Source organism: Papio anubis, chromosome 16 (assembly GCF_008728515.1).
Source record: "Papio anubis isolate 15944 chromosome 16, Panubis1.0, whole genome shotgun sequence".
NCBI classification, from domain to species: Eukaryota; Metazoa; Chordata; class Mammalia; order Primates; family Cercopithecidae; genus Papio; species Papio anubis.
Genome location: NC_044991.1, coordinates 55738938 through 55844469, shown reverse-complemented (window position 1 = coordinate 55844469; position 105532 = coordinate 55738938). Strand labels below are relative to the sequence as shown.

The following is a 105532-nucleotide window of genomic DNA, read 5'->3' as shown; positions in this document are numbered from 1 at the left end:
TGGCCAGCATGGTGACTCACACCTGTAATTCCAGCACTTCAGGAGGCCGAGGCAGGTGGATCACAAGGTCAGGAGATCAAGACCATCCTGGCTAACATGGCGAAACCCCGTGTCTACTAAAAATACAAAAAAAATTAGCCACATGTGGTGGCAGGCGCCTGTAGTCCCAGCTACTCGGGAAGCTGAGGCAGGAGAATGACGTGAACCAAGGAGGCGGAGCTTGCAGTGAGCCGAGTTGCGCCACTGCACTCCAGCCTGGGGGACAGAGCGAGACTCCGTCTCAAAAAGAAAAAGAGATGTACAGGCCAGGCATGGTGGCTCACACCTATAACCCAGTATTTGGGGAGGCCGAGGAGGCAGACAGCTCAAGCCCAGGAGTTTGACATCAGCCTGGGCAACATGGCGAAATCCTCTCTCCAAAAAAATTAGTCTGGCATGGGGGTGTACGCCTGTAGTCCCAGCTATTTGGGAGGCTGAGGCAGGATGATCACTTGAGCCCAGGAAATCAAGGCTGCAATGAGCAAAGATCGTGCCATTGCATTCCAGCCTGGGCTACAGGATACCCTGTCCTAAAAAAATTTTTAAAATGAGGTTTTGGTAGCTTCTATGCAAGATGATAATTGCAGAGAACTGAGACTCAACTGCAAATAGGTGATACATTTTGTTGTGCTATTTATTGATTAAAGGACAAAAGAGCAAGATGAAAGATCACTAATATTTTTTGAGCTCCTGCTACATGCCAGGTACCACACCATTGTCACACCTGGCCCGCCAGAGATCTTCAATAAATGTTTGTTAAAGGGATGAACGAAACCACAACCTTCATTCTGCAAAGGAAATGAAAGCTCAGGAAGATTCAGTGATTAAGATCACATTGTAAGTACTGGCAGAGCTGGGGCTTGAACCCAGGTGAGCTGATTCAAATTTACTGCTGCTTAACAAATCACCCCTACATTTAGTGGCTTCAAACCACAATGTACTACGTGTCACAATCAGGGTAGACAGGATGCAGATAGTTCTGCTGGTCTTGTTTGGGGTCTTACATGCCTGCACTTAGATGGTGACAGGGGCTGGGACAACAGGATGGCTTCACCCACACGTCTATCTTGGCCATTTTTGGAAACTACCATAGGTGACACTTTGCGCCACTGTGAGCACCCACAAATAGCACCTGATTGGATATTCTACCTTAGAAAGATCATTCTGGCAGTAGAAAGTGCCTTGAAGGGGAAACTAAAGGTTTTGTAAAAAGTCTACTTTGGTGATGAAGACCTGAGCCTAGACAGGAGCAGTGCACCCAGCAAACAGTCCAAGGGGAAGGCAAAGATGGTCTATTCCACCACAGGTTGCAGAGATGCCCACTGGATAACTGGATAACAGTGTCAAGGATAACAGGAGTCCTGTGTTATCCCACTGGAGTCAGATTACAAGTATGGGTGAAATATTTTATTGAAGGGATGGAGATGAGAAAACCGAAGGAATCCTTTTAGTATTCATACCACATCCCTATCTGATCACAAGCATTGGTTACCTCATCAGCAGAAGCACTTTTCTTCAGCCATCTCTTTAAGTCAGCAAACTACTTCATGGCAGCTCCTTTGTAACCAGAGGACCCAAATTTTTCCAGGGTACGACTGGTTACCTTTTGGCTCACTGATTGACCCTCAGGTTTTTTATATTCTGACTTACCACAAAAAAGTGTTTATATAGATACATATATGTGTATATATGAAAAATATTTGTGTACATATTTCTATATATGTATGTAGAGCTGAGACAAAAGTTTTACAATGAACAGCACCTTACTCTATGCAACATACTCTTATTTCTACTCGCTTTAATCCTTTTTCTTTTCTTTTTTTTTTTTTTAGGAGACAGAGCCTTGCTCTGTTGCCCAGGCTGGAGTTCAGAGGCAGGATCCCAGCTCATTGCAGCCTCCGCCTCCCGGGTTCAAGCGATTCTCCTTCCTCAGCCTCCTGAGTAGCTGGGATTACAGGCATGCGCCACCACGTCCCGCTAATTTTTTTATTTTTTGGTAGAGACGGGGTTTCACCATGTTGGCCAGGCTGGTCTCGAACTCCTGACTGCAAGTGATCCGCCTGCCTCGGCCTCCTAACGTGCTGGATTATAGCCCACCCAATCCTACTTTTTAAAAATGCTGTCCATTAATGCATTCTGACTTCTTGCTTGAAAGCCCCTGGTTTAGTGAATAAGCACCTGTAACCCCAGGAAGATTCAGGATTAAGGACAGAAATAACGAAGTAAATTGAAGTCTTAGCATTAATATTTTCCATTACATTTTGGAATCGTCTAATTTTATGTATTGATGACGGTTAAAATAATTCAACATGCTAATGTATGGATTAATTTTGCAATTCTATTTTAAAATGTTAAATGGAATAACGATTCAGATTCGTTAAGTCGACATGTGTAACAGAACTCAACCACATCTGTAAACTATATTAAAATTATGTGAGTAAGATTTACCGGCCATATTTTTTAGGTTTGACATATTAGATTTGTGAGTGAACTATGTACTTGGATTTTGTCGAGTAACTCAATCGATTAACAAAATAACAATTAAATGTATAAATATAGTTTATAGCTATACAACATTTTTTAAAATCCCCTTCGAATGACTCTTTAAAATATATCAGGGGATATGCTACTTAAGCATAACTAGGTTTTGGATTTATAACGTTAATATTAATTATTAAAGCAAAACTCATTTCTAAATAGTCGCCTGAGAGCCCAAAAGACGCCCTCGAGGACAGGGAAGGAGCTCCGATTCACCTGGCGCTCGCCGGTGCCCAGAATTCAGGGCCGCTCAAGCGGAGCAGCAACACGTGGCCAGCAAAAGAAGCCGGGTCCCGTGCAGCACAGCAACAAGAAACTGGCCTAGGAGGACGTTGGAGCGTCTTTCTTTCGCACGTCACTGCCTGACACCGTCATTTTAAAAAAATAATAAATAAAATTAGTAGTACGAAGAAAGCTGCGCAAGCCACGTTCCCAGCAGGGTCTGCGCCACAGCGCGCAAGGAAACGCTCCCGTTCCGGGTGGGAGGAAAGGATGAACGGCCCACCCAGCGCCGGGGAGGCTCGTCCCCGAGTAGGGGACGGGAACGGATGGGTCCCGGGGACTTGGGGCGCAGGGTCTGGGGCCCGAGGCCACGGGCGCAGCGGGCAGCCGGCTAGGCAGCGGTCTCTGGGATGGACGCCGTGCCCTACGCGGAGCCTCCCACCCCGACTTCACCCATCTCTGCTGCCCGCAACTTATATGACAAGAACATCTGGAACCGGACTATTATACCGAAAGGTCCTACCCATGTCTTTTCGCCGCCAGCAAGGCCCGACTCCGGGCCGCGCGTCCCCGGGAACCGCGCCCGCCCACGCAGCTGCAGAGGCCAGAGAAGGCCTGCTAGCCCGCGCCCGGCGCCACCCAGCCCGCGCTCCGGGCGATACCACCCCGGGCGGCCCCTCTAAAGGCCGGGAGATGGTGTCGTCCCCGGCCTCCGATTGGTCTGCGGGGCGGGGGCGTGGCCTCTGGAGCCTGGTTCCGCGCGCCGGAGCGCGCTAGCCGCATTGCGAGCCGAACTCGGGAGCAGGCGCCATGGTGAGGAGTGGTTGTGGGGCGCGGGCGACGCGAAGGTGGGGGCTTCGGTCTGGGTTCGCGCTTCAGACTGAGCCTGGGCCTGGGCCTGCGCCTGGGCCTGCTCTGGGAGCGGGTTCCGGCAGACGCGGAGGTTGAGCTGACGCTCGCGCCCCGGCTCCCGTTCCAGGTGCTGTTGCACGTGTTATTTGAGCATGCGGTCGGCTACGCGCTGCTGGCACTGAAGGAAGTGGAGGAGATCAGTCTGCTGCAGCCGCAGGTGGGTGAGATCCATGGGCTCCTCAGGCGGCCCCGCAGACCCTCACCGCGCAGGTCCCAGCATGCAGCGCGCGCTCCCACGTGGCCGGCCGAGAGGTTCGGGGCGGGGGGCGGGCCTGGAAAGCTCTAGATCCGGGGGTCTTTACCTTGACTCATGGGAAGAATCGCTCTAGATCCGGGGGTCTTTACCTTGACTCATGGGAAGAATCGCTCTAGCAGTTAGAAATAAGCCTCCCGGACCCCGCGCCGGAACGATTAAAGCAGAAGCTGGGTTGTGGGGTCCCGCTGTCAGCGTATTTTAAGAGCTTCCAAGGCTGAGAACCGCTGCTTTACTGCGCCGCAGAGGCAGGAGGGAGGGAAGGAAACCACTCAGCCTCTTTCTCCCCCACTAGGTGGAGGAGTCCGTGCTCAACTTGGGCAAATTCCACAACATCGTTCGTCTGGTGGCCTTTTGTCCCTTTGCCTCGTCCCAGGTTGCCTTGGAAAATGCCAACGCCGTGTCTGAAGGTGAGTCGGCCACCACCAAGTATCACAGGGAGATGTGGTTCGTTCCGGTATCCTCTCGGGCAGCTTGTGATAGTATTTGCCGTCCTTGGCCGGCTGTGAGTCTGATAGGTGTGAGGCAGTATTTGAGACATAACTGTGTAATTTGAAATAATTGTCTTCACAGAGCTCAAGATCTGGGAACTGTGATGGACCAAACTGTTGAAAGCAGACGATGTGGGATGCGTGTTACGTTTCTTTGTGGGCACTGTAGTGACAAATTATTTATTTTTTGAGACAGAGTCTCTGCCCTCCAGGCTGGAGTGCAGTGGCAAGATCTGGGCTCACTGCAACCTCCGCCTCCCTGGTTCACGCGATTCTTCTGCCTCAACCTCCCGAGTAACGGGAATTACAGGCGTGTGCCAGCCACCACACCCGGCTAATTTTGTGTTTTTAATAGAGACGGGGTTTCACCATGTTGGCCAGGATGGTCTCGATCTCCTGACCTCGTGATCCCCCGCCTCGGCCTCCCAAAGTGCTGAGATTACAGGCGCGAGCCACCGTGCCCGGCTTGACAAAGGGGGTTTCTTAAAGGGGGTTGGCTTAACACCTACCTGTGCCTGAGTTTTTTGCCTAAACACAATCAGGTGTCTAGTTTTCTGCTTTTTTTTTGCTTGGAAAGGGCAGTTGGATAAACACAGGCTAAGAAAAAAAGGTTTGGTTCCAGAAGGCAAATTCTACTAAATGCTCAAGGGTGTGTTACAAGCTGCTATTTATTGCACGATTGTGCTATCAGACCTGAGTGCAATTGTTCCCATGGCTGGGCCAGGCTTTGCAGTGATGACTTGCGAATCAAATCTGTCAATCCCCTGAGTGCAGTCACTGATGTCTCCATGTCTCTGAGCAATGCCTGATGGGGAGGGGTCTAGGTATGCCATCCCAGCATGCTCCGTGGAAGCAGGGTAATCAGCTGAGGAGATGTTAGAATTGATCATCCTTCAGCCTGTGAGTGGGAACTGTGTTCTTTCCTCTGAGGGGTTGTTCATGAGGACCTCCGCCTGCTCTTGGAGACCCACCTGCCATCCAAAAAGAAGAAAGTACTCTTGGGAGTTGGGGATCCCAAGATTGGTGCTGCAATACAGGAGGAGTTAGGGTACAACTGCCAGACTGGAGGCGTCATAGCTGAGATCCTGAGAGGTGAGACCATCATCCGTTATATTCATGTTATCCTTGACATTTTCGGGGAGGAGGTTCTGGAAACGTGGGTGCTTGTTGTGACTTCTGGGAAGGCCTTGGACTTGGCTGGTGCCCATGGGTGCGGGAGCTAGCTCAGAGCCCCTTGTTGCTCACCGTCCTGCCCTCTTCTTAGGAGTTCGTCTGCACTTCCACAATCTGGTGAAGGGTCTGACTGATCTGTCAGCTTGTAAAGCACAACTGGGGCTGGGACACAGCTATTCCCGTGCCAAAGTTAAGTTTAATGTGAACCGAGTGGACAATATGATCATCCAGTCCATTAGCCTCCTGGACCAGCTGGATAAGGACATCAATACCTTCTCTATGCGTGTCAGGTAAAGTGCAGGGGCCACCCATAATACTGGAGCCTTTGGTCTGTAGTTCAGCTAATTCTGGTCTTGATGAGGACTGACCATCCTGTGGGTAGAACCATGTGGACTGGGGCTGGGTCTAGGCCTCCTGGTGCTTACCACAGGCTGTGTTCTTACACTGACTGTATAGAAAGAGGAGGTAGAGTAAACCTACCCTATATACACCTCAGCTCAGGCCCTGTGCCTGGTCTGTATTGTGAATGGGGGAACATAGAATGAAGATTTGTAGCTCTATGGTTTTTGATGAAGTAGCTGGGCCAGGGAGTGACTGTGGCTCTTTGCAGGGAGTGGTATGGGTATCACTTTCCGGAGCTGGTGAAGATCATCAACGACAATGCCACATACTGCCGTCTTGCCCAGTTTATTGGAAACCGAAGGGAACTGAATGAGGAAAAGCTGGAGAAGCTGGAGGAGCTGACAATGGATGGGGCCAAGGCTAAGGCTATTCTGGATGCCTCACGGTCCTCCATGGGTCAGTGCAGAGCCTGGCAGCCTGCATAAGGTATGGGGCTCTGAATATCTGGCCTCCTGCATTCACACTTGGTTTTTCCTAGGCATGGACATATCTGCCATTGACTTGATAAACATCGAGAGCTTCTCCAGTCGTGTGGTGTCTTTATCTGAGTACCGCCAGAGCCTACACACTTACCTGCGCTCCAAGATGAGCCAAGTAGCCCCCAGCCTGTCGGCCCTAATTGGGGAAGCGGTGCGTCACGGGACACAAAAATGGGAGAATAAGGACTGTTGCCATGTGCACCTGCACTGCTGTATTTCTTCACCCACTGTGTCTTCCCTAGTTGTGCTTGATGGGGAGGGGGGAGCAGGACTGTCATGCAACTGGCAGGTCAGCAGTTTGTTTCTCTGACTGCTTCCTTGACTTTTTCCAGGTAGGTGCACGTCTCATCGCACATGCTGGCAGCCTCACCAACCTGGCCAAGTACCCAGCATCCACAGTGCAGATCCTTGGGGCTGAAAAGGCCCTGTTCAGGTACCAGTGAGGGCACCTGCCCACAATCAGGTGCCACTTCTGGTGCCCACTGCTTGTTGGGGGATCACGGTGATGGCTGACCAGGGCTCCCTGACCTATACAGGCCTCTGCTATGGGGGTGATGGCCAGTCCTGGTGTCTGAGTGATTCCCAGGGCCCAGCAAAGGGACCAAGTCTCCAGGTCAGCGACATCGGATGCCTTCCCTCTGCCTCTGGGAGCTATGGGTTGGCATGCATTGGGGTAGAGATCCAATCTGGCCTGAGGCTCACTCAGGACTTGGGGGTGAGAGGAGGGGAGGAGCTGAGCTGCCTTGCCTAATGGGGTTGAAATTTCTGATCTTAAACTCTCCACTGAATATTTTCTCAGAGCCCTGAAGACAAGGGGTAACACACCAAAATACGGACTCATTTTCCACTCCACCTTCATTGGCCGAGCAGCTGCCAAGAACAAAGGCCGCATCTCCCGATACCTGGCAAACAAATGCAGTATTGCCTCACGAATCGATTGCTTCTCTGGTATGGGTGGGGGGGCTGGCAGTTGTGAGAAGGGGCTGGCTGGCTGGCTGGGTGGGGAGGCTTACAACCATAGCTTCCACGATGATGGCAATATTTTTCGTCAACAGCAGTTCACCTAGTGAGTGTTGAGACTCTGGGTCTGAGTGAAGCTGAGGGCAGAGGGAACACAGGGTGGGGGTAGTTTTTCTCTTTGGGCTGACAGGCTTTGTTACTCACGCACATCCAGAGGTGCCCACGAGTGTATTTGGGGAGAAGCTTCGAGAACAAGTTGAAGAGCGACTGTCCTTCTATGAGACTGGAGAGATACCACGAAAGAATCTGGATGTCATGAAGGAAGCAATGGTTCAGGTTAGTTGGGCTTTGCTGGGCGTGGAGAGGCATAGCTAGCTGTTGGAGGTGATGAACTGTCTGAGCCTGACCTCGTAGAGTGGAGGCAAAAAAAACTGATTTAATGAGCCTGATCCAATAATGCCAGAAAGGAGTCCTCAGAGCACCAGAGGTCTTCAGGCTCTTTTAGCACTTTTCTTTGACCAGGCAGAGGAAGCGGCTGCTGAGATTACTAGGAAGCTGGAGAAACAGGAGAAGAAACGCTTAAAGAAGGAAAAGAAACGGCTGGCTGCACTTGCCCTCGCATCTTCAGAAAACAGCAGTAGTACTCCAGAGGAGTGTGAGGTCAGTAGGCAGCATGACCCTGGCAGAGATCCTAGGTTGTAGGATTTTCAACAGCAGAATAAAGGATGTGCTGCATCAAGCCATGGTCTTGAGTCCAGGCTTTTGGACTGAAACAAGGACCTGAAACATCTAAAACTACCTCTTGATTCTATAGGAAGGATATAGGTGCTGAACTTGCTCAAGAGCCCAGAGAGCTGGTTGTAGCTCACACCTGTTCCCTGGGCATGTGTGTTCTGTCCTCGGCTGCTTCCCAGGAGTCCTCAACCTGGGGTAGTGTAAATTCCTGCTCTGCTTATTCTCAGACGTGTGTCCAGAGGTGGTAGTGTTTCACAGTGGGGATGGGGGCAGGGAGGTCCCCAATGTGCTAAGCTACAATCATTCTCCCTGAGATTTTCATTTGGCACCCAGTTTCTTAAACAGTGTTTCAGGGCCCTCTCTGGAACTTGGCATGAGGGTTCTGTTGTGACCAGCATGGTGGGTGTTTCTTTAGGTTTTTTTTTAATGGGCTGAGGTAATTTCTCATTACATGTTTTCCTTCTAATTTGGGACAGTCTTTGGGATGGAGTTCTAAAGTTAATACCCACACAATTAAACTATGCCAGAAACACTGGGCAATGTTAGTAACTACACAGTTTTCCCTGCTTTGGCTACTTAATTGCTGAAGATGTAATGGGGGTGTGTGTGATGGCACTGTTCTCACAGCCTGTTCCCCTGTCCTTCCCTTTAGGAGACGAGTGAAAAACCCAAAAAGAAGAAAAAGCAAAAGCCCCAGGAGGTTCCTCAGGAGAATGGAATGGAAGACCCATCTATCCCTTTCTCCAAACCCAAGAAAAAGAAATCTTTTTCCAAGGAGGAGTTGATGAGTAGTGATCTTGAAGAGACCGCTGGCAGCACCAGTCTTCCCAAGAGGAAGAAGTCTTCACCCAAGGAGGAAACAGTTAATGACCCCGAAGAGGCAGGCCACAGAAGTGGCTCCAAGAAAAAGAGGAAATTCTCCAAAGAGGAGCCAGTCAGCAGTGGGCCTGAAGAGGCAGCTGGCAAGAGCAGCTCCAAGAAGAAGAAAAAGTTCCATAAAGCATCCCAGGAAGATTAGAATGCAAATGGACATTCTCTGGGAGGTGGGACACACCATAGCCCAAGGTGACATCTTCCACCCTGTGCCCTGTTCCCCAATAAAAACAAATTCACAAAAGTTGGTTCATGTTCTTTATTGGACACCTTACATGAGTATGGACAAGGCCTATGGGTGGGGCAAGGCAGCAATGACAGCCTCAGTGAAGTCATGGCAAGTAGCATAGCCACCCATGTCAGAGGTTCGAACCTGTGGGGGAGAATCATCATCATCCATGTGGCCTGGGTTCCAGCCTAACAATTCCCATCACCACCCAACAGTCTCCCCTAAGGAAGTGGGCCCAAGGACAACCTAGGCTCTACCCAGCAAGGTGACCATGGTCCACTGCCTAGAGGCACAAGGTCTCTTCCCTGGTGCACTGCACTGAAGGGTATGGGGAGTGTGGTCCTTGCAAGGCTGGAAGAAATAAAGGGCTCTAGCTCCCATGGGGGTGCAGGTGACCGATGACAGACTTGATGAAGTCGGTTGTGGTGCTGTAGCCGCCCATGTCTCGAGTCCGCACCTACAGCCACCACCGGCAACAGCCGTGGGGAGGGAGAAAAGAGAGCCCATGAAGGGAGGTAGGGCAATGTGATTGAGGAAATGGAATCCAAGAATGCGTGACAGCCAGAAAAAAGAGGCAATGCACAGGAATGGAAGGAGGAGCCAGGTTGGGAAGCACATGGACCTGCCCACTCCTCTTAAGCCACTATTAGCTGTGCTGCAGCCAGAGCAGGACAGGAGGCTGAGCAGGCAAAGATGATGGGAAATGCAGATCAGAGGCGCGATGTGGCTACCTTCCTTGGAAGAAATAGAGACAAGACCAGGTGGAAGGAAAGAATCGCAGCGGAAAGGAGATGGGTGTGAAGGTGAAGCTGATGCTTCAGCCTGCCTGTATCCCTTGCTGTTCCACCCCCAAGGAGAGCTGCAAGTTCTGCATTCAGATGGCCCATGAAAAGGGCAGTGGATGGAGCAGGAAAGAGGGAACAGCAGATGGGATCTAAGAGGCAAAAGAGATCAAGAGGATGAAACAGCCAAGAGAAGGGAGGTGAAGAACAGCCCTGAGAGGGATGCAGGGATGTCAGGGAGCAGATGTTCTGGGAACCTGGGGGAAAAAGAGACCCCCGTTCAGGTTCCCCAGAGAGTAGTACCGAGGTGCTGACCCCAGAACTACTCTAAACCCTGAAGCCAGCACTACTCTTCTAAACTCACCTTGCCAACTTTGATCACCTTCTTCACTGCATCTGCAATCATGTTGGAGTGATACTCAAGACTGTGGATATGGACAGGAAGAAACTGTGACTCCCCCAAGACACCTCCCACTAATTTCCCCACCGGGCTCCTCCTCACAACACCCAACCACTGCCCACAGCCTCCCGTGACCTACTTGAGATGCCGCAACATGTTGGAAGCCGACAGCAGCATGGCTGTGGGATTGGCTATATTCCTGCCCACTGCCTGGGCAAATGGGTGCCGGGCACCCTGTGGAAAGAGGGGCAGGCTAGACACTGGGAGGAGCCAGGAAGGGTACACAGAGGCTTAGGTTGGAAAAGGACATTATGGGAGGGGAAGGTCAGGCCACGGTCACTGAAAAGAGGCATGGTGGGCAGCGTGGGGGAAGAACAGGCTAAGATCACTTAGGAAGTGGAGACACTGGGATGGGGGAGAAATGGCAGACTTGAGGTCAGAGAAAGGGCACGTAGGAAGGGCCGAAGGAGAAAGCAGCCTCACTCACCGTCTCAAAGACTGCATATTCTGCACTATAGCTCTCACCAGGGACCACACCAGCTCCCCCAACCAGGCCAGCAGCCAGATTGTCAATAATGTTCCCATAGAGATTGGGCATCACGAGCACATCAAACTGGTAAGGATTCTGCACCAGCTAGAGGATGAAAGGTGTAGGAATGAAGTAAATTCCACTCCCCACCCTCCTCCTCCGCCCCGTGAGTGGAGATGTGGGGAGGCCTCACCTGCATGCAGCAGTTGTCTATGATCATTGTCTCAAATTTGATTTTGGGGTACAGTTCAGCAACTTCCTCGCAGCACTGCAGAAACAACCCATCCCCAAGTTTCCTGTCCATGGGCCAAAGGGGACAGAATCAGCCGAGAAAGTACAGGGGCTACCTTCCCAGGAACCCATCCTACACAAAGCCATGTCCCTCACATGATGTTGGCCTTGTGGACAGCAGTGACCTTGCTCCGCCCTTTCTTGGTGGCATAGTCAAAGGCGAACTTTGCAATCCGCTGAGACTTGGCTCGTGTGACAATCTTCAAACATTCAATCACACCCCTTGCACTCTGGGTAAGAAGACAGCAGCAGCTAGGTGACACTGGGAAGGGAAACGAGGAGCTCCACCTCTCTCCCACCTTCATCCTTGCCCTTCCCCAGTTTCTGAGGCCTCACCTCATGTTCCAGAGAGCTGTACTCCCCTTCGGTCTGCTCTCGAATGATCACCAGGTCTAGATTGTTGTGCCGAGTCATATACCCAGGAAGTGACTTCACATGGACTACGTTGGCAAACAAGTCCAACTTACGCCTGAGGGTGGGCAGGGCCATCAGCTCCGCTCCTGGTGCCCTGACACCTCTCGACCATTCGCCCCACCCAGACCACCTACCTCAGCCGCATATCATAGGAGGCTAGCTCCCCCTTATACTCCATCGGGGTATGAATCTTTCCTGTGTAAACAAAGTGGGAAAAGGAGTGTCAGGCACTGGCCAAGCCCAAGGGAACCCAGACCAGTGTCTAACCCCCTTAGGAACATAATGTAACCCAGACTCCCATCTCCCATTCCCAAATCAGTAATTTTTAAATTGTTGCTGGGGGCAAGGGACAAAAGAGAATAATGTGGTTACAGCCAGAAACATTTCATCTATTGCCGTGTGTGTGTGTGTGTGTGTGTGTGTGTGAGAGAGAGAGAGAGAGGGGGAGAGAGAGACAGGGTCTCACTCTGTCGCCTAGAGTGCAGTGGCGCTATCTGGGCTCACTGCAACCTCCACCTCCCAAGTTCAAGCAATTCTCCTGCCTCAGCCGCCCCAGTAGCTGGGATTACAGGCATGTGCCACCACACCTGGCTAACTTTTTGTATTTTTAGTAGAGGCGGGGGTCTCACCATATTGGCCAGGCTGGTCTCGAACTCCTGACCTCAAGTGATCCGCCCGCCCCAGCCTTAATGCTTTATTTTTAGTCAACATATTTAATTTAGGCTGAAACTTCAAAATGGAGAATGGATTTTTTTCTATTTATCAAAAAAGAGCCTGGGTTTAATAAGAAGTTGAAAAACAATGCTAGCAGATCTGTGATCTTTTAGATGTTTCTGTGCCTTCTCCTTATTTGACATTTTTTAATCCAACAACTACTGATGAATGTCAATTATATGTCAGGCAATAAGGATAGCAACTAAAACCATACAACTCCTGCCCTCGAGAAGCAAACGGTACACTGGGAAAGACAGATAATATGAAAGACATGATAAATACCATGGGAAACTTGCATAGCAACACAAAGAGGAAATCCTCTCCAGTAATATCAGGATATAGCACAGAAGAGCTAGCACTTCAGTCACGCCTTAAGTTATGTGAGCACAATGGGCTCAACAGTGATCCCCGAAATGACTGTCCATGCCGTGAGCCCCAGAACCTATATATGTGACCTTATTTGGGAAAAGAGGCTTTGCAGATGTAACTAAGTTAAGGATCTTGAGAAAAAATCGTCCTGGATGAGGGTTGGCCCTAAATCCAGTGATAAATATTTAAGGAGAAAAATGATACAGAGATAGAGAAGGAAGAAAACCACAGATACTGGGGTGATGCATCTACAAGTCAAAAAACAGCAGGAGCCACCAGAAGAGGCAAGAAAGGATTCTCCCCTAAACCTTCAGAGGGAGCAGGGCCCTGCCAACCCCTTAATTTCAGACTTATGGCCTCCAGTACTGTGAGAGAATACATTTCTGTTATGATAGGCCACCAGGTTCATGGTAGTGTGTTATGGCAGCTATGGGAAACTAATACAGTGAATGAGTGAGAAGGACTCTAACAGGTAGCTTCAAAGAAAGAATGTTCTGGGTACAGGGAACAGTATAAGTCAGGTAGTACATACTTGGCATCTAACACACAATCTAGTGTGATTGAAGCACAGAACAAGAGTTGTGGAACCAAGGCAGAAAAGTTAAGGGCCAACTTATAAAGTACTGACTTTCCTATGGTAAGGCTGACCTGGAAAAGTCAGGCTGTTCTTTCCAAGAAAAGAGATATGGAAGATGAACTGTAGGGGCAGAACTAGAAACCAAAAAGTTCAAATGAGGAGATTAAAGCATGGAAGACAAAAGAAAAGGGGCAGCTAGGCAGGATGGCTCATGCCTATAATCCCAGCACTTTGGAATGCGGAGGTGGGTGGATCACTTGAGGTCAAGAGTTCGAGACCTGCCTGGCCAACATGATAAAACCCTGCCTCTACTAAAAATTCAAAAATTAGCCTGGGCATGGTGGCTCACGCTTGTAATCCCAGCACTTTGGGAGGCCAAGGCGGGCAGATCACAAGGTCAGGAGTTCAAGACCAGCCCGACCAACATGGTGAAACCCCACCTCGACTAAAAATACAAAAATTAGGCGTGGTGGCACACTCCTGTAATACCAGCCAGCTACTCAGGAGGCTGAGGCAGGAGAATCGCTTGAACCCGGGAGGCGGAGGTTGCAGTGAGCCAAGATGGCGACATTGCACTCCAGCCTGGGCGACAGAGCAAGACTCTGTCTTAAACAAAACAAAACAAATACAAAAATTAGCTGGGTGTGGTGATGCACACCTGTAGTCCCAGCTACTCGGGAGGCTGAAGCAGGAGAATCGCTTGAACTGGAGATGGGGAGGTTGCAGTGAGCAGAGATCACACCACTGCACTCCAGCCTGGGCAACAGAGTGAGACTCTGTCTCAAAAAAAAAAAAAAAAAGGAAGAGAGAGAGAGGGGGAGAGGGGAAGAAGGGAAGAGGGGAAGGGAAGGGAAGAAAAGTGGGAGGGAGGGAAAGAAAACAAATGAAAAGAAAGAGAAGAGAAGAGAAGAAAAGGGGCAGCTAGAAGTGGTATTCCAGAAATGCAATGAACAAGATTTGATGACAGTTGATGTAGCCTCAGGACAGACTCAGAACCCCTGGAACTTTCCTGCATAGACAGCTGACATGATCTCTCAACTCCTGGGTTCCCAATGGGAAAGAACAAATGTCCAAATACCAGCGGTGGTTGCCCTGGAGAGTTAATATAATTGCATACCATGTGGGGAGAAGGGCTTAATAAACATTTGATCATTTGATTTTAAATGGCACATGGACAAGTGTCAAGAGGGCACACATACCAATGATGGCCACTTTATTCTCCTTCATGGAACTCAGCACCTGCTCCAGCTTCTCCTCAGATGCCATATTCTGCACCTCACTCAGGTGGTGCTCCTGGAACTCCACTGGGACAGCGGCAGCCTTCAGAGACAGGTTCCCAAAACATCACAGTCAAGGCCAAATCCTTTCCAACCCACTACTGTCCTCTACTGTCTAATTCCCGAGGCCACTCACCTTGAACACCTCCTTGACGGCGTGCATCAGCTCAGGTCCCACACCGTCTCCCGGAAGCATGGTCACGGGAAAGGAGCCCTCCACCCTCACGTCCTCGGCCTTAATTGGGGGAAGAAGGGAGAAGCAAAGATAGAGCTGGGGCGGGAGAAGGGATCCTGGGAGTAGGGAAGTGGGGAGACCCGGGAAGGATGGAGAAAAGCCAGGGGAGGGAGCAGCGAGGAAGGGGCAGGGTCGTGAGCGAGACCCCAGCCAGATTCATGCATACCTGGCTCCGCGATGCAGCGTGCGCCGCGGCCGAGGTACTCAGACCTCTCCATGCCCCAGGGTTCCCGGCGGAGACCAACGCCTACAACAGGGACACACAAGCCTGTAAGGTCAGATTTCAGACATCCAGACCCCGAACACCACAGTTGACTTTGCCCTGTTTAGGAAACCCTAGGACAAAGTCTCCGCTCCCTTGCCCGCCCCTGCCCCACATGTCCTGGGCGCTCACTCGGGTCAGCCAGCGGACACCGCTCAGTGCCGCCATGTTTCCCGCAGAAAGTCGCGTGAGAAGTGACGCCTGAAGCTGGCGCGGCCCTCTACCCCGACTTCCGGCCTGTGCTGAGTGCCTGGTACTTCTCTCTCTGCGCCAACCAGCGCTGCTTGCTCACGCCTGTTTCTCCTCTTTCTTGCCGGTGGGGAGGTCATGGGATGCGCGAGCACTTTGTCTCTTGATTTATTTTCAGTCGCCATATTTAATCTACGTGGAAACTTCAAAATAACATTAGGGGGGAAAATGTAACGTCATGTTTATGAGAGGAGGAGCTGAGCTTAACAAGAGATTGAGAGAAAATCCTTGGGGAGCTGTTAAAATTGTGTCAATGCGTTTGTTATTCTTTTAACCAGTACTCACCGAATACCTGTATGTCAGGCTCTGGAGGAACACAGTACAGCCATGGGAGGTGTGTGTGGGGTTTCTCCGCCAGTCTCCGAGAGTGCCCAGTACCTCTGTATTACCCGTTGCCTTGTAGTTTTTTTCTTAAAGCGTCTTTTTCTTTGCTGTGACAGTTATTTCCCTAATAGTGTGTCCCAGACTTGAACTCCCCAGGACAGGCCCATAACTAGTGCCAGAAATGAGTTCAAGCGTGTAAGTGTGACTAAAGGGAATTTCAGACTGATCCTTAAAGTAACAATCATAAAAAATAAAAAGAGTTTGGACAACATAGGGAGACCTCGACTCTACAAAAAATTTAAAAATTAGCCAGGCGTGGTGACACACCTGTAGTCCCAGCTACTTAGGAGGCGGAGGTGGGAGGATCTCTTAAGCCCAGGAGGTGGAAGCTGTAGCGAGCGGTGATGGCACCACTGCACTCCAGCTTGGGAGACAGGGCGAGACGCGTCTCAAAACAACTCCAGTCATGATATTAGGTGTGTACAATTGACACACCTAAAGACAAACTGATACAGGAAGACTTGCCTCACCCACTCTTCTGGAAGTATGGTTTTGGATCACCTATGCAGATGGACCAGAGCACTTGTTAAAAATGTAGGCTTGTGAGTCATACCTCATTTGCTGAATCCAAATCTCTGTGTCGCGGGCCCAGAAAATATATCTCTAACAGACTTCCCCTGTTAATACATGCTGAAATGTAAGAACCGCTAACTAGGTTCTCTGTGATAAGTTCCTCCTTCGTATATACCTCAACCAGCCAAAAAGGTGGCAAGGCAAAGGCATTCCCAGTGGTTCTAATCTTGGGGAACAAGCATAGGCTTTGTGCCTCCTCTGCAATCCTTTAGGTGAGACATTCTCCTATATAGTAGTAGGATGAGAAGATTAAATTAGATAATGTGTAAGAGTTTTGAACAAATGAAAAGTACTGGGTAAATACAGAGCTGTTATTATAGCTAATATAATATTAATATAACACACTCCTCTATTTCCATTCATATATCCCATGAAACCAACCAAAACCAGAGAGCACCACCGTCTTGCTCCCATAGACTCCCTAGTCCAAGCTTCCACATCAGTATTACCATTCGTCACCATTTTTCTTCTCCAAATATTTCTCCTCCTGACTAAGAAAAAAAATGGAAGATTTACGAACTCTGCCTCCCGGGTTCCAGCGATTCTCCTGCCTCCGCCTCCCTGGTAGCTGGGATTACAGGCATAAGCCAACACACCCGGCTAATTTTTGTATTTTTATTAGCGACAGGGTTTCACCGTGTTGGCCAGGCTGGTCTCAAACTCCTGACCTCAGGTGATCCGCCCGCCTCAGCCTCCCAAAGTGCTGGGATTACAGGCATGAGCCACCGCACCCAGCTAGATTTACTCTTTTTAAAAAACTACATTTTCTGTTACTTCAGGAAATTTAGGATAAGAAAGAAGAGAGATGTACCATCTTAATCCAATCTCTGATAGCAATCTAATTTTCTTGAGGATAACTACATCATTTCCATCCCTGCACAGACTTGTTCCCCACCTAACACTCAAAAAATATCTGCTAACTGATAAAACACTAAGTGGCTGTCACCAGGGTGAAAGGAACTGATGGAGGTTACCAGTGGACACAGGCCAAGGAAATGAGACCATTATTGTCTGAAGGCCACTGTGTTCTCCCCATGAACTCAGCAAGCTCTCCTGGCCTTCAAGTCCCCATGAGGGCATCTTTGACCAATACTGCCTGATAATGGAGAAATCCAGTCAGGACCTTTGAAAAGTTTCTTAACCAATCTCCTGGGGGATGGGAGGGAGGTTATACCATCTTGTTTTTTTCTAACTGTTGTGGAGTCTCCTCTGCCTAGCACAAGAGGCCATAATGATGGATAAGCTGCCTGTACTTGAGTGTTTAGTGTGAAGCTGAGTGACTTGAATGTCTGCTTCCCAGGCCTGCAAATCCTCCAGCACAGGAGTCCTAACTTGGGGTCTACAGAATCCCCTAGGTGTCCATGAATAGGAATCAGTACTGTGAACCCGGATGGGGAAAACCAAAAATCACATCTTTATTCTCACCTCTAACTGAAATTTAGCATTTCCTTTCATTATGAATGCAGGTCACAGATTACAGTGCTACCTGTAGTACTCTTGACTTTGTCAATCATAAAAAATATAGATATTTTCATACCACATTTTAGTCATAGTAGATATCTTAAAGTATTACTTTAATCCCTATTTTTACATTATTTGACCCAATGCTAGATTGTGTTAATGAATTAATAAAGCAGCAAACATAGTAATATGTTACAAGGTAGCTTTTATTCCTTTTTCTTTTTCTCTTTTTAGAGAGATGGTTTTAGTCTGTTGCCCAGGCTAGTGTATGATCATGGCTCACTGTAACTCAAACTCCTGGGCTCAGGAGATCCTCCCACCTCAGCCTCCCAAGTAGCTGGAACTACAGGCATGCGCCACCATGCCTAGCTAATTTTTAAATATTTTGTAGACATGAGGTCTTGCCATGTCACCCAGGCTTGTCTGAATCATATTTGTCTTGTCTTGTAATTCTATTTATTTTGTGTATTTAAAAGACTCTTCTTTTTTTTCTTTTTTGGAGACAGAGTCTTGCTCTGTTGCCCAGGCTGAAGTGCAGTGGCGTGATCTTGGCTCACTGCAAGCTCCGCCTCCCGGGTTCACACCATTCTCCTGCCTCAGCCTCCCAAGTAGCTGGGATTACAGGTGCCTGCCACCACGCCCAGCTAATTTTTTTTATATTTTTAGTAGAGACAGGGTTCACCGTGTGAGCCAGGATAGTCTTGATCTCCTGACCTCGTGATGCGCCCACCTCGGCCTTCCAAAGTGTTGGGATTACAGGCGTGAGCCACCATGCCCGACCTAAAAGCCTCTTCTAAGAAAGATTCCACAGGCTTCACCAGCCTTCCAAAGAGGTCCACTGCACACAAAAGTTTCAGAATTTCTGGTGTGTGAGGCCTACTGGATCTTTTTCTGAAACCATGAACAATCAAAAGAGTAATATAACAAATGACAATTCCTTGAAAATTAAAGTCTGAAAAAGCTTCTTGGGAGAAAGAATTTGATCTGTGGTTGAAAGGATAAACAGAATTACAAAGAAGAAGTGATTATAGTCAGGGAAAATGGAAATGTAAGCAAAGGTACTGTCTCAGATCAACTGCCCTAGAAGCGGAGCCCAAGACAGGGATGCTATGCAATTGACCTGTTGAAGGAGTGCTCTCAGGAGAAACACATCAGAAGGTGAATGAGCAGAAGATGGCAGGGGAAGGAGCTCAACGAGATGTGGCCTCAGCCGGAGTCCACCTCAGCCCCATCTCCTGGGGAGCTCTGGAGCATGAATGACAACTCAAGGTTGTCACAATTTGAGACAAAGCTTAACAACCCTGCTTCACCCCTGCGTGGCATAGGTCAGGGACAACCCTTCAGAGAAGGAGGAAGCTGTGAGCCATTAGTGGCCAATACCTGAAGCAATTGGGGGAATGGATACACCAGCTGGGCAAAAGGATCTGGCCAAGGCAGCCACTACCTTGTGGAGGTGACAGTGAGCATGGTATGCTGACGAACAGTGAGGCGGGCAGACATATTTGAGGAGATGAGTTATAGTAAGGATTGGTGAGTAAGTAAGGACCCTGTTGAGGTTGGTGACCGTTAAATTTATTGTGGTGCAATTGTGTGTGATTTCACGGTGAAAGCAAACACTTGAGTTCATCCAAAAGTGATATTTTGCTAGAGAGAGGTACAAGAGAGTTGAGAGTGTTGGCAAAATGGGATCAGGAGGTAAGTGAAGACAGAAGAGATCTAATCAATAGGCAGGTGAGGAAAGAATCAAAAACCCCCAAAATATTCAAAGAGTAGTATTTGTGGGGGTCATTGAGCAACTAAGATGGGAAGAGAGGATGCTGCTTCCACCAGTGGTTTTGGAGGTGGAGCAGATGCTGGTGATAATGAAGCCCCAGATGGGAAATGGGAGTGGATGCCAAGGAGAGCTCAAGGACCCTGCAGATGAGGACTCAGACCCACAATATTGATGAGGCATCCATATCACCATGGGTGTCAATGAGGATAGTGGCCTCAGCTGAGGCAGGGGAAAGCTGGGATCCAAATGCCATAGTCTTCTCATGATAAGCAAAAGAGACGAGGAGGTGAGAGATGGCAGAGAATGAGAGAGGTGATATCAGTTACCAGAAAGAGCCCCTAAAAGGCAACACTTCTTTTTTTTTTTTTTCCTGTTAGTTTTAATATAAACTTTTGCTTTAGTACTTTTAGACAACCCTCTTTTAAAATATATATAATATATAATATATATGTGTGTGTGAAGGTTCTTACCACACCAACCACAGCCCCAATCTTTTTGCCCTAACCTCAGAATCAGTTAGTTGTCCCTTTTAAAACCCTTTTCTTACACACACACACACACACACACACGGAATATATAGTATTGTTTTTGGTGTATGAGTGTGTGCTTCAGAATAAATGGTTTCATACTCTATATACTTACTGTTCCATAATTTACTTTTTTCACTTAACACTGTATCTCAGATGTCTTAGAGAATGAGCAGCCTCATTGTTTTATTCTGTAATATGAATTAACTAAATTTATGGAGCCTTTCTCTTTTTTTTTGTTTTTTGTTTTTTGTTTTTTTGAGACATAGTCTTACTCTGTCATCCAGGTTGGAGTACAATGGCACGAACTCGGCTCACTGCAACCTCCGCCTCCCGGGTTCAAGCAATTCTCTTGCCTCAGTAGCTGGGATTACAGGCACACGCCACCACGCCCAGATAATTGTTTGTATTTTTAGTAGAGACAGAGTTTCACCATGTTGGCCAGGCTGGTCTCAAACTCCTGACCTCAGGTGAGCCGCCCGTCTCAGCCTCCCAAAGTGCTCGAATTACAGGCGTGAGCCACCAAGCCCGGCCTGAGGCTTTCTTAAATTGATGACAGTGTGGTTTCCAGTTTGGGCCATTATCAGCAACATTGCTGTGTACATCTCTTTATGTCAGGGTGTCCAGTCTTTCAGCTTCCCTGAGCCACACTGGAAGAAGAATTGTCTTGGGCCACACATAAAATACACTAACACTGACGGTAGTTCATGAGCTAAAAAAAAAAAAGGCAAAACAACTTATGTATTTTACAAAAGTTTATGAATTTGTGTTGGGCTGCATTCAAAACTGTCCTGGGCTGCAATCAAAATTTGTCCTTGGTTGGACAAGTTTGCCGTACATCTTTCTTTGTACACACGATGAATGTCACAGAGAGCCCACAAAGCAGCTGTACCATGTGTATGTTCCAGGTATGAATATGTTCTGCTGCAATAAACAGAAAACTCATTAAACAAATATGGAGCCGGTGTGGTGGCTCATGCCTGTAACCCCAGCACTTTAGGAGGTCGAGGCGGGCAGATCACCTGAGGTCAGGAGTTCGAGACCAGGCTGACCAATATGGAGAAACCCCATCTCTACTAAAAATACAAAAACAAATTAACCGGGCATGGTGGTGCATGCCTGTAATCCTGGCTACTTGGGAGGCTGAGGTAGGAGAATCGCTTGAACCCGGGAGGCAGAGGCTGCAGTGAGCTGAGATTGCACCATTGCACTCCAACCTGGGCAACAGGAGGGAAACTTCATCTCAAAAAACAAAGTAAAACAAATATGGGTTGTTTTTTCCCCCCTCACCTCTGAAGGTAAGGAGTTACTGAGATTGTTTTAGCTGCTTGGTAATGCCCCAGGGATCCAGGCTGTCTTCCCTTCTGCTCTGCCAGCCTTAGTGTGTTGCCTGATGTCCTCATCCTTGGTGCTTCATAGTCACAATATGACTGCTGCTGCTCTGGACATCACTTCTGCATTCAGAGATGGAAAGGGAGAAATAACAGTCCCAGCCACAACCACTCTTCTTATCAGAAATGTAAAAACATTCCCAGAAGATTTCTTAGGACTCACAGGCCGGAACCAAATCCATGACCACTCCTACTGCAAGGGAGTCTAGGAAAGAGAGGAATAGATTTCCCTGGCTGGCTTAAACGAATGCTTCACATCTCAGCTGCACATTTGAATCACTTGGGAGCTCTATTATCTATCTGGGCTTCACCTCCAGAGGTTTTGATATAATTGGTCTGAGATGGGGCCTAGACACTGCTGTTTTGATAAGCTCCATAGATGACTCTCAAAACTGACCAGAGTTGAGAGACACTGGGTTCCACCAATCATGATCCTTCATTTAGGGCTGGGCAGGTATATCAGTTAGGATTATATTCAGTTGCAAGTGACAATATACAACATACCAAGCCTAAACAAGAGAGGAGTTTATTTATTGCTCACATAAAAGTTCAGCAGGCTGAGTGCAGTGGCTCATATTTGTAATCTCAGAACTTTGGGAGGCTGCGGCAAGAGAAAGCCAGGAGGTTGAGACCAGCCTGGGCAACATAATGAACCCTCTACCTCTACAAAAATTTAAAAAAAAAAAAAAAAAAAAAGGTTTCAGTGATCAATGGTCCAGGGCTGGAAGGCCCTGCATGGTGTCAAGGCACAGGCTCATGATCTTGCTGGCCCACCTCCCATGGCCTTCATTCCCAAGATCATTCAAGATCCAAGATGGTTATTCCAGCTCCAGCATTCCAACAGCAGGAAGAAAGACAGAGAAATAGAAGAGCAGAGGCCCACAGACCTTTACTGGCACTTCCCCCGAGTTGCACACACCATTTCTGCTTACCTCCCAGAAGTGTGCTGGTCTTTTCCTCCTAGGCTCTAAATTTTGTTTCACAAGACCTCGTCTACTTCAAGATGATAAGCATATTCTCCAATATTTTTTTTCTAATATTCTCCTAGTGTGGTGTGTTTATGTGGTTTCAGTGATTAGTTTATCTGAAGTTTAGTTTTACAAAAGATAAATGATAAAGACCTAATTTTATGATTTTTCCAAAGCTTAGCTAATTGCTCAGTATTATTCATTATTTTTTCCTTCAGATAATTAATTCTGCCTTTGTCAAATACCAAATTTCCACATATATATTAGGTCAAGCCAAGTGAAACTGCTAATACTTATCACCTTGACCCAGCTTTATTTTCTCAATTATACCAGTTACTACTAGACATCATATTACACATTTCTTCTTTTTTTTTTTTTTTTCTTTTGAGGCAGAGTCTCACTCTGTTGCCCAGGCTGGAGTGCAGTGTCATGATCTTAGTTCACTGCAACCTCTGCCTCGCAGGTTCAAGCAATTCTCCTTCCTCAACTTCCCAAGTAGCTGGGATTACAAGGACACGCCACCATCCTCAGCTACTTTTTGTATTTTTAGTAGAGACGAAGTTTCACCATGTTGGCCAGGTTGGTCTTGAACTCCTGACCTCAAGTGGTCCACCCACCTCAGGCTCCCAAAGTGCTGGGATTACAGGCATGAGCCATCATGCCCAGTCTGCATTTATTCTTAAAGCATATTATTGCTTGTGTTTGCAGTGAGCAACTTTGAGGAATGAGGAACTATCTCCCTAAAGAGCAGGCTTGCTTATTTCCTGCTGTGAAAGGGGTCAGTTCCCCAAGCTCAGTGTTCCCCTAGATGCCACACAAACCCACAGCATCCCCCAGGGCCCTCCACATTGCCCCCGTGGAGGACAAGGGGACAGGGGGACAAGGGAGTCAATATAAACATGCTGCCTAGGCTGCGCGCTGTGCCGTGGGTAATAAAGTCCTTTGTCTGTGACCCAGGAGTCTCATCTTCACCAGCATGCATGAAACAGTAAGAGGCAAGTTATTCGCACATCGGCAGGGAAAATTCAAATGCCAGGCCCTGACAGTTCTGGCAATGAGGACAGGATGCTTATAAACATGACTTTCTGGAACAGGAAGGACAAGGACCTTATGGACCAGATTAGGGGATATGAAAAGACTCCTTGGCATATGTTAGTGGATTCTCTCACCCAGATGGTGGGTGGCAGGGAGAGGGTGGATAAGGAGCTCACACTGTCCTACCTGTTAATGAGGTTAAGCAGCAAGAGGTGGGATTGAAACAAGTCACTCAAACGGTGCTTCGTTTCTTGCTCATCTCCTCCATGCAGGAGGAGGAAGGGATGTTAGAACAAGGGGGCAGCAAGCCCCGCAGCCACACCCAGAATGCAGCATGGATGTGGCTGCTGAGTCAAAGAATCTCCAAAGCTGAAATACATAGTATCAGCCATCATGTTTGATACAGAGCTTCAGGGTGACCCCAAAACACTACAAGGTATTTGGCTAAGCCCCACAGGTAGCCACTGGAATCCAAAGTGGATGCAAAGCCTTGCTCACTGGCACAGGCTTGCTCTCTCCCTTGTGTTCCCCAATCCCTCTATTCCCTCTCTACTCCACCTTCGGCTGCTTTTATTTAATTTATTAATTTCCTGAGATAGGGTCTTGCTTTGTCACCCAGGCTGGAGTGCAATGGCATGATCACGGCTCATTGCAGCCTCGACCTCTTGAGTTCAGGTGATCCTCCCACTTCAGCCTTGCTAATAACTGGAACCACAGGTGAACACCACCACACCTGGCTTATTTTTTGTATTTTTTGTAGAACCAGGGTTTCACCATGTTGCTCAGGCTGGTCTCGAACTCCTGGGCTCAAGTGATCTGCCGGCCTTGGTCTTCCAAAGTGCTGGGATTAGAGGCATGAGTCACTGTGTCTGGCTCGGCTGTTTTAATGAAAAAGCTGAGTATGCTGGAGAACTTCATGGAGGCAAACACCTCAAAACTTGTATCTCTCTGTTGTGCCCAAGCGCCCAATTCACCATCTTACCTAGTCCCATGGATGGGTGCAGAGATGGCTGAAGGCACTACCCCAGGACTGCAGTGTGGAGTGGCGACAAAATGAAAGGGGACTTGGGGCTTGGGAACTCTCTGGATGGACGCTGGAGCTACAAAGAGGATGCAATGGCAATGCCAACCCTGAAGCCAGGGGCCAAAGAGAAATAAAAGCCTCCCAGCTGCACCCTGTGAGCTAGCCTGAGCTCCTGGCAGCTGTCGCTTCAGCTCCTAATGTGCACATACTAAACACCTTGGTTTGTTTTCCCATTAGGTAAAAAATCCCCCAAGTTCAACTGATAGGCTTTGAGCAAAGTTTGCAGTGGAGAAGGCAAATTAAGTAACCCTCCCTTGAGCCAATTCAGTGGCTTTCACTGCAAATGTGTTACTGGTTTTGATGCTCATACAGGCTTGTACTACCAATGCCTGTAAATGTCAGATGGGATTCACCCTTTCAGAGACTGCTGCATGAGGAAAGGTGGTTCCTGAACCCTCTTAGACGGTCCAGGAGAAATAGTTTAGACTTTCAAGAGGGAGGCCGGGTGCGGTGGCTCACACCTGTAATCCCAGCACTTTGGGAGGAGGCCAAGGCCTGGATCACTTGAGGTCAGGTGTTTGAGACTAGCCTGGCCAACATGGTGAAACCCCATCTCTACTAAAAATGCAAAAATTAGCCAGGCGTGGTGGCAAGCACCTGTCATCCCAGCTACTCAGGAGGCTAGGCAGAAGAATTGCTTGAACCCAGGAGTCGGAGGTTGCAGTGAGCCAAGATCGTGCCACTGCATTCCAGCCTGGGCGACAGAGCAAGACTCCATCTTAAATAAAGATAAAAATAAAAAATCAAGAGGGAAAGGGGAAATCCGAGAATATGTCTCAAAGGCTGCCAGAAGACTCAGAGGCAGTTTTCAAGCACAATAGCGCCACCTGCCTGACACACTCACCAAGCACATCGATTAAAAAAATTGTTTAGAGAGGGGCTGCTGATCTGTCACCCAGGCTAGAGTGCAGTGAGGCCATCAGAGCCCCCTGCAGTCTCGAATTCCTGGGCTCAAGTCATCCTCTCACCTCACTGTCCTGAGTAGCTGGGACAACAATTGTGGGCTACCATGCCCAGCTAATTTTACAGCATTTTTTAGAGACGTGGTCTCTCAGGCTGGTCTTAAACTCCTTGGCCTCAAGTGATCCTTCCATCCCACCACACCAGGCCCCATCCCTCCCCCACCCCCCTTTTTTGTTTGAGACAGTCTCTCTGGAGGCTGGAATGCAGTGGCACAATCACAGATCATTGCAGCCTGGAACTCCTGGGCTCAAGCAATCCTCCCCACTCAGCCTCCTGAGTAGCTTGGTGCCTGCCACCACGTACCATGCCAGCTAATTTTTAAAATCCATTTTTGTAGAGACAAGATCTTGCTTTGTTGCCAAGGCTAGTCTTGAACTCCTGACTTCAAGTGATCGTCCCTCTGTAATCCCAAAGCCCTGGGACTACAGGCCTGAGCCACCACATCCAGCCCCATCCCCTTTTTTTTTTTTTTTTAATTAAATTAAATTTTATTTTATTTTATTTTATTTTACAACAGAGTCTTGCTCTGTCTCCCAGGCTGCCAGGCTGCAGTGCAGTGGCGTGATCTCAGCTCACTGCAACCTCCACCTCCCAGGTTCAAGCTATTGCCTCAGCTTCCCGAGTAACTGGGACCACAGGCATGTGCCACCATGCCTGGCTAATTTTTGTTTGTTTGTTTGTTTGTTTGTTTGTAGAGACAGTGTTTCCCCGTGTTGGCCAGGCTGATCTTGAACTCCTGACCTCAAGCAACCTGCCCTCCTCGGCCTCTCAAACTGCTGGGATTACAGGCATGAAACACCATGCCAGGCCTCCATCCCCTTTTTAAAAAGGTACCCACTAACTTGTTACTGACGCAAAGAGGTCCTGTGACTCTCCAAACTGACACCCCCATTTTGGGATGGGTCAACTTGGATTTGGTGGCTATTAAGGGAGGGGCACAACAGGTCTTATTAGTCCAATGGAAATACTATATTCAGGAACACAGCTGGCCTGGTCCTAATATTATCTGAGTTTTACATGAAAAAGTGGCAGCAAAAATCCCTTCGGTGGAAACCTTTTCCTCACTTCACCACTTGAAGCAAAGTTGCTGGCTCAATGGGGCCCTCAAGTCTCAGAGGGTTCCCTAGGCACCTGGACTGGTACACTGATGGTTTGGCTAGGCTGACACCTTATGGTGTTCATGTTCAACCTCAGCACCAGCTATGCAGAACCAAAAGCAGGCATGGGCTGTGCATGGTGGCTCACGCCTGTAATACCAGCACTTTGGGAGGCTGAGGCAGGTGGATCACTTGAGGTCAGGAGCTCGAGATCAGCCTGGCCAACATGGTGAAACCCTGTCTCTACTAAAAATACAAAAATTAGCCGGGTGTGGTGGCATGCATCTGTAATCCCAGCTACTTGGGAGGCTGGGGCAAGAGAATTGCTTGAACTCAGGAGGCGGAGGTTGCAGTGAGCCGAGATCGCGCCATTGCACTCCAGTCTAGGCAACAGAGGGAGACTCCATCTCAAATGAAAAAATAAAAATAAAAATAAAAAATAAAAAAAAGCAAGCATGACTGCTCCATTCAATGGATAGAGCTCAAGGGAGTGCTGAAAGTTCTGGCCAATACTCCCCGTGATGAGCCCTTCTACATTTTTACTGCCTTTTGTGTGGTTGCCAATGGCCTAGCTATCTTGCCCACAAGACTGGAAGATTAAAGACATTCCCTGTTGCAACTGCATATTGTGGAAATAATTTCAGCTGCCAATCAGACACCCAAGTTACTCACAGAGATGCCCATGGTAAGGGCCCTTCTCTAATGAGACAAACTGTAGTCAAGCTGCTGATCCAGCCTTCACTGCGCATACCACCACCACCACCTCCTAGATCCATCATTGAACAAGACATAGCAACACGTTCACCATCGTGGATTGAGCACCAAGTCAAAAACTATGTTTCAGGCCAGGCGCAGTGACTCACGCCTGTAATCCCAGTACTTTGGGAGGCCAAGACGGGCGGATCACTTGAGGTCAGGAGTTCGAGACCAGCCTGGCCAACATGGTGAAACCCCATCTCTACTAAAAATACAAAAACTAGCCGCGCATGGTGGCAGGCGCCTGTAATCCCACCTACTTGGGAGGCTGAGGCAGGAGAGTCGCTTGAACCTGGGGTGCAAAAGTTGCAGTGAGCCGAAATCGCATCACTGCATAGTGAGACTCTGTCTCAAACAACAACAACAACACAAAACAACCATGTGTTTCTGATGCAGAAGACTTCCACTACATACCAGAGCTGTGATGCCTCCCAAAATGTGAGCCATTTGTCTTACAGGGAAGGAGGCTGCATTGCACACAGAGTATTGCCCCCAGTTGCTCCTGGATGATTGTCCATATATCAGACAGCTGACCCCCTCTCCAGGCTGTGTCACTGGTGCCTCATCTCTGTCAGAACGTTTTCAGGTTAAAGTGTTGCTGTTCTTGTTTGTTCTAGTCTGAATAGAGTCTGTGACCCCGGTCACACCATTTTGGCCCCTGAAATTAAGTCATGTCAAGTTTTTGGATTCTCAGACCACCTACAGTCTGACAGTGATGCACCTTTTATTGCAAAAGCCACCCAACAATGGACCAGTAGTCAAAGTATTCAATGGACATGCCAGCTCCCTACCATCTGCTGGTATCTGGTATTATTGAGCACTGGAATGACTTCCTCCAAAACTTCCAACTACCTCCATCAATTCCGTATGGGCCACATACTTCAGCGAGGCAGTGTGATCACTGCATGCAGCTATCCCCAAAGATCATCTCCTCTCAGCCACTTCCTGGGTACTGATCAGGACAAAAAAGGTGGAGGGTTATATGGATCTATTCTGAAAAGTAAGTTGGCAGCATGGTGCTTCTTTTTTCTTTCCTCCCCCACCCCCAACCCAACAGCAACCCCCCACTAGCCTGCTTGGTGCACACTCCAGGTGTCAGCCTGGTGGCAAAAGGGGACTTAGGGGATTCAAACTTATTTCTAATTCTGGTTTAGCCACTTGGATTCTCTTGACAGATTAACCTGGTCCCAGATCAGTGTACTCATTGAATACAATTGCTTGCCAAATTGAGTACATTGGTTGAGTACATTCCTTGCCAAGTTCTCTCACACTGGCTCATATAGGCCAAGGTGCAAGATACAATGGATGTCTGTAAATTTTGTGAAAATATCCTTGTCTCACTCATGTCTCGCCCTCGCAGACAAAAGGTCTGGGTATGAGTAGGGAAAGATCGGAGAAATGATGAAGTTATGGCTATTGGAATGAGATATACTGCTTTCATAGCCAGGAAGCCTGTGAGAAGACACCTTAGATGCCAGCAGGTGCAAACAGTGGGAGTGATCAATGTGCTCTTTGTCCCCTAGATCCAGCACTGAAACCTAGAAAAACCATCATCTGGTTGATCTGAGTTGAGCAGCAGCTGCAGCTGACAGTCTTACCCTCTCTGGATTTATCATGCTGCCCACATGCTATGAAAACAGGGGAATTCTTAAGGAGGTGGCCAGTCCTGAACTATTCAGTTGTGGCCTTTGCCAGCCATCAATGGCAGCTCCCAAATATGGAACCTCCCCTTACCCCATACATGCACAAACACACCATCCAGCACAACCTTGTTTCAGTCTGACTGGTACAAACACAGGCACTTTTCCTATCACCCAAGTGGCTTGGGTTCATGTATGGTGTCTGACGATGCAACCACTAGGTGACACCATCCATGTGGCTAAATCAAACCAGTGTAATGATAATCCAAATCAGAATCAACAACAAATTCTGAATTCCAGTAACATGTAACCTTTTGGGTGTATGTTTGTATGTAGGCCATATAATGTCTCTCATTAGGGATGAGGGTTGCTTTTGGCTCATCTATCACTTCATATAATTACTGGCAATGCCACTGAGGACCAGTAGATTAGTCTACAACTCACTTATGCAGGTTGTAATGGATAATGGCCTGGCCTTAAACTGTATCCTGGCCTACTGATCCCCTTGAGACTTATTCACAGGTGACTGAGTCTGAGACCCTGGGTGGCATTGTTGAAGCCAATACTGCAGGTTGGCCTCATCTTGTTTGAGGTTCTATTGGTAGTAGTTAAATTCTATATGAAACAAATGGAGCAAATCTGGTCTCAGTCCAGGATGATCAGATTGACTGCAGTGGCAGATGGAGTGGTATACTCATGGGAATATTCCACTTTGGCCAAGAATGTGTAGGGTCAATTATTGGGAGAGGAAAGCTGTCAGAGGCCCTGAACATCTCAGCACATTTTTACTGAGTATGCCAAGACTACAAGGCCCTGACCCTTCTTTCCCTGGGCTGTTTCTCAGGGTCGTGCATTGCAGCAAGCCACCTTGAGGAATGAAGTAATCTCTCTCTCCAAGACAAAGAGCAGGTTTGCTTACTGCTGCCTATGAAAGACGCAGTTCCCCAGGCTCAGTGTTCCTCATGTGGGACACAAGCCCAGTGCATGCACAGAATCCATAAGGCTCCTTCCCATTTTCCTTGTGGAACTCAGGGAACAAGGGGAGCTGATGCAAACAGGATGCTTTTGCTACTTGCTATGCTGTTAATATGCTTTGCTTTGTCTCTAATCCAGGAATCTCGTGTCCCCTGCCAGCATTCATGAAACAGTATCAAGTTAACTTATCTTGAAAGGAGGGCTGTTGGGAACAGGCCCCCCAAAATCTGGCCATAAACTGGCCCCAAAACTGGCCATAAACAAAATTTCTGCAGCACTGTGACATGTTCGTGATGGCCATCACGCCCACGCTGGAAGGTTGCGGGTTTACCAGAATGAGGGCAAGGAACACCTGGCCCACCCAGGGTGGAAAACAGCTTAAAGGTGTTCTTAAACCACAAACAATAGCATGAGCAATCTGTGGCTTAAGGACGTGCTCCTGCTGCAGATAACTAGCCCAACCCATCCCTTTATTTCGGCCCATCCCTTTGTTTCCCATAAGGGATACTTTTAGTTAATCTAATATCTATAGAAACAATGCTAATGACTGGCTTGCTGTTAATAAATACGTGGGTAAATCTCTGTTGGGGTCTCTCAGCTCTGAGGGCTGTGAGACCCCTGATTTCCCACTTCACACCTCTATATTTCTGTGTGTGTGTCTTTAATTTCTCTAGCGCCACTGGGTTAGGGTCTCCCCAACCGAGCTGGTCTCAGCAGAGGGCAAAATAAAATCCCAGATATTTATATGTAGCGAAGTGAAAGAGAATAAACTGTAACTGCTATAGAATGCCTTAGGCAAAAAGGCATCCTTGGATGTTGTCTTAGTTGGCTCAGGTTACCATAACAAAATGCCATAGGCTGGGTGGCTTCAACAACAGAAATTTATTTTCTCAGAGTTCTGGAGGCTGGGAAGTCCAAGATCAAGGTACCAGCTGATTTGGGTCCTGGTGACAGCTGTCTTCCTGGCTTGCAGATGGTCACTTTCTCACTGTGTCCTCACATAGTGGAGATTGAGAGCTTTAGTGTTCCTTCCTCCTCACGTAAGGGCACTGGCCCTATCGGATAGGGATCTACCCTTATGACCTTTATCATTTCAGCCTTTATCACCTCCTCACAGCCTTTTTTTTTTTTTTTTTTTTTTTGAGATGGAGTCTCACTCTGTCGCCAGGCTGGAGTGCAGTGGTGTGATCTCAGCTCACTGCAACTTCCACCTCCTGGGTTCAAGCGATTCTCCTGCCTCAGCCTCCTGAGTAGCTGGGACTATAGGCACATGCCACCATGCCCAGCTAATTTTTTGTATTTATAGTAGAGATAGAGTTTCACCATGTTAGCCAGGATGGTCTCAATCTCCTGACCTCACGATCCACCCACCTCAGCCTCCCAAAGTGTTGGGATTACAGGCGTGAGCCATCATGCCCAGCCTCCTCATAGCCTTTATCTCCAAATATAGTTACTTAGGGGGTTAGGGTTTCAACATATGCATTTAAGGGAGACAAACATTCATTCCATAACAGGTGTCATTCAGGTTTCAGTTAAGGCTGGTGGTGAGAGAAAGCTTTAAAAGAAATGTTGAAAATATGAGGAAGTTGGTTAATTTTGCAGAGGGGATTTTTTTTTCTTTTTTTTTAGACCTCAACCTCCCAAGTAGCTGGGATTGCAGGTGTGTATTGCCAGGCCTGGCTAATTTGTTGCAGCAACAGAGTTTCACCATGTTGGCCAGGCTGGTCTAAAACTCCTGAGCTCAAGCGATTTGCCCACCTTGGCCTCCAGAAGTGCTTGCATCTGTAAACCACTGCCTTACAGATGGGATTCTGAAGGGCAAGGCAGATGTTGGAGGTGAAGTGGTGGAGGATAGGTCAGGGCCAAGGAGAAACAGCATTATGGGACTGAGTATGTGGCCAGTGGGATCCACAGTTTCAGAGTTGACAGACAAAAGCAGGCATAAGAAGCATAAAAAAGTTTTAATAAGTTAAAACTGGGCTGGCACGGTAGCTCACGCCTGTAATCCCAGCACTTTGGGAGGCCGAGGCAGGTGGATCACCAGGTCAGGAGATCGAGACCATCCTGGCTAACATGGTGAAACCCCGTCTCTACTAAAAATACAAAAATTAGCCGGGCGTTGTGGTGGGCACCTGTAGTCCCAGTTACTCGGGAGGCTGAGACAGGAGACTGGCGTGAACCTGGGAGGCAGAGCTTGCAGAGAGCCGAGATCATACCACTGCACTCCAGCCTGGGCAACAGAGCGAGACTCCAGCTCAAAAAAAAAAAAAAAAAGTTAAAACTACTGAAAGTCTGTGGTAGGAATACTACCTAGGAATGAAAACAAATGAATTATACTCTTATACACAACAACATGGATAAATCTCACAGGTAATGATGAGTGAAAGCCAGATATTTAAAAACTACATAATGTATGATGTCATTTACATGAACTTCAAGAATGAGAAAAACTAGTTTATGGTGCAAGGAATCAGGAGGGGCTTACCTTTTGAGGGGCAAGTGTTCACTGGGAGTAGGCACCAGAGAGGATTTGGGGATGTTGAAAATGCCCTATATCTTAATCTGAATGGTTGGTTATATGGGTGTATATGTGTGTAAAATTTTACCAATGTGAGTATTTTGTACTTTGCTGTAAATTATGTCATAATTTTAAAAAGGCAAATAATTTTTTAACTAAAAACAAAGATGGACATTAGGCCAAAGTGATCATCCACATACATCTTGCCCACATAAAATGATCTTACCAGCAAAAAGAACAGCTGGGCTGACTGCAGTGGCTCATGCCTATAATCTCAGCACTTTGGGAGGCCAGGGCAGGGGGATCACTTGAGCCCACGACCTCGAAACCAACCTGGGCAACTTGGCAAGACCCTGTCACTACAAAATTTTTTTTTTTTTTTTCTGAGACAGAGCTTCGCTCTTATTGCCTAGGCTGGAGCACAATTGTGTGATCTCGGCTCACTGCAACCTCCGCCTCCCAGGTTCAAGTGATTCTCCTGTCTCAGCCTCCCAAGTAGCTGAGATTACAGGTGCCCACCAGCACACCCAGGTAATTTTTTGTATTTTTAGTAAAGACTGGGTTTCACCATGTTGGCCAGACTGGTCTTGAACTCCTGACCTCAGGTGATCCACCTGCTTCAGCTTCTCCAAGTGCTGAGATTACAGGAATGAGCCACCACGCCTGGCCTACAAAAATTTTTTTTTAGAAAATTAGCCAGGTGTGGTGGTACACCCCTGTAGTCCAAGCTACTCAGCAGGCTGAGGCAGGAGGATCGCTTGAGCCCAGAGGTCCAGGCTGCAGTGAGCCAAGATCGAGCCACTGCACTCCAGTCAGGGCAAACAGTGAGACTCTGTATTTGAAAAAAAATAATAATAATAAGAAGAAGAATTTCCCATACACAGCTTGGCACAGAATATGAGAGTCCATCATCCAACATTTTGTTCAAATAAAGTAAGACCCTAGTCCTTGAGACCCCTACAGGAGTGTGCTGGAGTTGGATTGCACAGACTCTGAAGAGGCTATTGTGTGTCTCTCCTAACATGTTCAGTGATACCACACTGGTAGTTTGAAATCAGCCATGGTAGGAATGTGTTGTCACCACAAATTCAGCAAATGCTACAAAGCAAGTTTATTTTTTGAGAGGAAGCTGTTAACCACTTACCGTTGCACCACTTGGCCACCAGCACCTCAGGTTTATTCATGAAGTAACTGCAGCTGAGAAAAAGTCAGTAACTTACCTACTGAGGTCAGGTCTCCAGACCCCAAGTCCACTGTTCTTTCCAACACATGGCACATTCCAAGGACCTCACTCCCCCAGGCCAAGCAGCCATTGAAGGCTAAGGAAAGAGAGAGCCACTAAGACCCCACACCAGGAATAGGCTTGGTTGACAGAGCAGAGTAGGGATAGGTGACAGGGGATAGGTGTGGGGAGCTTTTTTTTTTTTTTTTTTTAGACAGAGTCTCGCTCTGTCACCCAGGCTGTAGTGCAGTGGCGCAATATGGGCTCACTGCAACCTCCACCTCCTGAGTTCAAGCAATTCTCCTGCCTCAGCCTCCCGAGTAGCTGGAACTACAGGTGTGTGCCACCACACCCAGCTAATTTTTTGTACTTTTAGTAGAAACGGGGTTTCACCATGTTGGCCCGGCTGACCTCAGGTGATCCACCTGCCTTGGCCTCTCAAAGTGCTAGGATTACAGGTGTAAGCCACTGCGCCCGGCTGGGAGCTCATCTCTTTGGGACACGCTGTGGTGCCAATCAATCATGAGTTTCTGACCTCCACCTCCCAAACAAGTATTCATCCACAAGTATTTATCCTCCAGGCACTATTCACAGCACTATGGCTACAGAAAAGAAGAAAAGAATCAAACATCCTCATCTGCAAGAGCTACAGGCCAGTAAATGACAGCACTTTTCTATTAAGAAACGCAACCCTCCCCACTGACTTTGTCTCAGTTGAGATGTTTATTATCTCTTACCTGAACTGTTCCTACCCAACTCCAGTTCCCACCAGAAGATCTAGGTTTTGGGGGACCTGAAGCTTATATAATTGGAGGAGTAACTCCTTAAGAAGAGAACAAAATTATGAATACACAATTACATGTAGTCATGTGAACGTGTCACAAGGAACATTCGAGGGGCCTTGGAAGGGGCCAGTGTAGATGACAGCCTAAAGATTAAACCTCATGGAGAATCAGCCTCTGCCAAGTCCTCTCCCCACTTCACCCAGGACAAAGGGAAAAACAGCTCCCTCCTGCCTACACCTTATATTCCCCTCACCCCCTACCCCTACCCCACCCTGCTCTACCTTAAGGATAATAGTTTCCTTTCGTCTTGACCCCCATTCCCCCACCCTCTGCCTACCTCCCCAGCAATTTGGGTTTTGGTTTTTGTTTATTGAGGCAGTGTCATTCTGTTGCCCAGGCTGGAATGCAATGGCACAATCGGCTCACTGCAACAGCCTCTTCCTTCTGGGTTCAAGCACTTCTCATGTTTGTTTGTTTGTTTGTTTGTTTTTAATATTATGCTCTTGGCCAGGCGCGGTGGCTCAAGCCTGTAATCCCAGCACTTTGGGAGGCCGAGACGGGCGGATCACGAGGTCAGGAGATCCAGACCATCCTGGCTAACGCGGTGAAACCCTGTCTCTACTGAAAATACAAAAAAAAAAAACTAGCCGGGCATGGTGGTGGGCGCCTGTAGTCCCAGCTACTCGGGAGGCTGAGGCAGGAGAATGGCGTGAACCCGGGAGGCGGAGCTTGCAGTGAGCTGAGATCCAGCCACTGCACTCCAGCCTGGGCAACAGAGCGAGACTCTGTCTCAAAAAAAAAAAAAAATTATGCTCTTGGGTTTTTGTTTTTAATGTAATAGTTTAAGTATGAATATTTGTCCCTAGTATCTATTTGGAAAAAGAAATAAGCTGCTTAATGTCTCCAACAAAGACAGTTATATATCTTCCCTACTTTCATGAGAAAACCCAAGGTGATGAACGCCCAGAATAGCAACCTTACACAGGTATAGTGTTCAAAAGTTTGTAAAATTGCTTTCCTTATGTTTAATTTTATTTCACCTTCACAACTGTGTGCTATCATTCTCATTTGATGGGGAACTGAGGCTCAGTATAAGTTTACACATCCGGTGAGTGGCAGAGATGGGATTCTGACTTAAGTTCAGCATTTTAGGAAACTCAAGGCCAGGCGCCGTGGCTCATGCCTGTAATCCCAGCACTTTGGGAGGCTGAGGTGGGTGGATCACCTGAGGTCAGGAGTTCAAGACCAGCCTGGCGAACATGATGAAACCCCGTCTCTACTAAAAATACAAAAATTAGCTGGGCGTGGTGGCGGTTGCCTGTAATCCCAGCTGCTCAGGAGGCTAAGGAAGGAGAATCGCCTGAACCCGGGAGGTGGAGGTTGCAGTCAGCCTAGATCGCACCACTGCACTCCAGCCTGCGCGACAAGAGCGAGACTCCATCTCAAAAAAAAAAAAGAAAGAAACTCAAATGTGATCTAGAATAAACACCTACTGCCAACGGGATACTGGGTCAAGTGAGAGTGAAGACAACGTAGCCATAGTACTGAACTTCAATTTATGCTGGTGGCTAGACATTGATTTAAACTGAGTAAGCTGAACTCAGGTTTGCTCCCAATGTACTTGGAATTGTAACTGCACTGAGCTTTTACTTATTTATTTCAAGTACTCTATAGTAGTTCTGAGTCCCTGCTTCCCGTGTTGCTGGGACTAGAGGCACGTGCCACTGCATCCGGCTAATTTTTGTTTTCTTTGTATTGTTTTTCTTTTGTTCTTTTTTCTTTTCCAGTAGAGGCAGGTTTTTGCCATGTTGGCCAGGCTGGTCTCGAACTCCTGGCCTCAAATGATCCGCCCACCTTGGCCTCCCAAAGTGCCGGGGTTACAGGCGTGAGCCACCGCACCTGGCCCTCCCCAGCAATTTGAAAATGAATTTGATCTTGCCCCATGGGTAAATATATATATATATATATATATATATATATATATATATATATATATATAAAAATAAAATTTCAAAATTGTTGCCATTGCCTATGAGTAGCTAAAGGGCAGCCATCAGGGTTAGTGTTGGGTGCTGCTGCAGTTTTAGGTTCGAGACTGCAGAGGACAGCCCCATGTTCTGCAAAATAGCAGGGAGTGGGCATAGCTTGCTGCACTGGGAAAATGGTTCCCTTCCTCTTCCTCAATGGGCATTGAGACCAGGTGTCTTTGAAGTTGTCTGTGATTGGCAGGCGTGTGAACAACCAGGACCAATGGTCCCAGAGCCTGGGGATAGGAGCTCGACTCTCCTGCCAAAGGGTCCACCACGAAGCTTCCTATTGTGTTATTATTCAAGATTGAATAACTCAGCCTAGATGTGGGGATGGGATGGATCCTAAGGCAAGGCTAACACTTGTGGTGTGGGGTTTTCTTGAAGCAATTGAAGAGGCCTCAGGAATCAACAGCAAGGAAGGCCCAGAGCTGATGCATACCTACCAGACCACCTTCTTGGATGGCCTTTGTCATTCTGGATTTCTTTATGGAACTATGAGAATTGCCATAATTAATGCGCGCTTTAATTTTTGTATTCCTCCTTTAATTTTAATTACCATCAGGGGACTTGACAGGAAGTGGATCCAAGTGCCAGCCTCACACTCTGGGGCCTCCAGGGGGCGCTATGGCCCAACACACAGCGTGGCCCATCTGTTTTATATGGTTTGCATCCGCTTAAGGAGGCGGGTGGTGGGGGGAAGTTCTGCTGATTTAAAAAAAACAGGTCTGTTTTATGACTAGACCTACAGAAAAAAATTTCCAAACTCCTTAGCATGGCATGTTAGGCACCAGCATGACCCTCCCGGTGCTAGGTGCTAAAACTTCCACCTTGAAGCAAGTGCAGCAAACCCACTCATTCCCCTCTGCTAGTCCTCACACAAGCTGCTCCCGGCCCTCCTCACCTTCAGGCTCAGGCTCTTTTTCTGTGCGTGTCCCAGGACTTGCTCCACTTCTGTAACAGCCCAGGTCACTCCAGAGTGACATTGAGCATTCATGAGTCTCCTGCCACCTGACTGTGAGCTCATAAGGGCGCCACCTGGGTTTCATTATCTGCTCACTCTCTAGCACTGGCCACTCATAAAAAAGCCCTTCTCGTGGACATGAGCACAATGAAAGGGCAGAATGAGACCAGAGGCTCTGGCCTGAGGGTTTGTGGTGAGCCCCAGCCAGAAGACAGTGGCATTCTCTGCAGGCATACACCAAGCTTCCTCTGTCACCACCACCCCTCTAGCTCTCTGTGGTCACAGTTGCAGCACCCCACCCCAACCCGCCCCACCAAATTCCTTTCTCATGAAGAAGATGCAGCAGTAGGAACGGGAAAATATACAAAGGAACTAAGATAAATAATGCATGGCCGGCACAGTGGCTCACACCTATAATCCCAACACTTTGGTAGGCCAAGGCGTGAGGATCACTTGAGGCCAGGAGTTCGAGACCAGCCTGGGCAACATAGCAAGACCTCTGCCAAAAAAAAAAAATATATATATATATATATGTGTGTGTGTGTGTGTGTGTGTGTGTGTGTGTATATATATATATATATATATATATATTAGCCAGGCATGGTGGTGCACACCTCCAATCCCAGCTACTTGAGAGGCTAAGGAGGGAGGACTTGAGCCCAGGAGTTTGAGGATGCAGTGAGCTATGATCACATGACTGCACTCCAGCCTGGGTGACAGAGTGAGACCCTTACTCTAAAAAAATAAATAAATGAAAGGTTAAAAAATAAGATAACTAATGCAAAATAAAACCACACAGAGAGTTCCAAGAAACAACAGACTTTCACCTGGATCTAAACCAGAGACACTCACCTCCCGCCCCCAGGTGCTGCCCCAGAACTGCTCATTGACCTTCATCACCCCTTGGTTCAGCAGCTCTAACCCAGGAGCCCTTCTCTGAGGCTGCAGGCTCTGGGAAGCCTCAAACACCGTCCTGGCTGGTTTTCTGTTCCATGTGGTTAAGATAGAACAGAAACCCACGCACGTTGGGAGTCTGCCCCAGCTTATGACTGAGCCTTAACTCAGTGCCACTTTCCTGGGCCGACTGATTCCACCTTCTGCCGAAGGTTAATTCTGAGCACCTATCCCCCAATCTACCTTGGGGACAACCTTCCAGAATGAAAAGCACTCCAACCAAAGCACTTCAACCAACACAAAAAGAAATGCTGCAAAGTGAGGGCATTCCCACGGGAAGCGCCAGCCAGCATGAAGGCTGGAGCTGGGAGAGAGGGAGCTAGGTTTGGGGAACAGTGTGATCTCCCATGCTGGATAAGCAAGGAACTCACACAGCAAGGGAGTGGAGGTAAGGCTGGACGGCAAGAGAAATTGGATAGGGCATCAAAGGGCCTAGAATGTTCCCAAACTAAAGGCCTAAATGTCTATTCGAGAAGCCACAAAACACATTAAAGTTTCTAAGCAGGCGATGGCCCAATCCAAGCAACACTTTTTAAAACTGTGGCAGGAGGATGGGGGTGTTTGGGGGTGAGCAGCTGGGGACGGGAGCTAAGGGAGGAGGCTGTGGGCAGAACTGGGAATTCCATATCTGCTCCAAGCCAGGGTGGAGTCCAGTGGAGGAAAAGTATGTTTTGCTGTTAAAGATATTCTCTGTGGGAACTGGGGCAGGGAGTAAAAGGAAGGGAGACCCCTTAAGACCAAACAAACGGGTAGCTGCAGGACAGGGAGAGATAAGTATTAGAGATGATTCCCAAACTCCAAGCCTGGTGGGCAGCAGGAAGAGGTGCCCAGCACAGACACAGTGGAGTCAGGAAGAAGACCTGGCTGGTGGACAGTGAGCCTGTGGAGACCAAGAAGCCCCATCCCAGCCTAGGAACAGAGCCTGTTGGGATGGGGACCCTCCCTAGAGGCAGGTGCTCCTCTCCTCTCTGAGGGCCAAGCCCAGCCCTGTCCTCACCCACTGATGTTCAGGACTGACAGAAGCGAGAGTCCCATATGGGGAGACCACTTCCTCAAAGATGTTCTCTGAGACCATGGAGGAACGTGAGTTCTATGAGGGGAGAACAGGAGAAGAGCGCCAGGCACAGCAGCCTGAGGTGCTCAGAGGGCAGAGGAGAAAGACAGTGTGCGCTGGTCATCAAGGCAGTTTCCCCGGTGTGTGTGGGGTTGGGGGGTAGGGTAGCCCCACTGCTGGCAGGAGGTCCCAGGACCTGAAGCCCAAGAGAGACCACGGAGTCTCAGAGCAGAAGCAGAAAGGCAGGGCTGGAAGGGAGCCAGCCCACAAGGGCTCCAGGAGTGGCTTGCTGGGGGCCAGTCAGGCGTCCTTGGCAGAGCGTTCCTGTGAACAGTCTCAGACACAGGAGGGGCAGAAATTTACGAAGGAGGCGAGGAGGAGGGGACAGTTCTTTTAAGAATGGGGAGATCTGAGCAGAAAAAAGAACATATGGAGACACAAATAGGAGATCAGTGGGGTAACCTCAGGAAAGGCAGAAGACAGGACTGAGCAAAAAGGTTCCACATCCATCTCCACAGTGGAAGACGGGGAGAAGAGAATGGGTGAAAAGACAGAAACGAGGAGGAGCATCCGCCACTGATGGTGCCAGCAGGGTTCTGCCAAGATTCCCCGAGTCCTCTCCACTGGGTAAGAAGAAGGGTGTCTGCTGGAAATGAGCCAGAGGTGGGTCTGAATGTTGGGGAGAGGAGTGGAGCAAGTGTGGAACAGCTCTGGGCGGGGGGGCTTCTCATATGTAGTGTGTGTACAGATCTTGGTAAATTGCAGGTTCTGATTCAGCAGGTCCGGGCAGGGCCTAAGAGTCTGCATTCCTCACCAGCTCCCAGGTGATGTCAATGCTGCTGGTCCGGGGACCACACTGTGAGATGCAAGATTTAGAGAGGCAGATCAGGAGATGGAGAAAGAGACTGGCTTAAGAATTGTCGGCCAGGCGCGGTGGCTCATGCCTGTAATCCCAGGACTTTGGGAGGTGGAGGCGGGTGAATCACGAGGTCAGAAGATCGAGTCCACAGTGAAACCCCATCTCTACTAAGAATACAAAAAATTAGCCGGGCGTGGTGGCGGCGGCCTGTAGTCCCAGCTACTTGGGAGGCTAAGGCAGGAGAACGGGGTGAACCCGGGAGGCAGAGCTTGCAGTGAGCCGAGATCGAGCCACTGCAATTCAGCCTGGGCGACACAGCAAGACTCTGTCTCAAAAAAAAAAAAAAAAAAAGAGATCCATGTTTGATAATCCCACCTGGGGTAAAAGCTGAGACCTGAAGGAGTCCTGGTGGGAATGGCAGTCCCCTGCGGGTGATGGGGAGAGGCATAGAGAGGAGGGGTGGTAAAGAGACCAGAAAAGAAGGTGAGAGGGCCTCTGTGATGACAGGAGAACCAGCAGTGCCCCTGGGACGCCTCATCTGGGCCAATGTGGGACAGAACACTAACTCACACGTGGAGGCCCCCCAGTAGGAATCAGTTGGGGCAGGAAGGTGTTACTGCAGGGGTGTCTGAGCTTGCAGGCAGGGCAGGTGGCCCCTATGCTGTTCTGCAGGAAATTGCTGGACTCATTCTGGGCTTGCCCAAAGCCTGGCCAGGACAACGTGGGGAGAGGGGCAGAAATGTATCTGCCCCACGGTCAAGGACCAGATGACTTCTGTGCCAGGAACTAATTAAAAAAAAGGAATGGGATGTGAGAGGGGATGTGGCTGGGGAGAAACAGGAGGTGAGCTGGGCTCTGAGCCTACCTGTCCAACTTGCAATAAGAAATCAGGAGGTTCCTGAAAGGCACAGACAGAAACTGAAAATGCTTTAGGCTTAGATAACCCAGCATCAGGAATAGGAGTGGTTGGATGAAGGGAACTTGCCCAGCTTGTCTGGGGCCCCAGCCTAAGCACAGAGGCGTTTCAGTCCTTAGCTGGGGTTAAAGCGAGGTCAGGGTCGCCGGGGAAATGCGGGAGTACAGTCGCGCCGGAGAAAAACGTCAAGAGCAAAAGCTCGGAGGCGTCAAAATGAGCAGCAAGTCCAGGCACAAGGCGTCGGGCGCGGAGAGTACCGCGGGTGCTAGGGGGGGAGATGAGTCCGCGAAGACGCCGGGGCTTCGTCCGGCGGCGACGGGGAGGCCGCGGAGGTTCCCGAGCGCTGCAGGGCGCGCACCTCCAGCTCAGGCCGGGCTCCCTCGTCGCGCGGCCCCAGATCCTCCCTGAGCGGGTCTCCGAGGCCCCCGCCGACCTCTTCCGTTCCCTCCCGTGGCCTCCAACCAGGCCGCAGCCCCCAGCCCGGGCGACCGACTCGCCAGGGTCCGCCCCGCCGCCGCTGCCCGGGCCCGGCCGCTCCTCCCCCGATGATGTCACGTCCCCGGCCGCCCCTCGGCCGGCCGCGCCGCCCCGCCCCCGCCTCCCCCGGGCCCCCGTCCCCTGGGCCCGCCCGCTCCCGACATCCCTCCTCCCGCCCGCGCTCCCTCCCTTCGGTACCACTCCCCAGGGTGGCCAGCAGCTGTGGGATGGCCCAGACCTGGCCAGGCCAGGGAGCAGCCCGGGCGGCAGCTTCACCGGCTTGGGAGCCCAGCTCGCAGGAACTCCGGAGCCCAGGGGAGTCCAGCCGGGCTGCTGCTGCTGCTGCTCCAGGTGCTGCCGCCCGGGGCTACGGCAGGGCCGGGACGCCGGGGCACGCGGGGCGCCGGCGGCGGCGGCGTCTGCTGGCCCGGCGCGGCCCCAGCCTTTCCCCGGGACGCGCGGCTGCTGCTGCTCCTGCCGCCGCTGCCGCCACTGTCGCCGCCGCCGCCGAGCTCCGCGCCCGCAGCCTCCGCCTCCCGGATGGTAATCAGCGCCCCGCGCTGGCGCCGCGGGCGGGCGGGAGGTGGGGGCGGCGAGGGGGAAAGGGCGGGCAGCCCCGAGCCCCCGCCTTGCCCGAGGCAGTTCCCGGGGCGCTCGGGCCCCCCCCTCCGACGACCGCGGCCCCGGGCAGCCGCCAGAGCGCGCCTCTGGGGCGCCTCCGCGCGGACCGGGTGCGGGCTCCGCTCCCCGCCGTCCCCGCCCCGCTCGCAGTCCGCCCGCCAGCGCTCAGGCCGCGGGGGAATCCCTCCATCTCCCCGCCCCGCGCCCCAGGAGGGGAGGGGACAGCGCCGGCACCCGCGGACTTGCTTTCTCCGAGGGAGCGCCCAAGAGGCGAGCGCGCACTGAGCCGCCCGGACTCGGTGCTGCGCTGCTGGAGGCGCCTGGTGCCGTCGGGTCGGGCTGAGCTAGACTCCTGCAGCCTCGGCGGGACCGGATCCCGGGCGGCGGGGGCGCCCACTCACTGCGCGCTCTCATGTTCCCTGCGCAGGAGGCTCTGCCCCGCGGCGGGCTGAACCTGAAGGAGGAGCCGCTGCTGCCCGCCGGCCTGGGCTCAGTGCGCTCCTGGATGCAGGGCGCGGGCATCCTGGACGCCAGCACCGCGGCGCAGAGGTAAGCGCTGGGACCAGACCCGGTGCGCTCGGGTTGGACGGCTCCGCGCCGCCTCGGCTCAGCTTGTTGGAGCTGCTGGAGCCAGGGGCGGAAGGAGCCCTAACTCTGGACGGTCCCGGCGAGCTCCCCCGCCCACCCCGTCCGGAGCGCCTGTGCTGCCTCCTGAGGTTGTGGGGCGGGCCGGGGCGGGGCTTCTGCCTCCACTCCAGGCTGTCCCGGCAGATTTATGACGGCCGCTCGCGGGTGCGGCGATGAACGCCACCCCAGCTGGGCCGTCTATGGCTCTGAGAGAAAAGGCAGAGCCCCAAGCCATGACCCATAGCCACCGGCTGTCTAGGAACGTCCAGCCCCTCCTTCCTGGGCAGTCCCAGTGCCTCTCCTTGTCCAATTCCGCAGCTCTCTGTCAGGAAAGGCACGAAACCCAGCCCCCTTTTTCCTTTCCCACGCCCCTCAGAATTGGAGGATGGGGGTGTGCAGACCCAGAGAAGCGGCTGGGGGCTGGACAGTGGCGAAGAGATGAGGTGGGCAGTCGGTCTGGCTGGACTGATTGGCCTGAGAACCGGGCAGGGGCCCTGCCTCTCCCTCAGGTGTTTTTCTGGTAGGTCCTGTGGAAGGCAGAGTCCCTGGGAACCCAGCACCCGCGCCGGTCTCCTCTGACTCCTTTGCAAGGATCTGGGAACGTTAGTAGGGGATTGACTCCAGGATTTGAAGGCGAACTTTAAAAGTTTATTGACCTGCCCCCAAACCACCTGCACCTCCTGGCTTTTTGCACCTTCAGCGGTGACCATGGAGGGAGGCATTTAGGTATCCTATGGGGAGTCACTGTGGTTTAGGATTAGGGAGGTGCCAGCTCTGCTGACAGCTGGGACAGGGTTGGCACTGGGCTTCCCAGAAGTCTGAGCTGTTGCAGCAGCCCGAAGGGATTCCGAATGGGGGGCTTAGGGCAGACCGGGCCTGACACAGGAGCCCACATTCACACCCAAGAGGACGCGTCAATCTCGCCCTGTAACAGACACACCGCGCTTCATGCGCAAACTGAAGCCCGTCCTTTCCTGGCCCGTCAGGAGGGAACACTGTGGGGCTCTGGAGCTGATCTCTTCCGGAAGAGAAAGGGTCTTGTGGATGAATTAATTTCCAAAAGTTTTACAAGGGATATAGCTATATTCCAGAAAAATTGGAAAATAAAAAATGTAGTCCCTCCTCTCTAATACTACTACTGTCAACATTTTAGTGTATTTCCTTCCTATTTTTCTTTCCATTAACTTGTGTTTTCCTGTGCTATGCTTACAATTCCACCTCCTGCCTGATCTTCTGTTGGTTCTGGCTTTTTGTTCAATTTGAGACGGTCAGTTTCTTTAACATGGCCCCCTCTTTATCCCCACCACCTGCTGTGTGGCGAGAGCTCTTTGTAAGAGTGGATGAGGAGTGCTGACAGGGGCCTCTGGGAGTTAAGTTTCCATTTCTTTCCCTCTGTGCCTACCCAGAGGCAGGTCTGATGAAGGGGAAGCAAATGTGAAGGAGGCAGTGCCCTTGGAGTCTGTGTGGGGTTCAGAGCATGGGCCACAGCAGTGGTGTCTGCACATAGTGGGGCTGCGTGGGCTTGGGGTGTCCAGTAGGAGTCCCCACATTGTGAGGGCCACATTGCTGGGATGCAGAGGGCTTCTGCAATGTGAACAGGGGCTTTCTCGAGGCTCAGTCTGCTAATCCCCAAGTTTGGAGACTTCTCTGTCTCAGGACATAGACTGGGAGCCCCCACTCGCTTTGTTGTTCAGCTGACTGTCCTCCCAACCCCAGAGGGAGCCACTTCGTCCTTCCTTCCCACTCTTCCTCGTGTTGTCTGTTACCACTCCGGTTGTATCTTGTTCCTCAGTCAGTCCTCTGCGCAGGTCTTCTCATCCCAAATCAGCAACAGTGAAAATTCCTCCCCCTGCCCCTGCCCCCGCCTGCATCCGCTGCCTGGTTTCTCTCCCTCTTGTCTCTGAGAAACTTGCACGGAAGCGCTCTCCCAGAAGGCTCCCTGGGATCCGAGAGGTGGCTTTGACACCTTCCTCAGCCTCACCCCACAGTTGCCTGGTTGTCAAGGCTTAGGAATGTTCCTTTCCGTGTCCTAGTCCCAATCTCAGTGCCCTCCGCCACCGCTTTTAGCAATGAAACCCCTGGCCCTCCACCCACTTTCTCCCTGGCTTGAAGGTTAATTGCACCCTGGTTACCACCTCAGCCTCCTGGCCCAGTGCCTAGCCCCAGCCATTCACCACTCCCCTAAAACCATCCTCCCTGCACTGGGGACCAAAGCAGTATTTCCAAAGTACTTTTTTCTGCTCATGTCTCTCTCTGATTACAAATAAAGTGACCAGGCTGGGCATGGTGGCTCACACCTGTAATTCCAGCACTTTGGGAGGCCAAGGTGGGCGTTCACTTGAGGTCAGGAGTTCAAGACCAGGCTAGCCAACAGTAGAGAGCATCATCTCTACTAATAATGCAAAAATAAACCGGGCGTGGTGAAGCATGCCTGTAGTCCCAGCTACTTGGGAGGCTGGGGTGGGAGGATTGCTTGAGCCCGGGAAGCAGAGGCTTCAGTAAGCCAAGATCGCACCACTGCAGCCTGGGCGGCAGAGTGAAACTGTGCCTTAAAAATAAATAAGTAGGCCGGGCACGGTAGCTCAAGCCTGTAATCCCAGCACTTTGGGAGGCTGAGACGGGCGGATCATGAGGTCAGGAGATGGAGACCATCCTGGCTAACATGGTGAAACCCTGTCTCTACTAAAAAATAAAAAAAAAAATTAGCCAGGCTAGGTGGCGGGCGCCTGTAATCCCAGCTACTCAGGAGGCTGAGGGAGGAGAATGGTGTGAACCTGGGAGGCGGAACTTGCAGTGAGCCGAGATCGGCCACTGCACTCCAGCCTGTGTGACAGAGCGAGACTCTGTCTCAATAAATAAATAAATAAAATAAAATAAAGTGACCAACCCCCAAGCCCCACTGCTTCCTCATGGATATCTCCAACATTCAAGGCCTATCATGGTCTGACTCCGGTCTTCCTCCCCAGCCTCCTCTGCATGATACTTGGCAGGCAATGGATACTTGGAGAAATAGCTGCACCACTGGTTAAGTGCTGTGGTCTATTGAAACAGTCCCTCTGCCCTCAGCACCTGCACGTCCCCTGCATTAAGTCTCACCAGCCTCAGGACTCCCTCCCACACCCACCGAGCCCAGCACCTGCTCTTTCTATGCCCTCCCACCATGCCCAGGGCAGTGGTTTTAGTGCTGCCTACGAATGCTTACCACAGGCCAGCATCTGCTGTCCTCTGCCTGTCCCGGTCCTCCTTGCCCTGCCAGCTGGGGCCTTCCATTAAGGCAAGGGTAGCGGTCTGTTCATCCTTGTGTCCACAGCACCTGGGGCAGGCTCAAGCAGTCCATGCGGGGTGGGGGTGATGACAGTCTGCCAGAGGAAGCAGGAATGTTTCCCAGAGGGCTCCCAAGTCCCCTTATGTTGGGTTCCCCTCTTGACTTTAGAAGACTCCAGGTTCTACCTGACGCAGGAATCAGCTACTGGAGCAGCTTCTCCTGCCCAGTTCTACAGCTTGGCTTTTACAATAATGCCAAGATTTTACAGAAGGTGGGTGGGGAGGAAAAGGCCCAGAAGGCCTGCTAAGATGAGTGAGGGAGTCTGTGCCAACAGGAAGGAAAGGTCTGAGCAAAAGAGGGGTAGGGAGAGCAGAGGGGCTGCATACCCTTAAACTGGAGGCAATGGGGATGGAAAGGCTGGTGGAGAGGGCTGCCCTCTCCCTACCAAGGTCTTCCTACCAGGGAAGTCTGCACAAGGACCCCTGACCCTGCCATGAGCCAACAGGACTTTATCTCTAAGATCCATTTGCCCAGCCCCAGCCTATCTTCCCCTGACTCCCCTGAAGACCCAAGTCCTCCTGCTGGCACACTCAGCACAGAAGTAGCTCTCCTTTCCTTCTGATATGCTTCCCAGTCTGGGGAGACCTCTGGAGGGCCCAGGCCAGGCCTCCCCCTGGAGGAGACCCCTGGAGGACCCAGGCCAGCCCTCCCACTGGAGCTGGTCCCAGCACACTAGCAGGGCCCCAGAGAGGGAGGCCAGCTGGGGCTGCCTTTCCTGTAAGCGGCTGCAGGCTAGCATCCCTGCTAGGAAATGCTTTTGTTTGTTTTAATAATTCATAGCCGATCTTCAGCCTGGGACCTGGCAGGCAGGCCTGTGGGTGGGTGGTGAGAGGGTGGGCAGAGAGCAGTGGAGTGAGGAGTCTTTAGGTGGAATTGAGGGCCAAAGGAAGAGGGGGAGAGCAGGCCTGTGAGATCCTTCCCCCTCCCTCTCCACCTCCTTCAGGGACTTTGGTCACTGTACCAATTTCCTGGGGCAGGTGAGCTGGGGCAGTGGGAAGAGGGAATAGGGACCTCCCCCAGACCCAAACCTCACCTCCAGCAGGACCATCTGGACACAGGCTCTGGGCAGCTCTCTGCAGCCACCAGGTCCTCCCTGTGCGAGCATTGTTGAGGTGGGTGTGCCCCACTGAGCTGCTCCTTTTATCTTCCCCAGTCTGCAGCATGGCCAGGGGTTGGCATGTCAGGGGCTAGGCAGGGCCAGGCCAATATATCTTGTCTGGGGCATTAATGCCAGGCCCAGCTTGATCATCATCAGCAGTCCCGGGGTCCAGAGGATGCCTTCAGGGGAGAGTGGGGCCCAACGGGATGCTTGGAGGAAGGGGGGATGTAGAGGAAAGGGACCGATGGAGCCCTGTCAGGATGGGGCTAAGAAGAGCCGCACTTGGCAGAGAGAGACTTTGGGGAAATCTGTGGAAAGGGATGAGATGCAGGAGTCATACTCTTTGCTCCTTCCACTTCCTGGGATGAGGGGTGTCAACAAGGAGCCTCCCCCTATTACTGATGAAAGTAGGGCTTGTCCCCTGTAGCCCCAGCATCCCAGACTCAAACACAAGTTAGGCCCAGGTCAAGGCACAGCTCAAAACCTTGAGTTATCAAGGCAGCCAAGAGTTAGGATTTGGTGGGGAGAAGGGAAGGCAAGAGGCCTGGGGGTGCCTCTGAGAGGAGGCTAAGGCTCCAGCCTCGGTCATTTGTCCTCTGTGGGATTTGAGCTGGCTGTGGCTAAATTGCTCACATTTATAACAAGCATGTAGTCAAGGATGTGAAGAGCCATGAGTAGCCTTGGGAAGAGAGAACAGAGACTGTGAGGGGGGCTGTGTCTGCACCAGACAGTTATGCTGTGGCAGGGGTGAGCAGCTGCCATGAGAAGGGCCCTGGAGTGTCCTGCTCAGCCTTGCAAAGGAGCATCTCCCAGGACCTGCTGGGCAGCCCCAGCAATAGCAGTCAGACACCTCTGTAGCTTCCCACATCTCCCCACATGCATCCACGTACACTCTGGAGCACAGTCTACCTGAATGGTCTAGGCTGTGAAGGTCAGGTTGCCCTTGGTATTGGCTTGAACCTGGATTCTTAACAGTGCTCAGGAAGTCCATGCACACCCATGCTCACTACAAAGCATGTTGACTCTGACCAAAATGCATCTGTGCAACGTAAATCTTTTTTGGTGTCTCAAACAATCTCCTTTAATTTTCGGCCTATTTAAGAACGAAAGATGGGAAGGAAGTGAGTGGGGCACAGTGGAAATACAAAAGTGAGCATATTCTTTTCCCAAATCTGGGTTCTTTAATACAGGAGCAAATGTCCCACTGCCTCAGGACACTCTGGAGTTGAGAAGAAAGTGTTTTGAACATTGTGCTTGAAACAATCTTTTTAAGAAAGCGAGGAAATGTATAATTCATTTTGCAGTCTTGCAAAAGTGGTTAATGTGGCTGATTTTGTCACTCAGCTGCATTTCTCTGGAAAAGGCGCTTATGTGGCATGGTTTGTTCACTAATGATGCTAAGTGAATAAGCTGTTTCTGAATTATGGGCGTGAGCATTACATGTGCCAGGTGAGGCAGTTCTTTCTTGTATTTGTCATAAACTGATACCTGCCAAGCTGCACTCAGGCCCTTGGGGCTGTAGCTTTACTGGCATCCATTATACCTCAGGCCTCTGAATGGCTGGCAGTTGGTACCCACCCACATCCCCTCAGGACCCTTGGTCAAGGGTCTGCCTCCTCTGCTGTTATCTGCTTCCCTTTGCTTGAGGACTTGCTCAGGCTGCCAGAGCCTGCTCTGCCCACTTGCACAGCAGCCCAGAAGTACCTGAGAAGTAACAGCCCTAGAAGCCCTCCACCAGTGACTGACTAGAGTTGGTGGATAAATACCCCAGCTCCCTCACCCATCCCTCTGGTTGGATAATGCTGAGGCACACATTCCATGCTGTTTCCAGAGTTCCCCATGGGATGGAGCTCCAGGTGCCCACAGTGTGGAGTTGTTGAAAATGCACCCTCTATATGCTGCGTTCTCATCTTTGTCTCACCCCCAACCCCCAGTGTTTCCAAATCACTGCCCAGATACACTGTTGGTACCTCCACTCCCTTGCTGTGTGTTTCTTGCTTATCCAGTTTGGGGTCAATCAGGAGAAGGAAGCACCATCCACACCTGCCTCTGTCGCTCTCGAGCCCTATTCCCTGCAATGTGCTGTTCCTTGTGTCCTTCTCTGTCTCTTGTTCATAGGAAATATCCTTTACTCATCTTGCCTTGAGCTTCTCCAAGCCTGGCAGGGCCATGAATAGGGTGAACTGGAGACGTTCCCAGGCAAGGAGCAGCCTTATGTGCGCTGCAGGGCTCTTGCCCACTCTGCAGTCCTCCTCTGGTTGGAAGGGGGCTGGGGCTGTCATTAACACTGCCCTGTTGTCCACTGCACGGATCTTTTCCTGAAGCTGTAAACTAACCAGTGCTGCTCCACCGGTGGGTGTGAGCCTGGGAGGATGAGTGTGCCTCAGAGCCACTGAGCCGTGCTGGGAAAGGGCAGGATGCCGCTCTGGGCTGCCTCGGGGCAGTGGACTGAGCCCAAACCTACTATGGGGCAGGGCACAGGCATGCAAAGCAGGGAAGCCCCTTCATGCCCCCAGCTGGCAGGAGATGCTGGCCCAGAGACCCCAGGGGAACCTGCTGTCTTCCCCCTCCCCAGGTCCCTGTGCCCTCGCTCCTGTGTAATCCCCTCCTGCAGGGATGCTGAACCCTGTGAAGGAAGCTTGGCTTGGGGCTTATGCCAGGCTTCCCAGGTCTGGTCCTCAGCAGCCTATCAGAAGCTGGGGCGCATCCAGGACCCAGGAATGGCTGATATTTGGGTGGGACAGGAAGCTCAAGCCAGCATCTTTGATTTATGCTGCACTAGTCTGGAATTTGGCCTGAGCACTTGCAGGGTGTCTGTGTAGAAAGGGCATGTCCAGTGGTCTGGGAGATTCTGTTCTCAGCACCCACCACTCCTCTGGCAAGGCCTCCTTTGCTCTCTACAGCTTCCCTCCCCGCTGCCTGAGAGCCTTCCAGGCCTCTTCGCTGGGCTGGATGACAGGATAAAAAGCCACAGGGACCTGGGGTTGCTTCACAAACCCACCTCCTCTGACCTTCTCTCCCACTAGGTGGTCCTGGAACCCATCCCCAGTGGAGTTCAAGTTAAGCTGGTCCTGGGAGCAGGAGGGAGGAGCTCAGGGTTGAGGCCTCATTAGCATATTCATCAGCAGTAATCAGGGCCCCGCTGTGATCGAAAGCCCTCTTAGGGCTTCCCTGCCTCTTGCTGGCTGGGGAGCGGGTGAGGGGCGATCAAGGCCTCAACTTGAAAGGACTGCAGCCTGAGAGCGAGGGGGTGGAGGGAACAGGGAAGGATGGAGGGACAGTGAATTCCCTAGGGAAAGGAGCATCTGTAAAAACAATCTGTGGTCAGAAAGAAAGGTGCCGAGCAGAGCAGTGGCTTAAGCCTATAATCCCAGCACTTTGGGAGGCCAAGGCAGGAGGATCACTGGAGCCCAGGAGTTCAAGATCAGTCTGGACAACATAGTGAGACCCCATCTTTCCAAAATTAATTTGCTGGGCGTGGTGGCTTATGCCTGTAGTCCCAGCTAGTCAGAAGGCTGAGGTAGGAGGATCATGTGAGCCTAGGAGGTTGAGGCTGCAGTGAGCTATAATTGTGCTGTCGCACTCCAGCCTGGGTGACAGAGCAAGATCCTGTCTCAAAAAAAAAAAAAAAAAATGGTATTGGAGGTCCCCTCCCCTCATCTTGATCAGGGACAAGAAGACTTATGGCTTCTACCTCCTAAGTCAGCATTTCATGTGGACCACTGAGGGAGGCTCCGGGGCAAGCTTTCAAGAGGAGGAAACATTTTCATTTTACTATTTATTATAATTTGTATGTGTAAAGCAATAGCAAGTGCCTCATGCCCATGACATTCCAGATGTTAATGGCTTAGCGTGAAGTCAAGTAAAAGAATAAATTGATTTAAAGTTATATGAAGAATAATAGTAAGTAGTGGTGACTGTGGCAGCCATTGTCACAGGAGCATGCTCATGGTGGGCACCTGGACAAGCTGACCTAAGTGGCCCTCAAGGCAGTTCCCCATCCTCTTTGCTCCCCTGCATCCCTGCAACAGTCTCTCACTTGTCCTCCACACGGCACCCTCCTTTCCCCCATAGCATCTTTAAGCCTTGCCTGGCTTCAGAACTTTCTAGTGGCCTTTAGTCATGTTTCCCAAGCCATGACCCTCAACAAAAGTGCTCCGTAACCAAGCAAGCAGGTTGTGTTATTTGGCAAGGCGTAGTGGTTGGCACCTGTAATCCCAGCACTTTGGGAGGCCAAGGTGGGAGAAAGCTGGAGCCCAGAAGTTCGAGTCCAGCCTGGGCAACATATGGAGACCTCATCTCTACAAAAAGTAAACAAAATTATCCAGGCATGGTGGTGCGTGCCTGTAGTGTGGCAAGGTCCAGGAGGCTGAGGTGGGAGGAGGATTGCCTGAGCAGAGGTTGGGGAGCTACAGTAAGCTGAGATCCACACTGCACTCCAGCCTGGACAGCAGAGGCAAACCCTGTCTTAAAAAAAAAAAAAAAAAAAGGCCAGGCGGTGGCTCATGCCTGTAATCCCCTTTTGGGAGGCCGAGGCTGAGAGTGGATGCAGAGTCAGGAGATTGAGACCATCCCTGGCTAACAGTCAAAACCCAGCCTTCTACCTAAAAATGCAAAAAATTAGCGGGCTGAGGGGCAGCCGAGCCTGTAGTCCCCAGCTACTCGGGAGGCCAAGACTCACTGAAATGAGCCAGGGTCTCACACCACTGCACTCCAGCCTGGACAACAGAGCAAAACCCTGTCTAAAAAAAAAAAAAAAAAAAAAAAAAGTTACTCCAAGCTGGGCATGGTAGCTCACGCCTGTAACCCCAGCTCTTTGGGAGGCTGAGGCAGGAGGATCGCTTAAGTCTAGGAGTTCAAGGTTGCAGTGAGCTATGATTACGCCACTCCACTTCAGCCTGGATGACAGAGCAAAACCCTGTCTCAAAAAAAATTATTCCATATTGGGCGTAGTGGCTCATGCCTGTAATCACAGCACTTTGGGAGGCCAAGGCAGGAGGATCATTTGAGCCCAGGAGTTCAATACCAGTCTGAACAACATGGCGAAACCCTGTCTCTACAAAAAAATTACAAATTTAGCCGGGTCTGGAGTCACCTGTAGTCCCACCTCCTTGGAGGACTGAGGCAGGAGGATCATTTGAGCCAGTAGGTCGAAGCTGCAGTGAGCCGTGATTGCACCCTGCACTCCAGCCTGCATGACAGAGTGAGATCCTGCCTTGAAGAAAAAAAGGCGGGGCAGATCTTAAATCCAAGTCTCTCTGTCTTCAAATTTGTATCTTTAAAAAAAAAGGACTCCAAAACTTAGCAACTTAAGACAACAAATATTTATTATCACACAATTTCTGAGGTCAGAAATAAGGGAGCAGACTAGCCTGGTGGTTCTGGATCAGGGCCTCTCATGAGGCTGCAGCAAGATAGCTGGGGCCACAGTCGTCTGAAGGATTGACTGAGGCAGGTGGATCTGCTTCCAGGGTTGCTCATGCTGGCAAGTCAGGACTGGCTGTCGGCAGGAGGCCTCAGTTCTTCTCCCTGTGGACCTCTCCATAGGGCTACTTGAGTGTCCTCAAGACATGGCAGTTGGCTTCCCCCTGAATCACTAATCCAAAAGAGAGAACAAGGCAGAAGCTGCAGTGCTTTCATGATCTGACCTTGGAAGTTATATGCTATTACTCCTGCCATAGTCTCCTGGCCCCACAGGCCAATCCCAACACAATACAAGAGGGGGCTAACTAAGGGCATGAATCCCAGGCAGTGGGGATCACTGGGAACCATCTTGTAGACTGGCTCCCACTCATGCAGAGCACCAGCCCTAGCCAATTCAAGCAGGGTCCATTCCTGGAGGGTGTCCCAGGCCCCCCCAAATACACCCATGTCTGTGGCCACAGCACCCTTTTCTCAAGGGAGGCTCTGGAGCCATGAGAGATCTAAGGAACACCCTTTGGAAGGCCGTGGCTCAGAGAAGAGAATCTAACCCCTTCCCTCGGAGTCTGTGTCCCTTCATGATCTGGCACAAACTTCCAGTACAAACTTTCCTGCTTTCACTTCACATTTCGACACCTGCGGTACAGCAGCAGCCTCTACACATCCAGCCATTCCTCATGCTGTTTATTCTGTCCTTTTCCTCGTTCACCTATTGAGCTCCTGTTTATTCCTCAAGGACTTAAGGAAAAGTCACCATTCCATGAAGCCTTCCCTTCATCTCCCATAAAAAGAATTAATATTTTCTTCCTTTGCTTCTCGAGTTTTTGCATGGTGACATCTTTCGGGGGGCACCTGCCCCTTTGTCTGATGTTGTACCTCTCTGTCTCTCTCCCCTCTTCCAGGCATTTGCCTCCAGCCCCAGTTGTTGCCGTGTGTCCAGTGCTTGGTGTATCATTGGGATGCAGGGGATATTTGGGGCAGAGGGAATCTCTTCCTCCTGCTCTCACCCTGGCCTTGCTTCTGGGCATGGTTTCTGATGAGCCAGGAGAAATCCCTCAGCAAGGCCAGATGAGAAATTCCTCCTGCCCAAGGGAGCCTGTGGTTGTCTCTCCCAAAGCCTGGAGGCAGGTCCCTTTACATCTTGGGGGTGCTCCCCACATTCAGCCAGGGCCCAGGCCAGGCAGACTAGTGGTCCTGAACCGGTTTGACGTCCGCAAGGGTCTGATGGACATCATCATTCCCCAGGCAACACCACAGGCTCATGACAGCCTCAGCCTGGGCTGGGGTTTAGTAGGATATCTGTTCTAGGGCCCCCTGGGTCTCCTTGAAGCCCTAAAGGGCAGTCACAAGAGCTTCTGGTCAGAAAGACGGATTGGTTCATACTTTTGATTTTGGAGACTGGCCTTGCAAAATGTGCGGCCTAGGGAAAAGCCTGGGAGGGAGTCTGACAGGGTCTCCTCCTTTGCAGTCACCACTGTGCCTCTTGTTTTCCAGGGGGCAGGCTGGGGTGCCCTCAGTGCTGAGAGACCTCTATCTGGAAGCGAGATGGCCCTGGTCAGGCTGGAAAGGGCCTGTCTAGTTGGATTAAACTCTTGGCATCTTGGAGCCATGTCCTGGCCAGCATGCCTGTCTGGCCCGAGGCACTGGAGTCTTTCTCACTGGGGCGCCCTTCCAGTGGTTTCCCAGCTCTTTTCCTCCCACAGTGGCGTGGGTCTGGCACGAGCACATTTTGAGAAGCAGCCTCCCTCCAACCTCAGGAAATCCAACTTCTTCCACTTCGTGCTGGCCATGTACGACCGGCAGGGACAGCCCGTGGAGGTGGAGCGCACAGCCTTCATCGACTTTGTGGAAAAGGACCGAGTGAGAGGCTCGTGGGCTTGGCTGGGACTGGCCCCGGGAGGGAACCCCCAACCACAGACACATGCACATAGGCGTGCACACACACACACACACACTGGGCAGATGAATGGATGGATGCTGGCTGAGTGGCTGGAAGGGTGGGAAAGAAGTTGGGGTTAGGAGAAGGGGGTGGGTGAGGGAGGCTGGAGGATCCCTGAGCACCCGAGCATCCTCCCATCTTGTCCCTGCAGGAGCCCGGGGCGGAAAAGACTAACAATGGGATCCACTACCGCCTCCGACTGGTGTATAACAATGGTGAGTGGAGACCCCTGCCCTGCCTGGCCCTGCCCCTGAAGTCTGGGCACTGCAGCATCATGCAACACCTAATGCCCCACGTGCCAGGCCTGGGGAGGGTGTGATGTGGTCTGATCATTGAGGCTGCCCATGATCCCCTGGCAGCAAGCCCTCTCCATCTTCCCATCCTAGGACTTCGGACGGAGCAAGACCTCTATGTGCGTCTCATCGACTCCATGTCCAAGCAGGTGAGTCAGTGCAGGGGGTGCTGAGGCCCATCCCACTCTCTTTCCGGACCCTGCCCCACTCTGGTCGAGCCTCCTTGTTCCTGCCTCATCTCCCTATGCCCTCCGTCCCCATCAGCCTAGCTCCCCCAGTTCCCACCCCAGCCTGTGCCAGAGGGTGTGTGGCTCTTGCCCTCTGTTCTAGAAAAGACAATATTTGTGCAAAAACCCTGACTTGGGTCATGTTTCCTAGCAGCCCAGCTTTAGATGGGAACTCAGGTGCAGGTAGTTTATTTGGGGAGATGGGAGGGGCTGCCGGGAGCAGGGGAGGGAGGCAGGCTGGACAGAAAACTGCACAGGGAGCTCTGGAGAAGGAGTGGTACCAGACATGTCCCCCCTCGAAGCAAATACCAGGATTTTGTACCCTGTATCAATTAGTCATTGGCTGGGAACCACTCCTAAGGGTAGCACGTAACCTACCAGACATTTTCAGACCAGGCAGTTCCTATCCACTGAGAGCAGTTCTCAGGAGGAAGCCCTCTGCCGCAGACATCAGCCACAGCCATGGGAAGGTGCACGTGTCCAGTAAAGGGGATGTGGGCACAGCCCCGAGAATTTCCACTGCAGACCCTCAGTACCTTGCTGATGTGACGGTCATGGGAAGGAGGCTCAGAGGCCAGCATAAGGAGCTGGAGGAAACTGAAACCTGAATAGGCCCTGATGGAGTCTGCCAACACAGGGCCCCAAATCTCAGGGCTTTTCAGAGAAGCTGTGCATGCTGGCAAGGAGGGGGCTGAGTCTCCAATGGGCCAGATTAGTGGGCTAGGAATGCAAGGTGGAGATTTGGGCTTCCTACACAGGCAGGGTCTTTTGGCAGCCTCCACCCAATTCCAGCGCAGAGGGAAGAATGGTTTTTCTAGAATACCCATGGCCACTGGGCTGGGGGAGGCAGGCCAGGCAGTGCCCAGTGGAACTGTCGAGGGGATGAGTGTGGAAGGGGTTCGAGGAAGTCGACAGGGAGAGGGATCCCACAAATGGGGGAAGGCACAGAGGGTTATAAACTGGGAAGGCAGATTTGCAGTTAGGAAGCTCACTTCTTGCTTCTGGGCAGAGGGAGGCTGGAAGACTGGTGAGGAGGTGATGCAGCAGTCCCAGGGGAAAACCAGGCCTGGGCTGGGGATGGTATGGGGGAAGAGGCGATAGGTATCTCGGGAGAAGAGGCAGCTGTGCAGCCCTCAGAGCTGACTGGGCTGGCAGGGATAGCTGAGAAGGACAACACTCATCAACAGAAGCAGAGGTCCACCAAGACATGGAGGATACACACAGGAGGATGCTGGGGGAAGGGAGGGGCCTGGTGCTGGGTGGGCACAGGAGTATGTCTACCCACCAGCCACCTGACCTTGGTCCTGGAGCCCTCGGGAATCCCCTGCCCCAAGCAGAGCCAGCTCTGGAAAGAGCCGCCTGCCAACAGACAGAATCTGCAGACTTCATATCATTCTTGCCAGCCGGTGGTGGTCCGGTTTGGGAGGAGGGATTATCCTCCGCGTGGGCAGCCCAGAGCAAGGCAGAGGGCATGCTCTTCCCTGGGGCAGGGTTTCCCTGGGCCTAGGCTTGGAAGATGCCAGGCCCATCTGTGCTGCCACCTGCACCTCAGAGGAGCCTCCTTCCCCTCCAGCCTGTGCACCTCCCTCTCCCCAGGCTATCATCTATGAGGGGCAGGACAAGAACCCCGAAATGTGCCGAGTGCTGCTCACCCATGAGATCATGTGCAGGTGAGAGGGCCATGTCACTCACACCTCGCCCCTCTGCCAAGGCGTTGCCGAGGACTCCACCCAGGCCCTGCCCCCTCGCCGCCCTTGCCCCTGGCTGCTCTCTGCTGCTGCTCCCTGGAGAAGCCTGGTGGCAGGTGATGAAGGGAGAGGGTGAGGCCCCTGGGCACAGCGCTGGCTGAGAAGAGGGTCCTTGAGGCCCCATTAGCCTGGCCTGTTTATGTGGCTTCTCCGAGTGTTTTTGTAAGAGAGGCCTCCTGCCGCCACTGGGAAGCTTAGCTAATAAAGCTCAGGGGAGGGCTGCTGGGGATGTGGGAACAGGGCCTGGGAAGGCCTCTGGGATTAGCTGAGAAGCTAATCTTTGAGGAAATTTTGAACCCTAGGGCAGCTCTCTGGTGGGGCAGGGTAGGAGTGAGGAGGTGCACAGCTCTTGGTTCCCTTTTCCCCATTATCCAAGAGCTTGGCATTTCTAGTAAGGTCTCCCCAGGAGATGCCAGTCATACAGGGTCCTCGGAGGCAGTTCCTGAGGCATAGAAAAGAGAACAGGGTTCTGAAATCTGTGGTTGGTAGCCAGGCGCCTGTAATCCCAGCTACTTGGAAGGCTGAGGCAGGAGGATCGCATGAGCCCAGGAGTTCAAGGCTGCAGTGAGCGATGATTGCACCACTGCATTCTAGCCTGGGCGACGGATCCAGACCCTGTCGCTAAAAAAATAAATAAAGTAAAATAAATTTAAAATAAATAAATCTGTGGTTGGAACTGTGGCTACCCTTGGAAAGGGGAGTGACAAGGAAGAGGTATGACTGGCATCTGGGCTGCTGGCCACACAGCACTTCTTGGTGTGGATGCTGCTTTCACGGGTAGATTCACTTTGTGGCCATTCATTGGCCAGGCACAGTGGCTCAAGCCTGTAATCCCAGCACTTTGGGAAGCCGAGGTGGGCGGATCACTTGAGGTCAGGAGTTCAAGACCAGCCTGGTCCACATGGTGAAACCCCATCTCTACCAAAATTACAAAAATTAGCCAGGCATGGTGGTGCACACCTATAATCCCAGCTATGTTAGGAGGCTGAGGCACGAGAATTGCCTGAACTCAGGAGGCAGAGGTTGCAGTGAGCCAAGGTCACGCCACTGTACTCCAGCCTGGGTGACAGAATGAGACTCTGTCTCAAAAAGAAAAAGAAAAAAAGATTCACTTTGTGGTCATTCATGAGCTCACTGTTTGAGCTCCTGTTTCTGCGTGGACCGTGTTTCCATAGAGAGAGACCCTGTAGGTGACCTGCCGCCTGCCCTTTCCTGAGTCCTCCAGGAATGAGGTGCCTTTGGGGCAGGGCTCTCTGGCCAGCCTCAACCCCAAGCTAGGCTCTCAGGGTCCCTGCGGAGGAGCCACAGCCTTTCTCCCCCAAGGCCCTGGGAGTGAGCCCCTCCAGCCCAGGGATTCCACACTCGAGACAGGACATCAGCACCCTCAGCTCAGGGCGCCCCTCACAACTCACACACTGTCATGGCCCCCTCCTTCTTTGGCTTCCGCCTTCCCTCCTTCCTTATCTTTTTTTCAGCCGGTGCTGTGACCGGAAGAGCTGTGGCAACCGGAATGAGACGCCCTCAGACCCCGTCATCATTGACAGGTACAGGCTCGAGGAGGGGGCCTGGAAGCTCAGAGGGGAGTGGGGGAGGGGCGGCTGTTTTCAATCACGGAGCACCAAGGCTCAAGGGAGGAGCGGAGCAGCCAGCTCCCGGGGCACCAGGTTGGGTGGCTCTGAGCAGAGAGAGAAACTGCCAGGCACCAGGGAGCCTCCAGCCGTGGCCCCTGAGTGAAACACCTGGTAGCCAACTTTCTGGAGCTGCTTTCCCCAACTCCCTAAGAGAAAGAGCCGGGGAGGGCAGGGAGGCTGAGAGGGGGGTGGGAAGGGAGGGGAGGAACCAGCACTCAGGGACGGGCTGCCTAGGTGGAGTGGCCAGCGTGGTCATGTCAGCAAAAACCGGGTTCAGGTTCCCAGTTCAACCCTGTGCTGTCTGACTTGACTTCTCTGAACATTCGTTTCCTTCTCTGGAAAAGTGGGGAAAGAGCTGGTGGGTTTTGGTCACAGAATTGTCGAGGTGCTGTATGTGAAAGTGCATTTGCACACCATGATTTCTATTTCTTTATTTTCTTTTTTGTGTATTTGTTTTGTTTTGTTGAGACAGGATCTCACTCTGTCACCCAGGCTAAAGTGCAGTGGTGTGGTCATGGCTCACTGCAGCCTCGATCTTCGAGGTTCCAGTGATCCTCCCACCTCAGCCTCCCAGGTAATTGGGACTACAAGCACACACCTCCACACCTGGCTAATTTTTTGTATTTTTTGTAGAGACCGGGTTTTGCCATATTGCCTAGGCTGGTCTTGAACTCCTGGGCTCAAGCAATCCGCCCACCTCGACCTTCCAAAGTGCTGGGATTACAAACATGAGCCACTGTGCCTGGCCTACTTCTTTTTGAAGAGGAAATGCATAAATAAGGTGCAAAATTCAAATGGTACGAAACAGTAATTAATGAAAAGTAAGTCTCCCTCCACCCCTATGTAGAGCATACTGTACATGTTATTTTTTATTTTTTGTAACAATGTATTTTAGATATTCCATATAGGAACATAAGCCGTATCTTATTCTCCTTTTAATAGAAAAAGCATTCATAGGTGCAAAAATTCAAGAAGTTTAAAAGGGTTTACAGCAAACTGTCTCCCACCTCTGTCTCCCAACCCATCCATTCTCCACCAAATAAGCTACCACTGTTACCATTTTCTGTTTTATCCTTCCTGAGACAGTTTGCACATATACAATAAAATAGTTATATGTTCTTTTTGTACCCTTTCCTTTTGTTTTTATAAAAATGGTGACAGTGGCTGGGTGCAGCGGCCCATGCCTGTAATCCCAACACTTTGGGAGGCTGAGGCAGGGAGATTGCTTGAGCTAGTGAGTTTGAGACCAGCCTGGCCAACAGGGTAAAATCCTGTCTCAACAAAAAATACACACACAAAAATTAGCTGGGCATGGTGGTGTACATCTGTGGTCCCAGCTACTCAGGAGGCTGAGGTGGGAGGATCACCTGAGCCCAGGAGGTCTAGACTGCAGTGAGCTGTGATTGTGCCACTGCACTCCAGTCTGGGCAACAGAGTGAGACCCTGTCTAAAAAATAATAATAATAAAATTAAATTAAAATTAAAATGGTGGCGAGAAGCACAACTTTCAGCACCTTTCTTTTTCCTTGAAAAATTTAGATCTGGGAGTTTACATCAGGACACAAGAAGTCTCCTTATTCTTTTTTTGCCACTGCAAAATATTTCATTGTATGGGTATGCCATAATTTATTTAAATAGTCGGCTATTGCTGGACATTTTGGTTGTTTTCATCGCTTTCAGGGATTTAAAAATGCTGCAGTGAATTACTTTGTTCATGTGTCATTTCACACGTGTAAATTTATATGAAGGCTATTACTAAGTAGAATTGCTGGGACAAAGAATATGTGCATTTGTAGTTTTGATAGTTACTGCCAATTCGACCTCTGTAAGGGTTATACCAACTGCATTGAAACCAGCAATTTTGAGAATGCCTATTCCTTACACTCTGGCCAATTAAGTGTTTTTGTTTATTTGTTCAATCAACAATTCTTGAGCATCTACTCTGTGCCAAGATCTTTTCTATATGCTGTGGATTAAGCAATGACCAAAATAGACAAAAAGCCTTGTGTTCACGGGCTTACAATCTGGTAGGGGAAATAGACATTAACAAACTAAATGAGTAAAATGCATAGCATGTTAGGTGGTGATAACAGCTAAGAAAAATAAAGCCATTGAGGAAGATCTGGGAGTGCCTAGGAAAGAAGGTTTGAAGCTTTAGGGTATTTAAGGTCTCACTGAAAAGATGACATTTGAGCCAAGACCTCAAGGAAGAAAGGGAGTGAGTGATGTATTTATGTATCTGGAGGAAGAATGTTCTCGGCAAGAGTGTGCCTGCTGTGTTTAAGGGACAACAAGGAGGCCCAGGTGGCTGGAGCAAGGAAGATAGTAGGAGGAAATGCTGTCAGAAATAATGAATAGGGCAGAGGAAGGCACGACCATGCAGGGTCTTATAGGCTGCATGTAGGCCACGCCTGTGGATCACTGTAAGGGCTTTGGCATGACATGGAAGCCATTGAGGGGTGTTGATAATGATAAGACCTGGCTTATATTATAGCAAGATCACTGTAGCTGCCATGTTGACAATGACCTGTATGAGGCAGGGAGATGAGTTAGGAAGCCAGTACAATAGCCCAGGTGAAGGATGATGGAAGCTGAGACTAGGGATGCAATAGGGGAGGTTGTAAGAAGCAGCTGCCTTCTGTGTACATTTCATTTCATAGGCAGGACTGACAGGATTTGTTATGGAAGGAGAGAGAGAGAGAGTCAAAGATTCAAAGATGTCTCCAAGGTTTCTGACCTGATCAACTTAGAAGGATGGAGTTTCCTGAGAAAGGTGTGATTTGGGGAAGAGCAGGTTTTGGAGGAGAAAGATCTGGAGTTTGGTTTGAGCATGTTATGTTTATGATGCTCACTAAACATCCAAGTGAGGAGCTGAAAAAGCCACTGAAAACATGAGGATGGGTCTCAAGACAAAGGTTCAGGCTGCAGATGTAAATTTGAATGAATGAAATCATCGAAGGGATGAGTGTTGATAGCAAACAGAAGAGGCCTAATAACTGAATCCTGGGATGTCTAGTATTTAGAGGTCATTGAGATGTGGAACCAGCAAAGGAGAATGAGAAGAAATGACCAGTGAGGTAAGAGGGAAGTCAGGGGAGTGTCATGTCCTGGAACCAAGATAAGAAAATGTTCCAAGAAGGAGGCATCTGCGTCCAGTGCTGCTCGTGGATATGATAACAAAGACTAGGGACTGACCATTAGATTTAGCAACGAGGAGGATATTGGTGACTGCCACAGGAGCCACTTCAGTGGAGTGGAGAGGCAGAAGCCTGATAGGATTGTGTCTAAGAGAGATCAGGAGGAGAGAGATTGGAGACAATGAGTAGAGGAACTCTTTTGAGTTTTGCTCTAAAGAGATCAAAGGAATCAGATGATGGCTGGAGCACAGTGTATGGCCAAGAAAAAATGTAGCTTGCTCGTATGCTGATGAGAAACAGCCAGGAGGGAAGGGAAAAATGAGGATGCAAGAAAGAGGGGAGAATTGCTGAAGCAATATCCTTCAGGTGGCAAAAGGGATGGGACCTAGTGCACAGATAGAGAGGCTGGTTTTAGCTGGGAGCATAGACAGTTCGTCCATGGAAAAGCAGGGAAGACAGAGAACATGGACACAGAAGTGAATAAATGGGTATATCCAAGTGGGAGCTTGGACGTTCTCTTCTGATTGCTTTGTTTTCTCTGTGAACTAAGAACCAAGGTCAACAGTTGAAGATAAGGATAGGGAGGGAGACACTAGAGGGCGTGATGTAGTTATCCAAGAGAGTGAGTGAACCAGGGGGATGAATGTCTTGTGATTGACAAGCAGCACTGAGGGTATCCCTGACGTTTATGATCATAAATTTGGTGATAACTTTCTTCAGCCATGTTGAGCTGCACAGGTGCAGGTGCAGAATAGGTGAGTGGTTGCATAAAACCAGAGTTAGGGGTTTGTCAGTTGAGTAGAAGGAAACATGAGAGGGCAAGAGAGTGAAATGTATGTGCAAGGGGATATTTATTTTTTAAAAATGAAAAGATTTAAGCTGGGTAAAGAGAGGAGTGTGATGAGAGTGTGGACGTCGATTCTGATGGGGCCAAAGAATTGTTGGAGTTGAGATATGAGACAGAGGTTGAGCTGGATATTAGCTGCATGGAGAATGGGTTGCCTGCAGATGGGATTCAGGGTTGAATTGGTAATGCATGGCCAGGGAAGGTGGAGATAAGATCCTTGGAGAAAAGATGCTCACGGAATGGAGAAGAGAGTGCATTGGAAGAATTATCTGTCTATACTGACATTGAAATAATCAAGAATTATGACAGGGACAAATGTTCAAGGGTGTATATAATGATCCAGAAGTAAAGCTTCATGGAGTGAAGGTAAGTGATCTCGGGGAGATAAACGGCAGCAACCAGCACTGGTTACCTTAACTGTTTTTTCTCATATTTCTGCATCGTGTAAGTGAACAGCGGTATCCCAGTGACTTCCGTTTCTCTTACTCTGAGTGAGGTTGAGCCCACCGGGTCTATTTAAAGGCTATTTGTGTTTCCTTTACTGTGAACTGCCTGTTCATATCCTGTGCTTATTTTTCTTTCCTTCCCTCCTTCCTTCCTTTTTTCTTTCCTTCCTTCCTTCCTTCCTTCTCTCTCTCTCTCTTTCTCTCTTTCAGTCTTTCTCTCTTTCTTTCTTTCTTCTTTTTTGACAAGGTCTTGCTCTGTTGCCCAGGCTGGAGTGCAGTGGCACAATCATAGCTCACTGCACTTCGACCTCCTGGGCTCAAGCCATCCACCCACCTTAGTCTCTGAAGTAGCTGGGACCACAGGCTCACGCCAACAAACCCAGCTAACTTGTGTATTTTTTTGTAGAGATGGGGTTTTGCCATGTTGCCCAGGCTGGTCTCGAACTCCTGGGCTCCAGCAATTCTTCTGCCTTGGCCTCCCAGAGTGCTGGGATTACAGGCATGAACCACAACACCCCACCATGTGCTTCTTTTTATATAAATTACTGACTTTTAAAAAAATTGATTTGTAGGAGTATGTATTAATGAAATTATCCCTTTGTGATGAGTTGTCCATTTTTTTAAGTCATTTAACTTTGCCTATGATGAAATTTGCCCAGTTTCTAAATCTTTTACATACTCTGGGTTTTCATTATATTTAGAAAGACCTTTATCACTCCAATATTATTTTTAAAATCTATCCTGTGGTTTCTTCCAGGATTTAGATGGTTTCGTTGTTTACATTTAAATGTTTGATTCATTTGAAAAATATTTTGTTATTATGTCCTATATGATACATGCAAAAGAAAAATAAAACAAAAATTTTAAGGTATAATAACCAATGTACACCTGTGAACCTACCAACAAACTTAAAATTAGAACATGAGAAATAACACTGAAGCCAGCTCCTCCCAGTCTCATACCACTGCCTAACCCTCTCCTACAGGTAAACCAAGTTTTGTGTTTATCATGACCTTGCTTGTTAAAAGAAAAATTCATCACAGATTGCATCATCCTAAAAAAAAGTGTGTAGGTGTAGTTTAGTTGTGCTTGTGTTTAACTTCATAAAAAAATGATATCATGTTGCGGCAACCTTCTGCAATGCTCTTTTTAAATTGAGCATATTTCTAAGATTTATCTGTCTTGTATTTAGGTTTTGCTATTATAAGCAAAGCTGCTATGAGCATTCTTGTTTGTGTCTCTTAATTTGAATAAATACAGGAGTTTGTTTAGGATATAAACTAGGACAGGAATTGTCAGGTCATGGGATACGCACATGATCATCTTAACAAGTTAGTGTCGACTGTTTTCCAAAGTGGTTTGACTAAGTAACACTTCCACCCACAATATTGAGTTTCTATTGCTCCATATCCTCACCAACACTTAATAATGTCACACTTCTTATCGTTTGCCAACCTAGTGGGTGTACAGGGAATTTTGTGATGGCCTTAATTTGCATTTCCCAGATTACTATTGAAGTTGAACATCTTTTAATTTGTTTACTTGCTTATTTAATTTATTTATTTATTTATTTATTTATTTATTTATTTATTTATTTATTTATTTTTGAGACACAGTTGCACTCCGTCGCCCAGGCTGGAGTGCAGTGGTGCAATCTCGGCTCACTGCAACCTCTGCGTCCCTGGTTCAAGTGATTCTTGTACCTCAGCCTTCTGAGTAGCTGGGATTACAGGCGCGCCATCACACCCTGTTAATTTTTGTATTTTTAGCAGAGATGGGATTTTGCCATGTTGGCCAGGCTGGTCTCGAACTCCTGACCTCAAGTGGTCTGCCTGCCTTGGCCTCCCAAAGTGCTGGGATTACAGGTGTGAGACATGACATCCGGCTTTTTGTTGTTGTTGCTGTTGCTGTTTTGAGACAGGGTCTCATTCTGTTGTCCAGACTGGAGAGCAATGATGTGATTATAGTTCACTGCAGCCTCTACTCCTGGGCTCAAGCAATCCTCCCACCTCAGCCTCCTGAGTAGCTGGGACTAGAGATGTGTGCCGCTATGCCTGGCTGATTTTTTTTTTTTTTTTTTTTTTTCTGTAGAGACAAGATCTTACTGTGTTGCCCAGCTGGTCTCAATCTCCTCGGCTCAAGCGTACTCCTGCCTTGGCCTCTCAAAGTGCTGGGATTACAGGCTTGAGCCATTGTGCCTGGCCTGCCTTAGTGATTCTTTATAGATCCTAGATACTGATCCTTTCTCAGAGTAGTGCATTGCAAGTTGTTTTTTAATTTTTTTTTTTTTTTTTTTTTTGACAGAATCTCAGTCTGTTGCCCAGGCTGGAGTACAGCAGCACAATTATAGCTCACTGCATCCTCTAACTCCTCCAACTCCTGGGCTCAAGCAACTCCCGCGTCTCAGCTTCCCAAGGAGCTAGGATTACAGGTGCATGCCACTGCACCTGTCTAATTTTTAAAAACATTTGGTAAAGACAGTGTCTCACTATGTTGCCCAGGCTGGTCTTGAACTCCTGGGCTCAAGCAATCCTCCTGCCTCAGCCTTCCAAAGTGCTGGGATTACAGGTATGAGCCACCGTGCCTAGCCACAAATATCTTTTTTTTTTTTTTTTTTTTTGAGACACAGTCTCACTCTGGCTGGAGAAGTGCAGTGGCATGATCTCGGCCCACTGCAACCTCCACATCCCAGGTTTAAGCAATTCTCCTGCCTCAGCCTCCTGATTAGCTGGGATTACACGTGCGCACCGTAACACCTGGCCGATTTTGTATTTTTTGTAGAGATGGGGTTTCACCACGTAGGCCAGGCTGGTCTCAACTCCTGACCTCAGGTGATCCACCCACCTCAGCCTCCCAAAGTGCTGGGATTACAGGCGTGAACCACTGAGCCCAGCCTTACTCTGTGTTTTACTTTAAAAATCTTGCCAGGCACAATAGCTCATGCCTGTAGTCCCAGCTACTCAGAGGTTGAGGTAGGATGATTGCTTGAGCCTGGAAGATCGAAGGTGCAGTGAGCCGTAATCCCATCACTGCACTCCAGCTGGGGAACAGAGTAAGACACTGTCTAAAAAAAAATTCTTTTTCTCAGCTGAAGTCATGAAGATATTCTTCTATATTTTCTTCCAAAGCTTTCACAGTTTTCCCTTTCACATTTAAGTTTGTCATCCCTGTGGAACTAATTAGGGGTATGGTGTGAATTAAGGAATCAATGTAATTATTTTTTACTTAGGAACTACCGATTATTCCAATACCATTTATTTATTTATTTATTTATTTTTTATTTTCTATTTTTTATTTTTTTGAGATGGAGTCCTGCTCTGTTGCCCAGGCTGGAGTGCAGTGGCGCGATCTTGGCTCACTGCAAGCTCCTGCCTCAGCCTCCTGAGTAGCTGGGATTACAGGCGCTTGCCACCACGCCCGGCTAACTTTTTGTATTTTTAGTAGAGACAGGATTTCACTGTGTTAGCCAGGATGGTCTCGATCTCCTGACCTTGTGATCCGCCCACCTTGGCCTCCCAAAGTGCTGGGATTACAGGCTAATACCATTTATTAAATAGCTCATCCTTTCCCACTGAGTTGTAGTACCAGCTATGTCCTATATCAAGTTTTCTACTATTTGTGGGTCTGTTCCTAGGCTCTCCATTTTATTCCTTAGATCTATTTGATAGCTCCTATGTGATCATCACTTTTTAAAACCACTATATCTTTATAATACCAATGCAAGGACAAGTGTATAGGGCAAGTCTCCCACCTTCCCTGAACATTCTTCAGTTGAATATTGGATATTTTGATCTTTTGTGTTTCCATGTACACACCACACTCCTCTTAGAGTTTTAAGTAATATTACAATGAACCTGTACGTCAGTTTGAAGAAGTATTTGTCTTTATGCTACTGAGTCTTCTGATCCATGAATATGGTTTATCTCACCATTTTTGTAGATCTTCTTTAATGCTTTTCAAAGTAGTTTTATAATTTTTTAATAAAGGCCACAAATACTTATTGTTTTCATTAATTCATTTATTCAATAAATATTTATTGAGCATCTACTGTGTACCAGGCACTAGGTAAATAGTACACTTACCAGGTTCTAGGCTTTAGGAATACAAGAGTAAACAAAGCAGACAAAAAAACCTGTTCTCCTGGAGAGAGAATGTATAGGGATGGGCAATAAATAATTTTTATAAGTCTTTAGAAGGTAATAAATGAAAAAATAGAGAAAAATAAAACAAATTAGGATTGGGGGAATATACAATTTTAAATGAGGTGGTCAGTCAGGCCAAATTGAGAAAGTGGGGTTACAGGAAACACTGAAGAGATGAAGAAATGAGCTATTGTATGGGAAGCTTATTTCCAGATACTATTTGTATTTTGTTACTATTGTAAATGGCATCTTTTGTTATGTTTTCCAATTCTTTGTTTATATTGTAGAGAAATGCAATTATTTTTGCATTGATCTTTGTCTTTAGATTTGCTTAATTTTGATTTTTTAAAATGTAGATAGCCATCTTATATAAACAAATACTGTTTTGTTATCCAGTCCTTATATATTTTATTTCTTTTTCTTGCTTTATTGCACTGGCTAGAACCTCAGTTACAGCTTTGAATATAAGCAGTGGCAGCGGGCATTCTTTTTTTTTAATTTGAGACAGAGTCTCGCTCTGTCACCCAGGTTGGAGTGCAGTGGCATGATCTCAGCTCACTGCAACCTCTGCCTCCTGGGTTCAAGTGATTCTCCTGCCTCAGCCTCCTGAGTAGCTGGGATTACAGACATATGTCACCATGCCCAGCTAATTTTTGTATTTTTAGTAGAGACAGAGTTTCACCGTGTTGGTCAGGCTGGTCTCGAACTCCTGACCTCGTGATCCACCCACCTTGGCCTCCCAAAATCCTGGGATTACAGGCATGAGCCACTGCACCTGGCTGGTTAATGTTAAGCCAATTCTACATTTCCCAGATAAACCCCACTTAATAAGGATGTATTATCTTTTTAAATATACTGTTGGATTCTACTTTACATTTTGTTTAGAATTTTTGCATCTATGTTCATAATGGATATTTTTCTGTAGTTTTCTTGTAATTTCTTTGTCTGGTTTTGGGATTGGGGTATTGCTGGCCTCATTTGAGTTGATTGGGAAGCATTTTCTTCTCTTCAATTTTTTTGGAAGAGTTTTTGTGGAATCAGTATAATTTCTTCCTTAAATGTTTGGTAGAATTCACCATAAAGCCATCTGGGGCTGGAGTTTTCTTGTTGGAAGGATTTTACTGTAATCTCAATTTCTCTAACAGATATGGAAGATTATTCATTTCTTTGTGAGTGAGCTTTGATAATTTATGTCTTTCAAGGAATTTGTCAATTTCTTATAAACTGTTGAATCTGTTGGCATAACATGTTTATAATATTCCCTTATCATCCATTTAGTATTTCTAGAACCTATAGTGATATCATCTCTCTCATTCCTGATACTGGCAAATTGTGTCTTCTCTCTTTTTCCTATCTGGCTACAGGTTTATCCATTTTATTGATCTTATAAACAAACCAGCTTCTGGTTTCATTGATTTTCTCTGTCGTTTTTCTGTTTTCTGTTGCATTGATTTCCACTTTGGTATTTATTTCCTTTCTTCTGCTTACTTTTGGTTAATTCCTTCTCCTTCTGGTGTATTAAGGTGGAAGCTAAGTTATTGGTTTAAAATCTTTCATTTTTGTCTTAAAATAGACTTTTAGAGACATACATTTCTCCTCAAGTACTGTTTTAGGAGCATACCAACAATTCTGATAAGTTTTCATTTTCATTCAGTTTAGAATGCTTTCAGATTTCCCTTTTGAGGTCTTTTTTGACCCATGTGTTACTTAATTTCCAAAAAATTGGGGGGATTCTTCTAGAATCTTTTTATTATTAATGTATTTTATTTACTTATTTATTTTGAGACTGAATCTCACTCTGTCACCCAGGCTGGAGTGCGGTGGTGTTATGACGGCTCACTGCAGCCTCAATCTCCTGAGCTCAAGCGCTCCCTCTGCCTCAGCCTCCTAAGTAGCTGGGACTACAGGTGCATGCCACCATGCCCAGCTAATTTTTGTATTTTTAGTAGAGACAGGGTTTCACCATATTGGCCAGGCTGGTCTCTAACTCCTGACCTCAAGTGATCCAGGCCTTGGCCTCCTCCCAAAGTGCTGGGATTATAGCCACGAACCACCGTGCCTGACCTTTTATATTTTTTGTAGAGATGAGGTCTCACCATGTTTTCCATGCTGGTCTCAAACTCCAGGGCTCAAGCAATCTGCCCACCTCAGCCTCCCAAAGTATTGGGATTAAAGGCATGAGTCACCATGCCCAGCCCTTCATTATTATTTTCTAATTTAATTGCATTGTTTGTCAGGCAACATGTACTTTGTGTGACTTGAATCCTTTTGAATTTATTGAAACTTGCTTTATGGCGTAGAATATGGCTCACATTGGTAAATATTTTGTCTGCGCTTGTGAAGAATGTTTATTCTGTTGTCACTGGGTGAAATGTTCTATAAATATCAAACAGGTCAAGTTAATTGATGATGTTGTTCAAGTGTTGTTTTAGCTGATTTTCTTCCTATTTATTCTATTATTGAAAGAAGGGTATTAAAATTACTGGCCATTATTGTGCATTTGTCTATTTCTCCTTGAGGTTCTATCAATTTTCCTTCATATAATTTGAATATTTATTGTTAGGTACATGGATGTCTAGAATTATTATGTCTTCTTGTTTAATTGACTTCTTTATCATAAAATTCATGAAATCTACTTTGATAATATATAGTGACACTAGCTTTCTTTTGACTATTGTGAGCATGTTAAATGTTTTTTCATATTACTTTAAATAATTTGCATTTAGGTACAAATAGATTTACATATTATATATACATATATATTTTTTTTATTTTTATTTTTTATTTTTTTGAGATGGAGTCTTGCTCTGTTATCCATGCTGGAGTGCAGTGACAGTGATGCAATCTTGGCTAACTACAGCATCCACCTCCTGGGTTCAAGTGATTCTCCTGCCTCAGCCTTCAGAGTAGCTGGGATACAGGCACCAGCCACCACACCCAGCTAATTTTTGTATTTTTAGTAGAGATGAGATTTCACTGTGTTGGTCAGGCTAGTCTTGAGCTCCTGACCTCATGTGAGCTAGTGACCTGCCCACCTTGGCTTCCCAAAGTTCTAGGACTATAGACGTGAGCCACTATGCCTGACCAGATTTACATATGTATATATGTAAATATTATATATATTATATATACACATACAAATATTTTATATATATACATATATATTCATTTTTAAGACAGAGTTTCACTCTGTCACCCAGGTCAGAGTGCAGTGGTGCAATCGTGGCTCACTGCAACATTCACCTCCTGGGTTCAAGCAATTCTCCTGCTTCAACCTCCCGAGCAGCTGGGACTACAGATGTGTGCCACCACGCCCAGCTAATTTTTGTATTTTTGGTAGAGACGAGGTTTCTCCATGTAGACTAGGCTGATGTCAAACTCCTGACCTCATGTAATCCACCCACGTTGGCTTCCTAAAGTGCTGGGATTATGGGCATGAGCCACCATGCTGCCCGGCCAGATTTACATATTTCAAGTACATTTCTTGCAGACAGCATACAGTTGGATTTAAAACTCCAGTATGATCATCTCTGCCTTTTTTTGGGATATTTAGACCATTTACATTTAATGTGATTATTGATATGGTTAGGTTTGAGTCTATTATCTTGATATGTGCTTTCCATTTATTCTGTTTCTTCTTCATTTTTTTTTTTTTTTTTTTTTTTGAGACAGAGTCTCACACTGTTGCCAGGGCTGGAGTGCAGTGGCATGATCTTGGCTCACTGCAACCTCCACCTCCCAGGTTCAAGCAATTTTCCTGCCTCAGCCTCCCAAGTAGCTGGGATTACAGGTGCCCACCACCACGCCCAGCTAATTTTTTGTATTTTTAGTAAAGATGGGGTTTCACTATGTTGGCCAGGCTGGTCTCGAACTCCTGACCTCATGATCCCCCTGCCTCGGCCTCCCAAAGTGCTGGGATTACAGGCGTGAGCCACCGCCCCTGGCCCATTCTTCTTTTCTTTATCTTTTTCTTTGTTCCCCCCCGCCCCTTTCTTTAGATGACTTGGGTTTTTCAGATTATTTTATTTTTGTCTCCTTTGTTGGCTTCTTAGCAAAACTCTATATTTTGTTATTTCAGTTGTTTATTTAGAGCTTATTGTGTATATCCTAAACTTATTGCAATCTACCTTCAATTATACCCCTTCTTGTATTATATGCTATTACTGTCACAGACTTTATTTTTACATGTTGTAAATCCATAATATATTGTTATTATTTTGTTTTGTCAATTGCTTTTAATGAGATTTAAATAATATTAAAAATATTTTATCTATTTATCCATGTAGTTACCATTTCCTTTCTGTTTATCCAGATTTCCATCTGGTACCAATTTTCTTAGGCCTGAAGGGCATCCTTAAATATTTCTTGTATTGTTTGTGAAAGCTATTTTGCTGGGTATAGAATTATAGGTGATAGCTGAGTTTCTTTTTTATTAGTTTTTAAGATGTTGCTCCACTGTCTTCTCTCCTGCATTTCTGATAAGAAATCTGATGTTTATCCTTATCTTTGTTCCTCTGCACATAACATGTCTTTCGTTTCTAGCTGCTTTTAAGATACTGTTATAATTCATTTTGAGCAACTTGATTATGACGTACATTGATGGAGTTTTCTTCATGTTTCTTGTGCTTGGGGTACATTGATCTTTTTGTGTCTGGGAGTTTAAAGTTTTCATTCAATTTGGAAAGTTTTTGACCATGATTTATTCAGTTATTTTTTTCTGCCCCTCTTCTTTGGGGACTTCAATTACTCACAAATTGGAACTTCTTGAAGTTTTTCTGCAGATCACTGATACTCTTCATTTTTTTTTTTTTTGAATTTTTTTCCCTCTGTGTTCGTTTTGAATAGTTTTAACTGTTATGCCTTCAAGTTCACTAGTCTTTTTTTCTGCCAGTTTTCGTCTGCCATTAATCCCATTCCATGCAATTTTTTAAATATCAGACATTGTAGTTTTTATCTCCACAAGTTTGATTTGTATCTTTTTCATATATTCCATGTCTCTAAGTTGTTTTGTTTGTTTGTTTGTTTGTTTGTTTGTTTTTTGTTTTTTTAGATGGAGTCTCGCTCTGTCACCCAGGTTGGAGTGCAGTGGTGAGATCTCGGCCCACTGCAACTTCCACCTCCTGGGTTCAAGTGATTCTCCTGCCTCAGCCTCCCGAGTAGCTGGGGTTACAGGCACGTGCCACCACGCCAAGCTAATTTTTGTATTTTTAGTAGAGATGGGGTTTCACCATGTTGGCCAGGCTGGTCTCGAAATCCTGACCTCAGGTGACCTGCCTGCCTCAGCCTGCCAAAGTGCTGGAATTATAGGTGTGAGCCACTGCACCTGGCCCTGTGTCTCTGTTTCTGAACATATAAAACACAGTTATAATAACTCTTCTAATAGATTTTTCTGCTGATTCTAATATCCGTGTCTGTTCTGAGTCAGTTTCAATTGATTATTCTCTTCCTTACAGATCTTTTTTAAGCATCTTGGCATGCCTGGTAATGTGTAATTGGATATCAGATATTGTGAAGTTTTTCTTGTTGGGTGGTAGATATTTTTGTATTTCTATAAATCTTGAGCTTTGTTCTGGGATGTAGTTAAATAACTTGGAAACGGTTTTGTCTTTTTGAGCCTTGGTTTTGTTTTTGTTTTTGTTTTTTCTTTTTTGAGATGGGAGTCTCACTATGTTGTCCAGGTTGGACTTGAAATCCTGGGCTCAAGCAATCCTCCCACCTCAGCCTCCTGAAGTAACCAGGACTACAGGTATGTGCCACTGCCCTCAATGAGCCTTGCTTTTATGATTTCTTAGATGGGTCCACAGCAGTACTCAGTCTGGGGCTAATTATTCCTCACTACTAAATTAAGGCCTTCCTGAGTACTCTACCCAATGCCCTATGAATTACGAGGGTTTTTTTCAGTCTGGTTGGTAGAAACAAGCACTATTTTCATCCCTATGTGAGCACCAAGTCATGCTTCCTTTATTCATTTTGAGTGATTCTTTACTTGGCTCCAGATAGTTTTCTCACATGCATGCCCTTATCAGTACTCTACTAAATATTCAAGGAGGTTCCTCCACAAATCTCTAGGATACTCTTTGTATGCAGCTCTCTCCTCTCCAAGAAGTCTAGCTACCTTGGTCTCCCTGGACCCTGAGCTCTATCTCCTCAACTCTGGGAGTCTGCTGGAAAGTGCCTCGGTTCCTTCTCCCTGTGCCACAGCCTGGAAACTCTAAGAGCATTATGCTGGGATATTTTTAAGGTTTAGCCTGTTTATTTCTCATCTCTTGGGGATCACTGCCCTTCGTTGTGTGATATCTATTGTTTTGAAAAATGTTGTATTTATTTTGTCTGGTTTGTTTTGTTTTGTTTTCAGGATGCAGGTAAATGTGGTCTCTGTTACTCCATCTTGGCTATAGCAGAAGTGTGTTTCTTAATTTCCAAATATGTGGTATTTTTCTAGTTATCTTTTGTTACTAATTTCTAAGCTAATCGTGTGTCTTATTGGATCTCCTATATTACACATGTCCATTAAATCAAGATTGCATTGTTCAGATCTATCTTTCCTTATAATTGCCTACTTGATCTATTGGAAGCTGAGAGATGAGGTTATAATCTCCCATATGTGTTTTCAGCTTATCCCTGTTGTTCCATCAGTTTTTGACACGTATATATTATTAACTATTCGATGAATTGTGGACAGGTTTTTAAAAACTTTGTAACTTCAGGCTGGGCATGGTGGCTCACACCTATAATCCCAGCACTTTGGGAGACCGAGGCAGGAGGATCATGAGGTCAGGAGATTGAGAGCATCCTGGCCAACATGGTGAAACCCCGTCTCCACTAAAAATACAAAAAATTCGCCGGGCGTGGTGGCGGGCGCCTGTAGTCCCAGCTACTCAGGAGGCTGAGGCAGGAGAATGAGACAGGAGAATGGCATGAACCCAGGAGGCGGAGCTTGCAGTGAGCCGAGATCATGCCACTGCACTCCAGCCTGGGCGACAGAGCGAGACTCCATCTCAAAAAAAAAAAAATAAATAACTTTATAACTTCCTTCTGAATTGAAGCTTTTATCAGTATTTATTGATACTTTATTTCTAATAATACTTTTGCTTCAAAGTCTGTTTTATCTGATATTATTTACAGGCTCCCTCAACACACTTTTGGTGATATTTGCCTCAGATACTTTTTACTCCGCATTTATTTTCAACCATTATGTGTCCTTATGTTTAGATATTTCTCTTTTAATAGTGCGTTGCTGAATTTTTTTTAATCTAGTCTATTTTTTAACTGGCAAGTTTAGTTCATTTACTTTATTGAGATTATATTTTTTCAACTTTATTGGAGTATAGGTGACAAAAATTTTATATATTTAGTATGTATAATATATTTTAACCATTTTCTACCACATTGCTTTGTGCTTTTTATTTGTTCCACTTCTATCTTTCTTTCTTTTTTTTTTTTTTTTTTTTTTTTTTTTTTTTTTTTTCTCCCAGGCTAGAGTGCAGTGGCGCGATCTCGGCTCACTGCAAGCTCCGCCCCCCGGGTTCACGCCATTCTCCCGCCTCAGCCTCCCAAGTAGCTGGGACTAAAGGCGCCCACTACCGCGCCCGGCTAGTTTTTTGTATTTTTTAGTAGAGACGGGGTTTCCTCGATCTCCTGACCTTGTGATCCACCCGCCTCGGCCTCCCAAAGTGCTGGGATTACAGGCTTGAGCCACCGCGCCCGGCCCCACTTCTATCTTTCTTTGTTTTCATTTCTTGTCATTTAAAAAATTAAGTATTTCGTTTGATGTGTGTGTGTTTCTTATCTCATTTTCTCTTCTTTAATGGTTTGGAAATGTATTCACTTCAATTCTATTCTTTGAGTTATTGCCCTTGAAATTTACTACAGATTCTTAAGAAAGTCATAATTCCTTTCCTGGCTAATATTAAAATTTTTAGCAGTAATGTGTTGGAGCTGGTTTATACTGGCTCACAAGAGCTGATTGTCAGCACCTCTTCTCCGTTTTATATTCAATGACACCCATTGGCAGTTTGAAATCAACCATGCTGGGAACATATAACCATGGAAATCAACAACACTATAAATCAGAGTTTTGCACCCTGAAAATTTGGAAATGGTTGTTAAACATTAACCAGCACACTACTGATCTTAGGCCATTCTCTCACACCTGCCCTATTTTTAAAGCCGCATATCGTTGTTATTCTTTTTTATTATATATGAATAATTTTTTTAGCTCTACCAAATTTTCTGCTCACCTTTTCCTTCTTGCATTTTGCAACTTTTTGGAGGGTCATTTTCTTTCTTTCTGAAGTACGTCTTTTAGAAGTTCCTTGAACAGCTTGGCTGGTAGTAAATAACGTTCTCACTTTTGTCTTTATATGACTCTGTTTCTTGAAAGATGGTTGTTCTGGGAACACAATTCCACACTGACAGTTATTTTTTACTGAGTACTTTGAAAATATTTCCATTTTTGTTGTTGAAAAGTCCAGCATGCCAGGCACAGTGGCTCATGCCTTTAATCCCAACACTTTGGGATGACGAGGTGCAAGGATCACCTGAGCCCAGGAGTTTGAGACCAGCCTGTGCAACATAGTGAGACCCCATCTCTACAAAAATAAAAAAATTAGCCAGGTGTTGTGGTGCCTGCCTGTAGTACCAGCTACTTGAGTGGCTGAGGCAGGAGGATCATCTGAGCCCAGGAGTTGGGGATTACAGTGAGCTATGATGGCACCACTGCATTCCAGCCTGGGCAACAGAGTGAGATCCTTTCTCAAAAAAGAAAAAGAAAAGTTCAGCATAATTGTCATTCTTTTGTAGATAAACTCGCTCTTCTCTCTGGCAATATATGAGAGTTTCTTTTTGTCTTTAAAGTTATTCAGTTTCTCTGGTATGTCTAGGTGTGGATTTTTTAAAATTCTGCTTAGAATTAGTTGGCTTATTTGTATCTATGGATACTAATCTTTTACCACGTCTGCAAATTTCTTAGCCTTTGTCTCTCCTAATGTTACATCTCATTCGTTTTCTCTCTTTTCTCTTCTGACGCTCCAAAGAACACTCCAATTTAGATCTTTTTATTTTATCCTCCATGTATCCTAAACAATTTTATATTTCCCACCTATTTTCCTCTTCATATTGCATTCTGGGTAATTGTTTTTCATTTATCTAGGTGGCACAGTGGCAATCTGTCATTTGTGCCTCTGGAAATGGTGAATGACCCTGGCTTTCTTTCTGAGCTTTTGTAGATCTCTCAGATCCCCCATCCAGGACTCTCTTATGGCCTTTTATGATGCCCTCAGTTTCTAGACCTGATTCTTTATCCACAGCAGGATTCCTAACCTGAGGTCTACAAGAATCCCTGTGGGTCCATAGGTAGAGTTCTGGGAACCTGAATGGGAAAATTCCATTTTTTTTTAACATAGTTTCCGGTCCTGGAAACCTTTAGCTAATCTTTAGCATTCCTTCAATGGTGGGAATGGGCAACAGATCACCATAGTATTAACACTCTGCGTAATTTTGTCACCAGAATGGTTAATTTCCATATCATAGTAGAGCTGTTGCAGATATTTTGAAATCCCATTATACTCACTGCCACTTCAAGATTACTATAGTTGTTAGAACAGCTGGTAGATCTTATTACTTAATGAATTAATAAAGTGTGCATATAACTATATTACTATTTTAAAATGTTTTTTGACAACTGTATTTCAGTATAATTGGTTTATTTTATAATCTTATGAATTTATTTTGTACATATGAAAACAATATGCTGAGAATGGGTTCAATGGGGTCCATGGCACCAAAAAGAAAAGATTAAGAACTCCTGACTGAAAGCCTTCGCCGACTCCTGTTGAGTGCATTTTCGCAACAGTTCACAGCCAGCTATGCTCAAAGAGCCTAAATCTGGCTGTTGAGAAACAGCCATGGTCCTTGCCCTAATCAGCTCTAAAACAGCATCCGGTTCTTAAAGCCACCCGCACAATGCCTGGCCCCGCTCAGCTACTCAGGATGAGCTTGCCTTTCCCCAGCCTCTTGCTGTTAAACTTCACAAGTATGAATTGAGTATGGATCTCTCTGCTCTTTGAATTCTAGTGGATGCTTGTCAACTTCTGCAAGCAGTCCTTTTGAAGCTCCCCCACCTGGCCAAAGTGAGACAGACCCACCCCACACTTCCTCCCCATTGAGATGGGGGGCTACAGCATCCTGAGAAGTCCAACTACTACAGTTCCTATTTTTCACCCTAGAGAGAGGTGATGAGCTCAAGGACAGTCTATGACCAGGTAGCATAGGTGGTCCAGCAGCTACATTGTCGTTCTTAACTTTGAGACCTCAGCTGAAACCAAGACAAAAAGAGTCCATTTTCACATCCTATTACACAAAGAGTAGTAAGTAGAGGTTGTTACTATCTATAGATTGTTATCATCTAGAAGCAGAGCCTGAGATGGGGATTCTCATTCCAGTTCCTCCCTCACAGGGAGTGAAGGAAGCAGGAGGAGGCAGAGGGCAGAGCTGAGTAAGGATGTGTATTGAGCTGGAGTCCAGCCTCCAGCCTCAGAGCCTCTGGAAGCTCTGGAGTATAGATCCCACCCTATGGCAAGGACACAGTCTTTGGCAGCTCTTTGAGAGCAAGTCAGTTAGAGGTTGCCGGCCAGCGCTATGGTGAGGGAATAACCACCCCTGGCATTTCCAGGTGCCCTGTGGCTGAGGGCACTTTGCAGCTGGGGGATGAATGCACTTACTTAGGTATTAGTTTCCTAGGGCTATCCTAACAAATTACTGCAAACTTGGTGGTTTAAAAGAGACATTAATTATCTCCCCATTCTGGAGGCTAGAAGTCCAAAATCAAGGTGTGTTATCAGGTCCATGCTCCCTCCAAAGGCCCTAGGGGTGAATCTTCCCTTGCCTCTCTTAGCTTCTGGATTCTGTTGGCAGTCCCTATGGCTGCATCACTCCAATCCCTGCCTTCATCTTCACAGTGCCTCTTCCTTTTCCGTCTAATCTCCCTCTGTCTTATTGTTATAAGGACCTCGTCACTAAATGTATGGCCCACTCAGATAATCCAAGTTGATTTCATCTCCAGATCCTGCAAAGACCATTTTTCCAAATAAAGTCAGTTTCACAGGTTCTGGAACATAGACATAACTTTTGAGGGGCCACTGTTCAACTCACCACCCACAGTGAAGGGGATTGGGGTGAGGCAACAATGACATCCCCTACACAAGTAATCCTCAAGCCACCACATCACTCAAAACAAGCTCTGTGGACTCTGCCATCCCCTTAGCTGCTGTAGAGACTCATGAGCACACATACATGAAGCACTCTTCCCTTCAAGCATGCGAAGCTGGCCTGTCCACCCTCTGCAGAAACAGGACACTCAGGGGCCTGTCGGCTGTGCAACATCTCTGCTGGTAGAAAGCATTCTCTTTCTCCTCCACCAAACTTCTTGTATACCATCCCATCAGTCAGTGTTCCAATCATAAAGCCCATCTCATTTCCCTCCTACCAGCCTTGCTGTTTGATGACACTGTATGAGTTAGCATAATCTACTGTAACAAAGAATCCCCAAATGTGGTGGCTCAAATATATGTTTAGTTCTCTCAAAAGAGTCCAGGGCATCAGTCCAGGGTGGCTCTTCTCCATAAAGTCATCCAGGACCAAGCTGTCTTTTCCTTAGCTCTCCCCTAAGGTGACACCCTCATCTGTATAGCCCAAACAGGCTCAGAGATACCAAAAGGGGATAGAAGAAATGGGGCAAGCAGCTTACTTATAAAGACATAACCTAAAGGTCCCACCTTACCTCTGCTCGTGCCATTGGTCATACCCTGCTGCAAGGGAGGCTGGGAAAGGTAGGGTCTAAATGGGCATCGCTAAACCTAGGTAAGACTCAGAGGGTTCTGTCATGAAAAGAAAGGAAGGAGCCTAGATAACGGGGACAGCAAGCATTCTCTGCCACAGACATCTTCTGTCTGGCTACTTCTACTGTCCTTCCTATGAACAAACCAAGTGTTTCTCTGTCCATGGGTACCAGATGCCTCTCCCTCTTGAGCAAGCCACTGTAATCTGTGGCATTCCTTTTCGAACAGGGAGCTTGCACAGAACCTAGGCCTCCATCTGCCTGTGACTTGATGGGCCTTGTGCTTCTGGGATGTGAACATGAATTCTTAGGAATGGAGCTAAAACCAGGAGTACCTCACCTTTCACTTGCCACTTCACATTGCGTGTGCAGAGCTTCAACACACAGAATGTGAGTTTCTTTACCAGTTGCATGCTACATCGGGCCCCAGTCAAACCTAATAGTTCTATACATTCTTGCAAGTAGGGTATTGAAGTTGTCAGCTATTATCATTTGTTCCTTCAATTCTGTTAGTTTTTGCTTCATGCATTTTGGAGCTGTTATTAGATACATATGCTTTTTTGTTTGTTTGTTTGTTTCTTTTGAGGCAGGGTCTCACTCCGGTTGACCAGGCTAGAGTGCAGTGATGCAGTCTCAGCTCGCTGCAGCCTTACAACTCCCTACAGCCTCAACCTCCCAAGCTCAGCTGATTCTCCCACCTCAGCCCCCTGAGTTGCTGGGACTACAGGTGCATGCCACGACGCCTGGTTAATTTTTTGTATTTTTAGTTGAGACGGGATGTCACCATGTTATCAGGACTGGTCTTGAACTCCTGGATTCAAGCAGTTTGCCTGCCTCAGCCTCCTAACGTGCTGGGGTTATGGGCATGAGCACCACACCGGGACTGTTATTAGATACATATGCTTGTAATTGTTATTTCTTTCTAATGATAGACACTTTTATCATTGTAACATGTCCTTCTTTGTTTCTCATAATGTTTATCTTAATGTCTGTTCATAAATTAGTATAGCCACTCCAGCTATCTTTCAGTTAGGGTTCACATGATATCTCCTTTTCCATCCTTTTATTTTCAAAGCCTTTTGTACATTTGAATTTAAAGTATGTCTCACATATACAGCATATAGTTGGATTGTGTTGTAGTTTTCTTTTTTTAATCCATTCTGCTAATTTCTGCCTTTTAATGAAGCATTTCATTCATTTATATTTAATTGCTGATAAAACAGGATTTATGTCTGCCATTGTGCTTTGCGTTTTCTTTTTCTTTTCTTTTTTCTTTCTTTTTCTTACTTTTTTTTTTTTTGAGACAGGGAATTATAAAGAGTTCCCTATATCCCCTACCCCCACAAATGTGCAGTTATCTTTTAAATTAGATAGGAAAACAAAGTTGTTACAAACAAAAATGCATTTATACTCTCTTTTATGTTTACCTATGTAATGACTTTTACCAGTGCTCTTTATCTGTTCATGTTAATTCATATTACTGTCTTGTGTTTTTTCATTTCAGACTGAAGGACGCCCTTTAGCATTTCTTGTAGGACAAACCTGTTAGTGATGATTCCTCTCAGTTTTTGTTTATCTGAAAATGTCTCCATTTCTTCTTCATTTTTGAAGTTATCATTTTAGAAGTTGATAGTTTTGCTGGACATGCAATTTTTTGGTTGACAATTGTTTTCTTTTAACACAATATGTCATCTCACTGCCTTCTGACCTTCATGGTTTCAGAAGTTATGTGGTGATCTTTTTAAGGATTCCTTATACATGACGAGTTACTTCTCTCTCTCTCTCTTTCTCTCATTACTTCCCAGATCCTTTCTTTTTCTTTGACTTTCAAAAGTTTGAGTATGATGTGTCTTTGTATAGATCATATACTTTGTGTATGTCTTTAGTTCATACTACTTGGAGTTCATTGAACTTCTTAAGATGTGCTCAGTAACGTAAGGCTTGAAGACCACACTGTCCAATAGTACTTTCTGCAATGATGGAAATGTTCTGTACCGACCAATATGGTAACCAATAGCCACACATAGTTAGTTATTGGGCACTTGAAATGTAGCTACTGTGACTGAGGAATTGAATATTTAATTGTGTTTAATTTAAATCAAATTTAAGTAATAACACATAGTTACTGTATCTGACATCACAGCTCTAAGACTTTGCTTGATTGGCCCGGATGACCCTGTGGTAGGGGTGGGGAAAGATCCCCTCCCATGGGAGGCTCATAACTCTTCTCTGGCTCCCAGAGATAGACAGGAGCTGGGGGCTATGGACACTCCCTGGCATGTAATTGTGCCTGCTGCCTGGTGGGTGTTGTTCAGTGACACTGTTGGAACAGTTTAGGTCTGAGCCACTGGCAAAGGTAAGCTGTGGTCTACTCTATTGGGGGAAAATTTAGACCCTAGATCAGGCAAATTACAAGTAGAATTAGATGAGAAGGAGCTGTGGGAACCTCAGAAGAATCAGCCCCCTTCCTAATCCACTGGTTAATGCAACATTCCCTGTTTTCCTCTGTAGCCACAAAACTAGCCCAGTGTCATCCATCTCCTTCCACCCTTTCCAGCAGGATCTCCCACACTCATGCTGCAAGCACAGACTTCTGTCCAGATCCATTCTGGCAATCCCCCTTGAGGTTCCAGAACCTCCCTGCTGGGTCAGTGCTGAGGTGAGACTGAGGTCTTCCCTCTTGCCACCTGAATGCACTGCACTTCCTTCCTCACTCTCCCCAGCCCCCACCACTCTTTTCAGAGCTGAGAGCATTTCAGGGAGGGAGAAGCAGAGGGGGTTCAAGCGAGATTCACTCATATGCTCTGAGGATCATATAGGCTGAGATGCCAATCATAAGGACAGAGGTCTCCAAAGGACCCCTAATGAAGAGGAAGGACTTATGAGGAGACCTCTGGGCAGCCAAAGCGAAGCTTAGGGCCAGACTGGCCCCCATGCTGAGACAGGAGTAGAGATTTGGACAGTGCCTCCATAGAAAATTGGGGAAAGAGGGCCGGGCGTGGTGGCTTACGCCTGTAATCCCAGCACTTTGGGAGGCCAAGGTGGGCAGATCACGAGGTCAGGAGATCGAGCCCATCCTGGCTAACGGTGAAACCCCATCTCTACTAAAAATACAAAAAAATAGCCAGGCATGATGATGGGCATCTATAGTCCCAGCTACCGCAGAGGCTGAGACAGGAGAATGGCCTGAACCGGGGAGGCGGAGGTTGCAGTGAGCCGAGATCACGCACTGCACTCCAGGCCTGAGGCAACCTAGGAGCGATAATAGGTGGATTGGAGGCAGCTAGTGAGTGAACCGCCTGCAACTTGAATAATAAGCTTTCTCCACAAAGTGGAGAGTTATTGAGGGTTGGGGACTCAAGCCAACCTGGGATGTTTGGCTATGTAACTTGGAGCAAGTTCTCACCTCCCTCAGCTTCAGTTCCCTAATGTGTAAAATGGAGCTGACTGATGAGCCTCCTGTGATTCTGGGAAGGAGAGGACTCTGTGGAGTTAGTAGGATGTATTCATGCAGTGCCCAGCACAGTGACCGCCTGAAAGTCATTTCTTACCCTCCTGCCCCCCACCCTTACCAATCATCTTAGAGTAAGTGCAGCTGCGCCTAGATGGCAGCAAGAAAGTTCAGGCCGGGCACAGTGGCTCACGCCTATAATCCCAGCACTGTGGGAGGCCAACGTGGGCGGATCACTTGAGGTCAGGAGTTTGAGACCAGCCTGGCTAACATGGTAAAAACCCACCTCTACTAAAAATGTGGAAAAAAAACAAAAAAAAGCCGGGCGTGGTGGCGGGCACCTATAGTCCCAGCTACTCGGCAGGCTGAGGCAGAAAAATGACTTGAACCCAGGAGGCAGAAGTTGCAGTGAGCCAAGACTGCACCGCTGCACTCCAGCCTAGGCAACAGAGCGAGACTACATCTCAAAAAAAAGAAAAGAAAAGAAAGAAAGTTCAGGGTGAGAGCCAAGGAGCAAGGAGGAATGTCCTGCCTCCAGCGTCAGAGCCCACAGTCAGGGGTAGACGTCCCAGGCTGGGATAGGTCTTTCTCTGAATAGGAAGGGGACACTCTCACTTGGCCTTCTGTCTGTTCTCTCTGCCCTGGGTGCTTGGTGAATTGTAGAAGATGCCAGGCCTTGCTAACACCCTCTACCCACCTCTCACCTGATTCATAGATAAGAGGTGCCAACGTATCTTGTCTTGGAGCCCAGGGCTCGCCTCCACCACCACCTCTACCCAAGGCCAGAGGAACCCACAACTTCTTTCCTTCAGACTCCCAGCTTCTCCTTTAAATCTCTGTGTGACTCACAAGCACCCCTTCCAGCTCTGTAGCTTCTGCTGCTGTCCATGCCCCATCCCCCCTCCTCCCTCCTTTTTCTCTATCTCTCCTTCTCTTCTGTTCCTCCCATGGACTCTGATATCCTGCATTCGCAGAAGACTCCCCAGGCTTGAGGGGACTTGTGTGGGTGTGTGTGTACATCTGTGTCCACACAGGCACACACCACGGTGACCATGCTCCAGCCCCTCCCTGCCGCTGCATGTGGCATGCCCAGAGGCCTCCCATTAGCAGCCACTCCACCCTTCCTCCCCTCCCCTCAGGCCTGGTTTGGGGGAAGTGGAGTCACTGCCACTCTTGGTGGGCAGCTGGGGGCCCCTTAGCAGTCTCTCCACCCCCCTCCCCTTCTCCTCAGGCCCCATGCCCAGCCCTGAGGTTTGGAGAGCCTAGTAAGTGCCCTATCAACATGTTAATCAAATTACTTAGGAGCTAAAATTGACGCTGTTCATTAATTATACAAGATTATGCTAATTGTGCATGCAAATGCATGCAGGGGAACAGAAGGTGTTCAGGCGCATGGTGGGCCATTAGCATAGAGGATGGGGTGCGGGTGCATTGGCATGCTAATGTATGCGCCCTGGCTATTTATAGTCCCCCAGCCCATCTGCACTGCAGCCACCTCTACCCGGGTGGGGATCATGGTGGCGAGGCCAGGTCCAGGCCTGGCAGGTGGCTATGGCCTTGGGGACAGTCTGTCTTGGCTGCTACCACAGGCTAAGACCAGGAAGCAGCCTGGGTCAACCCCACATGGGCCTGAACTATTGCAGTAAGCTCCTCATTCCCCTTCCCTTCTCTAGCCTAGGCCCTTTGGTTCCTGTCTCTGCCTGAAGGGAGACATCCCCTGCAGCCTCCCCATCACCCACAGGGTCCAAGTCTCGCATGATTTGGTCCCAACCCTAGGCCCCAAGCCACACTGCCCTCCTCAGTCTTGTTAGGCACCACAGGACGAGTGAGCCGTCTGCCCCGTGGCAGAGCTATTAGTCCCTTTGCATGGAGTGCCCTGCCTCCTACTTCTTGGTGAGATCCTCCAAGACCCAACACCCAAGACCAAATAGGAGCTCTAGGAAGCCTTCCACCTCCCCTAGGCAAAATAAGTGGCTACTGCAGATTACACTTGGCACATCCTCCTGCCATGCCCACCACTCTGTCTTCCTGAGTTTCTCTTTCCTGTTGGATTGTAATTTCCTTAAGATTTTGTACAATGTCCCAGTGCCTGACACATAGAAGGTATTTAATAAATCTTTTTAAGTGGGTGTATGGAATGAATGAGGGGATGAATGGCCCAGCCATCTGTGTCCTCCTCTGTCCCTGAGCTGAGGGTAGAGAGAAGCAGACAATGAAAATGCTGGAAAGCCAGAAACTGCTTCAGTTTCTTCTGAGGATCATGGGAGTCCAAGACAAATCTTTTAGGATAAAAATTAGCAGAGGATCCCTCTCCCCTTATTTCCCCATCTCAGGCTGCAGTGCCAACTTTGGGCTTGGAAACACATATCCAATTTAATCTACTCTTCACTCAATCTGCTCTTTCCCAAGGCCTTCACAGGACACACTGTTGTTCGGAACACCCTGCCCCAGCTTGTATTTCCATTCACTGCACACCTTCTTTCTAGATCTGCACTGTCCAATATGGTAGTCTGGAGCCACATGTGACTATTTAGATTTATGCTAATTAAAATGGCCGGGCACAGTGGCCCATGCCTGTAATGCCACCACTTTGGGAGGCCAAGGCGGGTGGATCACCTGAGGTCAGGAGTTCGTGACCAGCCTGACCAATATGGTGGAACCCTGTCTCCACTAAATAACAAAAATTAGCTCTGCATGGTGGCAGTCACCTTTAGTCCCAGCTACTCAGGAGGCTGAGGCAGGAGAATCGCTTTAACCCAGGAGGCGGAGGTTGCAGTGAGCTGAGATTGGGCCACAGCACTCCAGCCTGGGCAACAGAGCGAGACACCGTTTCAAAAAAATAGATTAATTAAATTAATTAAACATTTAATTTAATTTAAATGTTAATGAAAATGAAATAAAATTCAGTTCCTCAGTCGCACTAGCCACATTTCAAGTGCTCGGTAGCCGTGTGTGGCTAGTGCATATCATTCTGGGAAAAGTTCCCTTAGGGAGCACTGTAATCTAGACATGCTCTTCCTTGCCCCTGACAGTCCTATAGTGGAAAATGCACTTGGGCTCTCCTTCCAGCTCTTTGACTTACTGACAGCTTTCTCTTTGGAAGTGAGAACATGATTTCAGCCCTAAGTGTCTCGTGGGGATGCAGGGAGGAAAAAGCTGGTGAAAAGCCTTAGCTCTGTGACCTAAGGTTTCTTAGGATGGGATTCCTGGAAGCAGAGCCTGAGATGGGGATTCTTGTGGAAGAGGTTTATCGAAGGAGAGCTCTCAGGAGAAAAGGAATGAGCGGAGAGGGAGCTTAATGAGGAGGTGGTCTCAGCTGGAGTCTAGCGTCAGCCTATCCCATGTGGAGGTCTGGAGTGTGAATGGCCGGAGAGTTGGTCCTCCTTGTAATGTCAATCTGTCATTGGCTGTGGGCTACTGGTGGGTAGTATATGCTCTTGGCTGAGGGTAATTCTCAGATTAACTCAGGGCAGCCGTGAGCCATTTGACCATCTACACTGCAGCTGGGGCATAAGGGAATCAGGCAGGCATCAATTCACTGTAGAGTACCTGGACGTTGTCTTCCAAAAACAGCTCCCAGCCAGGCACAGTGGCTTATGCCTGTAATCGCAGCATTTTGAGAGGCTGAGTCAGAAGGATCACCTGAGCCCAGGAGTTTGAGACCAGCCTGGGCAACATACTGAGACCTCCATCTCTACAAAAAATAAACAAAATTAGCTGAGCATGGTAGTGTGACCTGTAGTCCCAGCTGCTTAGGAGGCTGAGGTGAAAGGATCACTTAAGCCTGAGAGGTCAAGGCTACAGTGAGTCAAGATCACACCACTGTACTCCAGTCTGGGCGACAGAGTGAGACCCTGTCTCAAAAAGAAAAAAGAAAAAGGCAGCTCCATCCCACTCTGCCTTCCACCCCCCCGAGAACCTAGAGTTTAACAGTGGACTCACATCAGTTGCCTTCACACTTGCCCTCTCAACTGAGTGTCTCTTTTGAGTAAAGCACTGTGCTTGGGAAATTTACTTTATGCAATGGTGTCACCCCTGAGAAGCAGTATATACGTTAAATGTTTGCACTTCAGCCATACTCAACCCAGAATTTGCTTCTTTGGTAGGAAATACTCCATGGACAAGAAGTTTATTTTCATTTCATCTTGAGCTGTTTTTACGGGGAGGAATAAAAAGCATTTATAGACATCATTACGAAGGCTAAACTAAGTTCAGGATGTAGTAAGGTGGGTGTGCGGGTGAACTACTCTGAGCTTTCCTTTAAGTCACAGGCATCAGAGTCGTGATGCATAACTGCCACCCTTTAGGTACTTCATTAGTTGGATGGCCACTGTTCACAGCTCTTCTTCTGGTCTTTCATTAAAGCTTTTATTGAGAATGTGGAATATAGGCAGAATGGAATAACGAAGCCCCTATAGCCCCAATGAGCTAGAACAATTTTTAACTCTTGGTTCCATTGTTTTTTTTAATACCGAAGATCTTCTCGACTGACAGCAGCAGTCACAACAGCCAAAATCCCAAAACTAGGAGCAAGAGGACCCGAGTTTGTCCTTTGCAACCCTGTTGAATTTGTAACCTCGAGGAAATCCCCGCAACGTAGCTATCCTGGTCCCCACACAGCCTGCCTCTCAGAGCTGCTTTTGAAGGCGGGCTTGCCGCTGCAGTACCAGCCTGAGTCGGACTCTGAGAGCCCCACTTACAAGGACTTCTAGGACTCTTGTCAGCATCAGTGATTCATAAAGACCCGTGTTCATATCCTGACTTCGGCATTTACTATGTCTTTGTAGCTTAGCCTTGGTTTTCTCATCTGTGAAGTGGGAATGGTTGCAGACCGACACCACCTGGGCATCGACATCACCTGGGGGATTTGGCAAGATGATGCCAAAGTGACAAACTCAGCAGCATTCTGGGCACTTGCTAAGCTGCTAAGTGCCTGATGGGTTAGACCTGGTTCCCTGGTTTTTTGTTTGTTTTGTTTTGTCTTGTTTGTTTGTTTGCATAGTTACCTCCTTAATGCATTTTATGTGTAAGTCATGCTTGTATTTATGGTGTTTTCTTCCAGTAATCCTAATGGAAACTTCTGGGACTTGGCCTTTCCTTTACTCCCCTTTCTGTGGGGTCTGGATTAGGAAGCCATGCCCTCAGAGAGCCTCATGGCCACAGGGGGATGGCACTGGACACTGGTCCTGCAGTGCTTACCCTCCATGGGGATTCTCAGGTCAGAGAGGGCTATGGACTTGGGCTCACTTTGCTCCCCCCCCACTCCCTGCCCCCTGCTCCCATCCTGGTCAGGAAAAAGGGGCTTTCCTAGACTCTTTTTCAGCCCCATAGGGCCAGGAGTGGGGAGGGCTGCTCAGAGAACACCCTCAGGCTCATCCAAGCTTTAGAGGTGGGGGGTGCTTCCATGGTGACAAGCAGGGCTTCAAGCCCCTCAACAAAGTTCACATCCCTTCCTGCCTCAAGTCCCTGCAGGGTGTCCCAGGCCCGGAACCTTGTCCTCACTTACCCAGCCCCTGCCCAGGATCTTTTCTTTCAAGGGAAGCACCTGCCTGCAGCTCCCACGTCCACGTGTGCTCCACATGTGTATATGTCTCCCTGCAGCTCCCCTGCCCACGGGGCCTCTCACCCTCTCCCAGTCCCCAGCCCCCGCATCGGGCCTCTGTGCAGACATGGCTTGGAGGACCTGCTGCACCTCCTTCTTCTTCCCTGACTCCATTCTCATCCTTCCCTGACTGCTCAGGTGGAATAAAGCGTCACCCCCTTGGCGTCAGCCAAGGGAGAAGTCCGCTGGGTTGTCCTCATGTTTGCCCTTCCAGCCTCCGTGGTGTGTCTGTCTCCCCCTGGTGGGCAAAGAGAGGACCAGGCAGCCGCACCCGGAGGATTGGCAGTCATTGGTCCAGGGGAGAGGAGGGGCACTGCTCCTGGTTCTAGACCCCAGCGGAAGTCCTCTAATTCCAGGTCCAGCCTTGGAAGGCAGGAGCCTTCGGGGGCCGGTCACCTTTGCCAAAGCACAGTTTTCAAAATGTCAAAAGCATGAGTCTCATACAAATTGCTACTGAGCATGTGTCGAAGTTTTCTATAACTTATTGATGAGGAAACCAATGGGATGACAAAGCTGATTCAAAGAAGACGAAGAGAAACCGACTGAAATATGTGTGAGTGTGTGAGTGTGCGTGCATATATGGAAAGGACTGGAAGGGAGGGAAGGAGAGGCAAGGGATTGTGTGAAAAATACTGGAATAAGATTGCCAAATTAGATACAAAGTTAATGTCCGTAGGACAATTTTATCATCTTTAGGGCTTATTTCTCCACCAAACAGAAAGTATTTACTTCTCCTGACAAATATCATTTGTTTCCAAGTCATATAAATTTGGGGGAGTATAAATTCGCAGGGTACAAGTGAAAGTATACAATGTGTGGTGATCCAATCCGGATATTTAGGGTGTCCATCGTGCAGGTACAATACATTTTGGCTAAGTATAGTCACCCTACTCTGCTATCAAACATCAAGTTTATTCCTTCTATCTTGCTGTTTGTTTGTACCCTATAACCCACTTCTCTTCACTCCCCGCCCCCCAACTCACCCTTCCCAGTCTCTATTATCTGTCTTTCCATGCTCTACCTCCAGGTCATCAAAATTTTTAGCTCCCACTGACAAATATCATTTGTATCTTATCAGTTTTCTACAAATTAGCACTTAACTTTACAGTCTGTGCTCCAATCAATCAATAGTAAATGTGAGTCACTTTCTCCTAGAGACATACACTCCAGAGAAGCATTGTCCAATATTAATATAATGCAAGTCACATATGTAAATATGCTTTTATTTTTGTTTTTTTTTTCTTTTCTTTTCTTTTCTTTTTTTTTTTTTTTTTTTTGAGACACTGGTGTGTAGTGGTGCAATTTTGGCTCACTGCAACCTCCACCTCCCCCGTTCAAGCAATTCTTATGCCTCAGCCTCCCGAGTAGCTGGGACTACAGGCATGCACCACCTCTCCTAGCTAATTTCGATATTTTTAGTAGAGATGGAGTTTCGCAGTATTGGCCAGGCTAGTTTCAAACTCCTGGCCTCAAGCGATCCACCCACCTCGGCCTCCCAAAATGCTGGGATTACAGGCATGAGCCACTGAGCAGGGCCTCAAGTCACATATGTAATGTTAAATTTTCCAGTAGCCACAGGAAACTGATACAACTAATTATCATAATACATTTTATTTAACCCAATATATCTAAAAGATGAGCATTTCCACATGAAATCAACATAAAAGATTACTGATGAATTATTTTATATTCTTTTTTTTCTAAGTCTTGGAAATCGAATGGGTATTTTACACTTACAGCACATCTCAAGTTCGGACTAGCCACACTGCAAGGGTTCATGCCACATGGGGCTGGCGGCTATAGTAATGGGTAGCGCAGCTCCAGTGCAGTGGTTCTCAAACTTCAGCGTGCACCAGCATCACCTGGAGGGTGTATGAACGCAGATATGTGACTCTGACTCAGCAGGTCTGAGGTGGGGGCTGAGATTCTACATTTGTAGCAAGGTCTCAGGTGACACTGACACTGCTGGTCTTGGGGGGTGGTGCAGGCTTTGACTGGGAGCAGCCTCGTGGACTACCAGCTGGAAGGGAGTGAGGTTTCAGCCGCACCATGGATGGCTTCGACTATGTGCTAGCTCTGAGGACAGGCCCAGAGGGAAGGGAGAAGAGGACTGACCCTCAGCTCCCACCGCAGGCCATGCATGGCCTTGTGCAGCTGCTTTTACTCACCCACACTCTGCAGGTAATGCTAGCCAGGCTCAAATACTGAAGTGTCCCCACAGACAGAGGTGCTGGCAGGGCCCTAGGGCTCTCAGGGAGGGGTGGTCCTTGAAACCTAGAGTGGCCAGAAAATGGTGGCTGGCAGGGTGTGAGAATTGGTGTGGACCCAAAGGACAAATGAAACCTGTACTGGAAAGGGATAGTGGGAGTGGGAAAACCTGCTGAGCAAAGGCTTGGGGAAGGGCCAGTGAGGGAGCAAGAAACCACAGCCTTGGGGAAGGTGGAAGTAAAGGATGTCCCAGAGGCAGGACTAGAAGGTGTCATGGCAGCCTTCAGTCGCTACTCTCCCTTCATGGGTGTGGAAGGATTTACCTACCCCAGGTCACACAGAGAGTCCAGGCCTGGCCAGAGCCCCTATCTTGGCCCCTTCCCAAGGACCCTTCCTCTTGATTCTGTAGTTTTGAGTGGTGTGGGGTGCAGTGGGCACATGTGTCATCTTCTGGTGCAGTCCTATGCTTGTCGCATCTTCAGTAGTATCCAAAGGTGAGCCTTCATTCCCTTTAGGACAGAGACCATGAGCCATCCTGCTGTTTTTTCCTCCATCTAGCACCTGCCAAAGGACCGAGCACACGAGTACTTAATTTAAATGAACTGGTCTGCACTGTGTGTGTGAGTAGAGAGTCTATATGCTGTCACATGTGAATGTGGGGCATGGATGAGGAACATGTTGCACATGTGGGTGTAGTGTGTTTACACCATGGGGTGTCATAAGGGGTGTAGGGAGTGATTACTATAGTAACTAATAAGAGAGAAATGGAGTGCGTCCACTGTGCAGGTGTACCTCTCAGGAGCACTGGAGGTGTCTGCACCTCGGGGTGACCCATAGGGGTATATATGGCGACTACATATTGGCGACTACTGTTTGGGGGCATAATAGCTGTGTGCACTGCAGGGTATCCTGTAGGGGCAAATGGATTGTCTGCACTGTAGGGATGCACCATTTGGGAAATATAGGGGTGCCTACTGTGAGGGAACATGAAAAGTGCTGAGAATGTAGACAGAGGCAGGACCCCAGGGAGAGGTATCTCCAGGAAGGTGACTGCCATCATCTCCCAAGGAGGGGCTGCCCGCTGGGGACACCTCAGTTCCAGGACTGGTCCTTACTCCTCCCAGGACTTGGGGACCTCCTTTTTGGGGACTAGGCTTTCAGGGCCTGTAACAAATCTTCCTCTGAACAGGAATTTAATGTTTGCAGACTTTGGAGGCAACTCTGGTGAATTAAATGAACATTCAAATTTGGGGTACATAAGTAGTACAGGAGTAACTATACAGTGGTTAAAGTTCCACCCCAGGTTTGGGATTCTTGTATTTGCTCTAGTAAATAGTATGGTAAAAATATCTCCCAATTGGGTGGAGGTAAAATGAGAAAGCTGGCTGACTGGAGAAACTCATACAGTGGCCTAGGAGGCTGTGCCACATGTCAGGACCTACTGCAGACGTTAGCCCCACGCTCTACAGTTTGTAAAGGGCATCGTCCCAGATGCTCACAGAGTGCTGTAAGGCATAAGGCAGATACTGATCATATTCCAAGTTTACTAAGAGTACAACAGGGCCGGGCGCAGTGGCTCACGCTTGTAATCCCAACACTCTGGGAGGCCAAGGCGGGCGAATCACCTGAGGTCAGGAATTTGAGACCAGCCTGGCCAACATGGCAAAACACCATCTCTACTAAAAACTACAAAACTTAGCCAGGCGTGGTGGCAGGCACCTGTAATCCAAGCTACTCAGGAAGCTGAGGGCTGAGGCAGGGAGAATTGCTTGAACCCGGGAGGTGGAGGTTGTAGTGAGAGATGGTGAGCCTGGGCAACACAGTGAGACTCCACCTCAAAAACAAAAAACAAAAACAAACAAAAAAAAACCAGGATAAAAAAAAAAAGAGTACAACAGCCAGAATATTGTCCATGGCTACCTTACTGGTGGGTAACAGGACCAAGGCCCCACCCTCCCAGCCAACTGCCAAGAAGGAGAGGAGGACCAAGTGCTCATGTTTGTCCAAAAAGCAGCCTCATCAGCGCATATGTGTTTTTTTCCCAATAACTCTATGTAAAAAAGAAGACATTCACGGTGTCTCTGGACCACATGTCTGACAGATACACCATGTGTATATGGTGGGTATGTGCTCTGTGTGATTACGTTTTCCTACATGTATAATGGATATAAAATGTGTAGGAGGAGGATCTGCCATGTGGGAGGTGAATTTGCTGGGGGCATCTGCTATATGGTATGGCTCTACAGTATTTGCAATAACTATATTTTGAGTAATCATTTACAGCATAAAATGTGTATTAATGTATGTGTTCTGGGTATTTCCTATTTCTCTGTGCATATATTGCGTAGGGCGGGTATACACCGTGCATGACGGGTACGGGCTCTGTGTCTGATTAGTATGCCGTGTGTGTGATGAGTGCAGGCTATACGTGGAGTACATGTCGCTTATGCTTGTGTGAAGGTTATACCCTGAGTGTGTGTGATGGCTGTATTTTGTGAGTATTAGTATACAAGGCATAAACAGTGCCTACAAAGAATGTGCTGTGTCTGAGGAGTGTACATTGTGTGGTGATGGGTATACTCCGGGGAGGGATGTGTTGTGTGACAGAAGTACTATATGGGTGATGAGCATAGACTGTGACATATACACTGTGTGTGATAAGGTTACATTGGGTAAGTGTGCATACACATCACATACGGAGCATATGTTGTATGTGTGATGGGTATACAGTGTTGGGTATAATGAGTAATAGGTATATGTGGTGTATATAACGGGCTTACTCTTTATGATGAATATATGCTGTGTGGGAGTGCTAAATACAAACTTTGTGGCATAAATAAGCACTGTGTGATCGGTACACTGTGTGTGTGGTTGTGCAGTGAAGTTGTCATTGCGATGGGTCTGTTTGGTGTGTATCAGGCACCCTGGTATATGCAGACCATGATGGGACTATGGGATGTGTGCCTAAGTGGGAGCCGGAAGAGGGGGGATGGCAAGCAGCAGTTGGATCTTCACCTGTTTCCAGAACCCCCAGACCCTTGAGCCCACCGACCACACTGTTTCAGGTTCTTCCTCAAGTTCTTCCTCAAATGCAACCAGAACTGCCTGAAGAATGCGGGGAATCCCCGAGACATGCGCCGCTTCCAGGTGGGTCTGGAGAAAGGGTTTCCCCTTGCGACCCCACCCTTTCCTGATGGAGGGGAGGGGAGGGAGAAGGGAAGGCTGTGACCCTGCCACCCTGGGAAAGGCCTCCAAGGCAGACCTCTGCCCAGCCCTGTGCCTCCCCAGCCTGGTGCCTGCTGGGGGTGGGGCAGCTCCTTCTCAACTTATGCTGGCTGCCAAGGGAGGCTTCATTAGAGTCCCACTTAAGAAGATGCTAATTGTGACATTTCTACATGATTAACGACCCAGGCAATTTGCATAGCGTGAAGCGGAGAGCAGCTGCCCTTAGCACATCCCCAGCCTGCACACCCCTCCCAGTGCAGGGCGGGGGAAGAAGGCAGCCCCAGTTTTCTCCCCAGAATAGGGCAGGGGCTCCTGCTGATGGGTTCTCCGGCTGATGCTGCTCCCTCCGCTTGCCTAAGACCCCATTCCTGCCTTGGAGGCCCGTGGATACAGCCCAGCATTCTGTGTATGCAAAAACAGTAGCCATTCTTTGCCCAAGGAGCCAGTTTTTTCAGGGGTCTTTATTTTTGTAGCTTCTGGGGAGTCAGTTCATCTGGGGGTGTCACCTGATCCAGCTGGCCCCCTTCCACCAGCTCAGACACTGCAGGACTGAAGCCCTCCTCCTCCCACCAGTGACCCTAAATTCCAGCATCCAGCCACCAGCCTCAAGGTGCTGGTTCCCCACCACATTCCCCTCCCGGGAGCCCCCGAGGGCCCCAGCCAGGCTGGCCTCGGCTCTCCCCGCAGGTGGTGGTGTCCACGACGGTGAGCGTGGACGGACACGTGCTGGCCGTGTCTGACAACATGTTTGTGCACAACAACTCCAAGCATGGCCGCAGGGCGCGCCGCCTGGACCCCTCCGAAGGTCAGGACCCCGGCCCAGCCCCGGCCGCCGCGGGCCCAGCCAGTCCCCAGGCCCCACCTCAGCGCGGTCCCCTGACCTGGGTCCTCTCCTGCCTCCCAGCTGCCACCCCCTGCATCAAGGCCATCAGCCCCGGGGAGGGCTGGACCACGGGCGGCGCCACCGTCATTGTCATCGGCGACAACTTCTTCGACGGGTTGCAAGTCGTGTTTGGAAACGTGCTTGTGTGGAGCGAGGTGGGCCAACCCCGCCAGTCTCCCCCTGGGCCTGGGGGCTGGGCCCTCCCCTGGCCGGTGCGGGACCTGCAGGCCTCCCCTATCCCCTCGCAGCTCATCACGCCCCACGCCATCCGGGTGCAGACGCCCCCGCGGCACATCCCCGGGGTGGTGGAGGTGACCCTCTCCTACAAGTCCAAGCAGTTTTGCAAGGGAGCACCCGGCCGCTTTGTCTACACAGGTAAGGAGTCGGGCGGGGGAGGGGAGGTCTAAGGTGCACGGAGGGAGCCCCACCCCGCGCACTGATCTCCGTTCTTGGAGTTAGGAGTTAGCCGAGCTCTACGCTGTGGCCGCACCCCCAGGCGACGTCGGGCCACCGTCACCCATCTATGCCTGTGATCGCTCCGCTCGCAGGACCGTCTTTCCGTGGCTCTGTGTGTTTCCCTCCCTGGCTTCTGGCTCCTTAGTCCCTTCCCCGGGGCAAAGTCCCCCCCACAACCAACATTCTTTCTCCCTTGGTCATCTCACCTCCTGAACACTGTCTCTCCCGCCCGCAGACCCTCCAGGGTTTAGAGCCTCTCCAAAGGGATGTTTATTTCAAAGATGCCAATGGGATCGCTGCTCCCCGAATCTTTTGAATCTTTTCTGGGTCTCTTGGTTCCCCCACGCTACCCCAGGCCTCACTCTGCATGTACACGCACACACACATGCGTACATACACACCCCTTGCACGACGCCAGGGCGAGAAGTGAACACACGTGGAGAGGCAGTGTAGAACCCCCCAGCCTGGCTTTATTTGGCCGCTGGCCGAGTCTTCCCCATTTCCATCTTCCCGCCCCGCCCCAGCTAAGCCACCCACTTATCTCCAGCCCACTGCAGTCCCCACCATCGCGCCGCTCCCCCCCGCACCGATGCTCACCGAGCCCTTCGAGAGACACTCGGTAGTGACCCTACTTACCCTCAGGGAGCTCCAGTCTAACCCGGAAAGGCTGAACAGAGAACCGCGTGGGGTGGGTGGGGTCACACCGTCAAAGGGCTGACAATCAAAGAAAACCTCTGGTAGGGAGTGTCTGCTGAGCCCGACTGAGCCGAAACCCGAGGGCTTAGTGGGGAGGTTGACCTGGGGAAGGAAGGGTAGTTACAGGAGAAGGAATGACAAGGACCGAGCCCCAGAAGTGAGTGCTTTTTCTTTGCCGGGAAACTAAAGGAAATTCACTAAGTCAGAATTACAGGTGAAGGTAGGGCTTTGAGACTGGTGGAGTAGGTCGGGGCCAGGCTATCCGAAAAGGAGGGTGCAGGGAACAGGAAAAGGGGAAGGAGAAGGAGAAGGGCGTGGGGAACTGGGTCAGACGCGCATACACACACACCCCTTGCACAACGCCAGGGTAAGCAGTGAACACAACACACGTGGAGATGCAATGTAGAATCTGGCCGCTGGCCGGATCTTCTCCACTCCATCCGCCCCAGCCCAAGCCACCCACTTCTCCAGTTGCTTCCCTGGGGTGCATGCAAACCTCTAGCCCTCAGATGCTGCAGAGAGTCCACTTGAGTCGTGATAAATGGAGATTGTTAAGTTTTTTCTTTTTTTATAATAAACTCCTGATTTGACCAGATGGAAAGAGAAAACTCTCCATCGAGTCCTGTCCTTAGGACTATAACTCATATATGTATACAGTTTCCCTTTTTTTTTTTTTTTTTTTTTTTTTTTTGAGACGGAGTCTCGCTCTGTCTCCCAGGCTGGACTGCAGTGGCGGATGGCTCACTGCAAACTCCGCCTCCTGGGTTTACACCATTCTCCTGCCTCAGCCTCCCGAGTAGCTGGGACTACAGGCGCCGCCACCTCGCCCGGCTAGTTTTTGTATTTTTAGTAGGAGACGGGGTTTCACCGTGTTAGTCAGGATGGTCTCGATCTCGGCCGTGATCCGCCAATCTCGGCCTCCCAAAGATGCTGGGATTACAGGCTTGAGCCTGCCGCGCTTGACCAGTTTCCCTTTTCTAATCTAGATGGGTGCCGGTGTGTTCATGCCAAGCGCCTAGGGCAGAGGACAGAGCCTGGCCCAGTAAATATTTGTTGAATGAACAAACGAAGGAACTGAAACTTCCCCGAACCTCGCTGCCGGGCGTGCCTGGAGTTTTCCGGGGGACTTGGGCTGGGCCTGGTGGAGGGGGCTGCAGCGAGGCTCCTGGACTGGGCGCTGGCCTGCTTTTGGCGCCCTGCGTCTCACCCTGGGAGTCGGGGGCTGCGGGGGAGACGTCCTCCAAACGACGCCCCCCTCCCCAGCTCTGAACGAGCCCACCATTGACTACGGATTCCAGAGGCTACAGAAAGTCATTCCCAGACACCCCGGAGACCCCGAGAGGCTGCCCAAGGTACTCAGAGGGGTGGGGCGGGGCCGAGGGTGTCCTGCGGGCAAGGGAGTGAGGAGGGGCTCCCGAGGGCCCCTTCGTCGCCCCCAGGGGCTGCCCCTCCGTCCCGCTGTCTCTCCCCCTGTCCCCAGGAAGTGCTGCTGAAGCGGGCAGCCGACTTGGCAGAGGCCCTGTACGGAGTGCCCAGCAGTAACCAGGTATGGCGCCTTCGCCCTCCTAGCGCCGCCGGGCCCGGGGCTCGCCAGCACGCGGCGCCCGCGGTTGTCTCGGCCGTACCTCCCTCTTGTCTTCGCAGGAGCTCCTCCTGAAGCGCGCGGCGGACGTGGCCGAGGCTCTGTACAGCACCCCCCGCGCACCCGGGCCGCTCGGACCCCTGGCCCCAAGCCACCCGCACCCCGCCGTCGTGGGCATCAATGCCTTCAGCAGCCCGCTGGCCATCGCCGTCGGGGACGCCACCCCGGGGCCCGAGCCGGGTGCGTGCGCCGCGCCTCCCCGCGGTCCTCAGGCCCCGCCACCGCCCCTCCCCCGGCCGGCACCGCCCCCTGACGGCCGCGCTCTTTCTCGCAGGCTACGCGCGCAGCTGCAGCAGCGCGTCTCCCCGCGGGTTCGCGCCCAGCCCCGGCTCGCAGCAGAGCGGCTACGGCAGCGGCCTCGGAGCTGGCCTGGGCGGCTACGGAGCGCCAGGAGTGGCCGGCCTCGGCGTGCCTGGGTCCCCCAGCTTCCTCAATGGCTCCACCGCCACCTCGCCCTTCGCCAGTGAGTGTCCCCCGCCGGCAAGGGAAGGGCTGGGGCCGGGGAGCGGAACGGGGCTCAGCCCTGCCCCCGCCCATCCCGGAGGAGTTGAGGCGCGGGCGCCGTGAGAGTCGACCCTGGCTCAGCCCTCGGGGCCAGGCCCACCGTCCCCGCCTAGGACCTCCCCTACCGCGGGACCTCAACCCCACCCCTAGGCTGCACATCCCGGGGTCCTGGGGCCAGAGTACTTTAGCCTTCTTTGCGGATCCGTTATGCACATCGCTTCTAGGCCTCCAGTCCCCATGAAGTGGGCTTTAATGGGAGGCGGGCGCCCATCTGAAACCTGGGACACCGCCCCCTTCCCATCTCGCGCTGGGACTTGGGGAGGAGGCTGGCGCCGCCTGCCGGAAGCCTAAGGAAACTCAGGGCTCGAGGGAAGCCAGGTTCCAGCCGCCCCCAGCCCCTGGGACTCCAGACCAGAGGCCAGGTGGACGTGGGGAGGATGTGGTCCCTGCGATGTCGTCCGGCAGAGCGAGCGAATTCTGTGTGATCAGACAGAATTTGAGTTTCAGTGTTCAAATCAGGAGCTGCCGGGCATTCAGCAAGTTATTTCAACTTGTTTCCTCGTAGTCAAATAGGGTCAATTCCACCCCCTGCTAAAGGTTGATCTCGGATCTGAATGTGCCACTGTGCCTAAAGGTCCAGTGTTTGATTTCAGAGACCCAGCCCTGACTGTGGGCGCTGACCACGTCCCATCTGGCTTCTTAGAGTGGGGAGCTCAGAGCTGGGTGGACGGGTAATGTCTGCGTGTCATGAGTGAGTGACATTCCGAACGGCTTTGATGCCTTGTCATTTTACACTGCCCTCAAGACTCTTCCAACATCAAGTTCCAGATCAGCAAGTTCACAGGTCTTTTTAGCTTAGCTATTCAGCAGACACTGATAAAGCGCCCACTGTATGCAAAGCCCAGGGCTTGGGGGATCCCCCCACTCCTGTCACATGCAAGAAGCCTCCCTATCAATCATAAGAGAGGTTGTCCCTGAAGGCGACTCTGGAGAGCTGGAGAAGTGGTGAAGGCTGTCCCAGAAGGAACTGGTCATGGCTTTGCCCGTGGTGCCCTCCCCTCTCCATGTCCCGTATTTGCCATTGCCGAGACTGCACTGTCCGTCCACCAGCCTGGCTTCCCTTGCAGGGCATGTGTCCTGCCTGCTGCTGTTTCTGGCTGAAGGCTTGATCTTGGCCCTCTCTGGCCTGGGCTCAACTTCTGGGACCCAAGGCCCCAAAAGCCAGAGTCCACATAGGCCATGGCCCTCTGGCGTCCCTCCCAAGGCCCCTGCCTCTCCTGGCTCTTTGCTCAGGCCAGGCTTGACTGCTCCTCCTTCCCTTCAGTTCTGGGGCAGTACCCTCACAACCTCTCTGTGGGCGCCCCCTTGGGCCAACACTAGTGGGGCCTGGAACATCAGTTCTCTCCCACACATACACTGTGGTCAACAGTAGAGGAACACACTGCCGCAGTGTGAAGAAGCCAGCCCACCTGGGGTCTTCCGATTCAGCAAGAAGATCAAGAATCCTAGAGCTGCTTAAACCCAGCATCAGCTGGAGACACACTGGACTTGAGGGAGGGTTGGTCCCATTTCATGATACTGTCTTGACGAAGGCTTACCCTTCCACCCCCCACGTTCAAGGTGCTTTGTAGCCCAACTCCAAGGGATGTCATTCTCATTGAGTTTGCCAGAACCTTCCTGGAATGACATCAGAACTGTCCCAGCCAGAGACTCAGGGGCTGTTTGCTTGGGTCTCTCTTTGTTCTTCTGCTTCAGCCACCAGCAACCCTGGAATGACTCGAAACTCCCCACACTACCTACCCAAGGTGCAAAATGCAGCTGTGAGCCCTGGGCATTCAGAGCTATAGTACATTTTCTGGCATTGGTCTCAAGCCCTTCATCAGGCTCTGGGGGCCTCTCCAGCTGGCAGTAACTATTGTCTTAAAGGAGATGAGGCTGAGGACATTTGGAAGAGGGGCAGCTGTTGAAGGCATTATTGTATCAAGGGAAGTAGGAGGGTCCTCTGATGCCAAAGGCAGCCTTCTCAGGCTATTGCTTTCTTCCAGGAAGCCCCACCAACCCCACTACCTGCTGCCTGGACAATACTCAAATCACAGCCTTACCGGTCTTTACAGGAGAGGGGCAGGGAATTGGGTTCAGATAAGAATGTAGAAAGGTGGGATCCAGCGATGCCCTGGCCCTGAGCCCCCAGGAGAGGAGGCTGCAGGAAGAGGGGGCAGGCAAAGCCTGTGTGCAGGAGGCTCCCTTGCCATTCCCAGGAGGGCAAGGCACAGCCTGGGTGGCTGGGGAGTTTGGGAACAGGAAGATCTGAGGATGTAGATCCCTGCACTTTGCTTTAAATTGACCAGCTGGAAGTGGGAGATTCAGGAGACCCCCCACCGGGCCCAGGCTGGAAATGACAAGGACCTGCATTAAGCTGTAAGGAAACAAAGTGCCCCAAGGTGCAGGGGGAGGTGGGAGAGGGACAGAGGAACATAGGGGACATTGGCAAGGAGAGCATATTTGAGGAGGAAGTTGGAGTGCTGTTTGTGATGTTGGACAGAGAGGCTTATAACAGAAGCTTGTGTGTTCCCCCAAACTTCATCCCTGACTACTTGGTCCAGCTCTTCTGTGACTCCTGAACTATGACTCTAGCCTTGTCACCCCAAGGCTCATAAATGTTTCCTCAGAATCCCTGGGGTTTTCAGCAGAAATCCTGAAATAGTCCAGCTGTTGCTCATCTCATTTTTGGGGGTTACCTCCCACTGTTTGGTTTTATTGAATGTTCTGGTTTTGCTTTTGTCTTTACCTGGTCTGGCCCTGTCATCCCCAGCGCCAAGAAAAGGTCTTCAGAACCCTTGAGAAGGCAGGGCTAGCCCAGGACCCTCACAGCTCCCAGTGAGGTCTGAGCCTGGTACCTGGGTCAGCAGCCCACGTGGGGCCCCAGCCAAGCTGCTCACTCTGGTGCTGTCTCCCTGTTGTGTCTCCCACCGCCTTCCCTGCTGCGCCTGCCCCTCCCCGCCCCGCCCCGGAGTCATGCCCTCTAGCCCCCCGCTGGCGGCTGCCTCCTCCATGTCCCTCCCGGCCGCTGCCCCCACCACCAGCGTCTTCTCCTTCTCGCCTGTCAACATGATCTCCGCCGTCAAACAGAGGAGCGCCTTCGCCCCCGTGCTGCGCCCCCCGAGCTCCCCACCCCAGGCCTGCCCCAGAGCCCACGGAGAGGGGCTTCCAGGTGAGTGATCCACCCTCCCTCACTGTGGCAGGAAGGAGGGGCCCTTGTGGAGCAGCTGGGCAAGAGGGGCCCACTCCATCCGCATCTCACCAGTGCCTCATGCTGGCTGACCAGCTCTTCTTGGAGGACGGAGAGCAGGGAGCTCTGCTGGGGTCCAGGGAGGTCCCTCTGGCCCCCACTCCCCTGGCCTCCCAGCCTGGGATGGTCGCCACTCTGGATGCTCTCAGTTGACCACTTGGCCAAGGGAAAGAGACTCAAATCACAATTGATGAGGTCTAGAAATTACCCCAACACCCCATCCCCATCCAGCTGAGCCCAGAGCAAAGACCCCCGGAGCTGGTGGGCTGCACGCCTGTACCTGTGCCTCCCTGTGTCCACCAGAGGGTAGCACACACCACTGTGAGGCACTGGGTCGCTGACAATGGAAGGGGACTGACCTTAGACGAGGCTTAGCCCAGCTTCCCTCCCCACATTTTACAGATTAGGACTCGAGACCAAGTCATCTTCCCACATCCCATTCCTGAAATGGCTGTTGCCTCACTTTACTCACATGCAGCAGAACCTTTGAACCAGTAGAACCTTTCCTATCCAAGTGGTGATTGGAAACTCACTGGGAGGACAGAGGAAGGGACTGGCTGTGGAAAAGGAGGCGGCAACAGGATGTGGGTGGAGCGGAACAGGTCTTTGTGTATGGGGGTAGTGGGGGCCAGGGCCAGTGTCTTCCGTAAGAGGCTTACAGGTGTTTTCTTATCCGGCTAAGGGATGCTTCCACGGGATCCCCTAGGACTCAATCTGGCACACAGCAGGTGCTTAATAAATAGTCGAATTATTGAATGAATATATGAGTCAGAAGGGCACCGTTCACACCCACACAGAAGGGTGCAGTGCAGTTTGTGGGGCACTGATCTGGAAGAGGTTAGGTTAGAGCACAGCCTACTGAGTATTCCCCAAAGCAATAATGGGTCAGAGCAACAGAGCTTAGGAAAGAATCAGTGTTGAAATTACGTAAGTGGCTATTGAAGAATTTGTCAGAGCCTTTCATGTGCCAGGGTACATTGTGAACCTTCTAGGAAACAGGAGATGCAAATATATTTGAGCACAAAAATGTATTTTTCTAAGAGCATCTTGAGATTAGTTTCTGGGGAATGACCTTGAAATGCAGGAAGAGACACCCGCATCATTTCCTCAGCCTGATGTGGGGGCTGATCAGGCTGGGATGCCTGTCACAAGAGCAAGGCCAGTGACTTGGGCCCCAGAGCCATCTCCAAATCCAAGGCAGGGGCAGGTGGGGCAGCCACCAGGCTGAGGCAGGGGAGGGGGCTGTGGACAATGCTCTATGGAGCCTCTGTGCTCCAGGGTGCCTGTATGAGAGTTCGGAGACACTGGAAAGAGGGTGGGAAAGCTCAGGGCCTGGGAGAACGACTGAGGATGATACATGTCCGCGGCGTCCCGCAGAATCAGCTGTTCTGGGGGCAGTCAGAGCAACTAGTTGCAGCCCAGAAACTTCTGAGAACTGTGCTAATGCCTGCCCTGCACACAGAATGAGGCCCCTTCCCACCAGGGACCCTTCTCTGCACAGCTCAGGCAGGCCTGTGATGGTGACTCAAATAATAACAGACTTTTGTGCCAGGGATGGTGGGCGGGCAAGGGAGCTGCTAGGTGACCCATCCAGAGGGTAGAGGGTAGCCCATCTTCAGGGAAGGACTTGCCCAAGCAGGGTTTGAAGAAGGAGGCAGGGGTTCTTAGTTGGGGAGGAATGCCCTAGATAGAGAAGACCTCGGGTCGAAGGTGTGGGGGTGGGAAGGCAGAGATTTGGAGCCCACGTTCAAAACATTAATAACCTAACATGGCCGATTACAGTGGCTCACACCTGTAATCCTAGCACTTTGGGAGGCCGAGTTGGGCAGATCACTTGAGGTCAGGAGTTCAAGACCAGCCTGGGCAACATGGCGAAACCTCATCTCTAAAAAAAAATACAAAAATGAGCTGGGTGTGGTGGCACATGCCTGTAGTCCCAGCTAGTTGGGAGGATGAGGTGGGAGGATCACTTGAGCCCAGGAGGTCAAGGCTGCAGTGAGCCGAGATTGCACCATTGCACTCCAGTCTGGCTAGCCTGGACAACAGAGCAAGACTCTGTCTCAAAAATAAATAAATACATAAATACATAAAAACATAACATACAAATATATGCCAACAATTTATTTAACTCATTAACGAGGGACATAACAGGATGACAAAGCAGCTTAAAGTAGACGGTGAGAGACTGAAGCCAGTAAAACAAGGAGGGCTGAAATAAGATTGCTGGCTACAAACTGCTTCTACAGAGCAATAAACTTGTAACCTTCCTCTGGGGATTGTCTTTTCTACCAATGAGAAATCATCTGCCATTTCTCAGCCTCCTCCAAGTGAACATCCATCCAAAGAGCAAAGCCTGGGCCCTAGCCAGTAGCGTGAAGTCAAAAGACGTCACATGCCCCAGAATAAGATGACTCTTAAGGTGGGCTTATTTGATAATGTTCAAGGTTGACTTTGAAAGGATACACAGTCACTTTTTTTGCCTTATTTCCAAGTTTTGGGTATTTTTTCTTAGGTGTGTCTGGAGCTTAGAATGTGAGGGATGGAGAGAACAGAGGGTCACCGATTTCTCCTGCCAGCAACGAGAACCATGGGAGGGAGTCAGGCAGGGGTGGGGAGTGGTGGAGTGATGAATTTCATAGGTTGGGGAGGCAGATAGGATGCTGCTGTGGGTATGTCAATCAGTACTCCTAGAGGCAGGCCTCTTTCCTTTTCTGCCCTGGTACATGTCCATGTGCTTGAGGAAGCAGATGGGCCCTCTGGAGGAGGCCACCCTGGGAGAAGGAGCCTGGGGTTGTCGCTCTCTTGAGGGAGGTAGGGAGCAAGGGCGTGGGCTGCATCCCCTGAGCATCTGAGAGGCACCCCTCATCCCTGATCTGCAGTGCTGCCCCCGGCCAGAGCTAGGGATGGCTGACTGCCTTCAGAAAGTGCTATATTGCCTGCCTGCTGTCTCCAGCCCAGAGAGTGACAGGCAGGTGGCTCCCCGGGTGGCACATGGCTTATGGCTCCTTTCTCCTTGACTACTGCAGACCAGTCTTTTGAGGATTCCGACAAGTTCCACTCTCCAGCCCGGGGGCTTCAGGGCCTGGCATACTCGTAATTACGGTAGGTCTCTGGCTGGGTCTGGCCTCCCCGCTAGCAGCCCCACAGGGATGGGGAGCTGGGGTCCAGGTCTTCCTCCCCACGGCCCATCTATACAGCTTTCTGAGGTACATAGCCCACCCCAGTAACCCAAGCTGACCAGGTAGAGAGAAGTGGCTTCCTGTCCCCTGGCAGCCAGCCTTCGTCCCCGACCTTCTTCTCTCCCTCTCTCGCCCCACCAGGTCTGCAGCTGTTGTTCCCATGGAGCCCGGACTGGAGGTCCCTCTGGGATTCACAGCCACACCCTGGATGGTGGCACAGACAGATGCAGGGCTGGGGCCATGGGCAGACCTCAGCCCATGAGCGGAACGGGGAGGGGCCTTCACCCCATGCTCAAGCCTCCCGCTAGGAGCCCCACAGGCTTCTCTCGCCTCCCTGTCTTGGGGTGGTCAGAAGCCCCAGCACTGTGCAGATAGATGCTCTTGGCAGGAGAGCATCCCAGGGAGGTGCTGGGATTCTGGGCCTCGCTGTCTGGGTCTTGGTTCCTCTGAAAGAGATGGATCTTGTGCAGACCAGGGATGTCGGGTGAGGGGAGCATGGGATGGGGACTGTGGGAAAAAGGACAGCTCAGGGAGAAGTGACCTGGAAAGGTCCTGTTTGCATCTGACCCATCTCAACTGGCCCAACATCCCAACTTCTGTGCAGCGAAAGGGCGGCGCCCCGCAGCCTGGGGAGGCCTGCCCAGGCTCCCATGGAGCTTCCAACAGCTGCTTCGCCCCGCAGCTACCCCCACTTCCTTTGAGACCTGCACTCTCATGCTTGCCGCATCATGCCTCCCTGTGGGGGCTTTGGGCATGGAGGAGGCAGAAGACGGGGTACCAGGCCTCCTGTATTTGGATGTCTCATGGACTCTGGCCCACACACTCACAATGACTCTGGCTGGCCCCATGCAGTGGGCCCAGCTGCCCCCCAGGTGGCCTCACATTCTGCTCTGCTAAGTTTGGAGAAAACAGAACAATAAACCAGATGCAGGTGGCGCCCGCCCGGCCTCTCACCTGCCTCCTTGGTGTGAGTTTGCTTTTCTCAGCAGCCATTCAGCAGCTCTAGGGGCAGCTCCAAACCCTGCCCCGGGGGAGCCCTCTTGTGCCTTGGGCTTTTTAAACAGCCCCTGATTTTGACTAAGCAAGTATTCCCTGCCCCACGTCTGTTCTTGGGGACCGTTGGGGGAGGGGGAGCAGGCTAGCAGGCCTGAGCTCTGCCTGGGAGCATAATAGGGCCACTGAGGACTCAGTCGCCCAGCTCTCTGGTCAGGACCAAAGTGGTGGTTCTCCAGACATTGCTGAGAACCAG

At 49.3% G+C, this 105532-nt stretch overlaps 3 protein-coding genes, 1 long non-coding RNA gene and 5 other non-coding genes across 15 annotated transcripts; 7 read left to right on the top strand and 2 right to left on the bottom strand.

Moving 5' to 3' along the window:
- The first annotated feature begins 3480 nt into the window (after positions 1 to 3480).
- NOP56 (NOP56 ribonucleoprotein) lies at positions 3481 to 9321 on the top strand. Of its 2 annotated transcripts, none has more exons than XM_003904977.3 (12): positions 3481 to 3612; positions 3779 to 3868; positions 4260 to 4374; positions 5386 to 5547; positions 5720 to 5918; positions 6239 to 6426; positions 6509 to 6660; positions 6842 to 6942; positions 7309 to 7457; positions 7684 to 7805; positions 7992 to 8129; positions 8857 to 9321. In XM_003904977.3, the coding sequence occupies exons 1-12, from the start codon at positions 3610 to 3612 to the stop codon at positions 9220 to 9222; spliced, it is 1785 nt and encodes a 594-aa protein (XP_003905026.1). In that variant the 5' UTR covers positions 3481 to 3609; the 3' UTR covers positions 9223 to 9321. The 2 variants fall into 2 exon arrangements, with proteins under 2 accessions (XP_003905026.1, XP_017800442.1); XM_017944953.3 differs by having other exon boundaries at positions 3496 to 3612; positions 8284 to 9321.
- Positions 5183 to 5257, top strand: LOC116270900. Its single transcript, XR_004179205.1, has one exon. It is a non-coding gene; the product is annotated as a small nucleolar RNA SNORD110 (small nucleolar RNA).
- LOC116270886 lies at positions 6037 to 6168 on the top strand. Its single transcript, XR_004179191.1, has one exon. It is a non-coding gene; the product is annotated as a small nucleolar RNA SNORA51 (small nucleolar RNA).
- Positions 7005 to 7090, top strand: LOC116270897. The gene has a single exon (XR_004179202.1). It is a non-coding gene; the product is annotated as a small nucleolar RNA SNORD86 (small nucleolar RNA).
- Positions 7534 to 7604, top strand: LOC116270880. Its single transcript, XR_004179185.1, has one exon. It is a non-coding gene; the product is annotated as a small nucleolar RNA SNORD56 (small nucleolar RNA).
- Positions 7849 to 7921, top strand: LOC116270879. The gene has a single exon (XR_004179184.1). It is a non-coding gene; the product is annotated as a small nucleolar RNA SNORD57 (small nucleolar RNA).
- Position 9322: 1 nt separating the features above from the next.
- Positions 9323 to 15756, bottom strand: IDH3B (isocitrate dehydrogenase (NAD(+)) 3 non-catalytic subunit beta). 6 transcript variants are annotated; one of them, XR_652432.3, is made up of 13 exons: positions 15289 to 15756; positions 15061 to 15141; positions 14796 to 14894; positions 14582 to 14702; positions 11857 to 11917; positions 11645 to 11777; positions 11405 to 11538; positions 11211 to 11313; positions 10976 to 11122; positions 10628 to 10722; positions 10453 to 10513; positions 9553 to 9763; positions 9323 to 9450 (listed from the first exon to the last, which is right to left on the bottom strand). XR_652432.3 is itself a non-coding variant. In XM_009216455.3 (12 exons), exons 1-12 carry the CDS (start codon positions 15322 to 15324, stop codon positions 10322 to 10324), a joined length of 1095 nt encoding a protein of 364 aa, XP_009214719.1. In that variant the 5' UTR covers positions 15325 to 15756; the 3' UTR covers positions 9323 to 10321. The 6 variants fall into 6 exon arrangements, 4 of the variants coding, with proteins under 4 accessions (XP_009214719.1, XP_021776875.1, XP_009214717.1 ...); XR_002515177.1 differs by having other exon boundaries at positions 9564 to 9763; XM_009216455.3 differs by having other exon boundaries at positions 9323 to 10345.
- Positions 15757 to 20569: 4813 nt separating this feature from the next.
- On the bottom strand, positions 20570 to 37819 carry LOC108580640. Its single transcript, XR_001891988.3, has 4 exons — positions 37490 to 37819; positions 33772 to 33870; positions 21415 to 21578; positions 20570 to 21048 (listed from the first exon to the last, which is right to left on the bottom strand). It is a non-coding gene; the product is annotated as an uncharacterized LOC108580640 (long non-coding RNA).
- A 4807-nt stretch (positions 37820 to 42626) lies between these two features.
- Positions 42627 to 105254, top strand: EBF4 (EBF family member 4). Its single transcript, XM_031656619.1, has 17 exons — positions 42627 to 42979; positions 54606 to 54762; positions 54993 to 55056; positions 55228 to 55283; positions 56958 to 57031; positions 58585 to 58653; positions 93475 to 93556; positions 94322 to 94439; positions 94539 to 94672; positions 94766 to 94892; positions 96933 to 97021; positions 97150 to 97215; positions 97314 to 97491; positions 97586 to 97774; positions 100829 to 101026; positions 104131 to 104206; positions 104425 to 105254. The coding sequence occupies exons 1-16, from the start codon at positions 42843 to 42845 to the stop codon at positions 104199 to 104201; spliced, it is 1809 nt and encodes a 602-aa protein (XP_031512479.1). The 5' UTR covers positions 42627 to 42842; the 3' UTR covers positions 104202 to 104206; positions 104425 to 105254.
- The last annotated feature ends 278 nt before the right edge of the window (positions 105255 to 105532 follow it).

Coding starts and splice junctions, on each gene's coding strand:
- NOP56 (XM_003904977.3), top strand. Junction 7,458..7,683: donor ACGAATCGATTGCTTCTCTG/GTATGGGTGGGG, acceptor ACGCACATCCAG/AGGTGCCCACGAGTGTATTT. Junction 8,130..8,856: donor GTACTCCAGAGGAGTGTGAG/GTCAGTAGGCAG, acceptor CCTTCCCTTTAG/GAGACGAGTGAAAAACCCAA.
- IDH3B (XM_009216453.3), bottom strand. CDS start 15,324: ATGGCGGCACTGAGCGGTGTCCGCTGGCTGACCCGA. Junction 11,123..11,210: donor TAGACAACTGCTGCATGCAG/GTGAGGCCTCCC, acceptor TTCATCCTCTAG/CTGGTGCAGAATCCTTACCA. Junction 10,723..10,975: donor AATATGCAGTCTTTGAGACG/GTGAGTGAGGCT, acceptor CTCTTTCCACAG/GGTGCCCGGCACCCATTTGC.
- EBF4 (XM_031656619.1), top strand. CDS start 42,843: ATGTTCCCTGCGCAGGAGGCTCTGCCCCGCGGCGGGCTGAACCTGAAG. Junction 55,057..55,227: donor CCGACTGGTGTATAACAATG/GTGAGTGGAGAC, acceptor TTCCCATCCTAG/GACTTCGGACGGAGCAAGAC. Junction 57,032..58,584: donor ACCCATGAGATCATGTGCAG/GTGAGAGGGCCA, acceptor TCTTTTTTTCAG/CCGGTGCTGTGACCGGAAGA.